At 31.7% G+C, this 144179-nt stretch overlaps 5 protein-coding genes across 7 annotated transcripts in view; 1 reads left to right on the top strand and 4 right to left on the bottom strand.

The window, feature by feature from the left end:
• LOC143081805 (uncharacterized) overlaps positions 1 to 4534 on the bottom strand; it is a 5636-nt gene extending 1102 nt beyond the window's left edge. Inside the window, exon 1 of the mRNA XM_076257498.1 lies at positions 4372 to 4534. Coding sequence (XP_076113613.1) covers positions 4372 to 4489 — 118 coding nt within the window. The 5' untranslated portion in view covers positions 4490 to 4534. The remainder of the gene's footprint in view (positions 1 to 4371) is intronic.
• Positions 4535 to 36959: 32425 nt separating this feature from the next.
• On the bottom strand, positions 36960 to 72958 carry LOC143083373 (uncharacterized). Of its 3 annotated transcripts, none has more exons than XM_076259629.1 (15): positions 72867 to 72958; positions 66683 to 66881; positions 65972 to 66153; positions 65284 to 65367; positions 64111 to 64229; positions 62974 to 63059; positions 56026 to 56270; positions 54927 to 55127; positions 53677 to 53897; positions 52669 to 52776; positions 51940 to 52058; positions 49339 to 49767; positions 39362 to 43449; positions 38336 to 38464; positions 36960 to 37214 (listed from the first exon to the last, which is right to left on the bottom strand). In XM_076259629.1, the coding sequence occupies exons 2-15, from the start codon at positions 66867 to 66869 to the stop codon at positions 37107 to 37109; spliced, it is 6306 nt and encodes a 2101-aa protein (XP_076115744.1). In that variant the 5' UTR covers positions 66870 to 66881; positions 72867 to 72958; the 3' UTR covers positions 36960 to 37106. The 3 variants fall into 3 exon arrangements, with proteins under 3 accessions (XP_076115744.1, XP_076115745.1, XP_076115746.1); XM_076259630.1 differs by having other exon boundaries at positions 39512 to 43449; XM_076259631.1 differs by having other exon boundaries at positions 49648 to 49767.
• A 124-nt stretch (positions 72959 to 73082) lies between these two features.
• On the top strand, positions 73083 to 96922 carry LOC143083374 (cytosolic non-specific dipeptidase-like). The gene is made up of 14 exons (XM_076259632.1): positions 73083 to 73263; positions 77169 to 77292; positions 77931 to 78101; positions 80271 to 80351; positions 81410 to 81484; positions 83166 to 83246; positions 83843 to 83916; positions 87435 to 87509; positions 88282 to 88426; positions 90040 to 90139; positions 90776 to 90947; positions 91579 to 91664; positions 93188 to 93354; positions 96650 to 96922. Exons 1-14 carry the CDS (start codon positions 73235 to 73237, stop codon positions 96695 to 96697), a joined length of 1428 nt encoding a protein of 475 aa, XP_076115747.1. The 5' UTR covers positions 73083 to 73234; the 3' UTR covers positions 96698 to 96922.
• A 9783-nt stretch (positions 96923 to 106705) lies between these two features.
• LOC143083372 (choline/ethanolaminephosphotransferase 1-like) lies at positions 106706 to 128257 on the bottom strand. The gene is made up of 8 exons (XM_076259628.1): positions 127907 to 128257; positions 125747 to 125894; positions 118250 to 118391; positions 113557 to 113641; positions 112225 to 112356; positions 111382 to 111540; positions 108800 to 108925; positions 106706 to 106968 (listed from the first exon to the last, which is right to left on the bottom strand). Exons 1-8 carry the CDS (start codon positions 128126 to 128128, stop codon positions 106849 to 106851), a joined length of 1134 nt encoding a protein of 377 aa, XP_076115743.1. The 5' UTR covers positions 128129 to 128257; the 3' UTR covers positions 106706 to 106848.
• Positions 128258 to 130150: 1893 nt separating this feature from the next.
• On the bottom strand, positions 130151 to 138818 carry LOC143083371 (uncharacterized). The gene is made up of 2 exons (XM_076259627.1): positions 131679 to 138818; positions 130151 to 131067 (listed from the first exon to the last, which is right to left on the bottom strand). The coding sequence occupies exon 1, from the start codon at positions 138080 to 138082 to the stop codon at positions 132668 to 132670; it is 5415 nt and encodes a 1804-aa protein (XP_076115742.1). The 5' UTR covers positions 138083 to 138818; the 3' UTR covers positions 130151 to 131067; positions 131679 to 132667.
• Positions 138819 to 144179: the final 5361 nt, after the last annotated feature.

Genomic DNA, 144179 nt, shown 5'->3' with positions numbered 1-144179 from the left:
TCCTGACTAAAAATAGGTGAAAACGGATTTAAACGTTTTAATGGTACCAAACCTTCATCCTTATCTAAAACAATTGTGTAACATCACAACATAGAAAGACACATTTTAAAATATCAGTAGGAATCGCTTAACTAAATCAAAAGATATAATAACACATGTGAATATATACAAGTCCAAGTATGATGTGAACGTGTAATAAATAATTACAGGCAGCTCAAACATGCCCATTTATATCTTAAAATGTATTGTGTGAAATTTAAATTTGAAAAGCGAAATGACTTCCCCAAGACAGAATAGTATTGCGTATTGCATTCGATGATAAGCTTCCACATTATTATATAATAAAAGAGGGACGAAAGAAACAAAGTGACACTCAAACTCATAAATCGAAAATAAACTGACAACGCCATGGCTAAAATAATAAAGACAAACAGACAAACAATAGTACACATGACACAACATAGAAAACTGAAGAATAAACAACACGAACCCAACCCAAAACTAGGGATGATCTCATGTGCTCCGGAAAGGTAAGCAGATCCTACTCCAGATATGGCACCAGTCGTGTTGCTCATGTTATATCAAATCTGGTAAATAGTCTTATTCAGTAGGTCACATCAATGAAAGGGAAGGGGATTGTAGTTACGATGTAAGGACCATGTCCGATATCATCTGTGAAACGGTTATTTCATAATGGTCAACCAACTTGTGATGGCCTCCGTTAAATTTACGAAGGGATGATAAAAATTTCATCATTTGGACCTCTTGGCTTAAAAGCTTCCTTGTGAACAGCAACCCTCTATCAAGAAAATCATGATAGGAAATACAAGCACGGGAATATCGTGTCAATTGGGAAACATTGTCATTTTATTTATTTTTTATTTTGTTACAGCGGACTCGGACTTCTCTTGAACTGAATTTTAATGTGCGTGTTATTATGCGTTTACTTTTCTACATTGGCTAGAGGTATAGGGGTAGGGTTGGAACTCATAAACATGTTTAACCCCGCTGCAATTTTGCGCCTGTCCCAAGTCAGGAGCCTCTGGCCTTTGTTAGTCTTGTATGCTTTTTAATTTTAGTTTCTTTGTATAATTCAGAGTTTAGTATGACGTCCATTATCACTGTATATATGCGTACTAGTATACATATTTTTCAAGTTGAAGGACGCCTACGGGTACGGGAGATTCTCGCTACATTGAAGACTCATTGGTGGCATTCGGCTGTTGTCTACTCTATGGTCGGGTTGTTCTCGCTTTGATACATTCGTAATTTCCTTTCTCAATTTTATATACCCCGTATGCAGGTGCTGCTGGAATGTTGCTACTTAAAAATGGAAAGTTCACAATTGGATGGCTGAAATCATCTTTGTGTCGTAAAGTTTTGTTTTCAACTTTTTCAATACTAGTAAATGATCACTTGTGAAAGAAATATGGTCACTACAGGTATTTTTCCAACTTTGCAGCAAAACCCTCGAAAAGAGGGTTTCACGCTCAATGCAAGTTGAGAACCCTTGAAACAACTCTTTGAGGAGTCGGTAGGTGACCTGTTGAAAGGCTAAATTTCTATCCCTGCCCAATACACCATCATTTTCCAATGGCAGTATTATTTTTATTGTTAATTTGTTCTCGTCCTAAACATGCATGATATATTTGCCACTGAACGTTACGCAACCAACAATCAATCAGTCAATTAAATAGATTTTTTAAATAAACTTATGAAACAATTGATGTAGTTTATCACCAATGCAAGAGACAAAGAAATTGGTTGAAAAAATATAATTGGCATGGTTCAGCAGTATGTTGCCTAAATCAAAAAACATGTCAAATATAGTTTGGCGGTACAATTTAAATTGTTATAATTTGTTTTAATTTGATTTTTCTAGATCTATGAAAGGAACAAATATTTCACCACAATACAGTTACACGTTAAAACACACTACAGCTCAATGGGCAGGATAGTCGTAAATTAGTGCATCGTTGCACCGTTTAATTGCACAATTGCATGTTTCGATTTCTATCATCCAACGATCGCCAACTAATGATACAAATATTTTCCATTTGATACAAAATTACATCGTTTGATACTACTAAAAAAGGAGCACTAGCTACGAGATATATAAAAAAAATCAAAAGTATGACTTTTTTTGTTCAATCATTAATGAAAGTGAAATAGTTAAATACTTATTTGCTTTTATCTGCTAAAATGGTTCAATTTGGCCAAATTAAGGTAATAAACATTGATAATGACTTATTCACTTGCAAGTGAATAAGTCGACCTCATTAAATCAGTATTCATGTGAAGTTCAACTTAACCCCGCAGAAATAGATAGAATAACGCATGCATTGTCCGTGTACGTGTATTTAAAGGACAAGAATGTCAACATTGAAAGTGAAACAAAGGTAAATAATTTGATTAACTGTTTCGATCCACACAAAATCATTCTTATAAAGGTAAAAACGACAATAAACATAAATTTGTAATCTATAGTACAAAGTTTAACAGACCTTTAAAAATGCAATTGCACGAGTTGCTTAATCTATTTATATCTCTGTTTATGTTTACATCGCTTATATGGTCATACAAGCTCAACTCGATAGTTAATTAGATGGCGTCTTGGCTAAAATTCACACGAAACGAAACTACATCTTATTAAGACCATGTCCTGTAAATTGTATATTTTATACTTTTGATAGTTTTGGAAAATGTTTTACATTGTTATTTTTAAAATATGACATTTGAGTCAAATCGGTGAACCTGAATTTGGCAGCTAGTGCCCCTTTAGTAGAGTAATTTGTTTTACATATAAGTAAGTTATTGAACCAAAGGGTTCAAGTAATCACATTGAATAGTTCCCTTAAGATTATTTTGTTACACAGATGACCACGTTCCCATGGTCGTTAACTAGTACTCCCTTTCCGTCCTTATTTTACTCAGAGAGGGGCGAAAGATACCAGAGAGACAGTCAAACGGATAGATCGAAAATACATCGATAACGCCATGACTAAAAATTAAAAGAACAAACAGATAAACGAAAGTACACAAATCACAACATAGAAAACTACAGACTAAGCAACAAAAAACTTGGGATAATCTCATGTGTTCCGGAAGGATTAGTAGATCCCGTGACGTTACCGCTTGCTAGTTGTCATCCAATGTGTAATTACAACTTTTAACAAAATAGGTGCCACTATATAGGAATAGGAAATCATAATTGGTCCATGCGTCAACTTTGACCATTAAAAATAAATAATAAAAGTTTTGGATCCTCTATGCTTTTCAACTTTGTATTGTTTGGCTTTATAACTATTTTGATATGAGCGTCACTGATGAGTCTTATGTAGACGAAACACGCGTCTGGCGTACTAAATTATAATCCTTGTACTTTTGATAACTATTTACACCACTGGGTCGAAGCCACTGCTTGTGGACGTTTCGTCCCCGAAGGTATCACCAGTCCAGTACTCAGCACTTCGGTGTTGACATAAATATCAATTATGTTATCATTTTTATAAATTTCTTGATACTTAACTTTGAATTTTTCGAAAAACTAAGGATTTTCTTGTCCCAGGAATAGATTACCGTAGCCGTATTTGGCACAACTTTTTGGAATTTTGGATCGTCTATGCTCTTCAACTTTGTATTGTTTGGCTTTATAACTATTTTGATATGAGCGTAACTGATGAGTCTTATGTAGACGAAACGCACGTCTGGCGTACTAAATTATAACTCTGGTACTTTTGATAACTATTCGACAAGATTCAGATGTATAAAATATGATTACGTGCAGAAGAAAGGCGGAGGTTTCCAATATTGATATTAAAAAATAAAAATTAAAGTAAGTTGACGTCATATCCACACAACAAATATATTGTAGGACCTCATGTCTTTCAATAAAATAGACTAAAGTATAAATGTAACAGTATTTAAAAATATTACAAATTCATACTTAAAGACAATTTGTCCAACTACATGTATTACTGTTTTATAAGACTTATAAATTATGAAAAGAAATAACATTTTTCGTAATACTGTACATATATCACCTTTGCATCTTTTATCCTTCTGATCTGACATTCTTTGGTTAAAAAAAAGGATATTAACCTTATTATTTCGCGACGGAAGTTTGCACGATCTTTTGTTTTGAACCCTTGTCATGTGTATGTATAGTTACTTCTAATATGTTATGAGTAGCAATATAGTTATTGAGAAAAAAATTACTCTTTGAAAAAATGGTATCAATCTTTGATAAATTTTTAATTAATCTTTGAAAAAAATGTTTTTAACATTTCAATATAAGGTCATTTATTAAAAAAAAATTGATTATAAAATCAATTAGTTTTCTATTTATTACACATTTACAAATACACTTACGAGAAACAACTTGGTTGTCAATATAATCTAGGAACTCGTTAAACAGAGTATCTGTATTTAGTATTGGAAAGTCAGCGCCTTCACTCTGGCAAGCAATCAAACTATCATTCCATGACATGTAATCCGGATATAGAACTACGCATGCGTTACTTATAGATAAAAGGTAATATCCTTCGGGACAAACTACAATTAAAAACACATGCATGATCACATTTTTTTAGTTTAATTCAAATAACTCTCGAGCTATGAATCTAAAAATAAATCTTTGTTATAATTTTGATATTTCTTATTTCTTACATGTATGTACCGCTTCGGTAATCTCAAAAGAGAGAGTTATATCTTGATTGCGGGCGGTAGCGGACCATTCAAAGAATTGAAAATTGGTATTTGCTTTTTTGAAGTTCTGCATGTAACATTTAGGAGTTAGACACATGGGTGACTTAAAACCAGAACAATATATATAAAACAAGGTGTGGTATGATTGCCAATGAGACAACTCTCCACAAGGGATCAAATGGCACAGAAATAACGACCATAGTTTACCATACGGCATTCAACAATAAGCAAAGCCCATCCACATAGTCAGCTATAAAAGGCCCCGAAATATATCTGGATTTGGTCATATGTTTACCTGTGAACTATAACCTTGTGAAGTGGCGGAAATGAAAAATTAGCTCATAAAAAAAAGAAGTTTGCATTTTGTTTTACAGCCATCCACGCTAACACATTTTTATAGTATTTTATATTCATTGGCTTATGATAACAGATAAGGCACGATAAATTAAAAATTCTAACATCAGTGGAAAATCTAATTTTTTTTATATCTAACTTTTCTACTAAAACAAAAAACCTTTATAAAGTCTAGAAAAAAAAAACTATTTAGATATAAGAAGATGTGTTAAACAGTGGCAACGTGAGGAATTATCATGGGTTTTTACGCGTTAAACATTTACTTAATCCTTAACAATCGCTCAATGACATTTAGTTTAAAAAAGATTTAAGTAAAACTAGACAAAAAGAGGAAATACATACTATAGATCAAGGCAATTTTGTTAAGGCTTTATTCTGTAAAACAAACAGATTACAAAATTAATCACATTTGTCGACCTTGAAAATTTCAACAAAAAATATATGTCTGTGTCTACCATTTTTAAAAAGGGCTCTGAATGGGAAAAGATTAAACGTTGTTGGGATTAGTCACAAATATATTCAAATATCTTGAGTCTTATGCTTACCTTAACATTAAATTGTCGTGTAGTTATATATTCTTACTTCTTTTGTGAGGGAAATTTTTATTTTACTAAACATAATATGTACAAGCAGAGCTCTATTTGAAAATTGATCAGTTATACAAAACACACGGTTATATTAGGTGCCATTAATATAATAATATTAGGCATGAGACCACTATCAAAACCGATCATCCTTTAGTTACTTATAAAAGGTCCCCCCCCCCCCCCCAAGACAAAAACCAGTGTACACTAGTTTGGAAACTAGTATCAAATGTGGGTTAAATAAAAGTTTGATCACCTAAATGATGTTACTTTCTGTGTCATTTGGTCTCTTATGGTCTAATAAGCAGTCGTACCACATCTTTTTTTTTATAAACATGTAACTGTGAAATAAAATTGAAACCTGTTGTGTACTTAACCAAAACGATGAATCTCAATTTCAACATCATAGTTCACAAAGTCGCAGATCTCAGGGAGACATTTACTTTTTACATTTGAAATCATTCCTTTTTTAGTTTTACGGACGCCATCACGAATTTGTTCACAATAAAGGAATAACTATTTCACAGATGATATCGGATATGTTCCCTTATAACTTCCCGCAATCTATAATTGTAAGCTGGCACTAGACTTCAGTTTCCGTAAATATACCTGTTTTTTTCAAATTTTAGTGTATTAATCTTAAATATCCTTTGTTTTTCTCTGATTCGTTGCTCTTTGTTCTGTATATTGATTAAAGTACCAAAGGTCAACTTTTCTCTCCTAATTCTTAACACGCTTCTCTGTGGTGTATAAGATGTATTCCCGTTATCTCGATAAAAAACGCTTGTCGTTGAAAAACTTAGTTGAAAATAAAATAAACCGATTGATATATATAGGGATAGATTATCACGCCATCTATCTGACGTTTTGACTTATTATATTCAAACATATTGCTTTAAATATTGGTATTGAAATCACTTGTAATAATTTTCTAACTAAAATGTTTCATGGTTTTAAGATATTAATCATATTACCTAAATAGTTTCGGTAATGCACAATCTCACTGCTGTTTACAAATGGACCTGTCTGACCTAATGCAAACAGTAATGTACATTTTCCTGATTCAGTTTCATATTGGAATGATCTGCATTTGGAACTAAAGGTACATTGGTAGCAACACTCTGTAACTGAACGGACTTTTACTGACCATTTGATGTCGTTTATAGTAATGGTTCCTGTAAATTGTGATTTGTACCAAACAGCACCAGCCACATCTCCTGTAATTTTCATTACTAATAGAATTGCACATTTTTATTAGACAAATACGATTGTTTTAAATAAAAATAAACGATGTTAAACACGTTAAAATCTTGAACACTTAGAATATTATCATATTAAACAATGTTTAACATGCAAATCTGACTTTGAGTGAGCATGACCCTTCTAAAATTGTTTTTCAGTTGACCAGAAGTAATTATAGTGTTCTTAGAAAGAAGATTCATATACTTTAAAAAGCGCTGTGAACTTTTGAAATTTAAAATCGGATTCATGTTTACCTTATCGAAATATGTTATACATGTAGCTTTTAGGCAATCGAGCATACGAACTTATTTACGTGATCACATGCACATTAAAGACACAGGGCGAAGTCATTCATTACACAGTATTGCCAAATTCCGTTCAAACCAAAAATTCCATACATTTTTTTTTACATCTAGATGATGAAAAGATAATGAAAATACAAAACCAATCATAAAAAAGAATGAAACCTAAAAAAATCATTTCTAAAATTGATGCAAAAACATCTCAACTTGACCGGGTTTTATATTCTTCCCCATCATATTATTATCATAGTGTTCAGGCAAAAGGTCATAAATTTGTTTTGGTTATATTTTTAATAATAACGCTATCAAATATTTTATACTTACCAAATTTTGTTATCAGCAGAATAACTCCGACCTGAATCAAAGATGCGTTCATTTCTGTACTGCTCGTATATATTAACATCGGATTATTTTAAATCTTAATGAATTGATCGATCTGTCACATGACGAGCAAATAGCATGATAACAGAATAATTTATTCGAAGGGCATTACATTTTTAAGCGTTTCCAAGTAAATAGGCAGGCAAGCGGAAAATTTCTTTTTTTAATCACAAGTATTTTTCTTCGAAAAAGTAAATATGATTCAGTCGCATTGTTAGATGTGTTGTATGACATGTATTCATTTAATCTAATTGCTTTTATAATCTTCGTTCAAACGTCGTATTGACATGTGGGGTAATTAGAACTGACTGTATTTTAATCTAGTTATTAAGCCGTCTGGCCACTTATTCCTTCGCCATTGTTTGTATGTTATTAAGGCTGAATTTTTGTTTTCGTATTTTAACAATCATATTAATATGTTTTCTAAGAAAGTTGTAAAACCTCTTAATTATATTAGCGTAATCACCGTGTTCTATGACTGAGATTTGTTAGAAAATGGACCACGGTATGAATATTCTTTTGACGTTCCAGGAATTTATCTCTATAATTTTTACCAGTTAACCGATTTTTCAAAAATGAAGAAAACAACTTTGATATATCGTTTTTGATATTTTGATCGAATATTGCTTTTGTATTAATCTACATATAAAATATTTGAAGGTTTATGTTTTTTTTTATAAAATTAAAGTACAAATGTACTCGCAGTCCAGTCTGAAATATAAAGATGTTATACAATCTTATCAAGATGATAAATAACTCCTGAACCACCACTAGCATTCACTTAGTTGTTAAACTGTTGATGTTTGCAATATTTTAGCCCATTGGAGAACAAGTTTTTAAGTTGTACTGTTACACAACGGTCCCATGTTAGGGGAGGGTTGGGATCCCGCTAACATGTTTGACCCGGCCACGTTCTACATGTATGTTCCTGTTCCAAGTAAGGAGTCTGTAATTCAGTTGTTGTCGTTTGTTTATGTGCTACATATCTGTTTTTCGTTATTTTTTGTTCACAAATTGGGCCGTTTGTGTTCTCATTTGAATTGTTTTACTTTTTTCGAGGCTTTTTATAGCTGACTATGCGGTATGAGCTTTGTCGATTATTGAAGGCCGTACGTAGACCTATAGTTCTTAATTTCTTTGTCATTTTGGTCTATTGTGGAGAGTTTTCTCATTGGCAATCATACATCATTTTTTTCTTTAAAATATACGTCCTTAATCGACTGCAGTAATATCTAATAACGTAGTCCATTTAGTGCAGTGCGTATATCCATTCGTCTAACGTCGTATAATAATTACAGAAGCTTTAGATCGAATTGATGGCGTTTTAATTGTAGAAGAGGGGCTACTTCAATTTTGATTTTTTTTTTTAGATTGATCGCTTTAGATTAATGAGAATTCAATTGTCAGATTAAATGAACTGTTTCCAATTTGAAAGTACTTCAATTGTTTGGACTTTTGTCGATTACATTTGTATTGATTACACTATCAACATGTACTGTTTGTTTGTACATCGCTGTAGGTGTTTCGCGAAGAGATTGGAGTCAATCTGCGTAAGGTGGACCACAAATAAAGTAAATTCGAGGTCAATTTACACAACGTGTTATACTTCTACTTTGGTTGAAGAAAGTAGGGTATATACATTTTGATTTGAATTTTCTAATATATCATACTGAAGTAATGGGATTTGATTTTAGTTGATTGTTAATGTTCTAGTTCCACTTTCAAGCAGCACCGTTTTTGGGCTATTTTTGTGGCAGCCAATTTTTATTGATGAACAAAGTCCAAGTGCCTTGAGAAAACAATCGATCTTCTATATGAAAACTGACAATCCTAGTCAATTAAGATTGAAGTCGAATGCATCCTCAGAGTTGACTGGCTAGTGATTACTTAGACTACTCGACAGCCGAGGCCCACCGTAAGTGATGGGACTTTAGCAGCCTGGTTTAAGGCAATTTTTTACGAGTTGCACACTTTCAAGAGCATGTTTGAATCATTTACCTAAATATGTTTCACAAAATGCATAATACTATTTCAATAAAATATACTTGAATCTTTTATATTTAAATTAAACTCGTATTGGGATTTGTTTAAGTTAGCTACTTGTTTTCAAAATAGGTATTTATATAAAACTCCAAAGGTATTGGCCTTTAAATGTAAATATTTGGACATTGTGTTCATTCCAAACATAACATTATATACCACAGTCTACCTGTCCTCATGTCCAAACATGGTTGACTAACCAGAGCGTTCTTTTGTCATTCTTATTGGTACTTATATTGAATATTGAGTCGGGGCGTGGCATCTCACTTTTAATTGTCTTATATACTACAATTGTACTAATGAAGATTATTCATATAATTTGTTTTGTGTAATGAGTGATGTGCATCAAAATACTAATTCCGTGGCGAATAGTCAAGTTGAAAAGGCAAAACAGACAGAAATATCATAGAGCGTCTTGAGAGAATACAACAGGTGGTTTTGTTCAAGCACAAAAAGAAATGCAAAAGCGTCAAATTAATATGTCTGCGTCACAACCTTGACTAACCACCAATATTATTTGTGGTAGTACCTACCACATGTAGTAGTACCTACCATTATAGGCGCAATCTGTACAAGTAAAGGCAACAGTAGTATACCGCTGTTCAAAACTCATAAATCCATGGACAAAAAAACAAAATCGGGGTAACAAACTAAAACCGAGGGAAACGCATTAAATATAAGAGAAGAACAACGATACAACACCGAAATGCAACACACACAAAACGGACCAAGCAACAGACAAAACACCACGAGAATAACAAATATAACATCAAAACCAAATACATGAATTTGGGATAGACAAGTACCGTGCCACGTCTTATCTCAAAAATAAGAGAAAACACAAACGACTCAACGTTAAAATGCAACACACACAGAAACGAACAATATTATAACAATGGCCATCTTCCTGACTTGGTACAGGACACTTTTAAAGGGGAATAAAAGTGGTGGGTTGAACCTGGTTTTATGGCATGCCAAACCTCGCACTTTAATGGCAAAGTTAAATATAACATTGAAATGACAACATAATATTACAGGACTACAATACAAATAAAAAGGAGACCATATTAGACAAAGAAAAGCATGATTAATAGATAACAAAAAGCATCAGGTTTAAAATTCAATACGCCAAAAACGCGTCTTGTCCACACAAGACTCACTAGTGACGCCCAGATATAAAAGATCGAAAGTGAAAAAAGTACAAAGTTGTACAGCACTGAAGATCAAAAGTTGAAAAGGTTTTGCCAAATACGGCATTGTTTTGACAAGGACTTACCTAATCAGAACGATGGCCATGACCAAAGAACCTAACACACAAACGAAAGACAATAAGTATCGATCGAGAAATACTCGCAATAGCTTATTAGAGAGCGTGAAGAATTTCAAATAGCAAAAGAAAACGTGTTTCCAGACAAAAAAAAAAAACAACCAGAACGCATCTGAGGATCGGAAACAAATACGGGATACGACGCTTTTGCCATTCTAACATGTAAAACATAGCTGTTGTATATTTCTTTCAACCGTAGTCGATTTTTTTTCTACGGAGGGGAACATTAGCACGTTTTTAACTTAGTAATCAGTTAATCTCATATTGCATGAAAACATCCATTATTCTCAATATCATTCTATTTATTGTTTATGTATAATCATGTAAGGAACAATGTGGAAACAGTAGTCAAAGAGATTAATTATCAAAATAGAAACCAAGAAGTGATCAAATGGGGAAAAAGTCGAGGAATTTGAAAGGAGAGCACTAAGGACTGATTAAAACTTAAAAAAAATAGATATCAAACCATTAAATGAATCGAAATATTATGTCACGATGATTTGCAACTTTCATTTCTTTGTTTTAGTATCTCAAATATTTATTAGTGAAGAAAATTGTCACAGGTTGAACATTATTTTTGGTTCCACTTCGATTGTTGCTTGTTACAAAAGAGTTATATTTATGATCTAGATGCGTTTCATTTGACATTAATTTTAATTATTCAATATCACTGCAGGAATAATAAAATACTATAATTATCTCCTTTGGTTAAAGATATGACATTATACATTTATTTTATGAACATAACAATAAAATGCATATCAACTACAAAAACTAATTTATTTTGTTTGATAGAGTTTATTGACATTGAGCATATTGAGTACAGTTTACAGAAAACGAAATTGTTATCGATAAGTTTATTACAGTTGTCTATAGTATTTATTTTTAGTCAAATATTTTAGAAATGGTGACTTTAGATTCTGTAGCTGCCATAATTTTCTTTTTTAGTTGCAATCTCTGCCATTTTTTACCTGTTATATCTCAAAGAAATATTGAATTAAACGATACAATTCATAGTAATGTGTAATCTTCGAAATAACAAAATTAATAAATTTACCAGAATATGCATGAATTTGACGAATAGTGTCGACACAAAATAAAGAAATTCGAAAGAAAAAAGAGGATTTTGAACAAATATCTATCGAGATCAGTCAGTATTTCAAAAGCTTGATTAATTAATTATGTTAATGATAAAATGCCATTCAGAACCTACTCTAATCTTACTGCTATTTGGTCAATTGATTTACAATTTAGAATGAACAATGAATTGGAACATTTAAAATGCTACAGAACAGACGAAAGATTATGCATAAAAAGAGAATCAATGCTCTTCCCTGTTTCAATCATCAAATAGTTATCAAAAGTACCAGGATTATAATTTTATACGCCGACGCGCGTTTCGTCTACATAAGACTCATCAGTGACGCTCAGATCAAAATAGTTAGAAAGCCTGATATAAATACAAAGTTGAAGAGCATTGAGGATCCAAAATTCCAAAAAGTTGTGCCAAATACGGCAAAGGTTATCTACTCCTGGGGTAAGAAAATCCTTAGTTTTTCGAAAAATTCAAAGTTTTATTCATTATTAGCAGGTTTTGCAATCTTTACCTTTACAAAAAGTGTTCCAATTTTATACAGTATGTTCTATTTCATTCTATGTTTAATTATAAACAAATGGTACTGTGTGTTATTGAAAGTTTTAATCTTGTTTTTATTTCACATTAAGTAGAAAACTTTCTTTGGTAACCAGACAAACTCTTTGTTATTTTTTTTTTTAATTTCATGGAGTGATTTGACATAGACAAAGAGCTCCGGTTTATTTGCATAAATCTGTACCAATGAAATATTTAATATACATTACCAGTCAACTCGTCAGACTCAAACAAAATAGGAATTTGTTGTCTTTTTAAGTTTTTTAAGTCATAACAAACAGCACTGGTACTGGTATCATTGGTCTAATATGACATGATAGGTTTAGTGTTAACAGCAGTTCTTTAAAGTCATAAGAAACGAGTGACCGGTGAAAAATAATATTCTTCCAATTCTTGAACAAATGCATACAAACATCATAAACTTAGTCTTCTGTGCACGAATTTATAATTTTTTTGTGTAAATTTCGTATAATCGTCAATTTTTTTTCAATCGGTCAGTGTTGTTGTAAAAATATGGCAGGTAATTAAACATGTTAAAGTTCGTGTTTAGAAGTCGCAGTTTAACGATTGTCACCTGTTTGTCAACAATCGACAAAAAATCAACAAAAAAGCATTGAAATTGAGCATGTGTATAACATGTAAATTCAGATAATAGTCTATTTTAAGGACATCCATGCGTATTGTGATCACCGGATTTTTACGAGATGGGTCACACTGAGGTCACTTTGCATACGGAAAATATGTCGTGGGAATTGCTTCCTGGACGGAAGCAATTAAAATAAAGTAAACTTTTTCTAAACATGAATAAATTAAAGAATTTTCTTCTGAAAAATGTGTATGTACATAGATTTATAATGAAAACTATCCATTGAATTAAAAAAAAACATATGCATTATTTTTTTTTTTTTTTTTTGATTTGAGGTTTCTTATGACTTTAAATGAACAATTATTCATCCGAACATTACCATTTTTCAATAAAAAATGTGTTTGGCTTTTTTATACTTTTCATGCTGTTGATTGATATTTTGTGGACGGGGAGGAGGGGGCCATTTCGTTTCTTTCTACTTTTTGTCCTCCTTATTATGTAAATATATAAATATATATGTATATTATTAATCTTTATCGTTGTAACATTGATTATGAAATCGTTAATTTGAGTCGAAACTTTAAGGCGACTGATAAATAAAAGCTATTTACAGCTTACTTTCGTATTCTATTACTATAATATATTTGTGTATGGTGATATATTTTTAATGATGACTAATAAACTTGTTTAAACCAACATTCACCCTAACCTGATACTAAAATTTAACATCACATCATGGAAAGCCACATTATAAAATGGTTTAACTTAACAAAAAAAAAATAACAAAAACTAGCTTACATACAAAGAACAAAGAAAATTTATTTGCTCTATAAAAATGTAAATTCAAAATTTATAAAAAAGAGGGTGAAATTTTAAACAATATCAGAAATACAACTTTAACCTTAACCTTAAGATAATGCCGTTATAAAAATAAAAATAACTTTGTTGTAAAGGGTACATGGAGTACAGAAATATATTTCAACAAAACAGAAATGAAATATCATCTTATAATTTAAGCATACAAATTCGTAACGATTGATGGTCACATGTAGCGTCATCAAGTCTATTATTAGGTGAACCACACCCCCTTCGTTAACATGAGCCATAAATAGACATACAGCGAGGGTGTTTAACTCGTCTGGTTGAGAAACACAAAATTTCGAAATGTCTATTATACCGCCATTTCCCCAATATTCTATGTTGTAAATAACTCTACCATGAACGGCAACTCTGGCTGCTGTAAAAGAAGAAAGTGACTGTTGGAAATAAGCAATGATAAAGTACGATCAAGAACATAGAAAATAGCTATAGGACGCACCTTCTTCACATTAAAGGCAGTGTATATATACATATATGTATGAATGCTATGTGACATGCTCTAAATATAGAATGAAGTACACTTGTCCGTTGAAGAAAATTCTACTTTTACTACTTATTCAAATATACTATTTTTATAAAACAATACACACAATGTCTGTTTTCTAAACTTAAGTGTTTGAACATTATATACAAAAAACGTAAAACTCTACGTTTTTCTATGTTTTTCTATATAAAAGAACTGAACTCCAAGAAAGGAATGTTCAAGTAATACATGTTATATATAAAGTTTACTCTTTAAAGAAGTCCAATGGGGTAAATGAGAAGACTAATTCAACTCGATTTCTTGTTCAAAACTCGATTCGTTATATTTGTTTAAAAAATAAACATATCTCTATGAAAACTTTACAATAACATGAAGCAACATCAAATGCATATGTCAGCGTTAGGACTACATGCATGCAGCGTTAGGACTATGCAACGTCTTACTGAATCTTCGTACAATGTTTTTCATATTAATTATGGACTTTACATATAAAACTATTCGTTGCAACAATTCCTATTAGAGGACAAGCATTAACTATTCTCAAGTGGGATTCCACAGAAACATTTATTTTATATGAATACAAGTTGTAATTTATCATTTTTTAAACAAATTTGAAGACAAGTATTCAATAAAGCTTTTCCTGCACAAATTTTCAACACTCATTTCATTCTTTATACAACCATTTGAATAACTATTTATTGTTGACAACGGCAGTTATCAAGAAATTAATTTTGTGAATGTCACACCCCTCCCCCTTTTCCCCATCAGAAAATAACATTTTGATCACCTCATGATAGAATAACAGATGTACTTACGAGCAACAGCCTTGTTATCCATAAAATCTACAAACTCGTTAAACAGAGTACCTTTGTTCTGGCACGCCATCAAACTATCTTTCCTTGTTCTGTATTCTGTATGTAGAGCTACACATGCGTTACTTGTAGGTAAAGAATCATATTCGGTAGGGCATCCTACTATTCAAAACATATTTCGCATAGTTTGTATAAAGTTTTTGTAAATCTAAAATGCGGGGTTGTATTTCAATGGTGCGGCTTAATTTGTGTTTTCTTTATTCTAAATTTCTCTCCTGTTGATACATTTCACTCATTGGACAATAAATAAATCATATGCTGATAAAGAAATAATTCATGGAAGCCATAGATTTGTTGGACATTTACACATGGCCGGGGCCGTGATATTCGACTTCTATCCTGAGAGTTAGCAAGGGTTAGCATGAACGAATATCACGGCCAAGGCCATGTGTAAATTTACAACAAATATATGGCTTCCATGAATTATTTCGATTCTCTATCGTGAAATCCAAAGTTTTTTTTATTTCAAAACTAAGGAGCCGCCATGTTGACTTGCTGAACTCAGTAAATATGCAAATATGCAATTGAATAGAAAATAAAACAACACCTACATCCCAAATTCATTTTCATATAATATGATACGAATTTTGATGGTTCGCGTAACTGAAAAACCTTCAGCTTTGACGTTTTCGTTTGTATGATGTCATGTTCTGAAATGACTTAAACGTACCAGAAGACTTCATGGACTTTCGCGGAATTTTATTTCATTTTGAATTTATATATTTCACCGAGCTCTTGTACATAAATTCTTTTTGTTATGCATCCGAATACGTTGGTCGCAAGTTTATGTTGGCTGCACAACATTGGCCCAACGTTGGCAAATTGTCGATACGTTGGTCGAACGTTGGTGTTGGCTGCACAACATTGGCCCTTCGTTGGTCTGTTGTTGTAAATCCTCATGCTGGTTATAAAAAATCGGGCAAATGTTGGCATTATGTTAGTAGCAACATAGGGCCGATATAAAATTTTGTTAATAAAAATTGATTATGAAATATTTTACGTTTTGTTTCTCTTGGGAGGCGGATAATTTCGATTGCTGCATGCTTTATGAAAAGTTAATGTTATACCAAAAGTGTTTATCAACTGAAATTACATGAAATGTATATCGTAAACATAGATTGCCTGGTTAAAAGTTTAAATTTATTGCAATCATTATTTATAATAACATGAATAACTTTATTCATTAAACTTTGTGAAACATAATAATTTAGCAATTATATGCAAAGTGATATTTGATACAGCCAGTCTGTTAATCCAGCACATTCTGATAAGGTTGACCATATGTTCGGCAAATTTCAAAGATAGTTCCTATGGTAAAAAGTAAAATCACAAAAATATCATATCATCTGTGGTTCAAAGAGAAAGAAAGTAACATGTAAGTTGTAACTTTAAAAAATCTGATATATATTTTATTTCTCTTGGGAGACGGGAATTTATCTTTCCTTTTGCACCGAAGAAGGCCATTTGTTGAGCCGAAATATTTGTAATTATTGTATAATTTATATCATCTGTTCAGTTTTTACATCTTTCTGCGATGATATTCAACACTTTTTAGTGTTTTGTTTTCCATCTATTTATCGGTATTGTTACACAATCTTTTAGACTCATATATAATAATTGCAAATATTTCGGCTCAATAAATGGCCTTCGTCAGTGTTAAATGTTTTAACAATACTGATATATAATGTATAAGGTGTAAACATCGATCAGTAATAATACAGGTAAGTTTTGGTCGATTGATTTTAATCCAAAATCCTGAATATCATAATATAAACATTAGACTGTAAATTTAATTATTTCGTTCTATTGATTCCCTCTGGATGGAGGACGCCCAGTTCTTTTATCCAAAACCTCTCCCGATTCTCTCTTTACCTATGTTGCCATGTACAATCCTGTTCGATCACAAGGATCTTCATGTGATCAAAATCTTTCAGATTGTGATCTGGTAACCTAAAGTGTTGGCTGACAGGATATATATACGATTAAGAATGACAAATACAATATGATTTTATAATCTGAGGGATGTTGTTAAAAATTAAAACATATATTAATTTCTATCATTTTATAATGTTGATCTTGAAGTTTATATGTTTCGGGTGTAAATTTTCTAGATTTTAAATCATTTCAATCCTATTATTCATAATGAAATATTTGCCAATGCACATTGGTATCTTCAAACAAATTGTAAGTTACCAATATTTTAATAGTTTTTTTTTCTAAAATCTATAACATGTATAATGATAACATTTATGACCATTACTGAAGTTAACAGAAAAAATCTGTCTTAAGATGTACCTTATTCCGTAATGTTTCAAAAATGTGGTATAATGATTTCTACTTCATTGAAATATAAATGAATTTGTTAGTTTTATTGTATTTCTAAATCACATGCAAACATATACGATATATTTGTGAAAACTGATCATATACACACTTGCATGTGTAACAGTGTATTAGATATCAAATAGAGTATTTATTTCTTAATCTTATTTTAAAATATTATCTAAATTCGTTGCAAGAATATGTTGATATTTGTATATAATTATACGGACTCGGCTGAATTTAGTTTTTGTCCTATGGGGGAGGGGGGGGGGTTGTCGCGGTAAAAAAAAACTATACCACACAGACGGATATTTATAAAAGAAAAAGACTATAAATTAGTGTCTGAATTACTTGGAGTAGCTTTTCTTTTTAATATACAATATTATTGACAACATCCTGCCTAGAAAATGCATGGGAATGGAGATGGGGGGAAATGCATTCTACCATTTGATAGCCCAGAATGAATAACTTTAAGAAAGTAAGTTAACATAATAGCCATCCGTTATGCTGCATCGGATTCGAATTTCACAGACGAATATTTATAAAAGAAAAAGACTAAAAATTAGTGTCTGAATTACTTGGAGTAGCTTTTCTTTTTATTATACATTTTACATTTTAATATAAATTTATAGGTCAGGTATTTGAGTACTACAGAAGACAAAATAAATCGGAGTGCAAAACGAAAAAAATAGAACTAGGAATAATAAGAATTATTGACAACATCCTGGCTAGAAATGCATGGGAATGGAGATGGGGAAAAATGCATTCTACCATTTGATAGCCCAGAATGAATAACTTTAAGAAAGTAAGTTAACATAATAGTCATCCTTTATGCTACATCGGATTCGAATTTCACAGATATATATGCATAACATGTTTAATACTACCGTTAATGCTAGTGTATTAAGATTTGACTTTGTATTTTTTTTTTTTTTCACCTAGTTTTATTTATTTACTTAGAACATTTTTTGACAAAGTTTTCTGTACCCATTTCTACACTCAATTGTCCTGCTTAACTATGAAAAAGGAGAATTTTTTCTAACTATTGTACAAAAATGTAATGTGCCAGGACACCAGAAACAATGTATTTTTTAGAATAAAAATAATCCAAATTTTAGTACGGAAGAAATAATATTAAATGATTTTAAATTGCGCTATGCAATACTTGATTTACGATGCATAATTTCAGTGACTTATGCATATTACATGCAGATTTCCAAGATCATGATATATTTCCAAACTTGCAAAATGATATAGCTGAATTGATCTCTATGATTAAAATTGAAGTTGGTTGAATGTTATGGAACACCTGTTTCACAAATGACAGTATGTATGTTTCATATGCTGTGACCACATAGCCGTCCTCCTTTTTTCTTTACTTCTAACCGAAAACAAATTATTTGAGACTTACTCGTTATGAGCAATACGACCTGTGGTATTCATTGAGTAGAATGTGATAACTCATCCGTACCCTTTATAATCACTATGACTTTTTGGATTCAGTCACTTCATCACAGTTTTATAAATAGTGTGAACTGCAGTTTTACTGTGTGTGTTTATAGTGTATGGTCTGTATTTTATTCGAATTTTGCTTTGAAATAAGCCTATTAGTATTTTAACTTTCGATGTCAGTAGGCAAACATTGTCGTGTGTAGTCTGTTATTGTGATTTTTTTGTACATCTACATTGCGGTATTTCCTTGAAAAAACCTATTGATTTTGTTCTGATTATTTTTTTCCATGCTGCGTTTGCTTCGGAATTTTTTCCACATGCCGTAAAGTTATTAGGCAAATGAAATTGTTGCGCTTTTGAAACTCACCAATTTCAACAGGATATGTTTCCATTTGGGAGTTATCTTCCCGTTTATCATTTTTCTTGATATAGCTTTTGTTCAAAACTTTTAGTTGAGTAAACGTGCAAAATAACCATACACTTTAAATTTCAATGTATCATTTCTAACCGGATGTTACATTTTGTTTAAATAAAGTTCCAAATATTTAATGATTTTAAAGCTGTATACGGATATTTTTTTTTCAACATTATGTATACATATGAATATAAATAGTTTTAACCTGAAAAAAGGAAGTTGACATTACAATGTTTAACGTGTAAGGTGATTTAGCTTGCTACGTTTGATGACTAGAATATTGGAGAAGTCGAATAATAATTATTGAAGGGTACCATTTAAATGGTCATTTTTCTCTTATATTGCGTAATGTTATTGATAAATTACTAATACTATTATATTAATGCTTCCGTAACCTACATTGTTTTACATTTTTATTTCATTTTTTAAAAATGTATATAACACTTCATTGTATGTTAACCTACAAATGTGTTGATATTTTTATATATATGTCACCGTATGTTGTGCGTCTAAAGAACATTACTAGTTTTACCCTACCTCCGGAACGAACGATTTTTTGAATAGTACTGCAAAATATTAAATCAAAATTTAAGTCAAGTGACTTGGTCTTTTTCGTTATATAATTTTATTTAAGCTACTTTACAAACAGCTAGGAAAAAAGTGGTAAAGATAAATGTCATGTTATTAGAAATATTATTTTTTTGATAAAAAAAATCATATCAGAAAAAAGCTTTTGATTTAAAAAAAAAAGAAAAGTTCAACATTCTATGAACATCTAAAAAACATAAAATGGTCTATATTTTGGATCTTTAAAAGAATTGTATAATTGTTCATTAATGTATTAATTCAAATGGATTTATATTCCTGATAATCTTATTAGATATGTTAGTTTTAGCCTTACATCTTTAAATATGTTACTCTTCATAAATGCTTTTTATGTTATATGTGCCAATAAAGGAAATGTATTTCGTGACTGTTTTATCCGAAATCTTATTGAGGTACAAGATCCATCATCATATTCCCAGTAGTATATATTATAGACTTGAAATACCGTAGTGAAACGTGTTGAATCATGTCGCCTTTTCATGACAATGTGTGAGCATAGTCAGTCAAATATTTGCTCTGAAGGTTTAGGATCATATTTCTTGTTTTATCGGACCCTATTAGGAGTGAAGGAGATGCAAAATTACCAAAGGGACATCCAAACTCATAAGTCGAAAATAAACTGACAACGCCATGACTATAAATGAAAAAAGACAAACAAGCAAACAATAGTATCGAAATTTAAAAAACTAAAGAATGAGCAACACAAACCTGACCAAAAACTGGGGTGATATGAGATGCTCTGGGGATTCTGTTTTACAAGTGCTCTACCATTTAAAGTGTATTTGCTTGATCATTACCCGTATCCATGTAGCCGAACTACAGTTATGGGGATATTTCCATGTATTGATTTTGACAATATTTGGACACTTAAATTCGTGTATAAATCTGCATCTTTGAACGATAGATCACATGTGGAACCGGATGAACTTTGAACATTTGTGAATGTGTAGTTAACTAAATGTAAAATGTCATATCACATATCCTTATTTCCATATTGTTAAATTCATATGAAACCTCAAATTAAAAAAAAAATGATGCAGATGTTTTTTTATAACCAAATGGATAGTTTTTATAATAAAACATGTAAGACTTATGTACATATACTTTTTTTCTGAAGAAAATACTTTAATTCGTCTACATTTAAAAGAAGTTTAATTTTTTTTATCTGATTGCTTCCAGGAAGCAACTCGTCGACATATTTTCCGTATGCAAAGTGACCTTAGCGTGACCCTCCTCGTAAACATCCGGTGATCGCAATACGCATGGATCTGTCATTAAAATAAAAAATTATCTGATTGTAAATGTTGAACACGTGCTCAATATCCATGCTTTTTTGTTGATTGTTAACTATAAGCTGACAATCTGTAAACTACGACAATTAAGTAGCTGCCAGTTTCTCACCTCAAAACAGACAGAGAAAACAAAATGACCATCATTTGATATATTTGCGTAAAACAAGATAACTTTGAACGAAAAAATAACACGACGGGTGCCGTATGCGGTGCAGGAAATGCATACCCTTGCGGAACACCTGATTTCACTCCCGGTTTTTAGTGGAGTTCGTGTTGTTTCTTATTATTACTTATAATTGTTGAAGTAAATGTCCTTTGGTTTTGTAAGTTATTGATTGTTATTGTCTTCTAGCTCCTTTGAAGGGTCCTTTAATGGCTTCATTAATGTTTTATTGGCTTTGTGTCTTCTTAATTATTTGTTAAATATCAAATAAAGGCAACGGTAGTATAAGACTGTTCAATAGTCATAAATCTTTTAAGTGATATCAAATCCGGGTCACAAACCAAAACCAAGGGAAACATATCAACTATAAGAGGAAAAAAAACAGAATGACAGATACACTGAACTGCTACAAAAACAAACGCAATAACACATATAAACTAACTTATTGATAACAACTGACATGTTCCTGACTTGACACAGGACATTTTAAGAAAATAATGATGGATTGAACCTGGTTTTATGGCTAGTCAACCCTCGCTTTTATGACAACACTAAGGACAGAGAAATGCATAAATATATAAAATAATAGTACATTTCAACATGTTAACCACACAATAACAACGGACAACTTTCTCATACAGTACACCACAATAGATTTATGAACTGTTCGGCACACGAATGTATCAACGCAACAAAAAGTTACGTCACAGATACATTTCTTAAAAAAGAATATAATTTTTTTGTTAAGTTTGTAATGTTGTTATTTTATATACTTTCTACCATTGCAAGAATATGAATATAGAATTGTGTAAGTATTAGTGTAATTATTTTGATTTCATATCCAAGATATCATATCATAAGATTAAATTTTTTGAATAATTTTTCCCACCATTAAAAACATAATCAAATAGGTAGTTTAACAAGAGTCAGACGCTCCAAGTATATCGATTGTATACTTTGAAAGGCTAGCAATGAACTACCCTATACAAGTCCTTCATAGAGAACACTCAGTCTCCCACAACTCAGACCTCCCGTTACAAGTAACAAAAACCAAAGTCGAGGACTCAATGGAATTTAAGGTGGATTATCGGTATACATTCCCTCATTTGGAATTTTCTTATACTTTGTCAAAATGAAGAGTTTACCATGCTTTTTTCAAGAAAATAATAAAAAAAAGTATGGAACAGCTTCCTATTTTTTAAGCTACTAGTTTGCCGAATTGCCAAAATTTGCATAGATGTTTCATATAACAACATATTTTATGCATAAAAAGAATTCTAGGAGATTGAATTTCAAAATAAAATATGGGAAGATAGGTTTTATAACATGTTTTAAGAAAATTAAAAAAAAAAAAAACCTGCTACAAATTTGCGGGCAAAAAACTGGATCTATTGTGTACTGAAATTATTCAATCAAAAATGCCGGTATACTATGCATCTACCTTATTAACAAGCACCAGTTGAAGCTTTTTTAAATTACCCCAATTCTTGTAAGAAACAGAATAAGGAAGACTGAAAATAAGGGAAATCTAAAAAAATGAAAAGGGTAAAAAACAAATTGAGGTGGTCACATATGGTGCTGGATCTGCTTAAACATCAAAATCTCCTCAGATTACCCCCGTTTTTTGTTGTTTATGTTGCTCAGTATCGATTTTGATATTTTGGTTTTCTTAACTGTTGTTTGTTTTTTGTTTGTTTTTCGTTGTCATAGAGGTATCAGGTTGTTTCCGACTTATTAGTTTAATTATTCCTCTTTGTTTCACCTCTATTAAGGTACAAACAGAAATTAAAAAATGTTTTCAAACATGCATACAAGAATTCTTTTTCAATTGATTATATTTTGGTTTTTGCAGGTGACTGTTGTTTAAGACGGAGATAGAACTGACAGAATTTTTCATATGAAATTTCATATTTGTGCGTCATCTGTCTTTTTCAATGGGCGACACTTTTAAAGTAAAGATAAAAGTTCATATCTTGTAATTGCAAAAAATGGAAACTATTGTATGGTATTAACGCCGATGTTTGGTAGCTGAAGCACAGACTAGCCCCTCCCCTAAAACATATTTTCAGTTTATAAAACTGACACGCGAACACCAATCAAACAATGACACTAATGATTACAAACAACATTAATGATACCATCCACAGACACCCAGATGAGGATGGAGCATCGTATTATTTTTTAATCCATTGGCAAGGAGATTTAATGCATCCGTATATTATTATTAGGTCTTTCCACTTTTCCGTGGAAAGACCTATAGGTTTTGTTCTGATTATTATTATTATTATTATTATTATTATTATTATTTTTTTTTTTTCTTCCGCCTAATTTTTTTTCTTGCGTAGTATTGTTGTTTAATAAGTTGTCGCTTAGATATTTGGAATATGATGTTGTATAGTTTATACGCTTTAAAAATTGACAACTGCGTAACAAAATACTTTATGTTGTAAGAGTTATCTCCCCAAACACTGTTTTTCTTGTGGCCACTACTCCTTCGCAACCGTAAAAAATTACGACAAATTTATTTTACCAAATTGCTCGTTACTTCTTCAGGATAAGAATATTCATTTGAACCGAAGCTATCCGGAGACTCCATATGAGAGTTATTTCCCCTTATGCATTTGATATAAGTAATATGCAATTCTAACTGGTAAACCATCAGTGATATAGGCCTAGGGTCTTTGGATTTAAGTTCCTTGGTCCAAAAAAATGAAAATAAGGTCAAGGTCAAAGGTCAAGGTCATATTCTAAATTTTGATTTTGGCTTATTTTCTCTTATTTTCAACAACCGTGCAAGATATTGACAAATTATTTTTACTAAATTGTGAGTTGCGACATGTTGTAACTTATAAATTTTGGTTGGAAGGGTGCGTAAACAATAAATGATAGTTTTCGCCCATCTTATATTTAAAATCATGCCTAAAGTGATATAACTCATTAACCATACATATTACAGACCTAGGGTCTTTTGATTTAAGGTCCTTGGTTTGTGACCTTGAAATTGAGGTCAAGGTTATAGGTTAAAAGGACGTTCTAGATTTTGACCTTTGCTTTGAATTCATATAAATACATCATAAAGCCATAGAGACTAACATTTTAAACTGATTTTTCATATTTCAATATCAAAATAGATCTTTACTAGTGGAAAGACCTTCAATTGTTCTCTGAACAATTGGTTTTTAATTGTAAATAGTTTCTGTGTTTTGAGTGCCTACGTGATATATTTCAAATGAAGAAAAAGTTATTCTACATTGCTTATTAGGGTGCCTAATTTTTTTAAACGATGACATAAAAATTTCCAACTAATTAAGAATGTAGTGATATGTATTATGTATATAAATATATAAATCATAACTATAAATATTTACTATTATGTATTTCATGTTTTTCGTGACTGCATGGGAAATTATTTTTCGGAAAATGATGAATAATTAGTATTAAATTTTACTTGTTTAACATATATGCAAATTTTGATAGGCTTTGATGATTTTAGGTGATTTATTTTTAACGTGTTATGAATAAATAAAATTTAATTCGTGTAGAATTGATTTATTATAAGTTGTGTTTTCATTACGTATTTGACGATGCGTTTGTTCCATGTATTAACATTAATAAATAATCGACTACCACAATATGAAGGTTGCAATTGTAAACAAATTAGAACACTTGGTACCATTAATATCCGCTAGGTTAATACCTCTACTGTAGGAATCTTAGTTCCCGATGGTATCACAAGCACAAAGCAAGTACTTCCGTACTGAACTCTTTATGTATATGTCCAGTTTTATGTCAATAAATACATTACCATCATAAATTCTGAGTGCATCCATCTGCGCAAGTATTTTGGACGATTTGCGTCAGTCTATTTCTTCGGACTTGACTTCTTTCTCCAATCGTCTGTGTACACTAGAGAACATTGCCAATAAGTCAAGTTCTCCAGTTATTTCACTCCGTCCAGATCATGATATTGGAAGTGACCTGAAAGACAGTGACAAGGAGGAACGTTTTTCAGTCGCCCTAGGCAGCCAAGAAGAAGGGTTTACTTCTGATGAAGATGACAATTCAGTTCAGGTTTCTCAGATTGTTTCGCAACCTTCTGTTCCAGTGTCTTTATCTTCATCTGTAATTGGTCAGTCTTCTACCAACTCCGGTAATGAACCAGAGACTGAAGATGCTCCTTCCTCCTTGAAGGATCTCAGAGATTCTGTCTACACAATCATGAGAGATGTCAACAAGGTGCCATTTCAGTCACCTCCCAGACCCAAGAAACTAACTTCCACTTTCGAGGCTTCATGTGGTCTGTCTGTAGATGATAATAAATCTCATAGTAGTTTTCCACAGTCTAATCATATGTCCAACTCTTTGCAGATCATTAATGGTGAGATTGTGGCTAATGAGTCCCAATTTTCCCAGGTTAGTGGTTTCAGTCTTGCCTCATTCACTGAGCAATTCCGCTCAAAGGATTATGAAATTTTTTACTCTACTTAGGGTAAATTAGTACCCAAATGTGACAAGGAGTTTTCATCTACCATTTCTTCTAAACCCGCCGATGTACTGCGTCTTACTCAGTCTGTTTGGTATAAAACAGAGAATCTTCTTAGAAACGCTTCTCATGTTCTAGGCACTACTGAACACTTCTTATCAGCAGTTGCCCCTGTTCTTAAAGACTCTTCTCTTCCACCAGAGGTCAAACCTTTCCTATTACAGGTAGACAAGGCTTTGGGTGCCTCCCAATTGCTGATTATGGGTTCCATCGCCAACTGCACCTTATCCAAAAGATCTGAAATTTTGGAGAAGGCAAAGGTGTCAGATAATCTTAAGGATGCTTTAATCAAGTCTCCTTTGGATAAGAAGATATTTGGTTTACCACTTGATGAGGTACAGAAGCATCTCAATCAAACTCCAGCCCCAGTGAAGGTAAATGTATCTCTTTCGGGAAATAATTCAAAATGAGGTTGTTATGTCTCCGCTGGAGGCTCATCTTATAATTCTCCGGAGAGAAGGAGGAAACTCACTAATGATGGAGGTAACAAACCTAAGAAATCTTCAATCCGTAGGTCTAAACCTAACAGTTTTAAGAGAGGTGGTAAGAGGGCCAACCCTCGTTCGTTACTGTCAGAACCCAATCCAGAGATGTACTAAAAAACTCCTCTTTCTCAATTGCCAGTAGGGGGAGGTTAACTCATTTTCTAAAAAAATGGATAAGTATTACCTCAGATTGTTGAGGTCTGTCAGTAATTCGAGGGTGATTGACTCTTCTATTCAAAGAACAACTACCTCTTTCACCTGTTCCTATCCCACTGTCCAATACTCACGATCCACAGAAGTTTCTTCTTCTGTCAACCGAAGTAGAGACTCTTTTGACAAAGAGGGCAGTGGAGGAAGTCCCTGTATCTTCAATACATCCAGTTTTCTATTCTCGTCTCTTCCTTGTATCGAAGAAGACCGGAGGAATGAGACCAGTCATCGATTTGTCTATCCTCAACTCTTACATGATTATTCCCCATTTCAAAATGGAGACCAATCGTTCAATAAGAGCTTCTATTCTTCCAGGTATGTGGACAACATCCCTGGACCTGACGGACGCTTATTTTCATGTTCCAGTTTGCCATTCATATCGCAAATTCCTTCGGTTTATTTGGAACAAAAGGGTTTACCAATTCAGGGCTCTCCCTTTTGGTCTGTCAACTGCACCACTAGCTTTTACCAAACTTATAGTTCGACCTCCTCAGGAAAAGTTTCAGAATCTTTGTTCAAAAATTCATATGTTTCTATCTAAAAAAAAAACAGTCACTGCTCGCCAGTTTTCACAACTACTAGGTCTCTTTAATTGTCTAGTCGATGTTGTTCCACTTGGTCGCCTTCACATTCGACCTGTTCAATTTTATCTACACCAACATTGGCTCCCAGCTACGCAGAATTGGGAGTTTCCAGTTCCAATCATTCATCAGGAATTGTTTCCTCATTTGGTTTGGTGGACTTCTCAAGCAAACGTTTTGAGAGGCTTCTGTCCTCTCCAGTTTCAAACCAGACTCTGTTCACAGATGCCTCCAACCTCGGTTGTGGAGCTTATCTGGAAGGTCTTTCAGTGTCAGGAGTGTGGACTCCAGATCTGTTGAAAGAACACATCAACATACTAGAAATAAAGGCAGTGCTCCTTGCCCTGTCTCATTTTCAGTCACTACTGCAGAACAAATCTCTGGTTCTAGCAACGGACAATGCCACTGTGGTGGCTTATTTGCAAAACCAAGGTGGGACTCATTGTTACGAGCTGTATCTTTTAGCAAGAGAAATCCTTCTTCTTTGCAGTCATCTTCATCTACAGATTGTAGTTCGTCATGTCCCAGGGAAACTCAATGTGTTAGCAGGTGCTCTGTCAAGAACACTTACCCCAGTCAATACAGAGTGGGAACTTCTACAATCAGTATTTCAGGCAATAACAGTTCAGTGGGGGTCTCCTCATGTAGACCTGTTTGCAACAAGCCTCAATTACAAAGTTCAAGTGTTCATGTCTCCTGGACCAGATCTGAAAGCTTACGCAGTAGACTGCATGAGTTTTCCTTGGGATGGGATGTTCGCTAACGCTTTCCCACCGTTCAGATTTCTATCACAAGTTCTTCGGAAGATCTCAGCAGAGCAAGGGTTGATCATTCTTATTGCTCCAGCTTGGCCCAAACAAGCCTGGTTTCCAGATCTTCTTCATCTATCTTGTGCTCGTCCACTGGTCCTACCAGTACGACACAATCTTCTGTCCCAGTTCAAGGGCAAGATACTTCATCCCAATCCAGAGAAGCTACATCTGTTCGCGTGGCTTCTCTCAGTGATAGCTTCAAGGAGAGAGGTTTTTCTGAATGCGCAGCCAGACATCTCTCCAGAGCAGTCAGAAATTCCACTAACATCGTCTATAATGCTAAGTGGATCATCTTCAGTAGTTGGTGTAGTGCGAAGGAAATAGATCCTTTCCAAATTTCTGTACAACAACTAGCAGACTTTCTGATCCACCTTTTTGAAGAAAAAGGATTATCTCCCTCTACTATTAAAGGCTATAGATCAGCTATTTCTAGGACGATTCAACTGTCTGGAGGTCCAGACTTTGGTATAATGAATTCATTTCTCTTTTAGTTAATAATTTCACTCTTGAACGCCCTAGACAGATAGTTTTAATCCAGTCTTGGAATTTGAGTCTTGTTTTATCAGTAACTGTTTTAAAAACCCGTCCTTTTGAACCTGCGGAAAAGGTTGAAATCAAGGTTTTGTCGTATAAGTGTTGTTTCCTTCTTGCCTTGGCCTCTGGTAGAAGAAGAAGTGAAATTCATGCTTTTTCCACTGCTGATTACTGCCTTCGTTTTAATAGGGATAAGTCATCTGTTACCCTATTAACGGATCCAGCTTTTTTTAGCCAAAAATCAAATTCCGGGTAGAGGTTCAGAACCGATAGTGATTCCAGCCCTTCCTGATGATTCAAGTTCTAAAGTACTCTGTCCTATCCGAGTCTTACTTTTATATCTTCAGAGAACTCGAAGTCTCCGCACCTCCTCAAATTCCAGGTTATTTATTCCTATTAACAAAGGAAAACAAGATTTGTCTGTTAAAACCATTTCAACTTGGATCTGTAAAACTATTCAATTAGCTTACAGTTTTTCTAATGAAGAACTTCTGAATAGTATGCATGTTAAAGGCTATGATGTTAGAGCTATTTCTACCTTCTGGGCCCTGTTTAAAAATGCTTCTTTAGAGGAAGTCTTATCTGCAGGTTTCTGGAGAACTGAAAATTCTTTCATTTCTCATTATCTGCAGTCTTTAGCTACTCAAGCTCAGACATGTCAGAGTTTGTACTCCTTAGGATCTTTAGTTTCCGCACAAAGAGTTGTTTTCCTCCTGCATCTTCTGGTTCAGGGGATTCAGCTTTGTGCTAGATTCTATATTTCACTCATAATTTATGATGGTAACGTATTTATTGACATAAAATTATACATTTTAATGTAAAATGAGATTTTATTAAATAAATACTTACCATCATAAATTAAGTTTTACTGCACAGCGGACCTTTTGAAATGTAAAGTAAAAAATCGTTATGTTTTCCAGTCGCAAAAGATGACGGAAAAAAACTACAGATGCCAAGTGATCAGACTATAACTCACAAATACCTTTGAACACAGAAACAGTGATTAAGATTTGTGAATGTTCAAACTATATAATATATAATTTTAAAAAATGAGGAATTAATTTTATTTTTTTCTTAATCTACAATCAATCGGAATCGTTTTCAGAAGAACTTACTCCGATACCTTTCTTTTTTTTTTGGTAATAAATTGGTTATATGCCATCTGATTTTCATCAACGGTCGCTTTTTGGCCTTTCGCTTGTGTTTCTTTGGTGTTTGTGAAGATCCAGCTTCATTTTCAAGAGATGTTTTTTGTCAACTGTGGCAACCGCATTTGGCACTTCTATTTCTGCTTCAACTCGGGCTTCTTCTTACTCTTCCGCTGAATCTGACAGGTCATGCATCCACGGTTTCCCGGATGCAATCAGCATTTGTTGTAGTTAAAGATTTTGCTATGTTGAAAACGATATTTAGGCCACCAAATTTAAGCCAATGCACCGCTAAATTTTCCAGAAGAATGTGTGTTGTTAGGAGATAAAATCTATCCTAATCGGCATCCCGTCATTACGCCATTTCCGCGACAACAAATTACTAGAAAACCAGATCACTAGAAACGCAAGAGTAGAAAATTTAACAAATTCATTGCAGAATATAGAATTCTTGTTGAACATGCCATTGGTGACCTTAAAAAGTATAAAGTGATGGGTACTTTGTGGAGGCACCCAAGACAAAAACTCAGACTGATTGTGGAGACTTGTGTCGGATTTGTTAACAGAAGACACAACTTATTTGAATAATTCAATCTTTGTGTCAAATCTTGTTAAAGTGTTATCGAAGAAATAATTATTTAGTACTTTTTTTATTTTGAGATGACCCCCTTCATTTTACTTGTCAGAGTCGGTGTTCGAGACTTTCCATGAATCTCTAATAAAAAGCAACCAACTGATCAGAAAAGAACAAAACAATCCTTTAAAAGTCACATTGGTCACATATACGTAGTCTTGTGTGTGATTTTACAAAGACTTTCAATTATATCATTTCATGTCGTTCGAGCCCATAGTTAATCCTGCTTAAGTCGTTCCGGTCAATATTTGAATTTGAATCCATACCTTTTCAAAAATAAATAACATGATATGCCTTACAATCTATTATTCTCTATGACAAGTGATTAGTGAAATCAAGGATTTGTATAGTAAGATAAACCGCGAGATTCCAATCCTTCTTACTATACAAATCCTTGGTGAAATAAACTAAATAACTTAACAAGATCCAAGAAAGTGAGGTCAAGGTCTGACAAATCTAGCTAGAAATACATGTAAAACCTTACAATCATTCCATACGTTGAATATAGTTGACTTATTGCTAACGATATACAAGAAATAGACCAAATCATAAAAACTTTATATTCGCCAATGACCCTGCCAGACAGACATGTACACCTTAAAATCTTTCTATACACCATATAGTTGACCTATTGCTTCAAGTATCTAAGAAATAAACTTAACCAGGAAAACTTGACATGACAAGTGAAACATGAAAATTATGTCACAGTCAGATGATATCTACCATACAGACATATACACCTTACAATCATTCCATATACATATATTGTTGACCAACTGCTTATAGTTTAGGAAAAAGACAAAAACACTAAAACTAAACATTGAGCACAAAGAGTGCCCACACTGAAATGTCTCGCCTTCTTTACTAATCAATGTTATAATATTGATAGTCCTAAGTATAACTCTTTATTCTTATGCCAGCTAGACATGTACACCTTACAATCATTCCATACAACAAATATAGTAGACCTATTGCATAAAGTATGAGAAAAACAGACCAAAACACAAAAACTTAACTATAACCACTGAACCATGAAAATGAGATCAAGGTCAGATGTCACCTGCCAGTTGGACATGTACACATCAAGTCCTTCCATACACCAAATATCCCAGCCCTATTGCTTATAGTATCTGAGATATGGACTTGACCACCAAAACTTAACCTTGTTCACTGATCCATGAAATGAGGTCAAGGACATTGGACATGTAACTGACGGAAACTTCGTAACATGAGGCATCTATATACAAAGTATGAAACATCCAGGTCTTTCCCCTTTTCCCCTTCTAAAATATAAACCTTTTAAGAAATAAGATAACGATGCCGCCAGATCACTATCCCTATGTCGAGCTTTCTGCAACAAAAGTTGCAGACTCGACAATAAACCATGAAATTTAGGTCAAGGTCAAATAAAACTTCCAGATTTTCATGTATACTGTAAAACATTTCCATACAACAAATATGGTTAAACTTTTACAGAGTACTACAAAAAAGACCAAACACAAAACTTTTAGGGTTTTCAAGTGCCTCACTATGCCATTTTCAAAGGTGTTTAATTGTGGCCCAGCCTTCATTCAATAGTGATGTTATCAGTATTTTTTAAACAGATGCTTCAGACACCTTATTTGAATCATACCTTTTCTCTAAATATAAATCTGCAAGAATAGAGGGCAACACAAAACAACATTTTAAAAGAATTTCAACAATTTGCAATATGATAAAAGCGACCTACTTTTGTTTGTCATGTCAACTTTTGATTGTGGAAGTATTAACAGAGGTTAGTCAGACGAATTTGACATTCAACTCTTAATACTGTGGATTCCTTTATTTTTGTGGGTATCAATTTACCTGAATTGAGGAAAACTTGCATTTTCGTTGATATTTTATTGGTGGTTTTTCCAATCTTTGCATACAAAAATTCTTAATTTGTTGAACATTTGAATTCATGATTCACCTGTACCAATGAAACTGACGAAAATTGGTATCCAACAAAAAATAATGAATCCACAGTATCAATGTTCAACTTTTTGGGATGGATGATATTGAAAAGCAAACAAGATATTACAATTTTAGGAGTAAATAACCTCCTTGGTTTATTTACAAAATGCATTGTACATACTGGTATCAACCTGTACATTTATACAAAATAACATTCCACAAAATACACAACTGGTATGTACACAATAGACAGTGACAACCTTGAGGTCACACTGAAATGACCTTAAAAATTTACATATGTAAATGTACAACAGTTACAGTATTGTTATCTAGAGTTTACGATTCTATTAAAGCTAGTATCAAAACAAACAAACGAAAAATTGTCCATGACTGTGGATTTAAAAAATGCTTCATGATTGCAAATATAGTATGAATTCACATTTTATTTATTTTTATAAAACAGTGATTGCCATTTTACATTATATTATGGTAAAAGCTGCCTTTTTATTGGTCTAGATTCTAACCTCATGTCTAAGCTTTCCACAGCAATACCATCTTCTTGTATATCATCCAAAATATGAAAACTAAAAAAATTTAGTATTAAAAAATCTAAGATAACAAAAGTCAATGTATATCATAGTTAAAAGTAAACCCATACCCAAAAATATTGCTGTATACATAAAGTGTTCTTTTAACAGAAAATATGGAACAATTATTTTCAAATTAATTTTTTTTTACAAGATTTCTTATTTTACATTTATAAGGAAGATTGTAATAAAATTACCAATTTCATCAAAAATGGTATCAATAGTCAACAAATGCAACATAAGTATTTATAAATAATCTAAATCTAGTATTGCTTTTAACTTTATCAAGGACTTCTCCCTTTAATTTTCAAAATTAAAACAGAACAAAAATGTTCAACAAACTAGAACAAAATCATAGTAAATATAAAAATAAAAATATTTTAAATTTTGATATTAATTGAATGACAAATAAACCACTCTGAATGCAACAGCTTTAAAGTTGTAAAATATATAAATTGTATCTAATAGGAAAACAAAGGTTATGGGGTTATCATGTGTAGAAACTACTCATACTAATAAACCAAAGAATCCAAAGAATCCTTAAATTCCTAAACTTATTCTCAAATCATTAAACAAAACACATTCAAACCCTTATAATATTGTGAATAATTGGTCAAGATTTATTAGACATGTATTTTCACTGATGATATCAATTTGTAGTTCTAAAGTTAAAGGCAAACTTTTCTCTCCTATTCTTTAACACAATCCTAACAAATGATACATATGTTTTCGTAGCATAAAAACAAGAGGGAGGTTATTACAAAAATTATCTTTGAAAAAAAACCACTACTCAATAGATTTTTTTATATTTAGATCTTGTATTGTAAAACTTGAATTACTAACACAAAATAAATGGAGAATGTCTCACAGATACCTCCCTCTCCCCTTTTTGTAAATATGCATGAGTCAACTTCCACATACAGATGCAGAATTCATGCAGTTAGGACTGTTTTGTGATAATAAGCAGTGTGTATAAGATTCATAACATTTGGTTGAGGCAAACTAAAATTAGAGAATGGAAACCAATTTTGGGGACATTTGGGACTGACAAAAAGACCGGACTAACATTGATAACACTTAATACCCCTAACACAATGCAGGGCTGGGAATTAAAAATTGTCTATAACTTTCCCTCTGTTTCAACTCTTAGCACAATCATAAACAAACAAAACAACTTGAGATTAAAATAAATACATAATGATCACAAAATCAGCACTTTTTTCATACAGCATTAAAAAGAGAGAATAGTCTGTGTTACTGTGGATTCATCACTATATGAGGGATACTTAATTTTGCAGATTTCGTAGGCAAAGTTATATCTTTAATTTAAATGTTCAACAGACTTTTGTCAAAACTATGAAATTAAATATCCTTTTATATAATAAAAAAACAAGAAGGTGTCCCCAGTACACGGATGCCCCATTTGCACTATCATTTTCTATGTCCAGTGGACCATGAAATTGGGGTAAAAACTCTAATTTGGCATTAAAATAAGAAATATCATATCATAGGGAACATGTGTACTAAGTTTCAAGTTGATTGGACTTCAACTTCATCAAAAACTACCGTGACAAAAAACTTTAACCTGAAGCGGGACAAACGGACAAACAAACAGACAGACGCACAGACCAGAAATCATAATGCCCCTCAACTATTGTAGGTGGGGCATAAAAACTTGATCAATGAAAATTACCCATGAAAAGTAAATAAATCCACAGTTTTCTAATACAAAGAAAATTAATATCATAGTACATTAGAAATAAATAATCAAAGTGCTTGTGATTAATTTTGTTAAATTGATAACTATTAAAAATACATGTAAAGAAAGTGTATTTGCAAGTATTTCCTATTGAATACTTAATGGCCAGAAACAAGATATTTGCACTGTTATAAATTTGGATATTTTTCAGTTATTACAAAAAAAAATTATGAAAATATTTAACAAAACAAACAATATACAAGCTTCTTTAATAATAAATTCAATTATATTCACAATTTTTTTCTTAAATAGTTTTTGCTCTGAAATTAAATTTCCTAGTTTTATTTCTCTAATTTATCATAAATATGTTAAGAAATGATTTAAAAACAACACTTTCCTTAAATACAATATCCATGACAAAATATTGCCCGACAATAATAGTTTTAAAACTTTATAATAAGACTGGTACAACTGGGAGACAGATATCTCAATTTGATATGTAAATACAATATGCAAAATGGCTAATAATTCATTTTTCTTTGATCTAGGTTTCAGACATATGAGACACATATATAACATATGCACTATTTTAATCACAAAAAATGACTTTAAATGTCGACATTTCTTAATTAAATTCAGCTTAATTCATTTCATTCATGATCACAATATAACTGAAAATAGGGGGTACTATGAAATAAAATGAGGGGTACAAATATTAATGTTTTTGGCTTATAATACTTAGTATTGGAAATACTATTCTTTATATTTATTTCTACTCCAAAAAGTTTAATAAATACATCCATAACAACTGAGGACAAATATTTCATGTCAAAAAATTGGTTTATAACAGCAGAATTAACATTACATTTAGACTGTGATGGTGAATAATCATAAAACACAAATAAGAGAAATAAAATAGTCTGTAAAATTTTGGCTAATTTTAATAAATACTCTATTTCAAATATTTCTAAAAATGCAAATCATCACCATCCAAGAACCAATTTTTCCTCATTATGTTTTTTTTTTTACCATAGATGTATTAACTAAGAAACTCAGACATATATTCATAGAATTGTGTTCAATGATTTTGAGAAATTATTGAGTGATCCCAATTTTTGCGAACAAATTTTGAAGTATCCTGATTGTAAGTGATTTATTTGTACAGATATATAGAGAATCCACGCACTTTTTTTTACCACTTACAAGGATAACTTTAACATGTAGGAAACAAATTTTCCTGGCTTAGGGAGACTAGTTAACCACAAATTTCTTGGTAAAGAGGCCCCTATTAAAACTCATTCATTTTTGCCAGATATTTCTTAAATAGAATTTCAAATAACAATTTTCTTAAGACAATTTTTTTTCTGATAAAACTTATAAACAGCAGTCATGACAGCAACTGCACCAAAAATGCAGTAGGATTTATAAAATCACAATTAAAGCATAAGCCATGCATGTAATATCTAATTTTCTTGTAGGGTGATAAAGAAATTTGTTTTCCTCATGAGCTATTTAGGGCTATTCCAGAAAAAAATGTATGGGGGGGTTGGAAGGCACATTGTATTAATAATACATGGGTGATGGGTATCAGAGCAACTTTTCACACTATAATGCACTATAAATTTTAATTACAATTGTCTGGGTGGCGGGTGCTGACAAAAACTGCCTTCCAACCCCCTCATACATTTTTTTCTGGAATAGCCCTTACCAAAATAATATCACAAACTGACACCAAAAATGCTATAATAAAAGTTGGTTTAATCGAAAATAGTGTTACTTGATTCATATAGATGGATTCAATAGAGTTCTATTGATTTCTAAACCTAACAACCTAACATTTTTTAAACTATTTTCAACGAAATCGGACAGTTTATGAAATATTTTTAATGAAATCGGACTGTTAATTCAATATTTTTAATGAAATCGTACTGTTAATTCAATATTTTTAATAAAATCAGACTGTTAATTCAATATTTTTAATGAAAACGGACTGTTTATTCAATATTTCATATGACATTTTTGTTGATTTCCTACACATAGGTTAAAAAGAGTCTAAAAGTTGATCTTTGTATAGTTTCAATAGCCTAGTATCCAGACGTTAGAACACCAACCCAATCAAATATCCCCCTAATTCCAATTTTACCTATATCAATGCAATTTGGTATGTACGAAAATAAATAAATCCACAGTAATTGAAATTCAAATACTAATTGGTTAACACATGAATGGTTTATGCAATAGTTAAATAAAGAACACAAATGGCTATAACAAGATAGTTATCAAGATGAGTCCGGATGCTTCTTTTTCTTTCCATATTTATTTACATAAGCTTCTACGAGAGCTGCTATCTTTTGAGGATTAATATCACCACTTTTGCTATGGCAAACCTGAAAGAGAATACAAATAATTTAAAAAAAATTTAAAATATCATATAATGTTACATATTATTGTATAGCAATATAATATTTCCCACAGAAAGTAGCCAAAAGTTAGCATGCAATAAATTCCAATACTGCACTAGTGCAATAAATCTTCAAAATTCATGATGTCATCAACGACAAAATCTTAGTTGAAACCAATTTTTACTCTCAAATATTATATTGCTATACAATAAAAGGGTTATTGCATGAATATTTGGGAATATTTATGCAATAACCCTATATTATTGTCTTACTGCAATGATTTTTTTTGGTGAAAATTACATTGGGATAGATTTTTAAAAAATTGTCACGTAGATTTTTTAAGAATTGTTTGTATGCACCATTTCCTGAAATCAAAATAATTGATTTAGTAATTTTGTACATTGTTCACACAATAATTAATCCAAAAGGATATTAAATAATCACCACTTCTTTAGGTGAGGGTTTAATATATAATAAGCATCATATGGCTTTTTCAATATCACAATTGTATTAACCCAAAAGATCAATATAATCCTAAGACCTCTGTTCAAGGGGTTATATTGGTTGAGGGGTTAATACAGTGTGTGATATTGAAAAAGCCACATCATATAAACTTTATTATATACCTCACGTAGATGCTGTTTATGTGACATGATATCGTATAGAATGATACAGGGTTTGATTAAGCAACAGTGACCCACATCAATGGCGTTTCATCATACAGATTAAAGGTGTGATAAATCCGTTGCAACTGTCACTCATATCAATATCATCCTGGATAACTGTTACAGCATGATTGCTGTTGATAGAATTACACATACAAATTATTTGTTTTACTACTAAACATATTTGTTTGGGTCATTTTTTTTATATAAATAAAGCTTTTAGTTTTCTCGTTTGAATTGTTTAACATTGTCATTTCGGGGCCTTTTATAGCTGTCTATGCGGTTTGGACTTTTCTCATTGTTGAAGGCCTTACAGTGACCTATATTTGTTAATTTCTGTGTCATTTTGGTCTTTTGTGGAAAGTTGTCTCATTGTCAAATTGTCAATCATACCACATCTTCTTTTTTATAAGTATATAATAAATAATATAAATGTATTACCTTAGGAACAGCCTTTCTCATTATTTCTTTATACTGATCTTTATCAATTCTTCCATGACTATAAAATGGTTTTAATGCAAGTTTGACTTCATCCACAACTCGTTCTTGTAAATGCAGTTTCTTCAGGAACTGAAAAAGAATTCACAATACATATAAAACAGATATTTAATAAGGAAATTAAGCCTCAGATGTGGTAGCATTGAAAGTATTTTGCTCACTATAGTAATGAACTGTTCTTTTATTTTGTTTATTGATCTCATCCACCGTCTGTGCTGCATTCATGCTAAAACTTCAATAATGTTATTACTATCTGATAATTATATAATTTTCGTTTACAAAATATTTATAGTATACATGTATATATAAAAAGACTACTAATTTCTTAATGCTTCTTTTTATTATGTTGTTTTATTTATTGCTAGTGCAAAATTAATTGTTCTTTTTATGCATGGTTTACTAGTAAGTGGTGTAAACTCTCTATTGCCAATTTTGCAATATTCATTTTTTTTGTATGTAGCATTTGGTGAAAGTAATAAATTAATACATCTCATATATATTTGTCCTTGTTAAATAAATGTTATAAACATGATAATCATTGTATGCAAAAAAAATCTGAATTTTACAGTTTTACACGTACACTCCATGACAGGGGGGGAATACTTAAAGATATAAATGCAGTTTTGAATGAACATTTTAAACTTGAGATCAGCAAGAAACAAGCCATGATCAGAAATGATAAGACTATAAAATATTATTATTAAGAAAACTATGCAACCAACTTATATTTTTTTGAAATATATGTAAAAGCATCTCATGTCTTATATCTATTTTAAAATATATATTAAATTAAATTAAAATGTATTTTTTTTTTACTGAAAACATTTGAAAGAAAATGACCAGACAACACATCAAATCTTTTAAAGGGTTCTATTCCCTAAATTTAACCTAACAAATTGAAAAGGGTTCACATTTTTAAATTTTATTCAAATATTATCTAAGAAGTTGCCTCCCTTTGCTGGAAATTACCTTCGCTTTATTAGTCAGCTCCACAGCTGATGAAGGCTCATCTTCCAATTCAAGTTCCCTAATCACATCTTTTAAATTTTCATCATTAACTGTCATAACAGGTTTTTTTCTAGCATCATTAAATTTCACACTCGATGACGAATCTCTCACCTTTTTGTCTTTACGTTTTTCTTTCTTGTCATGCCTATCTCTTCGTTTTTTATTTTCTTTCTGTTTTGAACCGAAAACAACCTTATCGAAGTCATCAGGAGAATCAGGAATTTCGATACTACTTTCATCCAGAGGAGACGCAACGTCCATATCGACCACATCAGTAGATTCTGCCTCTTTCACAATTTTTCCATTGCTAGTTTTAATTCGTGGAGGCAGAGGAACTTTGAATGGATGATCTTTCGATCTACCTTTAGCACTCTCGTGTGACGATTTCACAGAAGTCTGCTTGTTTTTATTCACTAACTGTGCCAGTTGAGCTTGTGCATTGAGAAGCTTTGTTAGCTGATTCAAATGGTCCGCAGCATTTGGTTGTGTTTTCTCCGAATCTTCATCACTATTTTTAATAATGTCATCCCCTTCGTTTTCATCAGGCGATGGATATTCATCCATAGGTGATTTTGAACTTTTGGTTGAAGTTAATGGATTTAGATTTTGAATAATTTTATTATTAAGTGAAGTTTTTAGATTTGCTATAGAAATTAAAGGTTTATTTCGCGAGAAAGCTGCACTTGAAGATAACTGTGGTGACTGAGATCGAGATATTTTAGCAAGTGTTGACGCTTCTACTGCTAAGTTCATGAAGGGTGTGTCATCATTGGTTGGTGTTGGCGGAGTATAAACAGGTTCTGGATCACTGACTGGACTAGCCATTGTATCCTGTGGATTAGACAGAGGTACCTGCATTCTCGTTAACAGTGCTGGTAATTTAGTCAATGGATTTCCTAATGCTAACTCCGGACTAGGTATTCCAATCTGAGAATTAGGAACAGACATCGGATGACTGGATAAAGCCAAATGAGGCAGTGGTCCACTTAATGAGATTGGTGGTCCTGATAATGTCATATGAGGTCCATCAAGTGGACCAGAAATTGATACAAGTGGACTTGGTACAGACACTCTTGGTTCCATTCCAGGATGAATCTGCAATGGGGAACCAGCATGACCAGGTGGAGGACCCTGAGCAAGCACATGTGGTGGCAGCTGTAAACGAGGATCTCCGGATAAACGAGGTGATCCCTGCAGCAGCTGAAATGGAGGAGGTGGTTGTGAAGTGTCTGTATGAATGCCTTCAAAATTACCATTTATCATACCAGGCTGAGGTGGAAGAGAACAATGTGCCATTCTAGGTTGAAAATGTCCTTGTACTGGTAATGTCACACCATCCTGAGTTGTTACTTGGAGGCCAAAAGGAGGCATATGTCCAGGAGGCAAATGAGCAAATCGAGGTTGCATATGAGGTGGTCTGTTCATTATTAATGGATTCATTAGCATAGCTCGCTGGGGTGACATTCCAGGTCGTAATCCTTGTAAAATTCTGATTCCAACTGGAACATCAGGCTGCACAATTGGTGCCTCACCTCTCTGAAGAATAAATTGTCCTCCTTCCCCAAGAATTCCTTTGCCTAGCTGAGGTGGAAGCTGAGGAAGAGGTGACAAGCTCAGCCCTGGGAAGTTTTCGTCAATCGTCACTGAACATGGTGGTGGTTCACCAATGATGATCTGAGGATTTCCTTGCATTGATTGATTATTAACATCAGTATATTCCACTGGAGTTCCTGGTGGACTTTTTTCATCTTGCAAAGGTGACGGCGACTCTTCCATATCATCAGTCGGAAATGCTGGATCGTATTCAGGACTATTAATAGTCTTTTCAACTGTATTGTTTATCACAGGTATAGAATTGTTTGAATCGTCATTGTCAGATTTTTTCTCTTTTTCAATATTTGTATCATGAATATTTGTTTTGTCATCATCTTGTATGGAAGGTAATGAAACAAGATTTGAACGATGTTTATGAAAACTGTCAACAGTATTAATAACAATCACAGATTCTTGTGCAGGCTCAGGAATTTCCGTGTCCATATCAGAATTATCATCTGCAAACATATCAAACTCATTCTTTTCTGTAAAAATGTCAATGATTTTTGAAATAGGTTGACTTGCTTCTATAACCTCTGTTTCTCTTTTTTCAATTGGAGGTTTTGCTTTTTTCATTAGCATGTCTATTTTGTCTTCCTCTTTATCCTCAAGAGGTCGTTTTGCTGGTGATTGATGTAAATTTTTGACAGGAGATTCACGACTTTTCTTTTTCTTTTTAGCCTGCTTTAAGTCTTCACGTTTCTTCCACTTATCATCAAACAAATCAATAAGCCTTCCTGTATCTAACCTACCAGAGTCAATAGTCGAAATATTTAACGGCACTTCTGGACTGACTTCACGCCACCTATTATAATCTCTATCTCGACTGCCATCTCTACTTTTTTCTCTGCTTTTTATTTTTGTCCTCTCTCTACTTGAACTTCTATCTCTACTCCTGTCTCTCCGTTTATGCTTTCTAGACTTTTCTCTAGATCGATCTCTTTCTCTTGATCTATCTCGATCTCTTGAACGATCCCTGTCCCTGGATCGATCCCTTTCCCTTGATCTGTCTCTAGACCAACGATCTTTGGATCTACGGCTTTTTTCTCTTGATCTTGACCTACTCTTATGGCTTTTTCTATATTTGTCCCTTGAACGAGATCTACGTGATCTTTCGTGAGATCTTGATCTATGCCTACGCTCACGTGATCTACTACGTGATTTATATTTTCTCTTTTTTCTTTCTTTACTTCTGTCACGTTCATGTTCTTTATCACTTTCCCGTCTTTTACGATTTTCTTTTTCACTTGTCTCTCGATCTGATTTTTCCCTCTTTACAACACTTTTGAGATCTAATGTTTGTCTCGATCTAGGTTTCTGATAGTCAGATCCAGAATAGGACTTTATTATCTTTTTATCTAAGTTTTGAACATATTCAGTTTCATCGTCATCATCAGGAATTTCAATTATTTCAACTTCCTGATGAGGTGGAGTGGCAATAATGACATCTTCCTCAGTTTGTTCTTTTGGCGTTTTAGATTTTTTGACTTTTTGTTTCTCACTAGCACTTTCTTTGTGTTTTTTGACTTTCTTTTCACTTTTTTCAACAATTTCTGTCGTCTTCTTATCCTTTCTCTCCTTATCATGTTTATGTGAATCCTTTTCTGATTTTCCCACATTTTTCGACTCCAAATTTCCTTCGTTAAGCAAGGAGCCTGAAGAAAATGCAGTAGGCTTATTTTTTTCTTTTGTACTTTCCTTCAGTATTTCTTTCCTATTGTCTTTATGAGAATCTTTCTTACTTGTTTTCTTGCCTTTACTTTCTAACTTTTTCAATTTAGCCTGTGCTATTTGCAACTTTTCCTCAAGTTCTTTCTCCTCGAGATCCTCATGAAACCCATTACTTTCATCAGAAATATCATCCAACTGCGAAATATTTTCACTACTTTTTTTAGACGATGCACTTTCAGGAACTTTGTCATTATTATCCTTATTAACCACAGATTTTTTAACTTTATTTTTTTCCTCAATACTAAGTCGTTTCACTTTCACTTTCTCTTTGCTTTTTTCTTTGTTGCTAATTATTTCCTCTTTGCTTTTTTCTTTGTTGCTAATTTTTTCCTCTTTGCTTTTTTCTTTCTTACTAATTATTTCCTTATTTCTAGAAGTTTTATCACTATTTCCACTTTTATTTGAATCACTATTTTCCTTTTGCAATTTAGTACTATCTTCTGAATTTCCGTCCATTGTATTAATTTTCTTAATTTCATTATTTGCATCGCTTTTCTCACTTTCATTAATCTGATCAACTTTTGTTTTTTCACTATTTCCTTTCTTTAACTGTGAATCACTATAAATACTTTTCGGTAGGTCCTCAAATAACTTTTCCTTTATCACATTAGTATCAATTTTTCTATCTAAATATTTCAGCTGAGTTAAAGATTCGTCACTGATGAGGCTACTCCCAGTCTGTGTACCTTTATCAGGAGAAACCAGCTGGTCAGTACCTTGTGGAGCTGAAATAAATTGAGACAAGTTGAATGTTAAGGATGTTTGCTTGTCATGTTTTGGAATTTTTGTCAGATTTTCAAAATCCTCTGGTTTTATCCATTTGAATGCCTTAAAAAAATTTGCCCATGGACCCCAATTTTTTTTTATAATATGTATAATTATAAGTCATTTGTAAAAGTCTTATAAAATCTTATTTATTTTTTAAATAATAGTTTTTGAGAACACCAACTGGTCAATGACAAAGCTATAAAAATTCTTGAAAGCAAGCACATTGACCACTATATTCTTTTTGCTTTTTTGATTCCTCAATTAATACACTATCAATATTTACTAGTGTTATTGAAAGCTATTTATTTTGAAACTGAGCAGCGAACTTCCATGAAAAGTAGTTGTATGCTACTGTGGATGCATTACTTTTGGTAGGTACAAATATTCATGGTTGGACTTGAAGTAAATTGTATTTTTGTAGATATATGATTTCTTTCTCTTTTTTGGCAAACATCTGCATAATGGTTTTTTGAAAATGCTCAGTTTGTAAGACATTAAAATCATGGTTCACCTTTAACTAAAAACCAACAAAAAATGTTTTCCCACAAACAATAATGAACCCACATGTACAGTAATTATAAAATTTGGGATTGTGTCAAAGAAATATCAACCTGATTAAATAGTTTCTGATTGTCTCAATTCCTTTTAAATAAGAACACATCAATTAATTTTGTAGTTTTTGTTAAAAGTCAAAAGACCTATTTCCCTGTTTTTGTTTTTTTTAGGTCTAGAAACAGGCCTGCTGCATATTTAAAACAAGTCAGCTCAGGCATGTTTTATCTATTTGTTTAGTATCTATTTCGGTATTCCCACTAGTTTTCATGTTGTTTTGAATTTGACAAAGAGTGAAAACTATGAACTAGTCGTTAATAATCAGTTGCATTGTGAGCAGAATAAAAGAGTTTTTAAAAGTGTAACAGTTTAATTGGAATTGAATCAGTTTTAGTTTAACAGTTTTTCAAAGTTGATCAGTGGCCAAATCAACAAAATATTATATCAAGGAGACAGAAAATAAAGCCATTAAAAAAACCATTAAAATGCTTATTCCAATAGAATTCAAAAATACTCCTACTAACAAGGTCTAAATTATATGGCTCGCAAAAAATTAGGCAGAACTGTCCAAAAAAAACATATTTTTCATCCAAACCATCCCATTGTTTCAGTGATAGATGAGTAAAAATCTACAAATTATTTGTGGCCTTTCAGAAACAGTATGTATCAGCAGGTAAAATTGATGATATTCTGTTTAAAATTAGAAATTTTAGTAATTTAACTGTAAATCTGGTAATTTTTGTGTATGGTTTTTCCTAATTATTAGTATATATTGGCATTATAAAATGAAAATCTGTTAATCATAAATTTTATTCCTGAAACTGTTGATTAAATAATCTTCTAGACTTGGTTGTTAATTCTAATTAGTAATAAATCCCATTAGAGCAACCAAAACCATGATACAAGAAACCAAGTCTTATAATACCCAGGGGTGTGGAAATATTTGTTGTGAGCACTTGTCCCTGGGCAAGTAAAACTGTAAATTTTACTTGTCCGGAAAAAAGTTACTTGCCCTGATGGTCCCAATAAATATTGTAGTATTTTATTATTAGTTAATATATGATTCTTAGCACTGTTTTGCATCCCAAACAAATCAGTGAAATCAATTGGTTTATATATAGGTGTAAAAATTTAGGAATGTTGGAAATGGGTTTATAACATCAATGGGACAGAAACTCAAAAGCAAACCAACTAAATGAAATGACATGTAAAGTTTTCAGCACTGTTTTTTAATAAATATTGTAGCCAGTAGGTACACTACATAATATACTAAATTTAGAGGACAGTGAGTCAAGAAATGGAAACAAAATAATAGATTAACTAATTTATTCTATCAACTGACACACTTGGATTTTTCTTGGTAGTTAAACACTTCTATTTACCACTTAGACAACAAATAAGGTTGCCTTTGATCAATAAATAAGACAAAAACAAAACATATTATCTGAATTTCTTTCCAAGGGATAATCTGATATTCACGATGTCTGTTATTATCGCTATTTTGTGCATTTTTTCTTTGATGTTTTTTTTGTGATAATTTTCATATCATGCTTCTCGCTTGAGAAGGAGAAATTATCGCTAGAAACTAAGGAAGCCACATCGCGTTGCTAACGAAATTGACATGAAAATGACAACGTCGTCAAAGGTAAAATAGCGATAAACAGATTATCATTGGTCATCTCAACTCGATTGCTTTTCTCACTTTCGCTGTACCAGCTTAAGCGAGAAAATCAATCTCGTTGAGATGATCAACGATAATCTATAATTCTCGCTTCCATATATTTTTTTTTACACCCTGACCATCTCTGATTGCGTTTCATGCTTTCGACATGATTCGTCATTCTTTTTGTCTTGCTTGCCCGATGTTTTATTTTAAAAGTATTCATCAATCCACAGTCGCTTGAATTTTAGTGATACAGTCGACTCTCGTTATGTCGAAGTCAGCCGGACCAGAGAAATATTTCGAGATACACGTAGTTCGACTCAAACGAACACCGGAAGTTGGGAAGGTCTATTAACAGGACAGATAAAACCAGGACAGTTATTTTCGATACGTTTTTATCTGTAACTTTTGTTTTACTCAACATATTGTTAAAATTTAAATTGTATAATAAAGAACATGGTATTTACTTATGTTATTTGTAAAAAATATAAAAATGAATAATAATTAAGCTAAAAAAAATCTGCCAGGACAGTTTAATTTTATCAAAAAAATGGCTGAAATTGCCGAGAAAACTTTACTTATAATTGAAATATTTTCTCCAAAACAACTGTCTGGCATAATATTTTTGTACGATTATAAAGATTATGAAATTTTCATTCTAAAAATCTATAATTTAATATTTTTTTCATCTTTTAAAGGTAAAAAAATCTGCCAGGACAGTAGCCTTTCACGTTGGAAATTTTGTTGAAATTATTTCAAAATACAAATACAAAGTTAAATATCTTCTTCAAAATGAAGGTCTGGTAAACAAATGTTAGTTCATTGGAAAGTTTAGAATATAAGCTTTATGAAAATATAAAATTATATGAACTTTTATGTCATTAACACCAAAAAAATCTGCCAGGACAGTAGCCTAATCCGCTAAATTTTAAGGAAAAAATGGCTGAAATTGTCGAGAAGAGTTTACCTATAATTGTTATATTTTCTTCAGTACAACTGTCTGGCATACTATTTTTGTATGATTATAAAGATTATGGAATAATCTTTCCAAAAACCTATGATTTAATATTTTTTTCGTCTTTTAAAGGTAAAAATATCTGCCAGGACAGAAGCCTTTTACGTTAGAAATTTTGTTGAAATATGTTCAAAATCAAAATATAAAGTTTAATATCTTCTTTAAAATACAAGTCCGGTAAACAAATTTTAGTTCATTTAAAAGTTTGAAATATAAGCTTTTTGAAAATATAAAATAATATGGACATTTATTTCCTTAACGCCAAAAAAAATTGCCAAGACAGTAGCCTACTCCGTTTAAATTTCTGAATTAATTGCAGAAATTAACAACGCAATTATTTTTTTTTAAATATAAGATTGGAATAGTTTCTTTTTTGCGATTGTCTAAAGTACAATGTTGATACTACCATTAAGTAAAAGCTAGACCCAATCATAAAATTAAAAAAAAAAAAAAAAGTGAATAAAAAAATTTGCCAGGACAGTTACTTATTATGTCTCAACTTGTGGACAAATTTGTTTCAAATCAAAATCGAAAGTTGAATAGATTATTACTTTTTGTCGTTATAATTCGTTGATAAGTTTTAGCATTAAATTTTGGGAAAAGATAAAAATATTCATTCGATAATAGATGAATCTCATAAAAAGTGTCCCATGTGTCGTCCTATAGCTAAATTTTTAGTTGGCACGTGCTAAACTTAACGATCTGTCATCGATTCTGTGTATTTGTATATTCTGTCATGTCAACCGTAAAGCGAGTGTGTGGTAATGAAGATATTTAGCTTTAATTTTAGGAAAACTAATTGATTTTATATTTAAAGATAAAATTTAATGTAATAGATTGTGGGATATTCGCAATTGCAAATGCTCTATAATTTTGTTTTTACAAGTTTTTCAGGTTGGGTACATGTAGAACAACTAGAACTAGTATAGATTATCTCGTGAATTTTTTTTTTGAAAACGTATCGAAAATAACTGTCCTGGTTTTATCTGTCCTGTTTTTAGACCTTCCCCCGGAAGTTCGACAATCTAAGGGACACAACTTTTGCTTAGCTTGGTAAAGCTAAAATAAATCCGGGTGAATATGACAAGGGGATCGATATTCTAGTATCAGATCGATGTATTTGTATGTCACAGTCTTTTATTATTATAATGACTGTTATTTTTACTTATTCAATTGTTTCAATAAAAAAAAAAATCCTATGGCTTTTCCAAGAGAGTAATTTCCAATCGACAGTTTCGTAATTCAGGTCGCTAATAGCTGACAAAATTGTTTATTCTCGGATACAAGAGATTTAAGAAAATTTTGATTTCTATTCATTTTGTTTTATCTCACTCTTTGTTTTCAAAAGAACATATAATAAGATTAAAGACGCCGTTTGAGTAGTTTTTAGGTGATCATCAACGGAAGCCATAATCCTCACTTTATACACACCCAAGCTCATTAGTGTAAATCACAAATTAATTGTTTTGTAAACAATTAAAATACTTTTTCATGAACATTAACAATTTATCACTAATTATTTATAAAAATTCTACAAAAGATAATCTTAGGAAAACGCTCATGGAAATAGCATGTCATAAATCAATACAGTGGTCAGTGACCGGAAATTTAATAACACGTGTATTGTCAGATTAACTCTTCAATCCATTTAAATCCCGGAGGTCATGTTTTGACATATGTGTATTAGTTCGAGATAAAAAATGATTTTTGAATGCTTTTGTTAACCTTGGGACCGTAAATTTAGTTCGACTCAACCGAAATTTCGACTCATCCAATTTCGACTCATCAGGAGTCGAATTACATACTTTTGTATGGAATAAAGTTCGGGACCACGTGAAAACTTCGACTCATCCGAAATTTCGAGTCAACCGAGTTCGAGACAACGAGAGTTAACTGTATATGTATTTTAATTTTTTTTTCATACATATATCACTAAAATTCAAGCGACTGTGATCAATCTGAATCTCGATTCAAAATCTTAAGAATTGACACATTCGGTGAATAGTGGATAAAACATAATCGACAATCCCGGGTCAATGGACAAAGCCAATGCAATATTACGCGACTCGGGTTTGCATACTTATTTTTACTCAAATTGGTAATCGATCTATTTCCGGAGTTATGTAATATTTATCGTCATGAACATTGATGTTTTTACTCGCTGATTATTGGTTTCTTTTACATAAATTAAACATCTTTATACGTTTTGAAATTAATCCTATATTTTTGCTGAATTTGAAGTTTGTCATGTATATTATTTTACTTGTCCACAGGCAACCAAGACAAAAATAATTACTTGTCCGGGTGTTAAAATGTACGAGTCGGGCGAGTCTGGCATAGCATTTCCACACCCCTGATACCAGATAATTTCTAGCAAAAAACTCCTTTATTACAGAGACACATTTTTAGTAACCCAGTCTTTTGGTTTTACACTAGTCACTTTTACATATTGTGACTTGGATGGAAAGTTGTCTCATTGGCAATCATACCACATCTTCTTATACCTACAGAATACCAGGTAAGCATTTCTAGCAACCACTTTCTAAATAAGGGTTATCTGATTCAAATATCCAATTCTGCATGATGTAGCAGTTTTCTGCCTGACCCCATTCTTACCCATCAGAGTTTCACCAAAGCTATCATCAAGGAGACATAATTCCCTGACATTTTTATCTCCCTTCATTTCTCTCTCACTGTCAGTTGTACTGTCTAAAACTTTCACATCAACAACAGTGCCCTGACTAGTTACAGATGAATCGAGGGTTGAAGTTGTATTGTCTAAAACTTTCACATCAATAACAACGGTGCCCTGACTAGTTACAGATGAATCGAGCGTTGAAGTTGTATCTAATACAGTGGATGAAGAGTCTAACGGTAAACTTGTATTCTGATTGATTTCAGAAAACATGACATCATCAAATGTACCTGAATCTTCCAGGGGAGGTAAATCGTCATATAACGCTATTTTAGATTTTGGCGACAACAGAGGACCTGATGGTCTCCTCACTGGTTTCTTTTCCACTTCTTTCTTTTTGGTTAATGATCCTACAAAGAAATGTTACTTTATTATTATAAAAAGTAAAATCACAAAAATACTGAACTCAGAGGAAAATCAATTCGTAAAGTCCATAATCACATGGCAAAATCAAATAACAAAACGCATCAAAAACGAATGGACAAGAACTGTCATATTCCTGACTTGGTACAGGCATTTTCAAATGTAGAAAATGGTGGATTGAACCTGGTTTTATAGCTAGCTAAACCTCTCACTTGTATGATAGTCGTATCACATTCCATTATATTGTCACCGATGCGTGAACAAAACAAACAGACACAATAGTTAAAAATGTCAAAAATAGGGGTACAGCAGTCAACATTGTGTTATCATCTTAATCACTATAAAAACAACAAATGTAAAGAAGAAGCACAAAAAGGCATACATCAAATTAACATCCTCATTTTGATTATATTATACGATTTTATTTGTCTATATAAAATGCACCCATCAAGGAAGGAGGGTTTTGAGTACTGGTGTAAAATTGCGCGTTTGAAATTCGCACAGGTAGACATGAAATAATTTTGTCGTTCAAAGTATGACGGGATGCATAAATACAGTCACGCAAAATAGATATAACAAAAACTGACTAAACAGTATAAAGTAATAATAAATAAAATAGTAGTGTGGTTCAAAGTATGACGGGATACATAAGTACAGAGTCACGTCAAATGTATATCACAAAAAAAGTAGGTTAACAGTAAAAGTATTATCAATAAATAAAATAATTTTGTCATTCAAAGTATGACAAGATACATAGGTACAGAGTCACATCATAAAATAATTTTGTTGTTCAAAGTATGATGGGATACATAAGCACAGAGTTACGCCAAAAAGGATATCTCAAAAATAGACTTAACAGTAAAAGTAATATTAATAAAGACAAATAAAAGAATAATATAACACGTTATTAGGATGATAAACACCGTCAGCATGCAAAATCTATACTTCAAGACCATCGTGTATTATTTGTGAAGTTGATTCGGAATATTTATCAATCAGTTCTGGGTACCTTCCGATGAACGTTTTTAGAAAAAGGACGAGACGTTCTTTGACATACCCCTGGTTCATCAACTTTCTGCTCAGACATTGGTGACGTTTTACAAAGTCTGAGCAGGAGCTGCAAGCTCTTGAATACCGAATAAGTTGGGAAATTATACGTTTCCTGTTTAATTGTATAAATTTTTATTAAGGAGTACTTAAGTCAGGTATAGGAATTTTTAGTCGTAATGTTCAGACTCCTATGATACAAGGTAAAATATTTTTCCTTATAACACCCATTTTTCTTTTCATATAACACTCCAAAAGCCATTTAGCAAATTTTGAGCCAAGCAATTTTAAGCCAAGCAAAATTTATTATGCATGCAAGGCAGTATCTATAAATCTTTAATCAATTTTTTCGGTTATGTTGATTCATTTCTGTTGTTAAATACCAAATTCAGAGGATTGAGAAAAAAAATCATATTTTCATAGTTTTTTATTTCGTGAGTTTTGTACACAAATCTATAGAAAATTAGAACTTTGTTGAACATTTAATTGGCTGGTTGAATCAATGAAAATTATTATCCAACAAAATACTAATGAATCTAGAGTATTTTTTACAAAAATCATAATTAAGCTGTGATCTACAGCTGGTTGGTATGTTGTTTCCCTCCCATCTGTCAATTTATCAATATCTGTACAACAAAAAGCATTTTTGCATTGTCAGGTTGCAACTGTTTTTTCAGTATCATAGGATACTTTAAAATTCATTTATCATAAGGCTAACTTGATGCTGTCCAAGTATAATCCAGTTTTTTATCTTCCAGCTTTGGCGACTTAAGTGTCAATTGAGTTAATTTGAGTATTTTTTTTATTATTTCTGTATTTAGAATTGGAGTGCAGTGAATGTTTTGAATGTGAAAATTGACCAAAGGCCTTTTAATAGAAAATTAAATAATAGGTTGAGCAGATTGTATGTTCATTTAAACAATACCACTTGGTGTGTGCAAAATTCTTCAAAGAAAGTTTGTCGTTCAGTTGTGGGAGAATTTTAGTAGTCGTTCAGTTGTGGGAGAATTTTAGTAGTCTCATCCTAATTCTCCTACTCTTCATAATGGAACAGCCCTGAATTAAACTTATTTGATTTTCACCATGAATTTTTTTTGACTATGTAACCTTACCATCCCTATTTATAGTAACATCTTTGCTATCTTTCCTCAACATGGCTTGGTTATCCATGATACCGCCTAAAAGGTCAAAGCCTGCAGCTCCTGAGCTAGAACTGGGTGTCTGGTCTATTCTGTAATAAGTAAAGATGTATGTTATATTTGAAAAAAATGGAGGTATTAGTCAATGAGACATGCAACCCTATAAACACAAGATACATAAATTTTAAAATGATATTATTTCCAATATCTATGGTTAACAACTTTGAAGTACCCATATGGATAAACTCCTGCATTAAGTTGGAAAATAATGTACAGTTGAGTTTAATGTCTCTTCAGTCACGCTCTGAAAACCCAAAACCAAAAAGAAATGTTGAAGAGCGCATAAAACCTCTAAGGACTTATATTATATTGCTTTCTTCACATCCTCACATAGTGTGCTAGAACCGTGTAAAGTTTCATTGATATCTATTCACCAAGTAAGGAGGTGGTGTATTTACAATGCCTATGGATACAGAGACAGGGTGGTCCCTATATAACTAAATATAAATAGCTTAGGGATTAAAATGTATGTGGGAGGGTAGGAAGGGACTTTAAATATATCTCTTCAACCGAGGAACCATTTTTTAGATAATTTTGCATAATGGTAATAGACGCATAATGAAAATAAAACAATGAACCACATTCAATAATTAAACATCCCTTCCTACCCTCCCACATATATTTTAATGGAATAACCCTTACTTTATGACTGGTTTTCCTACTGGTCTGTGTGAAAATAATGATAAAGTAGAATATCTGGACTTTTTTGTAGGTTTTGCTGCAGATGTACTAGGATGCTCGTCAGGTTCACTGAAAAAAGAAGCAAAGGTTATTTTTATAATATTGGTCCACCTACATCACATATTTATACCACAACTCATGTAAATTTTGCATTTTCCACCATTGTCCACTAGATGTTTCTGTCTTAAATGGTAGAAACGTTGAATACAAATTCTTATTTTCTTCTTTGTTAAAAGATGGTATTTGCAAGTATTATGTAAAAAAAAAAAAAATCCCCATGTGAATTAAATTCACAGGAAAGGGTATTCATTTCAATGATAAGATTCTAATATGTTTGCTTGATTGATCCATCTTAAAAATTTGTTATAAAGCGGTACATTACACTACAGGGAGATAACTCTGTAGAATTCAGCTGAATATTTTAATCCGGTTCTACTGTTAAGGAAATATGTTTAAAGCTTCTTAATGATCAATATTATTGTTTGTTAGAGTGCTATAAATTCAATGATTTTTTTCTGATAGTGTGTGGTTCAAGTTTTTTAAAATTTATACATTTTTGTCAAGGGTCGAAGTAAATATTTTGTCCAAAAAAATGAAAATTAAACGAATCAAATCAATTTTAGTCGAGGTGTTTTGTTCCGTCTTAATTTCATATATTATATTGAAACTGAGGTAAAAAACGAGATATGAAAGAGAATTAGCACAAGCAACATATAAATTCTAGTTTATTAAAAGGGGCAAGAAATTGCAAAAAAAGATAATTCTTTGTATGCAGAGTGTATACAAATCTAAAATTGAGAATGGAAATGGGGAATATGTCAAAGAGACAACAACTCAACCAAAGAGCAGACAACTAGCTTATTTGTGTAAGGAAAACTGCACTTTACATAACTTTCAAGAAAATTGAAATTAAATTTACTGTCAAAAAGTGAGTATTAGTCTCTTTTTTGCAAAAATATTAATTCTTACTCAGTGAATCCAATTAATTCATTTCGATCACCCAGGACAGATAATGATGAAATGCCAACATTGCTCTTCATCAAATCAACAGTCCTTTCTCCTGGTGCCTTCTGTAATGGAATTGTAGTACCAGTTGGTGGTTTTGAAAGCCCTAAATTTTTAGCAATTCTCGACTTGAATGATGTAGTAGGTATAGCTTCCTTCCTGACTTCCCTATTCACCATTTTACCCTGAAAGAAAAATGTTAAAATTATACATCTACAGTAAATAAGTTGATATAGATATAAACTAGAGGCTCTACAGAGCCTGTGTTGCTCACCTTGGTCTATGTGCATATTAAACAAAGGACAGCAACCCAACAACCAGTAGTCCAATTCATCTGAAAATTTCAGGGCAGATAGATATTGACTTGATAAACAATTTAACCCCTTGTCAGATTTGCTCTAAATTCTTTGGTTTCAGAGTTATAAGCCAAAATCTACAGTTTAGCCCTATGTTCTATTTTTAGCCATGGTTGGCCAGGTCACCGGACACATTATTTAAACTAGATACCCTAGAGATGAGTGTGGCCAAGTTTGGTTAAATTTGGCCCAGTAGTTTCAGAGGAGAAGATTTTTGTAAAAGTTAACGACGATGGATGCCAAGTGATGGGAAAAGCTCTCTTGGCCCTGTGGGCCAGGTGATCTAAAAAAGAAGATGTGGTATGATTGCCAATGAGACAATTCTCCACAAGAGACCAAAATGACACAGCAATTAACATCTATAGTCACCATACAGCCTTCAACAATGACCAAAGCCCATACTGCATAGTCAGCTTTAAAAGGCCCCATAATGACAATGTAATAATAGGTACTTGAAATTTAGTTGAAAAGAAACATGCGCATGCAGAGGTTGTTATATCAAAGATCAGTCTTTTTACATGTTTGATTCAGTACACAAGTTCCCTAAAGACATTTTTTGGCAGAAATTGGTAGGGGTTGTGGATTTAAAACTATGGTTGAGACAAATCAAAGCCTTTAAAATTGGTATCTGCTGCTTCTCCAGTAGACAAACAGCATTAAGGCGCAAGCGCCTCAAATTGCCAATTATAATTTCTTTTATTTTTATCGAAAATTGCACAAGTCTCAAGTATCAAATATAAATCAGTCATAAAACCAAATAAAATTAATTAGTTAACGGAAGTGTAAAAATCCTGAAACACCTGTGTAAGTACCCATCTTCACACCAAGAACTTCATAACATTCAAATATCAATATTACCACTAGTTTCTTAATAATCTGTTTCCTTTTACTTGTCTTTCTAGTAGTTTTTCTTCTTTTTCGTCTCTTCTTTCCTTTTCTTTTTGTCGTCTTTTTCTTCCCTGTGGTTGATTTAGCCTTTTTTCTGGACACTTTTTTCTTCCTCTTTGTGGTCTTCCTTTTGACTGGTGTTTTTCTAGGCACAGCTGCACTTGTGGTAGCCTGAAATTGAATTTAATAATAGATATATGTTTATCGTTGTGTCAGATTAAAAGTTTGCCTGAAATAGACAATTTTAAAACCATAAATGTTTATCATTTTGTCTGATTAAAAATTGGCCTGAAATGGACATTTCATTTTATAATTACATATATGTTTACTGTTGTGTCTCATTAAAAATTGGGAGTCATCACGACCATTTTAACATTTCAGAGATCTGTGCCAAAAATTTATAAGAAACAATTTGCTCAAATATCTTCTAATTCCTCCAATCAAATTTTTTTTTAAACTATCCATTTTTGCCTTCAAGCTTCTCCTGACAAATCCTGTTGGTTCATTTCTGAAATGCTGCTGATTTTATATATTTTCATGCTACCAATTACATGGATTGAGAAGAAGTTGTTTTCAGGAATACCTGATTTTAAGGTTTTGACAAACTTTGGAGACAACTGTATTTATTTTAAGCTCAGACGGCATCAATTGGTGATTTGATGGTCGCAAATTAAGTTTACCGGTGATGTGTTAGCAGAGCCAGTAAACGGGTTTATGCGACCATCAAATCACAAATTGATGCCACAGAGCTTAATATACAATATTGTTAAATCCATACTAATAAAACTGACAGAAAACAATGTCAAATCATATTCATAATCTGCCAAACCTCATCTGATCTTGCGCGTACATTTTCATAGCATCAATTGTGAATTGATGGCATGAAAATTGGCAACATTATCCAATCAAAATGAACATGACAAGCAATGTTGCATTAGAATTGTATTTTGTTTAACATTTGAATTCCTGATTTACCTAGACCCAAACAATTTATAAATGATGAGTAATAACGAATTCACAGTATGTCCCTTTTCTGAAGTACCCTCTCAAACTAGAATTCTTACAATACCTGACTAGTCTCTTCCATTCTGTCATTAACTTCCTCTTCATCTGACGATATAATAGCCCTCTGTCTTGATGATCTTGCAGTACGATCAGCTCGCTGTAATCTTATTTCAATAATCTGCTCCCGTACTCTTTCTGAAGCTCTGGTTCTGGCAATCTGTCTTCTTTGTGGACGCAGAGGTGGAAGATCATCAGTATTTTCAGAAATCAGCTCTGCTATCTCTTCATCATCATTTACAGTAATTGCTTCTAAAATATATCAGTTATGTTTTACTGTTAGTTAAATTTCTCAGGAATATTTGAAGACAATAGGTTTTATATCTTGGGTGCTTATCTTATTCATCAAGATGTCTAACAAATTCTTATCAAGCAAAATAAAATATCATGGAAAGGATTTTTAGCGAAGAGTTTTATGTATAAACTTTCCCCCATTTCAACTAGATTAATAAAATTAAAACAAGAATGTGTCCAAAGTACACGGATGCCCCACTCGCACTTTCATTTTCTATGTTCAGTGGGCCGTGAAATTGGGGTCAAAAGTTTAATTTGTCTTTAAAATTAGAAAGATCATATCATAAGGAACATATGTACTAAGTTTCAAGTTGATTGGACTTCAGCTTCATCAAAAACTACCTTGACCAAAAACTTTAACCTGAAGCGGGGCAGACAGATGAACGAACGAACGCACAGACCAGAAAACATAGTGCCCCTCTACTATCGTAGGTGGGGCATAAAAATTAAACTTAACAGCTCTTTTCATAATGCTAGCAAGACAAAGGTCTGGTTAACTTGCTTCCTTTGTTTGTATAAATGTTTTCTCAAGCATTGTAATTAAGATTGACATCTGCAAACAATATAAAAACAATGAAAAAGGCGGATTTAGTTTAAACATATTTTTTTTAAAGTCAATTGGGAAACAATTTATTACAACTTATATCAATCCCTTTCCATTTTGTGGGTGCTAGTGCTGCCTTGTAGTGGCATTAACCTGCTCCTTCTCGAAATCTAGAAGGGTGTCTTTTGCGTGCAAAAGATATTGCTCTCTCTAAAAACAGGCCAGCCATTTATCATCCCCTTCTGACAGACTATCTTCATTTCTTGAGACCATACTCAGAAATAGTGTCAAGGGAGAGCTGAAAATTATTCCCTGCAATTTTCTCGCTGGAAAGGGGATCAAACCATGAACTATTATGTATGTAGTCTGTAATCTGATGCACTAACCACTACACCAGGGCTCTAAAGGCGGTTGAAAACTTGCATACATTAAATTTAATTGATTGGACATTATCAAATAACCAAAATTACCTATACACAGGTTTAACTCAGCCTACTTATATTGTTTGCATTTAACAATTTAAAAGTATTTGGTTTAATCCTCCTAGCACACTTCCCACACACCATCAATGCAGCTTTTTATTGAGGTTTCATAATGACAGGATCTTGTTTTTGTGTTTTCAATAAAATATAAATTTCTTTTAGGTTTATACCTGTTATATGCAGAGTGCCCCCTTAAAACCATGAAATTAAGTATACAAGAAAGAATAACTTTCCATTTAATTCATTCAAATTAGTAACCTCTAGATCAAAAAATATAAATTATGTTTCAAAATATCTGGCAACTTCAACTTACAAGTTTCTAAAAATTAATATTTTGTATGATTTACTGTATATATAAAAAATACAACTTGGTATTATGCCCTTCTATTTGAAGTCCACATCAACCAAAATTCAACATCAGATAATAAACTACCAATGTAGAAGAAAAGCAGAAGAAAATTTTATAATGACAGGCTCCAGACAGTTAGCCATGTTTTAAGGTCCACACCAAAGCAATTGTGGGTATCAAGTTTTGGGAGTAAAGTATTCAAAAAATTAAATAAAAAGTCCTTCATATCACATTTACTTTATTTGATGCTGTTGTTATATTGAACATGTTGATGACACATTTCAATGAAAAAATTTGAAATCGGATGACCAGGAAATGCTTTATTTTTTAAATGCAGGAAAATGAGCAAAGGAAATAATAACAAACAAGACCACACCATTGTTTACTGAACAAATTTCATGTGAACAAGTACATGTATTAGGCAAAGATATACAAACCATTTGCATAATCTATATACATGTCCGCAAATTTGGGTCATGAAAAACATTTCTAATTCTTAAAGTTTTAAACTAAAAGTAAGATTATCAAAAATTCAAATTAAAACATTATTATTATACAGTGTTCTCCCCAGGATTTTTGGATAGCACCAGGGTAACGCGTGACGAAATGAATTATACAATATTTTGCGTCACGTTGCGTCGCTTATTTTTTTCTTGTTAGTTTTTGTCATTACCTTTTTGCCTTTGTTTTGTTAACTGTGGTACTGTGTTGTATGGACTTTGGGTCAGAAAATTATTGGTAGAAAAAGTAAATCAATAAACAGTTTGTATACTTTAATATCTTTGAAGAATAAATAAAAGAAAGCACAATTAGTCTTTAAACTAAAGTCACTTCTTATATTTTGATCAAGCCATTTTGTCCTGATACTTGTAGTTACACTACACATTCCCCATGTTAGATTTCACCATAACAATTAACTTTGAACAAGATTAAATTTTGATACAGAACCTTCAGTAGATTAAAAACTATTTTCCATAGTTTTAGACCTGATTCTTTTAAACAACAACAAATTATTTTTATAGTTAATACTTTGATCCAGACATGTAGAGTACTTATATAAATATTTCTATCCACTAGTTCTAATTAAGCTATAGTCCTGATTTGGATTATATTACATTATAATATAATATACTATAATATAATATAATTTTGGCAGTAGGCTTGTCAGCCTTGGCACAGTTATATATTTCAATAAACAGCTGCGCCATGAGCGCATGATACGCCCGACGTCTTGTGTGGAAGTTTTATGCAATCATCATAAATAGTTTCTGAGGAAGTTTTAAGCAATAACCATTTATTGTTTTTGAGACATGGCGGGACATGTGAACCCCGACCCCCCCCCACCACCCTGTTTTATTTTTACAAATATCACTAAAATAAAATTTTGAATCAAACCAAAAAGTATACAGATCTTTAAATTAGTATAACAAAGAAGTGTGTACAGTTTCAAGCAATAATCATAAATTGTTTTTGAGATACGGCGCGACATGTAAAAAAAAAACCTCCCCTTTTTTACAAAATACTCAATAACTCAAAAATAAAATTTTGAGTCATCACCAAAAAGTATACAGATCTTTAGATTAATATAACAAAGAAGTGTGTAAAGTTTTAAGCAATAATCATAAATCGTTTTTGAGATACAGCACAACATGTAAAAAACCCCTCCCCCTTTTTTACAAAATACTCAATAACTCAAAAATGAAATTTTGAATCATCACCAGAAAGTATACAGATCTTTAGATTAATATAACAAAGAAGTGTGTAAAGTTTTAAGCAATAATCATAAATCGTTTTTGAGATACGGCGCGACATGTAAAAAAAACCTCCCCCTTTTTTATAAAATACTCAAAAACTCAAAAATGAAATTTTGAATCATCACCAAAAAGTATACAGATATTAAGATTAATATAACTAAGAAGTGTGTAAAGTTTTAAGCAATAATCAAGAAACGTTTTTGAGATACGGTGCGACATGTGAAAAAAAACACACCCCTGTTTTAGTTACAAAGTGCCGTAACTCAAAAAGTTTAAATCTTATTTTCACCAAAAAGTATACAGATCATTTGACCATCATAAGAAACAACTGTATTAAGTTTCATGAAATTTGGATAAGTCATTCTCAAGTTACGGTGCGACATGTTTACGCCGGACAGACGGACAGACGGAGGGACGGACGGACAGACGGACGGACAGACACCGGACATTTGTATACCATAATACGTCCCGTCAAAATTTTGACGGGCGTATAAAAATTGAAAAATCTACTAATTTAATATAATATGTCTGTGCATCAATAAAAGTATGATTCTCAAAAATAATTTTCAAAACATTTTTGTTGGTATGTTCTAAGAAAGTTTTTATCCTTAATGTAACATTCTAATATAATTTTGCATTCAATTTGTAATTTATTTTTATTTTCAATGAGAAATTATATTTGAGGAGCATTTATTTGTGATAAGCAAAATCAGGGGAAGTAACTCCACAATTAATTTCCAACAGGCAAATTATTTTGACTCAAGACTGGCGTAATAGAGTTCATTAACAAATGTCTGCTTGTCCCTCACAAGTCTGTTATTAAAATTATGATCTCTTAATTAATTAAAACACAAAAGAATCATGTACATCGATTAAATCCAATCATCAAGGTTAACCTCAAAAGGTAAATCGATCACCTGGTGTAAACAATCTACCTGTCAGATCTGGATTAAACTGGTTAGAACTGGTCAATTTTCATGTAAAATTTTAAACCTCACGGAAAGTTGAACAAGTTGTCTCAATCTTTACTGATTTACGATTTTTTTACCAAAAACTTTAGCACCACAGAGAAAAATTATACATCGGGGCAAGAACGATACCACCGCGGTAGAAAAATATACATCACGGGCCCGTGGTCCTTTAAGGGCCTGGGGAGAACACTGATTATATATATAAATAATTTAAGGAAGTAAAATTGCATGCAAAAATCAAGAAACTAAAACCAAATCAAAACTTACCAAACATAATAAATTCTTTGGGATCTACTCTTTTGTACACTTAAAAGGTATTTACATGTCAGAGGTAAAGATTTATAATCAAATATAATAGCAAACTATATCTAAATAATTTTTACCAGTGGTATAGCATACAGTTCAATATTGGTATGGTGAAGTGCCGGTTCCAGAAGAGTATCATAAAAATGACTAATACGGCAATGGCGTGTTTTTAAAATTATTGGTACGTGGAAAACCATGTCTGCCATACTGGCTTCTAAGCCCCTAGTCATACACTACTTTCGACACCAAATACGTTTTTTTTACATCAAAATGTAGGAAGTTTTTTAGTAAAAATTAAACCAAACCTGGCTGACTTGTATATTTACCCTAATTAAAGAAGAATGCACTGTGCTTTACATACCCCACTCATTATTCAAAGTATTTGCAGTCAGTGAGTATGTGTTAGACAGATCAGAATGGAGCTTAAACTTTCCTACACTTCACTGCTAAGCTGCTTACCAAATATTAAGTCATTCAGCTCTATGGAAAAATGTTTGACATTTCTTTTCAAAAGTTCGAATTATTAAAAAAATTACAGGTGTCTGACAGATCTAAAAATGTTCTATTAACCCTTTTCCTCCACAATGCCGCCATCTCAAATTGCAAAGAAATACACAAAAACCCAAAATAGGTGTTCTATTCTACAGGAGAAGTCTAATTTACACAAATCTGGGTGATTTTTTTTAATGAATGACTGGAGGTCAATTGGTGTAAATGTTGTCATTGAATAATCAGTTCTTACTTGACGTAATAACAAAGGCATTGTGAGATGGGAAATGTTTGAGATAGTGCACAAACAGAGCTCCAGATAAGAATTCACAAATTGGGTTTTTTAACCACAATTTTCTTATATAATTGGGTGATAAAGTTTTTTGATTGCATTATCAATTCCAATTCACCCCTCGTGTTAATATCAAATTGGGTTTTTCACCACCAAGCTCCTTAATGTATTGGGTTTTTTCATCAACACAATATTGAATATTTAGGCAATATCAACCCGGATTTTTTTTCCATCTTAAATATTTTTCTTTCTTTGTTTAGCTGTTTTATTTAGTTTAATTTTAGGGTTAGGGTTATTTGCTAGCTGTTTTATTTGGTTTATTAACTGAGAAGCAATTGTAGGTTTAATTTGTGTTCCGTTTCAAACCTTCTGCCAGTTTTGTGTTTTCTCATATAAACTGTAAAAAAACGGATATGTGTATTCACAGGCACTCGTCTTATACCTTTATATAATAAATTCTGAGACCAGTGCCTGTGTGTGTATTCCGCATTTTAAAAATTAACTGTAAAATGGAAAATATAGTATATAAACTCTAATTATACTTGAATGTTTTTTGTTTTATTCCAATTTTCATAAATCTGGGTTTAGTTGTCTTTTATTAGAACTTTGGGTTTCTGATGCTTTATCATGTCATAAATGATTTGGCCTTTCACTTTTTCCAACTGATTTCGTTTTTGAGGAAACCCTGCGTTTATTAGCAATGTTCTCGTTAAGGTACGCACACACGCCCGTGTGTTCGATGGACGCTTCCTTAAAACACTCGCGGAGTCTTGTTATCATCATAACTTTCCCTAAGCTTTTCAAAAGAAGCAGAAAACATGCTTCTATTCAATATTTTTACCGGACATTCACTTTTGTTTTAATTCAATGTATGTTATGATAAATCCCGAGCAATGTGAAAAAAATATGACTTCATGACACACGCTAATTGGATAAACGCAGAGAAGATCGAAATGTTTTCAAAAACACGTGTACCTATTGAGCAACGGAAAACTCTAACAGGGACCCATTTCAGCTACTTGATGCAGGGATCTATTTTTAGAACGAAAGGAAATTTCCAATTATAAATATTATAAAAATAGTTTACGCGACGACTGTAAACAGATAAGGGTAAATAACGCAAATGGTAGCCAATAAAAGGGTTGAGAACTCATGGTTTTGGAATATAATTGGGGTTTCCTTTGAATTAATTTGGTTATTGAACCCTGAAATGGGCAATTGCATTGGGTTTTTTATTATTTGTATTGCGTGATCACGCAAATACGCAGCTTATCTGGAGCTCTGCACAAATGTGAAAAAGGTCTATTGACAAAGAACTATAGGAAGGTTTGATGTAGCATTTATCCTCACATTCTCTCAAAATAAAATTTAATTTCTGAAGATATTTTTTGGTATACACACCCATCCTCCACCCTCCCTTTAAAAAGGGCAGTCCCAAAATGAAAAACAACACACATGTTATTATGTTTCATACCTGTTTCAGTTTGAGCACAATCTGGACAAAACCATTCCTCTACTGGTATTTCTTGAAGTGGAGGGTTTAGACATTCACAATGGTACCTACAACATACAGCTATATCATTAGTTTCTAAATATAAAATTACATGAATATATTTGAGTCAATCATTTTAAAAGGTAAAACCAGTTATCCCTGCAATTCAATTAATGGAGCTGTGAATGTAGCATTTTATCTTTTGATCTCATCAAATGTTAAGACTTAAAGAATGATACAAATTGTTGGACTCTCTATTTTTGTTTTATTTCAAGTAATGCCCTACAAGCAAAGTAATCTAAGAACTCTAAGATATTTTATTGATTTTTGGTCTAACTGTTTGGCTTTATCATTGATGTACACCACAAAGCTCTTTTACAGCTAACTTCTTATGCATGCAGGGCAAGACGTTGGTTAGCTAGGTTGCTTTGTTTGTATATTGACAATTGCAATTTTGATAACTTTGAATCAAGTTTAAATTTAATATATACTGGTTTATTAATGCCTATATATATTGTTTGAAGATGTCAATCTTAATTACAAAGCTTGAGTAAAAGTTTATACAAACAAAGCAAAAGCAAGCAAACCAAATTTTTACTAAAAAACAAGAATGTGTCCATAGTACATGGATGCCCCACTCGCACTATAATTTTCCATGTTCAGTGGACCGTGAAATTGGGGTCAAAACTTTAATTTGAAATTAAAATTAGAAAGATCATATCATAGGGAACATGTGTACTAAGTTTCAAGTAGTTGTGACTCTAACTTCATCAAAAACTACCTTGACCAAAAACTTTAACCTGAACTTTGTACTTTCATTTTCTATGTTCAGTTGACCATGAAATTGGGGTCAAAACTATAATTTGGCATTAAAATTAGAAAGATCATATCATGGGGAACATGTGTACTAAGTTTCAAGTGGATTGGACTTCAACTTCATCAAAAACTACCTTGACCAAAAACTTTAACCTGAAGTCGGACGAACGAACGAACGGAAGGACGAACGGAGGCACAGACCAGAAAACATAATGCCCTTCTACTATCGTAGGTGGGGCATAATAAGACCATCAAATATTTTGTATTTTTTAACAATATTTTTCCTTTAAAATATTTATCTACCCTTGATCACAACCATCACACAGTAGCAGACGGTCTTCTCTGTCACAGCGACCACAAATCTCACAATATGTAGGGTCTTCATCTTCCTCATCATCAATCTTCTTATCTTTTACGGGAATCTGAAAATAAAAGATCATAGAATATAATGTAGGATTGCTAGTGAAACCATTATCCACCATAGACTAAATGAGGAGGATGTGAAAAACTATAGGACAGGCCTACATTAATATATTATGTTTCCCCAAACCCGATCCTGCCAAGCCAGGTGTGGTTAGGTGGGGAAAAAATTTAATTTTTCCAAAAAGCTTGAACATTATCGGATGATCCAGCAAGCCTGAAAATCAGAAATGAATAAAATAATATTCGACTTAGATTTGACTATAAAATTTTATGAGTAGCACCATTTTTACAGGGTCAGTAGGGATTGGGGAAACAAACAATATTTTATTTTAGGCTCCACTGTTTCAGGTCTTTAAGATGAGCAAAACCCATTCTGTATAGTACACTTTACCATTGTTAAACAAGATCCTTTCTATTGGCAGTGTTTGGTTAACAATATTTCTAATATATGAAGTTTTCATGTTTGAATTGTTAAACATTAGTCATTTCAGATCTTTTATAGCTGACTATGCAGTATGGGATTTTCCTATTACTGAAAGCTGTATGGTGTAATGGTGACCTATATTTGTTAGAATCTGTGTCATTTAGGCTCCTGTAGAGAGTTGTCTCTTTAGTTATCATGCCACATCTTCTTTTATATAGAGAAAAATGGGACAAAAACAAAATATTTTATTGGTCATTTGCTCCAGTAATGCATACCACTTAACAGGACCAGATTTTTTTCTGTTTGAAAATGAACATAATTCTAGAAAAGTAAAAGGAAAGCCACCCAACTTCAACTTTGTTTTATTGTAACAAGTATTGTGTATAAGCTTCACATTTGGTTGGGGCAAACTAAATTTAGAGAACAGAAACCAATTTTGGGACATACCGTCGTATGGTCACATATGTGAATGGAAAGGGGTGATGAATATACATGTCAAGTTTCATGAGTACAAGTTCAGGTGTAGTATGCAAGATGAAAATCTGAATCCTCAAATCTTCCTGATTCATGAAGATGAAATAGTATTTCTAGCTATATAAATAATTATCTATACATCAAAACCATCTTACCTTCTCGTAGACTTTGTCTCCATAGGCATGTTTGGCTAAAATCAAATGGAAAACCTGTCTATCCACTGGACATGTATTAACATTCTACAATAAAAAATTATCTCCAACTATTACCGTGTTTCACTTATTTGCAAAATTAATGTTGTATGTAAACTACCATACTTTGATTGAACCATTATCTGTTACAAATAAATTTCTTCATGAAAAATTAAATATTTAAAACTGCTTCGACTCAACAAATTTTAAGGACTTATTTCATAATTAAAACATCTGATGACCTTTTGAGATCTAGTTTGATCTATGAATATTTGCATTGTACTTATTAAAATTCTCTTTCATTTCATTTTTGCATATTTATAAATACAGGTTGTTGCCTGTCCTAAGTCAGTGGAAGTGTATTTAGATGGTTGTTGTTCGTTTATGTCTGTCATATTTGTTTTTCAAAAAATAGTTTTTTTTTATAAACTAGGCCAATCATTTTCTCATTTGAGCTGTTTAAAATAGTTCATGTCAGTATCTTTAATAGCTGACTATACGGTATTTGATTTTCTCATTGTTAAAGTCAGTATGGTTGCCTTTTAATGCTAACAATCATTTCATTTGAACCCTTGGCGGATGATTGTCTTATTGGCAATCATACCACTTCTCTTTATTTATATACAAGTACTTTTCTCCAGATTTAACTTACATTAGCCCATTCCTGAATACACTCTAAGCAAAAACAATGGTCACATGATTCAGGTGTGCCAATATCCTGGTCACGGAACTTGTTCAGACAAATTGGACAGTTCTCTCCTTCACCATCATCATCACTGGTAACCAAGGTAACATCCTGACTGTCTTCATTTTCTTCTTCATCAGTCTCCCATTCTGAAAAAAGGTCAACATGGTCAATATATGTGAACGTTTACTTTTAGATTGTTATTTGGATGGAGAGTTGTCTCGTTTGCACTCACACCACATCTTCCTATATCTATCTTATAAGAAAATCTAAATTGATTACAAGATGTTTTAGCAGCTATTTAATATGTTTTATTTTGAAAAGGGGAACTTATTTTAATCTAAAACTAAAATAGGAACTACAGACTATTTTTATAAGTACAAAGATATAGTGAAAGCATTCGAAATTCTTGGTTTGCAAAAGTGCTTTTTTGGGAGGGCCTTTATAGCTTGCTATCTATTTTAAGTGAGCCAAGGATCTGTGACGAAGACTGTACTTTGACCTATAATAGTTCACTTTTACAAACTGTGACTTGGATAGAGAGTTGTCTCATTGGAACACATACCACTGCACACCTTATTATAATATTTTATATTCTTGCAGTTTTATCTTTTTCCAAGACCATACAGCCAAGGACAAATGTTATCAACGATCAAAACACTGAATCTTTCACCATACCTTCATCTTCTCCTAATTCCTCTTCATCTCCTTCTTCATCACTTTCTTCTTCATCATCTTCTTCGTCTTCATCTTCACTTTCCTCTTCAGAATTATCTTCATCCTCCTCCTCTACCTCCTCTTCAGCCACCTTGTCTAGATCCTCTGCAGGAGGGGAGAATTCTCTCAGATCTTTGAAAGCATCCATGGTACCTTCAATCTATATATAAGAATATATAAATTTTAAAAGGAATAGTCATATCAACTCCATATCTTTATTTTCAGTTTGTCGAAAAAGCCCTGCTATTTCTCAACATTGACTTACGTACATGTACATGTATGGCATACTTTGAGAAAGCACAAAGAACAATCACAATCATGACATAATGGATAACAGAGTTCTGAAATAGTAAGACCAATGGTTTTGAGCACCAACAATTTTGCAAGGACCAAATTTGGTCTATTTCAATAGAGATGATAGCTAGGACCACCAGGGATTTTTTTTTTTATAATATCTGGGAGAAAAATTTTCAGTCACTTAATATTTCCATACAATATTTTTTGTAAAACATGTTTGTAATTGGAAATTCAGAATAAGTAATCATTTTGTAAGGGTTGAACAGAAAAAAACCCACCTCTATTTGAAAATTAGAACTATTACCAAATTGTGAAAGGCCTTGTCAGTTTTAAGTTTAAACCAAGAAGTAGGGGAGGTACATTTTTTATTTCAATGTCCTAATATAATCACAGAAGAAAAACTATATTATCTCATGTTGTTATTAACCAATTCCCAAAGGTTATGTAAAATACCAGAATACAAATAACTTCACTTGTTTATATATAAATCGATAACGATAACTGAAGACAACATATTTTTATCTTTACGGTGCAAATTTTATAGCATTATTTTGCTGATAGGATAAAGCGCATATGTACCTGATTAAAATCATTAATGATTATTTACTTAGCAATGCTTATTACAGTAATCATGGTAATAGAAAATGTTAATTACAAATGTATATAACAATCAGAGTTATCTCTCTTTATTCACCAATTTGACAATAGTTCTAAATAATCAACCTTCAGGTATGTTGATTGTTCTGTTATTTAATCAAAATTATCAGACACTGGGTCGGTGGTGCTATATACTCTTGTAACAATTTCAGTAAGAAAGAGTTTTTGCATTCCTCCTTTATAGGTAGGCTTATATGTAAATCAAACCACTTTTTTTTCTTTAATAAATTTACAATTGTCTTTTCATGGCCTGTTAATGCTTGCAATGTAGTATAGGCTTTGCTCATTTTTGAAGGTCATTTAGTGTTCTGCTAACCTTTTACATAATTTGGTCTTTGATTAAGAGTTGTCTCATTGGCAATCATGCCACAATTTCATCTACAAATGGTATTAAATTTTACATTTGGAAAAATTTCCATAGCAAACAGATAAATGTAAATACGATATGTGTCAGCAGGGATCTCCATGGCCTGTTTAACGATGGCGCCCCGCCATCGTTCAAATGTCTTGCGCCATCGTCAAATGACTCGCGCCATCGTTAAATTGCCTTGCGCCATCGTTAAACTGTCTTCCGCCATCGTTAAAAACTTCATCGTTTTTTGTAGCCCGACGCCATTTTTTTTATCAATTATAATCAAATGCATGTAATTGCATAACCCTTAGGCTTTTTATGTTATAATCCAATACAGTTCTAACGCCTGAGGGATATCCGGATTAAGATCGCTAATCACTTGTACCTGAGCTTGTACAGGTAGATCAACAAACCAGACAGGAGAATACTATCTGAGGATAGACGACCAATTGTCGAATTAATCAACTAAGTTTCAGCAAATGATTATGATAATTTAGATTAAATAAATTAATTAATAATCCAGTTACAAAGAAAATAGTTTAACAAGTCGAACACGTGCTTTATTTTGACTTACGCAATCAGCATCCCCCTTTTTTAAGAAGTACAAAATAAGACGGAAAACAGTAAATATTATTTCATCGCTGTACTGCTGTAACGATAATTTAAAATTACTTTAAAAGTTTAAAAGTAAAAACTTAAATATTTCCTGTAAAAAAATATCGTATCGTAATTCCGAATTCATTTCGTATATTACAATCAAATTGATACATCCGCGTTTCCGGTTTCTATTCAGACTCGAAAGATGCATGTTGCACAGCATCAATTTGCCAGATAAAGTCATTAAAAACCTCTTCATTTGTCAACGTTTGCTTTACAAATCTCTTTAACCTTTTACATAACCCATACGAATCGTTTTGTTGTTGCTGCAAATCATCCATACCGGTAATGGGTTCTGAATTTGACAGTGTCCATGAAAAATAAGCTCCACATGATGGCACATCATATGATTTTTAACCGCCATAATAATTACCAAAAATACAAGAAATCTACATGGGGACCTTCATGACAGCTTTTGGTCATTCTCGACTAAGGGGGGACCATGAAGACTTGGCATTTGAATGGTTAAAAACGGCAATAAATGAAAATATTGATACTTCTAATGCTATAATGAAAATACAAATAAATATAATTTAAATAAGCAATGCATTAGCATGTTCACCATTCCCTGTATGGAGGGATAAAATACTTCCGATCGCGCTACACTGTACAGCGTAGACACGGTTTGTAATGGTGAAAGTTCCTCCATGGTTCAATTTTCATCCATGGAGATCCCTGTGTCAGGACACACAATTTGAGCTCTATTCATACATCATCTAGAGTTGACTCAAATAAATTTACTATAGCATAAGTTGAATACAATTTAATTTGGTAACAATTCATACGAAATATTATGCATACAATGTATGGGTCTATATCACTTGACAACTTGTCCTTCAAAATGAAGAAAGCAAGTAATAGTTGGGTGTTTTATAGTGAAAATAGAAGTAGTTAGCCTAGTAGGATTTAAAACAATGAAGATTTTTGTTAAAAAAATGAAAGATAATTATTTCAACCGTCGTAACAGTATATGACATTTAATTTGTCAGCTTTTTGGAATCTGTTGTCTTTCTTTCATGAGCCTAACAGACAAAATGTTCTTTACTTCAAAACACTAACTTTAGAACGATTAAAAACTTATTCAGCACAAACCCTTTACTTGTATAAAGGGTGTGACTATGAAAAAGTTACTTAAAATGAATTTGCACATATATTGCCATTATCATGATCATACACCTCATCGCTATTTTGAAATCTGTTCCACTTGAACTTTTGACATTGATACAACAATCATCGGAGAAGACGTTACTAAGTTGTAAAACTTGTGTCAGATCCTTTTGTCATTTTGAACAATAAAATATGTTTAAACTAAATACAACAATCTCTTTTCCATAATGGTTAGATATTATCAATTACGAAATCAAAATTTTACAGGAACTTTTGAGATGTCCAGCAATGGCAGACATACATGTTTAGCGATAGGTTGTATTGACAACTATGAAAAATATTTTTCACATTTAATTATTTTAGTTTGTCAAATGTAAGAAGTAAAAACATTGATAAGTTATCAATGCACCTGCAGAAAGCTATTTTATGTTTGCTTGCATTCATTGATGCAGTGTTCTCCCCAGGGTTTTGAATAGCACCAGGGTAACACGTGTCAAAATGATTTGTACAATATGTCGTGTCACGTTGCATCGTTTATTTTTTCTTCTTGTTAGTTTTTGTTCCATTACCGTTTTGTCTTTTGTTTTACTGTGTTATGTAGACTTTTGGTAAAAAAATACTGGTAAAAAAAAGTAAATCAAACAGTTTTTATACTTTAATACCTTTAAGAATAAATAACAGAAAGCACTTTTTAAACTAGTCTTTAAACTAGTCACTTTTTATACTTTGATCAAGCCAATTGTGTCCTAATACTTGTAGCTATATATAGTTTCACTACACATTCCCCATTTTTGTTAGATTACACCATAACAATTAACTTTACACAATATTAAATTTTAATCCAGAACCTTTATAGGCTTAAGCTTTGATAAATTAAATACTATTTTCCATAGCTTTAGACATGATTCTTTTAGACATCAATAAAATTATTATTAGAATCATCATTTGTGTTATTTTCATGATAGACATGAAAAGTATACTTATATTATCTATGTGGACACTAATGAAAGGTTATCATGTCTAGCTGAGTTCCAATCATTGTATAATTATTTTTTTTGTTTGAAAAAATTATTTGAATTTTTTAATATTATTCAGCTATTTAAAGTCATAAGAAACGAGTGACCGGTGAAAAATAATGTTCTTCCAATTCTTGAACCAATGCATACAAACATCATAAACTTAGTCTTCTGTGTACGAATTTATCATTTTTTTCGTGTAAATTTCGTATAATCGTCAATTTTTTTTCAATCGGTCAGTGTTGTTGTGAAAATATGGCAGGTAATTAAAGTTCGTGTTTTGAAGCCGAAGTTTAGCGATTGTCACCTGTTTGTCAACAATCGACAAAAAAATCAACAAAAAGCACGGAAACTGAGCACTTGTTTAACATGTAAATACAGATAATAGTTTATTTTAAGGACATTCATGCGTATTGTGATCACCCGATTTTTACCAGATGGTTTGGAAAAAAGTATATGTACATAAGTTTTATAATGAAAACTATCCATTGAGTTTTTAAAAAACATAAGCATTATTTTTTTTATTTGACGTTTCTTATGACTTTAACAAATGGAAGCTTTATACAACCTTGTTTAAATATACAGACCTATCTTAGTCAGCAGAAGAATAACAAGAACAAATGGAAGTGTTTAACAACCTCGATTGGCCATACAGCCCTCCCAGTCGGCTCGGTGCCTGAAAGCGTTTGGTGAGCATTTACAAAAGAATAATTGGATATACTACCTATTTAATATAATATGTCTGTGCTTTAATTAAAGTATGATTGTCAAAAATAATTTGCAATATATTTTTGTTGGTATGTTCAAAGAAAGTTTTTATCTTTGAGGTAACATCCTTATATAATTTTGCATTCAATTTGTACTTTATTTCTATTTTAAATGATGGATAATATTTCAGGAGCACATTTTTGCAATAAGCAAAATCAGGGGAAGTAACTCAATTACTTAAAATACGCAAATCATTTATGACCAAAGGCTGGAGTAATAAAGTTAATTAACAAACGTCTGCTTGTCCCTCAAAAGTCTCATAAGTCTGTGATCATTAAGTTATGATCTCTTAATTAATTACAACACAAGAATGATGTACATGGATTAAATCCAATCATCAAGGTTAACCTCAAAAGGTAAATTGATCATGTGGTGTAAACAATCTTGGTTGTCAGAACTGGATTGAACTGGTTTGAACAGATCAATTTTCATCTGAAATTTAATACCCCACGGAAAGGTTTACCAATTTATGACTTTTTTTACCAAAAATTTTAGCTTAGGTGAAAAATTATACATCGCGGCAAGAACGATACCATCACGGTAGAAAATTATACATCGCGGGCCCGCGGTCCTTTAAGGGTCTGGGGAGAACACTGTCAGATGTGGGTCGTAATGGGAGGACTGTCATGAAGAAAACGGAAAAAAAATCTTGTCAAATGACGTCAACTGTAATTTTTGGTGTATGATGAGAAAATGTAGACTTTCTTTTAAAAAAAAGAAAAAAAAGACTGATATTGACAAATCATGTTAAATCTTATCCATAAAATATGGTTACGTTAATTTTTCAGACCTCAGGCTCTGACGAATCACATTCAGGATATTTTGACACTGTAAAATTAAAACCAATTTGACAATTACGGAAGCAGAAATGACTGTTTGATGCCAAGAGGTCAAAGGCCTTCCTACCCAAATTGATGTCATTTGAATTACCAGTAAGACAGTATTAGTATTGTCTGTCGATATGAACACTTATACATGTACATCAATGACAATATGACAAAAATATAAGATTAATTTAACAACGAATGCATAATGCTCTCATTTTGATTTCAGAGGATCATATAGTTGAAAGGATCTATAACATTCAACTCTCGCCACTTATTATGAATACATGATCTAAATGCTTTTACAAACTTTTTGACGAGAATATACACAAATAATGCATGCAGCACTAAAAAATGTGCAGGGAAATCAACCAAAAATGGTGGTAAAGTAATGTTTGATAAAATTCTTTTGATTACTGTGCGTAGATATTAACAGTATTGTTTTAAAACATTGTATTCATGTGTACCTAATCTAGAGTTTGGAAAATTTTGTTATCAAAGCCGCAAACTTTGCTGCGACAAGTTGGCCACCATCTTTTACAAGGTGCCCGTATGTGGGAGCGGAAATGACGTTTTCGGCGCAAAGCTGCAACTGCAAGAAACTATAGAATTCTTCCTTTTCGTGATTATGTAGTTTAAAATTCCCTCCAATAAAATTTGTTTTACTGAAGAGACCGTAATGATCTTAAATCACTTATATGGATGTGCTCGGACACAAGTTAAAAAACTTGTACTTTGGTCATTAGTCAGATCCGTACAAAAAAATCACGTGGTCAATCTGCAGATAGTGAGAACCCTTTCCCACCCAATATCAAATTCAATCCCTTCTGTCATCATGGATACAGACACAAAGAAACTTTTTGAGTAAGATTATTTTATTTCATTATTATTCTCAAATAAGTTGCATCCAGATGCATAAAAAAAAAATTTCATTACTTCTATTTTCACTTTCATTTTTAATCTCCAGTTGCACTAGTCCAAATAATTATGACATCTTGAAAGGCTGTCATATTTTTTTCTTTGACACCTTAGGGGGTCTCATTGGGGCATTCTCATCCCGGAACCCACTTACTGTTTTGTCAGATTCCTGTATCCCGCTTATACTATATACCTAAGCAATTCTAATTTTTTTGTAATTTCCCGTGTCCCGCTAGACCTTAATTCCTGTTTTCACAGCACAATAATTTGACTTTCCCGTGTCACGCTTATTAAAAATCGGCAATCCCGCGTCACGCTTAGGCAGCAACCATTTGATTTTCTGGGGGGGGCTATGGTTTTTTTTGGAAAAAAAAGTTTGTTTCCAGGTTTTGGTGAAAAAAATAATTTGTTTTGGACCCTGAGAAAAAAAAAATGTTTGTTTCACCCTCAGCTGCCACTATATGTAATGCTAAAATTGAAAGAAAAAAATTGTTTTCGGTTTGTCGCTAAAAAAATAGATTGTCCTTCGCCGAAGGCGAAAAAAAAAGTTTGCACAGAAAAAAAAACCATATCCCCCCCCAGAAAATCAAATGGTTGCTGCCTTAGACCCCAATGAGACCCACACCTTACATCGACGCAGGAAGGTGTCAAAGCAAAAAATTAAAATAGCCTTCTAAGACGTCATAATTATTTGGACTACAGTTGCACCTGATAATGATGCTAAGACTTCTATTTATATAAGTTATAAGTGAAAGCTGTGTTGTAGTGGCTAGTGCATCAGACTACTAAGACAAAGATTCCTGGTTCGATCTCCGTTAAGGGGAAAAAATTCAGGGACTTTAAGTTTTCGGCTCTCCCTCGACACCATTTGTGAGTAGGGTCTTGAGAAACGATGATAGTAAGTAAGTAAAAATTTATTAGGATTCTGCATATTGACAAACAGTACAAACATAAGCTCTAATGAGCTTTTCACCGAATAAAAAAACATATGCAATAACAAATAAAACAAAGCATGCAGCATGCAAAATAAATAATAAAAAGCAGCACCAAAAAATTAACACTAAGCAATAGCATATACATGTATCTTGCGAAATATCAAAACATATATATGAAGCACTAAATTTTTTTTAAATTTGCAGTTTAGAAATTATTTCTAAATAATTTATGATTTATAAAGGAAAAATTTCACATCTTTCAAATTTTAAGATGTCCATCGGAAGGGGATGATAAATGGCTCACCCTTGTTGAGAGAGATCCATATCTCTTGCACATAACAGATACCATTGTACATTTCGAAAGAGGAGGCTAATGCAGTTACATTCAGGCAGCACTCGCACTCACAAAGTGGAGAGGGATTCATATAAGAACTTTGCAATAACTCGTTCCCAATCCACTATAAATAAATAAGTTTAAACTAATGCTATAATTTATGAGTATTATGATTTTTAAAGCAATTGCTTTTATGCCGTCGCGTATGGCCATCTTTGTGACCCAGATCAGAGACTCCGCCCAGATCAAGCCATAGTATTTTGTTTAACAGGCTCCTGGTCAGTCATTCTTTAACACCTATGTATGTTTTCTAATGCAATACATAGCTTGAAACTTTAAAAAAAAGTTAGTGGATTTAAGAAGTTTCAGAATATGTTCTTGTAGATGTATTTTTGTATTTAAAGGGTCAACCGTTTGACTATCAAATAACATAGAAGTCCGAGTGAAAAAAAGTACATTTTTATAAATGCGATTCCGTTTTCCGCCGTTCGTACGATGTTTCAACAAAATATGGATTCATTTCAGTTGTTGATTTAGTATTGAAAATTTAACTGAATTATCTCCTAATAAATACGGTTTTTTATGTTTAATTTGTGTTTCTTTAAGAGGTCAGGTGCTCTTGTTCATTCATAAAATTATCGTTCATTCATACATTTATCGTAAAATCAAAATCACTACACAGGTTAATGCGTAGTGTCAAATTATTACCTGTAATCTAAAAATAGACAAACTTTATTTGCGCAAATAATTTAGCGGAACGAAACCCTTGTTGAAAACACATAACAATAAGTTCGTTTTCCTTTTCTGTCAAAACTCCGTAATATTTATCGATCACCTTACTAATGAAATGGACCCGTCCAAACGTAGTAGATGCCAAGTCGGTCCAGATGAAGAGATATTTACAATTTGGAATTTTCTAGTTTATTAATACATAGATTGAAAAAAAGTACGTCTTTTTAAATATCATGATCAAAACTGGGTTTGCATAACAAATGTCAGATGAAACCATTATCCTCGTCTTTTCAGTGAACAAGTCTACTACGTTTGTTGACACTCGACGGTCCACCGTGTTAGCAATTTTATTTCACATGTTTTCGAAATATTGAAGATCATTTTTCACAATGTTTCCTGAAATTGATAAATATCAAAGCAACGTAGAGCTGTTTGTTCTTGTTCGTATAATAAAATTGAGAATGGAAATGGGGAATTTGTCAAAGAGACAACAACCCGACCATAGAAAAACATACAACAGCAGAATTAAGGTCACCAACAGGTCTTCAATGCAGCGAAAAATTCCCGCACCCGGAGGCGTCCTTCAGCTGACCCCTATACAATATATATTCTAGTTCAGTGATAACGATTTAATGTCATGTTTGTCTGTGATGACCCCCCTTTTCGGGATTGCATGAGAATTGTAGTTATCTCGTACCCACATGCACTTGTTTCTATCCATAGGAAGGTCGACTATCCATATAAAACTATTTATATGGATAATCGACCTTCCTATGGATAGAAACAAGTGCCTGTGCTCGTACCGCATCACAAGGACACATATCAACTGAGCAATAATGTTTGGAACTTAGTTTTAAAAATGATGACAAAGTAACATTATGAAAATATTTTTATTAAGCTGAAATATACATTTATTCTTTACATGTTTATGTCTTGTAAGATATTTTATTTCTTTCCCGTTTTTTAACATTTGCGTCTGGAAAGTTGAAATGTTTTAACTTAATCATTTGTGTTAATGGTTAAATATAAATTAATAATGAAAATTGTTAAAATTAAATCAATAAAGGAAATTATTGCCAAGGAAGTTACAAACACTACCAGGGGATAATCCATGATGATTTCTTTTTGAGTTATATGTTTCAGCACATGTATATTTGACCCCAACTTTAGCCTGGTAAACGTGTTGTCTCCTTGTGAAATATAAAACATATTAAAAATGACTTTCTGCTAAAGTCTTTTATTTATATAAAGTTAAAACCTTCTTACTTTTAACTAGACAACACTCATGTCAGGTTTAATTCTTGTATATATGTGGATGAAAAATAAAAGTCCCCAAACATTAACATGGCAGCAATTGCTTTTACAGCCTTTAAGGCTTTGATTTACTTTGACGCCTTCACAGTCCTTTGCGAAATAAATTAAGTAGCCTTTCAAAGCCGTCAATTATATACCAGTTCCAGGATACAGTACTTAGTTGAATTTGTCTTTTGACTTCCATCACCACATGACCAAATTGTAGGCATTGTCACTTAACTCCATAATGACGCCTTTTAATGCCTGTGTAGTGCCTCAGTTGAAACATCTTGCCTACAAAATATCTGTAATAGACTTAATAGAATTTGTATCTAGTATTAAAAAAATATTCATGAGAATATCTGACAGGAATTTCATTGATGAAATATACTTTTTCACAATGCAATAATACTTGCAACCTGATGATTTTTTTTATTGAAAAAAAACCTATGCGAATCAAGTATGTACAAAAAAAATTTCCATGGAGAAATGATTGAAAGAACTGCGAATGTACAATATGTTTACATGTTTAATCAAAGTGATTTTTTCATACACAGGCAAATAGATGCAAAACAAGAAAAGTATATCAAGAGACTGGCAGACACAGTTGCTATCAAAAGTGTATCAGCATGGCCAGAAACAAGACCTGAAATTGTAAAAATGGTCAAGTGGACTCAAAATGTAAATTTTTTGAAGATATCTGACAGCACTGTTCTTACAGTTTTATATTTTATGTATTAGTATAATTTAAGAGTTTATGTTTTCTAAAACTTGGAAGCTACCTGCTACAGAAGATGTTGCAATCTCAACTAAAATAGTCTGCCGAAAGAATTCATATGCAATAATTTGAAAAGAAAGTTATGTTTAATTTTTTCACCATTGTAAAATGTACCAATACCGTACAATCAAATGTCAAATATGATGGGGTGCAATTTCACAGAGATTTTGTAATAATGGGTAGAAAATGATTTGCGTTTAGGTCATAAATGTTCATCAACTGTTAAAACTGTAAACTGAATTCTATATTTATATTAAGTAATATAAATGATCCAGTCTGGTTAACAATAATTAAGGTATTATATAGATTGTATGTCAAGCTGAAAGCTGGGAAATATATTGGTGAGTGGGTTATGCTTTTCTTACCTACCTGCTTACCAAAAAAAGTATGTGTAGGGATTTGCGCAAAAATATTGGGTTTTTTTTTGCCTAAATCCCTACCCATACATTTTTTTTTTAATTTTTGCAGGCAGAAAACATGAAACAAATATTAATCTTTGATAATTATAACATTTTGTAGTTTTCAATTTCTTTTCATGTAGGAATTAGAAACATTAGGAGCCACCACCCAGTTAGAAGAATTAGGCGACCAGGTCATGCCTGATGGATCAAAGTTACCCTTGCCTCCTGTATTACTTGCCACACTTGGTACAGATCCAAAAAAGAAGACATTATTGGTGTATGGACATTTAGATGTGCAACCAGCACACAAGGTCTACATTTATTTTTCATGGACATGTACCATATATAGACTAGAAATATGTCTTACAAGGTTTTGAAAAAAGATTTAAGCCAGTGGGACATTTTACTTTTTTTTAATTTAGGAATACATTGAAACCACTGGTGTACTTAATGCAAGGATATAGGTTAAATCAGTAAGATGTAGTTGACCATGTTTTCTTTCATATGGCAGCACTGTTCTATTTCAATTTTAAATGGCAGTAGTTATTAATATAAATAAGAAATAAGCTTTAATGTGCCCCAAAATGACTTGTGTAAAACAATTCATACAGAAAAAACAACAGTCTAATCTACATGTATATGAAAACAGGAAACAAGAAACACTTATAAAACACCCAAACAAATGAAAAAAACGCTGAACAACATTGTTTACACTAACAACAGGCTCCTGACATAAGTCATTTGTAAGTTTGTGATATATTCATTCTTAAACTGATAAAAGTTGTTTTTCATAAAAATTTAAAAGCTGTATTATTATGCCTCAATCATGGGCATTATGTTTCCTGGTCTGTGTATCCGTTCCTCGGTCTGTTTGTCAGTCCATCTGTCCCGCCTCAGGTTAAAGTTTTTGGTCAAGGTAGTTTTTTATGAAGTAATTAATATGGTTGAAGTCCTATCAACTTGAAACTTAGTACACATGTTCCTTATGATATGATCAATCTAATTTTAATGCCAAATTACAAACCCAAAAAAACCCAATTTCACGGTCAACCGAACATAGGAAATAATAGTGCGATTGGTCATCCGTGTACTATCGACACATTCTTGTTATACTTGTAATAAACATGATAAAAGTAAGGGAATGTGATATGACTGCCAATGCTACAACTACTCACAGATGTAGATGGTCACTGTACAGCCTTCAAAAATGTGGAAGGCCCATATAGTACAGTAAGCTATGGGTAACTTGATGTTGACTTAAAAGTCAAAGGTAACTTTGGGTGCAATCCACAGTTTGTATAAAATACTATTATTAGAGACCAAGAGGTTAGGTCCAGAATAAGAAAAGCAATTGAGGGGATTCCTTCTTTATTTACCTAATTGGTGGTAAAATATCATGTTTTTTGTCAATTTGGATAGCAAGAATTAGTTGGTAAGCTTTCAATGAAAACATGTTGAATAATAAAAAAATATACAATTCAAACAGAAAAACCAACAGTCTAATCTACATTTATATGAAAAGAGGAAATAAGAAACACTTATAAAACACTCAAACAAATGAAAAAAACGCTGAACAACATTGTTTACACTAACAACAGGCTCCTGACATAAGTCATTTGGAGGTTTGTGATATATTCATTCTTATACTGATAAAAGTTGATTTTCATAAAAATATAAAAATTATGTTTATGGTCTGTGTATCCGTTCCTCGGTTTGTTCATTCGTCTTGTCCCGATGTCCCAAGTCAGGAGCCTCTAATTCAGTGGTTGTTGTTTGTTTAAATGTGTTACATATTTGTTTTTCGTTCATTTGTTTTGAATAAATAAGGCCGTTAATTTTTTTCGTTTGAATTGTTTTACATTGTCATTTCGGGGCCTTTTAAAGCTGACTATGCGGTATGGGCTTTGCTCATTGTTAAAGTCTGTACTTTGACCTATAGCTGTTAATTTCTGTGTCATTTTGGTCTCTTGTGGAGAGTTGTCTCATTGGCAATCATACCACATCTTCTTTTTTTATATTAGTTTAAGGGGAGACAACACTGTATATTTCCTGTCTGTTTTTTCTTAGTATTTAAAATTTAAAACTGGTGTGTAATTTATACCGTGTTGATGAATACCAAAAATAACAGCATAGACAATCAGTAAGACCATATTGGAAAACATACTTTCTTGTCTAGCCATCTTACTAATTTTACCATGATCTTCAAATGAAGTGGATGTAAGCAACTATGGGCAACTTTACAGCTTTCAACAATGAGAAAAACCCATACCAAATAATCTGCTATAAAAGGCTACAACATTAATAATATAAAAGGATTCAATTGTGAAAACTAACACCCATGCAAATTTATATCAAAACAATTTTACAAAAATTTAAACTTGTATTTATCAGCTTGTTTAAATAAACTTTTATATATATTTATAGATAAAGATTGTTTTTTACAGTTTCATGACTATATATAATTTTAATTAAACTTTCAGGATGATGGCTGGGATACAGAACCATTTGTACTGACAGAAGTGGATGGGAAATTATATGGCCGTGGTTCCACAGATGATAAGGTATGGCTGGGACTATGAATTTATTTTCATCCATGGAATTTCGATTTCTATTTCTATTTTTATGCCCCATTTATTTCAGGTTAAAGCTTTTGGTCGAGGTAGTTTTTGATGGAGTTGAAACTTAGTACATGTACACATGTTCCCTATGATATGATCTTTCTAATTTTAATGCCAAAACATTAGAGATTTTCCCCCATTTTCATGGTCCACTGAACATAGAAAATGAAAGTGCGGATGGGGCATCTGTGTACTGGGGTACTTGATGCTGCCTCTAAAGATCAAAAAACCTATTTTGTGGTTCAATAACTGCTCAATGGTATCTTTGTCTAATTTTATAATTGATAAAATGTATACTCTTTGAATAGATATTTTTTTGCTGCTTTTTAAAATTTCTTTGATAAATTTATTAGAAATTTTGTATAAAAATTCAGGTTAACATGTATCTGTATTAAACTGATCAAATTTAATAAGAAGGTATTGAGCTGCCCACTAAATTTGGACACTGCCCAATTTGGGCCTATCCAAATTTAGTGTTGGTGGAATTAACAATTTTTGTGATAGTTTTTGATAAATTATTCATCTTTTTGTAGATTTAAAGCAAATTAAGAGAGTATATATAGACAATAGTTACTGTTGAAGATTGTGCACTGACCTATATATATTAAGACTTCTATGTCCATTGTCCAAATGATGTATTGAACCTCTAATCTCCTTTTATTCATTTCCATGCAAGACAAGATTATCAAAATTAAATGATACTCTCCACAAGAGACCAAAATGACACAGAAATTAACAATTATAGGTCACTGTATGGCCTTCAACAATGAGCAAAGCCCATACCGCATAGTCAGCTATAAAAGGCCTCGAACTGACAATATTAATCAATTCAAAGAAGAAAACTAACGGCCTAATTTATGTACAAAAGATGAAGGAAAAAAAATTATGTGACACATAAACAAACGACAACCACTGAATAACAGGCTCCTGACTTGGGATAGGCACATACATAGAGAATGTGGCAGGGTTATATTATATTTTGAATCTGATACTTTTTTCAGGGTCCTGTATTAGACTGGATAAACACACTGGAAGCTATGCAAGAACTTAAGCAGGACATTCCAATCAACATCAAGGTAGTATTAAAGGACATTTACTGCTGACATTCAAATAAAAATTATTTTATTTTTTAACATTTAAAAAATAAATTACCATAGAAAGGCTTGTATAGTCCGTGTTTTTTTCTCTCCAAAATTGGACCTTCCAGAACGGGTGCAGACTATAGAGTACAATAAGCAAGAAATAAGAGAAGTTCAATTTTGCAGCCGAGGTGGTTTGTTTACGTTCCGCCATCCTTGTTATTGATATTGTAGAGGGCACTCTCATCATTTTTCAAACTTATAATTTTAACTCATCCATATTAATAAGTTATTTCTATTCAATATCAAATTAATACATGTACTGATAAATATAAAAACTAAATCTTTCATTACAAATTTCTCGTTTCTTTTCATTGCATTAGTTGAAATAAACTGGTACCTGATTAATTGAAATGATACAAACATAGTTAAAAAGACAACCGTGAACCAGCTTAGAATTTGTAAAGTACAAAACGTAATCGGTTAATGTTCATTTCGTTTGGTGTTTCATACTGACTAATATGGTTTTCTTCAAACATTACAGCAGATTTCAGTCAGTATGTAGCTAATGGTAATATCTTTGCTTAGCTTGCTTGTTAGCTGAACCGTGAAGTCATTGTTAGGTAAGGTATACTACCCTCCTTTTAAAGTAGCGTAGTCCTACAGAGAGATAGATTTTTTATCTGTCGGGCTAGTCTACTATTAAAGGAGGGAAGTTTACCTTACCTAACAATGACTTCACGGTTCAGCTAACAAGCAAGCTAACCAAAGATATTACCATTAGCTACATACTGACTGAAATCTGCTGTAATGTGATAGGTATATTAAAGATTGTTTTACAAAAGGATGGTACTGTTTTACTTTCAAAGTCGTATTATAGTGATATCTGTCATGTACAGATTTCGACTCTCACCGGTTAATTTCTTCTTTTACACCTGCTTTTTAAACTTCCTGTTTAAACATACACAAGTTTCTAAATTGTATTTTAAGTGAATTAAACTTATTTTAACAATCATGAAGCGTTCTAGAATCATTTACAAGCAGTTACAGTTTCTGTTTGATGATGGAAAACAGATTTTCCCAAGAAAATACCGCAAACGATCCAACATGATTTGAAATTACCGGAGTTTCATTAGACCTTTTCTAACAGTTACAAAAAGTTTTTTTACCTAAAATTTTGTGGTGAGAAGGGGGTGCGGACTATGTACCAGTGCGAACTATACAAGCCTTTCTACGATATGTGTCCTTAAAACTATGGAAAATTAAACTCGTTCTTTTAAGATACTTTAACTTTATGGTATCCTAATCTCAATACATCAAATTTTTAGTTTTAACAGAGGCCTTGGTGGCCGAGTGGTCTAAGTAGTTACTACTGTAATCACTTGCCAGTCAACACTGAGTTTGTGAGTTCAAACCCCGCTCGTGTGGGTGCACTCAACTCAAATCTTATTTGACTAGGATTGCCAGTTTTCCTATCAAAGGTCGGTGGTTTTCTCCAGGCACTCCTTCTTCCGCCACCAATTGAAAATGGCTGCCATGAAATAGCCTAGATGTGGTGCTTAAAAGTAGCGTTAAAACACCGAAAAAATCAAAAATCAATCTAGTTTTAACATGATTATCTGTGATTCTTACACCAATACTTTATTCAAATTTATAATTTAATGATTGTTTATTTTAGTTTATGCTAGAAGGTATGGAAGAATCAGGATCAGAAGGTCTAGATGATTTAGTCTTTTCCAAGAAAGATACATTCTTAAAGGTAAATATATAATATATTGAACTGACCAGGGAAATACTTTACTGTAACATATATTACAGAAGCTTCTTTTTCGACATAAATTATATTTGATTTTTTATTCATCATTGTTCATTTGATCTGAGCATATATGGATCAATAAGAATAGATATATATATATATATAAACACATGTACTAATAGATTAAGGGGAGACAACACTATATTTCTGTACATTTGCTGTTTCTGGCTAAGACATCAACAATTTGTTTTGTGTATATGTGATAAAATGTTATGTATCAATTAATGTTATAATATTGTAAAAATTAAGGTAAGTTGTCTAATTAAAATTTTAAAAATTTTAAATTTGTAAATGGTTTAGTATATTGAATTTGTTTTTATTTTGCTGAAGATTTCATCTTGATAAATTTAATGCCATAATAATTTGACTAAAACCTGTAGAATAAATCCTAAATGTCAGAATTAGTGTTATTTGTTAGATGCACAAATTTATAAATGTTACGGTAATTTCATTGCAAAGTATGACATTGGAAATGTTTCAGTAATTAAGGAAATCTTAATCTAAAACCAAATTTGATCTTTTTGTTATAAACATTTTAGGATGTGGATTATGTCTGTATCTCTGATAATTACTGGCTTGGGAAGACAAAACCTTGTATTACATATGGATTGAGGTAAGTTCTCCTGTGTTGCACTTCTGTTTTTATAGACAATGCAATTTCCCATAGGAACTCGCCTTTACGGCTAAAGCTATGCAACTTTTTTTTGGAAGTTTGGTAAAAAAATATTTCCTAGAACAGAAAGATGATATGCACTACTTTTTAATTCAAAGGTTAAAACATAGGGCTGTGTGGCATATTTTCAACATTTATATGCCCCAAACTTCTAGCAGTTTAAACTTATAATACAAAAGTTCTGTACATACCTACCTTTAATTTTGGTCTGCCTCAGTATTCATTTTTCACCGGTACTTTGTGTTTTTATACTGATAACATTCCCAAGCTATTGATCCATATATGCTCTATTAGCAAAATGATCATGATTAGATGAAACATAGAAATCATATCTGGGAACCATTACTTAAGCAAATTAAGATATCTATGAATATAATATATCTCCCTAAAAGAGGCATGGCTTGTGAAAAAGCTGTATCTACAAAGTGCAACCTCTAGATTTATTTCGGTAGAAAACTTTTGTTGTAATATTTCTATTCAAAGAGCTAAAGTGACATATATTTCATTTCGTATAAAGTTTAGTTTTTCCAATTGCTATTTGTAGCAATTATATATAGATGGAAACTAGTATTTATAACTAGTTCTGATGCTAGTTCTGTACGTACTATTTATAAAGTTTGATGTTAGTTGTATAAAGCATGAGAAAATTTTTGCTGTTTTTACGGTAGGGGTTAAGAAATAGTTCATGGAAGCCATAGATTGTTGGAAATTTACACACGGCCTGGGCCGTGATATTCGAATTTTATCCTGAGCGTTGTTGTTGGAAATTTAACACATGGCCTGGGCTGTGGTATTCAAATTTTATCCTGAGCGTTAGCGAGGGATAAAATTAACGAATATCACAGCCCAGGCCATGTGTAAATTTCCAAAAATCTATGGCTTCCATGAATTATTTCGATTCTAATAGAACAAATACGGTCATTAAAAAACTGAAGCGAGGGTGGGTATGTTGTGTGTGTGGCTGTTCTTTTACCTGTTAGATAAATCTCAAATATCTTTATAGATATGTAGCTTGCATAGGTTATTTCGTGAATAACTGCTAGAAAAAAAATACTTTTTAATTTTTTAAAATTCTCAAACCCAACATTTGTCATTTTTAATTTAATGTTTTTCTCGTAAGGCCAATTAAAATTAATTGCTAGATTTTCATCCCCGCCCGACCCTCTGAAATCGTCCCGCCCCGATTTTTTTTATTTAACAAAAATACAATTTCTGGATCTTATCATGTCCGTTACCGGGAACCATCGATAATTTCGTTTCATTCAACACTTCCTGTTTCAAATTACGTTTTTGTAATTCTCCGAGTAATCTAATAACGATATGATTGAGTCGACATATTCTGCTGCTCTATTATGACAACATCTACCGAGAATAGTGATTGATAACGAGAAGGGCATGAAATATTCGAGTAACGAGTAAAACGCCTTGTCATTTAACGCAAATTGCGGGAGTCACAAGTGACAAGTTTATTTATACAATGACTTTGTGTCAGGAAATTTGGTCTGTAAATGATATCCAAAGCGCAAGAATCGTAGAACAAATTGGTACAAAAAACATGACTGGATTAAAGAAATTGACACAAGCACGAATTTGTTTGATTTATGACCGTATATTGAGAAAAAAATGTCGACAAACACGCATTTTAATTCCCTTATATTTACCCATGGCTGTTGTTTTTGTTGACAAACAGCAAACACCAGCTGTAACTGTCCCAATACCCTCAATTTAGTCATTAAAAACTACTTTTTGGTTAAGTTCATGTTTTACATCACATAATTACTTTCCACACTGAGTTTACATTTTATTTTGTACTCATAATACTTGTGTTGCATACAATTGTACCAATACATTTTATTGATTTTATGTGGACTACAAACCATTGCTTAATAGAAAGCAAAATAAATTTGGTGTAGGTCTAGTCCAACTGAAGAGAGCATTTCTCTTCCCTTTGATGTATACTATAAATAGGTTTCTAAAGCGGCAATTACATGTATAACAGTGGTTGCCAATCAGGGATTTTTATTTAAGAGTTTAAAAAATAGTGTCAGATTCCTTATACAACATGTATATACATTATACAAGCATGTTTTCCACTAGCATATACCCCGCGGTATGAAGAACTTGTGACAAGGGTTTCATATGAAATAAAATTTAAAAAATAAAATCCTCCCACCCGCCCCATGTTTTTCAAAAATTTGGATGAAAATCTACTAATTAATTTTAGTTGGCCTAAGCTTCCGTCAAATCCATAGTTGACATTTTGTAACTAAGGAGCCGCCATATTTATCGATACTTGCTGAAATGAGTAACCATGGGAATAATGCAATAGAATAGAAAACAAAACAAAACCTACCTCAAAAATCAGTTTTAATACAATATCATACGAATATGATGGTTAAACAGTTTCATTTGTATGACGTCATGTTTTGAAATGACTTAAATGCGCCAAAAAGAATTTTATTTTATTTTTATTTTGTTGATTTCTCCGAGCTCTTGTGCATTACTTCTTTTTATTCTGCATACAAATAAGAATAAAAGTTATTTTGTCTTTTTTTAATTGCACTTTTTAAAACAACAAAATCAGCAAAGGGTCTGCAAATAGGTTCCATGTAAAATTATGTGGGAAGTATATTGTAACAGCCATTATCATGTATATCTCTGAGTCTGCGCTAAGTATATTTTATTGAGAATTTTATCACAGTGTTGTTAACAAAGCTAAAGAAGCACGTCATATTAGAATACTATACAAAGTTCAGCATTTTTAAAATTATAATTTAATAATAATTACATGTAGTATCGAAAGGTGCTTGCAGTTACGTTGAATCAAATTTTGTCACATTAGTATATATACAGTTGCTGCTATGTTTATAACATGTATTTATATGTTGTTTGAATCAAAGAAATATGTACAAGAAAGTGAAAAAAAATATTGTATCACAAGAGAAAATAATATGTTACTGCAAGCAACTTATCCTATTTTTGTGTTTGTTTTGTTTATGGCCTATTCAATTTAGAGATGAAATACTGTAAATTAGGACAAGCAGGGCGAGGTAGAATTCAACTATAGTTGTTTATATCATTGTCCTTCGGTAGAGAGGTGTTTAATTTGCACATGTCCGTTTTCAATTTGCCTTATCAAGAATGTTTATTTAAAAACTAAATTAAATGTATTTTACAGGGATGGTTTCAGACAGGGTACAATAGTTCAAATTGAGATAAAAAAAAATTGTATAACATTTATCCAACTACACTCTCCATATTTGTTAAGAGTTCTGCTCCATTAACCTCATATACTGGATCCATGTCTGTCATTAAACAAAAACTTCTAATCTGTTGTATACCAGAATGTCAAATTTGCCATCAAAATTTAACATTGAAATTTTAAATTTGGCGATTTTATACTGTTTACTCTGCTTCCTTAGTAAATAAAATAATATTGTTTTCTTATTGGATTTCAGAGGAATTTGTTACTTTTTCCTGGAAGTGGAGTGTTCTACGAAGGATTTACATTCCGGTGTATTTGGAGGAACAGTGTAAGTTAGTCAAAGAAATTGTTTCATTTTTCATTTTTATACAGAGATTAATTAAATAGTCATATTTCATACTGTAAGTGTTGATGTCACCGCAAGATTTTTTACAGGACAATAAGATACTTGCACTGAGCTGATGATTTTTTCTAGAAAAAAATGAACAACTATATATATAACAAAGAAGATGTCGTATGATTGCCATGAGACAACTCTCCACAAGAGACCAAAATGACACAGAAATTAACAACTATAGGTCACCGTAAGGCCTTCAACAATGAGCAAAGCCCATACTGCATAGTCAGCTATAAAAGGCCTCCAAATGACAATGTAAAACAATACAAACGTGAAAACTAACGGCCTTATTTATATAAAAAAAATGAAAGAAAATAATATTATGTTTATTTTGCATGACAATAAGAACTGTGTGCTCATATTTGCACGGCAAGGTTGTTTTTTTCCAAAAAAAAGAAACAGCAGAATATGGTTAATATGGGGAAATTATTTGCTGTATTAATTTAACAGAACTTTGATTCATTTATTAAATGCATATGCACATGTGTGCATTGCTGATTATTTGAAAAGATAATCAAAAAAAGAAATGCAGAAAAATAAACAGCAATATATATTTGGTTAGTATAGGGAAATTATATGCTGTATTAATTTAACAGAATTTTGATTCATATATTAAATTAATATGCACATATGTGTATTGCTGATCATTTAATAAGATAACCAAATAAAAAATGCAAAAGAAGTATATTTTTTCTATAAATAGACATGAGGCAATGACAGATTTAACAGCTATATTAGGATCATTAGTGGATGTAAATGGGAAAATACTGATTCCAGGTATCTATGATACAGTAGCACCTGTTACAGATGATGAACGAAAGTCATATGGTCCAATAGATTTTGATTTAGTAAGTTTCACAGTGAACTGAACATGTACCAAGTTATCGTGATTGGCTAATATCAGACAGTGACTTTGATACCACTTTTATTAACTGTATTTATAATATCTATTTATTTCAACATATACAAATCTTTCAATAAATTCGGAAACAATTACATTCATTCATAATCTAAATATAAAACCACAAACTAAATAGAGACAAGAACTGACGAACTAATGAATTCAACAAAGCACTTTAAAATTACGTCATGAATTAATATCGCCAATAAAACAATTTATAACTGTAATTCAGTAATTTTGAACTTTACTATAAAACTATGTAAAAAGTACGGAAAAGCTGTATTGTAGATTATGATAAAACTATCATAATATTTCCATATAACTTTTAATGAATGAAACTCTATCGAGGAAAATGTAAATAAAACTTTTCAAATAACAAAAATAACTAACCTGTAAATATTGCTTTAGCATTTAAGCGTCTGCATTGAAAGGCGGCTATTCAGTTAATGAAATACTAAATCTCTATATATAAATAAGGCGTACATATATTTTCCGCACTCGTGCAATAATATTTTATTCTATTTATATCGTTCAGGTGTGTAGTGACGTGTATATGAAATTGTGCAGTGACGTATATTACAAATGTCGTCAGTCTCAGTAAAACGTCATAATGAGTATGATGAAACAGAAAATGAAATGAATGAATGAATGAAATAAATGAACTGATGAATAACCAATCAAACATTTATTATACACATAAATATGACGGTGACATAAACATTTTGTACTACAGTAGTTTTATACCCCCATCTTGAAGAGGGGCAATATATGATGACACACTTCATTTTGCCATCCATTTGTTGTCACAAGTTTAGTTTCCAGATGATACGTCTAGTACCACTTGACCAAACTTTTAAAATTTAACACAATGTCATTTATCACTGATTACATTTTTTCTTCAACCTATAACATGAATCAAACAGACCTAGAAAAATCCAATTAGCTCTGTTTACTATCTTTTTATGTTTATGTTTACATTGGGTTATATGACTGTCAGCAGTCTTGGGAGGTCATCTTGATGATAAAGGAGATGGTTCCTTAGACAAAAATACACATGCAAGCTGATACATATTATCTAGTCCATGCATCATTGTTAATAACTTATTTGAGATTTTTTGTAAATTGTATATATATTTTAGTATGTTACAAAGGAAATATGAAATTTGAGTCAAATTGGTAAACATGAATTGAAAGCTTATGCCCCTTTAAGGAAATTCGGAAAGAAAAAAATTAAGTGAAGAAAGCCTGCTGATGACTAGAACAAGTTTAGAAAATAAAAGATAATTTTTGTTTCTCTGTTTAGGTCTTAATATATTAATTGCTTGCTCACTCATTTGATTTGGTTTTCCAAACTTTTGGTAATAGTCTCATGTTTTACTTCCGAGATGTTGAAATTCATCAGTCCTGTCTGACATGAACCACCAAAACACTGGAGTGTATAAACTAAAAATAACCATAGAAAATTACACATAGGGCACAAGGACTAACAAACTCAATTATGATTTCACTAACTCTGATTGGTTTCTTTATCATGTGTAATGGATTTTCTTATGTCTATAGGAAGAATACAGAAAAGATGTTGGTGTGACTAAATTGATCCATGACAATAAACCAGACGCATTGATGCACAGATGGAGATTCCCTTCATTGTCCATTCATGGTAAAGTGTTAATTTAGATTAATCACTGGCCATTCATTATTATTCATTGGATGCCAATTTTCATATAATTTTGTAGGTATAAATGAATTACAAATTTCATTGTTCAGTTAGGTAGAAGTTTTCTATAGGCTAATATTCAAACTTTGGAAACAAAAAAAAATCAAAATTATAAAAAATTATAACAAAGTACAATTTTCCTAGGTCTCGAAAAATAAGCCCCAAATGTAAATACAAGAATCCACTGTATACACAGTGAGGAACTGGGCACAAAAGTATGAAAAGAAAGGTTCAGAAAAAAGACTTAAAAAACCAAGAGAGGGAGAAATAAACAAATGTTGACAATGCCTTTGTATGTATTAATATAGTATTTCCAAATTAATATACGGTATGCATTTATTATTGTATTCATTTTTGACTGAAATATGTATTGCTGCAAATCCCTAATAGGTGTGACATTTTTTTTAATTGCAAATTACTTACAAAAGGAAAAATTGTGAAAATTAATGAATGTGCATGCTAAAATAGAATAATTGAAATAAGAGAAAAATAAATAAAACTGTTAAAACCAGCAATGCTCCTTTACCCTATTTTTTAAATAATTTTTCATCAGTTTTCAAATATCCATTATAATTCTAGGTGTTGAGGGAGCTTTCTCTGGAGCAGGAGCTAAGACTGTGATCCCACGTAAAGTAATTGGAAAGTTCTCTATAAGACTGGTACCAGATCAGTTACCAGAGGAAGTAGAGAAGAAAGTTAAAGCACATATTGATAATGTTGTCAAAAAACAAGGAAGTCCAAACAAAGTCAGGTAAATACATATAGATTCCATCACTGCAACAAGTGTGTTTCCCAATTTATCCACTTAAGACAGCTAAATTTTAATATTCAAAGCGTGAGGCTTGCTGAACTTTTTAGATAATTTAAATTTAACTATTGTGAGCATGAAGAAATATCATAATACATGAGTTATAGAGGTGGAACCTGTTTCTCTAATGATAGTTATCTTTTCTTTTTTAAAACATTTGCAGAAAGTTGTGTTCTTTATATGTGACGTCATCAGGCATTGTTGCCTTTTTTTGTGACATCACAATGAGAAATTCAGAAGAAATCAAGAAAACTAAGTGTCATATTAATTTCATTTGCTGAGAACAGATATTTCACTAGTAAAGAGAAATATTTGTTTCACATGGCTCAGGAAATGTGAAAATAGCACAAAAATAAGAGAAAGTGATTTATTTTATGGAATATCATTAAATTGGAATTAAATGGTGAAAATAGTCTTCACATATACATGTTTATTTACAAAATGCTTGCTATACACCAATGAGACAGCAATAATTCAGATATTATTTTTTATTTCAGAGTACTCATTGGATAAATATCTCATGCACATTCACCTCATACCTTGTAAGATAATTAGAATGTCATTTCCTTTTCAGTCTATCAATGGGCCATGGAGGAAAGCCATGGGTTAGTGACTTTAACGATCCTAACTATGTAGCTGGTAGAAATGCAATGAAAACAGGTAAACCATATGTTACATCAATTTCTTATTATGAAAATGTGGATATGTTGGATAAATGGTAATGATACATCAAACCAACAACCCAATGAAACTAAGAGAGAAACTTGTTTGCACTAGAATGAAAAGTAAAATTATAAAAAAGTTGATTTCTGACCCAATAAAATTAGCATTATTCATATTGAAATTGGCATTTTTTTTGGTTTTTGTTTAGTTAAAAAATACATGTATGAAGGCCTTAATATAAGCAACATCATTTTCCAGTTTTAACAAGAGGTTTTGTAGTTAAGGTCACTACATACAGAAAAAGAACTGTGAATTGTTTGAATGAATGAATGAATAAATACTTTATTTGCAAGAAGCATATATATATATACTGTGAAAGTACTTTAATTCGTGGGTATCAATTTTCGTGGTTTGAACAATATTTACATGTTCGTGGGTTTTTAAATTCGTGGATTTTAGTTTTCTATAAAAAAAAAATTAAAAAAAATTAAAGCCTTTAGAAACGAAGGTAACAAATAGTCCGGATTGAAGGAAATTGCAAAGTAAACATTGACATGTTTAAATCGTAGTGATAACACTTATTAACCCACGATAAAGTGATCACCAGATTAAAGACCATCAAAGGTGTTAATTAGGCCATAAACATGTCAAGAAAACAGTAATATAAACAAATGCTATAAACGTATCTTGAATTGTCAAATAATTCTTATCAAAATCAAGCCCAGCATGAAATTATTATTTCCCATATGTACGAGAACTATGAGGATATAAAATGAACACTTTATCATACTAGCATATCAATAACGGAAAGCTGACTTTCATCGATCAAAAATATTTTTTATGAGTTATTAAAGATTAAATGGGTATAATCCTGCATGCGGTTGTAGTTCTGTGACTGCTATTAAAGTATTCTCAGTTTTGGCGTTATTCAATATATTCTCTAGATCATATCAGTAGTCAAACCTACCGATGGGGATCTTTCCATGTCTTGATTTGGACAATGGTTGTTTTATTTCGTTGGACACTTAAGTTCGTGGATAAAGTCATCCACGAAAACCACGAAAATTGGTACCCCACGAATAAAAGTTCTTTCACAGTACATGCTATGGCAAACGAAAATATATACACTGGATTACAGAGTACAGGAAGACATATATAATTCGGAGTTTAGTATGATGTCCATTATCACTGAACTAGTAACATATTTGTTTAGGGGCCAGCTGAAGGAGTGTGGGAGTTTCTTGCTGCATTGAAGACCCATTGGTGGCCTTTCGACTGTTGTTTTTTCTATTTTCGGACTGTTGTCTCTTTGACACATTCCCCATTTCCATTCACAATTTTAATATTCAAAAGCAATACATTTTTGAAGATTTTGATGAGATGAAGTATTTTCTTTTTCAAAAAGTCTGTGTAAACTTGTTTTATTTTTAAATTTATCATTCAAGTAAATAAAACATATTCAACTTTTTTTTTAAATTTAAAGTATCGTATGACTTTTATGCTATCTGAATGTGTTTCAGTTTTTGGAGTTGAACCTGATTTAACAAGAGAAGGTGGAAGCATACCTGTGACCTTGACCTTCCAAGAAGCAACTGGCAAAAATGTGATGTTATTACCTATTGGTGCATCTGATGATGGAGCTCATTCACAAAATGAGAAAATTGACAGAAAGAATTATATAAATGGGGTAAGTAAGAAAAGGTTGAAATTTGGGGCACAGGACGTTTGCGCTTTTTTACCCGTAAAACGATAGGACATTTGCGCTTCAAATACTATGGACATTTGCGCTTTAAATTTTGATTTACCTGTAATAAGTTGACCGAACATATGCCCTTTTTACCTATAGTCGTCTACCTATAATTTTAATAAGAAGTAGTCAATACGTAAATAATTTTAATCTATATTTGTCATTAGTACTGCAAATGGTCCAGAATCCTTCCATGCCCACTATAATGAACAGTTCCACTCGACTCATCCTGCTATATTATTTTTTTATCCTTTTGAAGAGTTTCATTGAGCAACAGTCAGTGAATTACCTTAAGATGTGTTATATTGATGAACAGGCACCCCAGATAAAAGTGTGTATTTATTTTAAATGTGGGCGAAATACCAGTCAGAACAGATATCATAAGCTAAATTCGTTCACTCCTTGGGCTTCAGATATCAAGCGAAAACTGACCTGTGATGAATGTACGTGATTTTATGTTTTTCGAGTGTTTGCTTTTAGCTCAGTGTTTATAAACTTTTAAACACATAACAATGTGCTACGACATGAATGTGCTATAAAATGTGCTATGACATGATTTTTAAACATAAAGAGGACATACATAATGCAAAAGCGCAATCCTGTGTAAAAAGCGCAAATGTCCATTTTTAAAAAGCGCAAACGTCCTATGATTTGAAGCGCAAGTGTCCAAAAAAATAAGCGCAAATGTCCTATGAAAAAGCGCAAACGTCCTGCACCGGAAATTTGAAAGCTCTCAAATTTTGTCTTTAGCATTGTTTTAAAATAATGGCTAAAGAAAGAATTTGATTTCAATAATTTCATAGAAAATGTATCTTTAAGGTGAGGCATAACACTACAGGGAGATAACTCTGTACCATCAGCTGAACATTTTAATAAAGTTTTATTGTTAAAGAAATATTAATCAAAATTATTGTTCATCAATCTGATATTTATCCAATAAATATTTCTGATAAAGTGTGAGATTCATTTTTTTTGAAATTTTCATATTTTTCTCAAAAGGACAAAGTAAAAATTTTGTTAAAATTTTATTTAAATTAAACACCCAAAATGAAATATTTGTAGTTAGGCCAAAATAAAAAGATTGTATGTTTGCCCAAACGCGACCGACCCAAAATAAACCCGCCGACTCAAATTCTTTTTTTGACGTTTTTTTGAAGAATTTTTTTTTTTCGGATTTTTTTTTGGGTCCGCTCCGTCATCGTACAAAACTTGGTGTTTGTCGTCTTTGTGTTTGAAAGTAACTGTGAATAAGATTAAAAGAAAGCGTATAAGAGACGCAGTTAATCGATATTCGATGTTCCATGTTTTTATCTTCTGTCCTGATTTAACGAACGTAAAGAAGTAAAACATGTGAAGTGGCACAGTTTTTTACGCTGTAGTTGTCTGTACTAACAATCCCTTACCTATATGCTCATTGTTAATTTCATCGTGTTATTGAATATTCAGGTAGATTTGTTCAAAACCATGTGCAATCGAATATTTTCAATGTTATTCTGACAGGAAATGGATCCGGAAGTTGCGAATTTACAATCTTCTTCTTTAGTTACTGAAAACCATCAACATTTTGAAGATTACTTTCTGGTGCATGCCTGATTGAGGTTGCTTTTTAAAATTTATTTCAATTTTTCTTTATTTTTAAGCTTTACAATTTTTATTGAACTTTTAATTTTTACATTTTTTATTCTATTTTTTTTTTTTAAATTAAGATAAAAACAATAGGTACATTTAGTTTAAGTGAGAAAAGGTTTTAAGGAGTACTTCATGGGTAAGTGCATCCTTAAAGTTGTCTGTAGAAGTTTTGTTTGAAATTTCAGGTGGTAGTTTATTCCAGTCTTTGATTGTTTGGCTGAAGAATGAGAATTTAAAACTGTCTTTATTGCATTGGAGCTGTCTGAATGTTAATTGATGAGTAGATCTTGTTTTGGACTGGCTTTTTATCAGAATATCTTGCAAGAAGATTTAGTTTTTACTGAATAAAAAGGAATTATTTCTTGATAAATTGTTGTCTTTAATTATAATCTTCCTTTATCATGTAAATAAGTTGCCCTTTTATTCAAAAAGTTCAAATTTACAAGTCTCATTAGACAAGATCAGTACGTTGCTGTTTGGGAGAATTTGATAAAACTATAATTGCTCACAGAATCAGAAATATAATCTTAACTGAATGTAACTCCTTCTGAATAATTTATTGCAATATAAATATAAATCCCTTTTGACAAGATAAATCTGACTTTTGTCAGAAATATTTTTTTCACATGTGCAAAAGTAAACACATGTTAATGTTATGGACGCCATATTAGATTTTTATACAAATTTGTGAGGAAGCCTCTAGAACCATGACCTAAAAATAAATAGTCTTCAGAAAACGTTAACTTTATGCAATTATATTTGATCAATAATGATTATTTTCAAAAATTTAAACTTGATTATTCAAAGAAATAAAATTATAACAAATACGTTTTTAGTTTGGAGATTCTACAGAACATGCTTTGATTTATTTATAGCCAAATTAGTTTACCTGTGTGATAATGTAAATTTTGTTTTCAAAACATAAAAAAGACACAAACTATTAGGATGTAGATAATAATTCATATAAATATTTTAGGACATTTAATCTATTTTAATAGCAATAGGATTTAAAAACTGCCGACAAATTTAATCATTACAAAATCAGCTGATATTTTTTTTACACAAACATCGTGTTGATGTAACTGTTGAAAATCACTTCATAAATCCACCAGCCCTTTCACACAGTTAGCAATTGTCAGGGTTATAAACATCTCAGGATGCAAATCATATAGTAGACTAATTTATTTTAGAGGTTTTAAATTCATGGCTTTTGGTTGTCTCTACAAAGGTTTGACTGAAAAAAAAGATATACTGTTTTTTAAAAGATCTTTTAATATTTTCATGCAAATTCTGATAAAAAAAAAAAAAAAAAAAAAAAAGAATTTGCCTACCTACCTACCCACACCCAGTCATCATGGGTCGGGTTTGGGCAAACTGAAATTTTTTTAATTGTGGCCTTATTATACAAGAAAGGAAGATTTTAACAAAAAAAACTAATGTCAGCTCCCTTTGGACAAATTTGAAAAAGTTTTCATTTCAACTAACATTCTGATTGGTTTATAACAAGTGCATTCAAAGACTGCACAACTTTATAACACAATTAAAATGCATGGCAAAGCAGTACATCTTCAATCAAATGTTTAAAAAAAAATCTTTTCTTTTGTAGGCAAAAGTGTTGGGAGCATATATCAAAGAGTTAGCAAAATTGTCATGAACTTTGTGTTGACCTGTTTCAGCTAAACAGAACAGTTACTATAATTGTATTATGCAGTGCCATACTTTTTGACAATTTTATTGACTGTACAATACAGCATAGTGCTAGATTTTATTTCATTTTACTTATATAAACAGCAATGGTTGTGTTTTCAACACAAATGTCTTTATGAACAAATATGATATTTATATAATTTTTGAAAAAAAAAAAAAAATTTCTACACTAGTAGTGTTTCTGGTTTTAAGTCATTTATTTTTATGCCCCACCTACGATAGTAGAGGGGCATTATGTTTTCTGGTCTGTGCGTCCGTCTGTTCGTTCGTACGTCCGTTCGTCCGTCTGTCCCGCTTCAGGTTAAAGTTTTTGGTCGAGGTAGTTTTTGATGAAGTTGAAGTCCAATCGACTTCAAACTTGGTACACATGTTTCCTATGATATGATCTTTCTAAGTTTAATGCCAAATTAGAGATTTTACCCCAATTTCACGGTCCACTGAACATAGAAAATGATAGTGCGAGTGGGGCATTCGTGTACTGAGGACACATTCTTGTTCTTAATACATGTACCAATTTCCATGGATAACAGGACAAATGTTTTCATTGATATTTGATTTCTAATTACTGTGTACATATAAAAAAGAAGATGTGGTATGATTGCCAATGAGACAACTATCCACAAAAGACCAAAATAACACAGACATTAACAACTATAGGTCACCGTACGGCCTTCAACAATGAGCAAAGCCCATACCGCATAGTCAGCTATAATAGGCCCCGATAAGACAATGTAAAACAATTCAAACGAGAAAACTAACAGCCTTATTTATGTAAAAAAATGAACGAAAAACAAATATGTAACACATAAACAAACGACAACCACTGAATTACAGGCTCCTGACTTGGGACAGGCACATACATAAATAATGTGGCGGGGTTAAACATGCCTTTTTGTGCTTCTTTGTTACATATTTGTTTAGTTTTTATAGTGAACACAATGTTAAACTGTTACCCCTATTTTTGACATTTATACCTATAATGTCTGTTTGTTTTATTCACACATCGTTGTCAATATAATTGAATTTAGTGAAACTTTCATACAAGTGAGAGGTTTAGCTAGCTATAAAACCAGGTTTTAAATCCACCATTTTCTACACAAGAAAATGCCTGTACCAAGTCAGGTATATGACAGTTGTTATCCATTAGTATAATGTGTTTGAGCTTTTGATTTGGTATTTGATAAAGGCATTTCCTTTTAGAATTTACCTCTGAGTTAAGTATTTAATCAGCAGCATAACTAAAATGCATACTTTAAAGATGTTTTGAGAAATATAGGAGTAGCTTGGCAATTAGTTTCATTAACTTTCCTCCTTAAGGGGGCTCCTGGGTATAAATCAATTTTTTTTTTTAATATAGGATTTCGCTATATTTTTTTATAAATGAACTTTATCATATACTTAAAGGAAAAATGAAATAAAAAGATGGAGTCACCGTTCATTTAAGCTCACAATCTGCTTCTGGAAGAAGCATACATTTTTGTTAATGTCCTTTTTTTCTGTTGAACTAATAGGAGAAATAGATGTAATATCGAAATAAAAAAATAACCTAATTACAGAAATCGCTTAAATTTTACAATTATTTAGTTTATGTACAGCTTATTTGAAAACAATAATAAAAAATATAGGTCACCGTTGAGTTAAAAAGGTTATTTCAAATTTAATGCCAAAAAATGGCATTTTTGCACCAAAGGGAGATAATTTGGAGCTTTTTCAATGATATAAACATTTTAAAAGTCATCTGGGGCCAAACTGAATCAATTTTTTGGGTTGATTTTTGTACCATATCATAAAGTAATAATAAATAGTGTTATAAATAAAACTTGTAATGAAAAAATAAAGGTTTAATTTTTTGCTGAAATTTTTGTACCCAGGAGCCACCTTAAGGGCATATCCAACAGTTTATTTCTGAGGGTGAGAATTTTCCCCTTTAAGATATATAGGCTATTTTTTACCTGCTTTAATCAAATATGTAATACAAAATATACCTTAATGTGTTACTTTTTGGGTAAAATGAGGTCGAAATTTCTGATGTATTTTTTCCTCCTGAAAGAAATGCATAACATTTTTGTTTTAAAAGATAAACACAAGCTGTTTTTTGTTAAATTATTCATAAGTTCTCTCTTATATCAGTATCTTATAAATTTATGAAATATTTTGTTCAGAAATAACTAAAATTTATCAAATATTCATGAATATAGAATAAAATTGTCATTTTTTGCTGTATATTTATCAAATTTTAAAAAATTGCATCTTTGATTTTTCATGAAATTTGGTACAAAGAATCTTCATACGTAATCAAACTAAATGTCATTTTAAAAAAGAGGGGTCCATGAACTTGTTTAAAAGTTAAATCAGTTTGAATGATAAAAATCAGTCGAAAAATGAATCTTTTCCCAATAAGTCACAGTTTGACGTCTGGGGAAAATAACATTTTACGTTAGCAACGTCATTACCTCCCCTGTAACGGTAACATATGCCCTTTATAGTTCAAGAGGGAAATATTCAAGGTCTCATGTAAGAAATATGTCAAGAGCAGTCTTTTTAAACAATGTAATTCATCCTAAACTAGTACATTGTTTATATGAAAAACTTGTCTTTGGAACTAATAGTTTTGCAAAATTAAACAAAATCACAAGAATGAGAATCATGTGTAAAGGTGGTCAACAATTGTTTTATATGTATGGGTTTTTTCTCATTTTGGAAGGCTGCATGGTGACCTATAATTGCCTATATCAACACCATTTGAACTCGGAAGATTATCTCACTGGTGATCATACCACATGTCCTTATTTCTATACAAATGGCAATTCATAAAACGAACTACTAGTAAATATGACTTTTATATTAAATCACAGTTACACATAATCATTCATTTACATTTCATGATTTCTTTATTTTAAAATCAAGACATAATTTAAAAGGAATATCACAATAAATAAAACAATATTACACCAATTATCCACTAGATGAAAAAAAAGCAGCACAGAAATGAAAGCAATAATCAGTACCCTGCCTATAGCATAAGATATACCAAATCATCTGTCTAAACACTATAACACCCTAGCTGGGTCTAACAAGATTAATACTGTAAGTATACCATATGAACTACAGATAAAAAATAAAAATCAATGCAATTTTTTTCAAAGGCCATTAACAATAAACTTACATGTATCAGGGAAAAAGTAATAGAATCCATTTCGAATTAAATTTGAGTCAAATATTTCTTCTAAGTTTTAGGCTATACTTTACTTAGAGTCACATATTTCTTCTAAGTTTTATAATCCATACTGCATCACTTATATTGTATGGTATCAGATGCTTGTTATAATCCTAAAGAGAGGAAACATTATTTGCATACCTGCCAACTGTCATTATTTGCGGGGGATTTCCCCCATGAAAGCTCTTAAATGGAAATTTTGAAAGAGCAATTTTGTCCATAATTTTAAACAACAGTTAATTTTACAATGGCTGTAGGCTTTAAATGGTATGAACAAGCTAAAAAACAACATTAAGGAGCATTTGAAGGCCCCCTTGAAGGTTTTTTAGGACTGTAGGAGCCATCTTGCACGTAAAAAACCTATGGGTATTTTGAAAAGTTGGCAGGTATGTATTTGCATCTTTGAAGAATACTTATGACAATCACAAACATTGAAATAAACTAATGCAATTAAGAAAACATGGACTGATGCAGCTTAATATTATCATATTTGTGTTAAGTAGGTTTTCCTTCAGAAAAAAAATCCTGTTCTAACACAAAGAGGAGAAAAATCTTGTATTGAACCAAATTTTTTTGTCATGTAAAAACTTACTCTTTTCTTAATTATTTCAAAATAGCAAACCTTGTTTGATATTGATCAGGTTGAGGGACAGTAAAACTGGTTGAGACTATAATTTCCAGGGATTTTTTGGACAATTCAACCATTTTGGAAGCCATGTTTTGAAGAGAATATCCTATCATTGTGTGTAATTTAGAATCTAAACCCTAGCAACAATGTTATATTATCATATTACTATAAACTTCTCAAAATATGAGATTAAAAATATATTTCATTCCAAATGTATAATTGGATGAATTTGAATGGTGATTTTTGGTCAAATTTCAAACAACTCTGAACACATCACAAAATACTGGGAAAAAATTAACAACAAAATATCAATTTTCATTCCATTCATTAAATGGGAAGAAAAGAACAATTTTGGTCAGATTTTTGTTAAAACAATGGACAATGAATTTGTTATTTGAACTTCATGAACGATAATCAAAATGAGATCATTCTTTTCACTGAAACAGCTTCCTTCTAAGAAGATGAATAAGTATTTGTATGAAGCTTCGTGAGAAGATCTTCCTTGATCTTGTTTTTGCACCTGAAAACATTATATAACAACAAGATATATTTTTTTAAAATAAACCTGAAGTAGATTTTGAGCTGAAACTTTCTTTGAAGAAATCCTGTCAATGATCAATACTAGGTAAGATGAATTGAGGAAAAGGACCTGCTTCCCAATGAATTTACACCATCTCACTCTATGACATATTTAAGCAATGAATATTTTACTAAATTAATGCAAATAAAAACAATTCACATAGTTTCACCAATTATATTTAAATAGGAAACTGTGTCATAAAGAAAATGGAGTATTAAGTAGCTTTGAAACAAACACCTAGTGCAAGAGACTGGCCATCAATTAAAAAAAGCAAAAGTCTTATCATACAAACATGAAAAGAGATGTGAGGTATAGTTTTTTGCCACATTTCATAATGATGCCCATTTATTAAAACATAAGCATAACAAAATGAACAAACAGGATATTAAATTTCACAGTTGCCAAAAAATAATAGTTTAAAACTTTGAATTCCATTTATTTATTATTTTTTAAAGAGTAAATTATGAAAAAAAACCATTAATAAAGTTACAGTCACATGACAAAATTATGTCTATGAGCTGATAGACAATAAGCTTTCAGCCAATCAGAAGATGTGTTTAATCCAAAATTAAGTGATTATTTTTTTTTTAAACAGTGGATAAAATGCAAATATATGTTTGCATATTTATTTTGTTTTTAACACTGCATGGCATTACCATCTTCAATAAAGTAATCCTAATATAATTAAATATCCAGGCGACAAATAAAAACTTAAGATATTATGGATGAAGCTTTTAGACAAATATTATTTAACACGCATGATGATATATGAAAAAAAAACTAATGTGTTGCATTGATCAGCTTGTATAAACCTGAGCTTATTTTTATACAAAAAGATAACTATATTCCACACATGGTAAATTAGAATGCTGAAAATTGATGTAAGAAAACGCCATATCACTTGCTTTCATGGAAAATTATCATACAGAAAGAAAAGGAGTAGGTCCGGTAAGGGCAGATTTTGGCCTCAAATTTCAGGTTCATCTAACCAAATATTTTGGACACTTTTTAAACACTTAAGTGTCTATTTCAATTGATTCGATTAGTTTCTGTGAAAGATTTTAACTGATTTAGTCATTAAAAACGCTCTGATTCAAGCTTAAATATGAAAAATCTATCAAATATGACAAAAAACGTCACTTTTCAGATGGTTTTTGTCAAAAATGAAAGTGGCCGCATCCGTGTTCATCCTCAACCTTTATATATGTTTTGTATTATCATCAAATACAACTTTTATTTCAATATCATCAATGAACACGCATGCGGCCACTGTCATTTTAGACGGAAACCGTCTAAAAATTAACTAAAATGCTAAAATTTTGAAGATTTCAGTAATTTAGCAAGACTTAATGATGCTAGAACGCGATATTTGTGCATTGTATTGTCAAAAACAGCTCATATTTATGTAGCAGAGGCATTTTACTTTCCAAAATATAGCTTAAAGATTACATTTTCACAATTTTCTAAAACTGCTATATTTTGGGGCCAAAAAGAGGTCTTACTGAACCTACTCCTTTGGGAAAATAGCGATGAGCAAGAATAACTGAAATCCTGATTAAATATATAACAGACTATTATTTGAAGTTGGAATTATTTTTAATTATGGAATTTGCATAATTTCTTGTGCTTGAAATTTTTAAAAAATTCCAGGTTTGTTCTGTACTTATATGTTCTGGGCTGCACACAACACTTTCTATTGCAAAGAAGATAGTACATTTTCAATAGAATGTACTGTGCTGCACACAACACTATCTAACCAAAATACATTTTATGGAAAGTGTTATTAACCGCTCAAAAGATTATAATACCAAATAAACATAAAATTTGTCAAAATTTCAAGCACAAGAAATTATGCAAATTCCATAATTGAAAATAATTCCAATTTCAAATAATAGCCTGTTATATGTTCTTTTTCAATAGGAATACATGATGGATAAGTTTATTTTGATGTCATCAAGATATAAAATACATGTATCATCAGTTTTACAAAATTGTCAATTACATATCGTAGAATATATCACAAAAAAAACAAAATTTAACAGAAAAACAGAAAACATCAAAATTAACAACGATGACTGGTCACAAAATATATACTCTTAGATAAAAACAATAAAATGCTGTCAATATATATATGCATACATTTTGAATGAGACATATTCAAATTTTGATTTTAACTTAATCAATATTTTTCAAGAGACCCATGTACCAAATCAATGTACAGTGTACTGTAAAATCTGAAATTTTCCCCAAAAAATAAAATTTGTGATTTAAATTTAATGTCATTGTTTTGAATGCACCCTCCCCCTTTTACAGTTCTTTAACATAATATTTTCAAAGAAAAATGTCACAGAAAAGACGAAATATTGTTTATTATTCATAACACAAACTACATGCATGTATTGTTTTTCCTAGTCACAGCATGACGTTCAACACAGAACAAAAAGCTAACACCTTACCAAAAGTCAACACAAGCCCTAGCAATGGTTTATGTGCAATCCTTTGCTGCATGTGTACAATGCTTATGCTCCATATATTATAGAAAACACACAGATACATGTAAAATATTCAAATCACAAGACTATACCCTCTACCCATTCTCTATGCAATCATTTATAAAAATTGACCAGCAACATTCGCATCTCTCAATATATTTTTAATGATGCATCTCAAATACATATCTGACAAAATCTTTTAAAATTTTATAACTTCACACACTTTTTCATACAGTTTAAAGTAAATTAAATTAAAGTAAAACTTACATCTGTTACTGGTAAATAAACTTATTCCTCACCTAACCCTTAATCAAGTCTTTAAGAAATATTTCTGTTCTTGTCTGTTTGCTCAACACTACTGAAAATTATCCCTTGTTCAAATCAAAATTTTATTTAGTCAGTATAATGGCAGAAAATTGGGTTGTTCGGTTTTGTATTGCATGTATTGGGAGGGAACGATTTTCTCAAAACATATTAAGCATTCAATTCACTGTAAATTTCCCTAATAGGTCAAGATCGTCATGGAAATACAAAAACAGACAATCACTATTATTCCTGATAAAATTAACAGGTCACATGTTAATGAGTCAAATATATTTTTGTTTGTGAAAATGATAGTTCAATAAACTATGTTTTCATTTTTACAAGTCAGTTTTACAGGTTGTTATGACCAGGAATTGTGTCATAGTGTCACAAAAAATGTGTGGGCATGATTATTCTACCTAAGACTACAGAATTCAACCAATCAAAATACTGGATTTGATGTTCCAAGCACTTGGGAGTACTGATGAAGTTTTATGATCGTAGGCTATAAGTGCCAAAGAGTAAAATATAAAAATTCCAGATAGTGTCTTACATTGGTTGAATGAATTGAAAGTTAAAACAATAACACAATACCAATTTAAATAATTGTAACGTAACCACACAAACATCAAAATTATGGCACATTATTATTCTAAAATATTATAGACTGCATAAAAAATGGCAAATGATTATAATATACAACTGTAAACCACTTTAGCATGAAAAAAAAATGCAAACTAATTAAAGCATGTAACAATAAGTTAAAGCATAAAAAACCTGGCTGAAGCTAAGCAATTTGGAATGAAAAAGTAAAAGCATAAGTTTATGGCAGACTAATCAAAATGCGTATCAATAAATTAAAGCAAAACAAGCCTGGCTCAAGCTTAGCAAATTTTAAAATGAAAACAAAATTAATGTTTGCTGAGTAACATCTTTTGATTGTGTCAAAAAGAAAGATATCTGTGAAATTATTGTTTCAAAATGATGTTGTTGTTAAATATCTACTAATTTTCACATCAAATTTTACTTCATTTTGTAACATAAACAAGTCTAAAAGCTAATATCCTGCAATTTAGAACACATGTAAATTTTAAAGAACTATTTTATACTGTGACCATCATGGTTTTTGCAAGATCTAAATTTTTAACTGACAGTAAGTTTACAAATTTGGATTAAAATACCTTTGCTTTAAAACAATAACCATAAAATAGTAAAACCTGTTGTTTACATAAAGAGAAAACTTAAAATAGACTTAATTACGTGAAAATATTTCAGAAACTTTTGTAACCATAAGTAAAATAGCCTAGGTCTTTGATATTAAAACAATCTACAAAATAATGAAGCAAAGTAGATTTTCATATAAATTCATATTTATATCCAGGAAAGAAACAAAAATTAGCATAATCTACAATTTTTCATATGTAAAGAAATAGCAATATCTGTTTTATATTAAATATTTATAAAAATATCTCTGCAACTAAATTGCTCTGTCAGACGTAATTATTACATGTTTTGGGCAATGCATTCCTTCAAAAAACACCGCTTATTATTTATGAATAATGTCATGATCACACAGACTTTTACCCATGTGTTTAAATATTTCTACAGATATGCTCAGCACAAACACATGGTGAAGGGATATGATTGTTTGTGTTTGAACAGGACTCTTTAATATTGTTTTGCAAGCACTTGCAAAAATTGATGTAAAACCGACTTTTAGTGTTTTTCATTTCTGAAAGATAGTTGTCTCATTGGCAATCATACAACATCTCCTTATCTTCATTCTAAAAATAAGGGTATGCAGCTGTAACAGACTGTCACCTGCTTTAATAATTACATTGTATGCTGAAAGTCTTCAAGGTTTACTACAGGTATTCCAAAACCCTATAAACATTATCAAGGATTCATGAAAAATAGGTCAATATCATAGAAACCCTATCCAACAGGAATGTTCACCTTATAATCATTATATACAACAAATATAGTTGACCTATAACTTCTATTATCTTGAAAACTAACTCTGACAAATCAACCATGAACATGAGGTCAAGGTCAACCATGTCAAACAGACATGTACACCTTACAAACATACACAGTAAATTTGACCTATTCCTTATAGTGCTCTAAAACCAGACCTCATCTCGAAAACTTAAAATTGACCAATGATCCATGAAAATGAGGTCAAGGAAAGATGAACAGTCTGATTGACATGTACACCTTACAATCATATACATTTGTAATACAACTAGTATTATTGACCTATTACCATAATAGAATCTCAACAATGTCAAGGTAAGATGAACACTGTCCGACAAAATAACATCTTACAATCGATTTATACACCAAATATGGTTGACCGTGTACTCATAGTATCTAAGAAAAAGACCGTATTACGAAATAAATGACTTATGAACCACGAAAAGAGGTAAAGGTTAGATGATCCATGTCAGACTGACAATAAGACCTGTTACAAATATACAGTTCTTTCTGAAAAAATACCTATAGCAAACTTAACATTAAGCATTTATGCATTGAATCAAATATGGTTTATTCGACTTTCCTACCAACTGACATATAAACAATCAATACCATTGCAGCTGAACTAGCATTCCTATATCTCACATTCTACAATTTTTATTGCTGGAGAGACAACAATTATATGCTTTGCCAAATTTCACAAAAAGTTATTAATTTTTGTGGACTCTATAATTAATGTACTGGTTTAACCAAATAACACTAAAAAAATAAAATTTGAAAGAATGTAAAATATTGCTGATTTCCTAAACAATGTGGATTAAGCATTCATACCAATAAAACATCTCTTAAAATAAATAATATATGATAGACAAAATGTTGAGCAATAAGCAGCGGGTACAATTCATGATGCTTTTCCATTCTTTGGTGATGATGTGATGTCAAAACAATAAATTCCCAAGAACTGACAAATCTGTTGGCACACTGATGAGGAGTATCTTATTAAATCTTGTGTTACATATATCTGAAAACAGAAAATAATTATGATTAGTATCATTCTTCTAATTCTAACATCACATTTTATTTTTACAGATGTGTTTGTGGCTTATCTTGTTTATAGTTTAAATAAAAAAAAAGTTAATGTTTTCATTTCACATGTATTATTATCTATATAATATCTAAATAATAACAGAAAAAAAACAAGAATGTGTCAATAGTACATGTATGCCCCAATTGCACTATCATTTTCTATGTTCAGTGGACTGTGAATTTGGGGTTAAAACTCTGATTTGGCATAACAAGAATGTGTTCCCAGTACACGGATGCCCCATCTGCACTATCATTTTCTATGTTCAGTGGACCGTAAAAATGGGGGAAAATTTGGCATTCAAATTAGAAAGATAATATCACAGGGAACATGTGTACTACGTTTAAAGTTGATTGGACTTCAACTTCATCAAAAACTACCTTGACCAAAAACTTTAACCTGAAACTCACACTTTCATTTTCTATGTTCAGTGGAACATGAAATTGGGGTCAAAAATTTAATTTGTCCTTAAAATTTGAAAGATCATATCATAAGGAACATGTGTACTAAGTTTCAAGTTGATTGGATTTTAACTTCATCAAAAACTACCTTGACCAAAAACTTTAACCTGAAGCGGGACAGAAGGACGAACGAACGGACGGACGCACAGACCAGAAAACATAATGCCCCTCTACTATCGTAGGTGGGGCATAAAAAAGAAATATTTTTTGGTTAGAGAGTATTGATGTTTTCATTTCACATGTATTATTATCTATATAATATCTAAATAATAACAGAAAAAAAAACAAGGATGTGTCAATAGTAAATGTATGTCCCAATAGCACTATCATTTTCTATGTTCAGTGGACCGTGAATTTGGGGTTAAAACTCTGATTTGGCATAACAAGAATGTGTTCCCAGTACACGGATGCCCCATCTGCACTATCATTTTCTATGTTCAGTGGACCGTAAAAATGGGGGAAAATTTGGCATTCAAATTAGAAAGATCATATCACACGGAACATGTGTACTAAGGTTCAAGTTGATTGGACTTCAACTTCATCAAAAACTACCTCGACCAAAAACTTTAACCTGAAGCTTGACCGACAAACAGACGGAAGGACAAATGAACCAACAATCAGACGGACGCACAGACCAGAAAACATAATGGCCATAAATGGGGCATAAAAATTAGGAAGATTATATGAAATGGAACATGTGTACTAAGTTTAAAGTTGATTCAACATCAAATACTACCTTGACCAAAAACTTTAAACTTAAGTGGACAGACGGAGGAACAGAAGAAAGCACAAACAAATGAATGAACAAATGGATGCACAGACTGAAAAACATAATACCCATTGAAGGGGCAGAAAAGTTCTAGTTATATATATATATATAACGCCCTTGCTCTGAAAGTTTTGTGAGATTATGTCATTTGTTTGATAAATTGTAAAATTACATTCAAAACAATCAATTTCGTTTAATGTAATATGTATTTGAAATAAAAAGTTTGATTTAAATCTTGAATAAACATTTTTTATAAAATAAAATGCTTGAACCAGTGGGGTTCATAGGTGTTTCTCTTTTCTCTTTTTTTCATAGAGATCAGAATGTTGTTTTTCTTGTTTGAATTGTTTTTACACTAGTCATTTTGGGGTCTTTTATAGCTTGCTGTTCTGTTTGAGCCCATGCTTTGTGTTGAAAGAAACACTTTGACCAATAAGTGTTAACTTTTAATACATTTAACTTGGATGGGGAGTTGTCTCATTGGCACTCATTCAACATCTTCTTATTTATATTCACATAGCAAAATAAAAATACTCACAAACATAAGCCATAAAACCAAATATTCATTTAATATGCAGTTGAAATATTGATTAAGAAACAACATTCCTGGGCCTAATAATGCTGTGTCAAATAAATTCATTTCACTTTTTGTCATCTGTGCTACCTACAAAATAAGTTCAAAAATTACTTAGTCTTCAAGTCTAAAAATTATTTTGTACTTCAATAACACAATTGCATAGTGTAGAGTAAAGTGGCAGGTTTTTTACAATAAAATTAGACATAAAACATGATAATATGTTTTACATATTTTTAAAATGCATTCCCCCCCACCTTAAAATTGACATTTTTTAAGCTTAGAGATACTTTCAAAAGAAAGCCTGATAAGTGCTGATACTTTTCATAGTATTTGAAAGAAAAAGGTGCCAATGCTAAAAATTTATGAAAAATCTCAAAAGAATAATTTCCCGCCGAATTTAAAACTAGAGGCTCTAAAGAGCCTGTGTCGCTCACCTTGGTCTATGTGAATATTAAACAAAGGAAGCAGATGGATTCATGACAAAATTGTGTTTTGGTGATGGTGATGTGTGTGTACATCTTACTTTACTGAACATTCTTGCTGCTTACAATTATCTCTATCTATAATGAACTTGGCCCAGTAGTTTCAGTGGAAAATGTTAGTAAAAATTTACAAATTTTATGAAAATTGTTAAAAATTGACTATAAAGGACAATAACTCCTTAGGGGGTCAGTTGACCATTTCAGTCTAGTTGACTTATTTGTAAATCTTACTTTGCTGTACATTATTGCTGTTTACAGTTTATCTCTATCTATAATAATATTCAAGATTATAACCCAAAACAGTAAAGTTTCCTTAAAATTACCAATTTAGGGGCAGCAACCCAACAATGGGTTGTCCGATTCATCTGAAAATTTCAGGGCAGATAGATCTTGACCTGATAAACAATATTACCCTGTCAGATTTGCTCTTAATGCTTTGGTTTTTGAGTTATAAACCAAAAACTGCATTTTACCCCTATGTTCTATTTTTAGCCATGGTGGCCATCTTGGTTGGATGGCCGGGTCACCGGACACATTTTTTAAACTAGATACCCCAAAGATGATTGTGGCCAAGTTTGGATTAATTTGGCTCAGTAGTTTCAGAGGAGAGGATTTTTGTAAAAGATTACTAAGATTTACGAAAAATGGTTAAAAATTGACTATAAAGAGCAATAACTCCTAAAGGGGTCAACTGACCATTTCGGTCGGTTTGACTTATTTGTAAATCTTACTTTGCTGAACATTATTGCTGTTTACAGTTTATCTCTATCTATAATAAAATTCAAGATAATAACCAAAAACAGTAAAATTTCCTTTAAATTACCAATTTTGGGGCAGCAACCCAACAACGGGTTGTCCCATTCATCTGAAAATTTCAGGTCAGATAGATCTTGACCTGATAAACAATTTAACCCTGTCAGATTTGCTCTAAATGCTTCAGTTTTTGAGTTATAAGCCAAAAACTGCATTTTACCCCTATGTTCTATTTTTAGCCATGGCGGCCATCTTGGTTGGATGGCCGGGTCACCGGACACATTTTTTAAACTAGATACCCCAAAGATGATTGTGGCCAAGTTTGGATTAATTTGTCCCAGTAGTTTCAGAGGAGAAGATTTTTGTAAAAGATCACTAAGATTTACGAAAAATGGTTAAAAATTGACCATAAAGGGCAATAACTCCTAAAGGGGTCAACTGACCATTTCGGTCATGTTGACTTATTTGTAAATCTTACTTTGCTGAACATTATTGCTGTTTACAGTTTATCTCTATCTATAATAATATTCAAGATAATAACCAAAAACAGTAAAATTTCCTTTAAATTACCAATTTAGGGGCAGCAATCCAACAACTGGTTGTCCGATTCATCTGAAAAATTCAGGGCAGATAGATCTTGACCTGATAAACTCTTGACCTGATAAACAATTTTACTCCTTGTCAGATTTGCTCTAAATGCTTTGGTTTTTGAGTTATAAGCCAAAAACTGCATTTTACCCCTATGTTCTATTTTTGGCCATGGTGGCCATCTTGGTTGTATCAAGTCAGGAATATGACAGTTGTTGTCCATTTGTTTGATGAGTTTTATCTTTTGATTTTGCCATTTGATTAGGGACTTTCCATTTTGAATTTTCCTCTGAGTTCAGTATTTTTGTGATTTTACTATTTTTTATTCTCAAAATTAATGACAGAAATCTTTCATTTTTTCTGCCTTTTTAAATTTTGTTATTTTTATACTGTATAACAATCTTTAAAAACATCCTATTTTGCAAGTTTCAAAAATGTGATTAGAAAAATTACAGATCAACTGACCCAAGACAACCAAAAAAAAGTATGACAAACTCTCAAAGAGAAAAAGCAATCGAGTTGAGATAACCAATGTTAATCTGCTTATCGCTATTTTAGCTTAACTTAGATGTTTATTTTATTGACAATGGCACATGCTCCCTTTAATAGTTTCTAGCGATAATTTTTCATATCCCTCTACTGTGCTGAAAAAGGAAATATTAGTCTGACAGTAAGATCAAAGAAATATTTCATAAAATAGTGATAAATGTGTATACCTACCACTAACTTGTTTGTTATTTTAGCAGCCACTAATCCAAAACAAAGAAGAAAGAAACATGGATGATTTTCATATATTTGTGTTTCTGACTTTTGTGATATTATTACACCTAGTGCTAGAACTAACACAATAGGTAGTACTGGAAATATAGTGCTTGTACCCTGAAAAGTAAAATGATTTGTATAATTATTTTTTAATAAATGGAATGTTATCCGTGAAAATTTGCAAAGACTATAATTAAGAAGGAATCATACAAATGTTCAGTAAATCATGACATTGAAGCAAATCATCTGATTGTAACATGTAAGCTTGAAATGGTGTTGACTATGCGATATGGGCTTTGATCATTGATAAAGACCTTTGATGACATACAGTTTTTTAATTTCTGTGTCATTTGGTATCTTGTTGTCTCATTGGCAACCACATACCACATCTCCTTTTTTTATATTAAATTGTATTTTGAATTTTAAGTCATTGGATTGCAGTTTCATTGATGTAGACTCCACATCTTCTTTTATTCATAATGTTTTCTAAAACAAGAGTGCACACGCTGAAATGTCTCGCCTTCTATACTAATCATTGATATTGTGTTGATAGTCCTAAGTATAAGTATTATTTTCATTGATATCAATTTTCCTGGATTGAGGAAATCTTGCATTTTCATGGATATTTGATTCGTGATTCGTTGACATTTGAATATGTGGTTCACCTGTATCAATGAAAACCACGAAAATTGGTATCCCATGAATAATCATAAATCCATAGTAGGTGGTTTCATCATTTTCAGATCACCTTTCCGGTGTGTAACAAGTGTTACCATGGAAAAGCATTAAACTTTGACTTACAGCTATTGTAGATTTATTTTTACCACTTCCTCCCTGCATAATGACGGAAAAATTTGATCCGAACTGTACAATCTGTGGCAATATACTTAATAAAATTACTGCTTTTCTTAATGTCATTCCTATAATGGGAATCTGAAAAATATGGAAATAGCATTAAACCTGACAGCTTTCATTATCTGGTGCAAGTAGAATTTTGTTTAAGCAAACATCAGCCAAAAAAACAATAATAAAGCCTGTTCACAGATGATAAAAGAAATGTGTCAAATGTCTAATCCACATTTTCTTGATTATCAGATTCCTGATTTAGACTTACAAATAAACATAAACTTACAGGAACAACACAAAGGGTACCAAATGTGGAGCAGGATCACCTGGGATTTTTTTGTTGTGTTTTTTTTTCTAAGTATTGAATTTTCTATGTTATATGGTTATGTTTTATAGACTATCGTTTGTCTTTTGTTTTTTTCTCAGGAGTTTGTCAGTCTATCTCTGACAGGAGTTTGTCAGTCTACCTCTGACAGGAATTGGTCAGTCTACCTCTGACAGGAGTTTGTCAGTCTATCTCTGACAGGAGTTTGTCAGTCTACCTCTGACAGGAGTTTGTCAGTCTACCTCTGACAGGAGTTTGTCAGTCTATCTCTCACAGGAGTTTGTCAGTCTATCTCTGACAGGAGTTTGTCAGTCTTTCTCTGACAGGAGTTTGTCAGTCTACCTCTGACAGGAGTTTGTCAGTCTATCTCTGACAGAAGTTTGTCAGTCTACCTCTGACAGGAGTTTGTCAGTCTATCTCTGACAGGAGTTTGTCAGTCTATCTCTCACAGGAGTTTGTCAAACTATCTCTGACAGGAGTTTGTCAGTCTATCTCTCACAGGAGTTTGTCAGTCTTTCTCTGACAGGAGTTTGTCAGTCTTTCTCGGAATAAAGAGTTTGAATTTCCATTGAGTATCTTCTGCTTCACTTTTACAGATTAACATGCAGATCCTATCTACCGGTATGTCTGTATTGGTTTCCCTTATAATCTGTTTATATTTTGACTACATGTTGTTGTCAAAATGTTATTACAGCAACAGTGAATTAACACAAGTACTGTCACCAATCTTTTTTATATACTTTGTATAAAAACAAATTTGAAAAATCAATATTTTGAAAACATTTATTTTAGAATTTTTACATAACGTTTAAATTTTATTTGTGTATTTGATGATATATTTTTTTTTTGCCATTGCATTTGTTTTCTACTGATATAAACACACTGACAATTATTCACAAATACATTACAAATTTCTTGCTGTTTACAACAACTACCAATAAACTATATATTTGCAACCTTACCGTTAGATCCCATAATGTCGACCCAAATATAAAATTTGTTAAATAAACAGCTATTATCATTAACTGGGATTCTGTAACATCAAACCTGAAATTAAGAAAAACCAGATGCTCCGCAGGGCGTAGCTTTATACGACCGCAGAGGTTGAACCCTGAACGGTTAGGGCAAGTATGGACACAACATTCAAGCTGGATTCAGCTCTAAATTTGGATTGTGATTAAATAGTTGACACAGCATAGGTTTCTGACACAGAATGAATGTGTTCTAATGAACTTAAAATTTTTGTTTCTCTTAGAGCAATTCACTATGCTGTTGAATATTAATCCTCTCAAAAAAATGTTTGAAGAAATTTTCTTTTTTATTTATGAAATTTCAAATGAGAAAAATTGAACCCAATTTTTTTAATCACATCCCCCTTTCCCTTATTCCAAAACTAATCTCAATTAAAATTTCTAATGGAGTTTGCAACAATAACTACTCATTTAAATACATCATAAAATATTAAGATGTAAAAAAACTGCTTGTTATCACTGAATGGTAAAGATTATTTTAATTTATCAGTTGGTAGTAAAAAGTGAATATACATTGTATATTGTATATAACAAAGATTTAAGTTGATTCTGGACAAAGAAAGATAACTCCAATTAAAAAAAAATCTTGCTATTGCACAATATTTTGCAATTAGATATTTCTTGCTTACTACTCTGGACAAAGAAAGATAACTCTAATTAAAAAAAAATTTGATATTTCACAATATTGTGCAATTAGATATTTCTTGCCATTGCGCAATACTGTGCAATTGAAAAGACTTGCTATTGCACAATACTTAATATAATAATTTTAGATCCTGATTTGGACCAACTTGAAAACTGGGCCCATAATAAAAAATCTAAGTACATTTTTGGATTCAGCATATCAAAGAACTTCAAGATTTCAATTTTTGTTAAAATCAGACTAAGTTTAATTTTGGACCCTTTGGACTTGAGTGTAGACCAATTTGAAAACAGGACCAAAAATGAAGAATCTACATACACAGTTAGATTTGGTATATCAAAGAACCCCATTTATTCAATTTTTGATGAAATCAAACAAAGTTTAATTTTGGACCCCGATTTGGACCAACTTGAAAACTGGGCCAATAATCAAGAATCTAAGTACATTTTTAGATTCAGCATATCAAAGAACCTAACTGATTCATTTTTTGTCAAAATCAAACTAAGTTTAATTTTGGACCCTTTGGACCTTAATGTAGACCAATTTGAAAACGGGACCAAAAGTTAAGAATCTACATACACAGTCATGACAGTTAGATTCAGCATATCAAAGAACCCCAATTATTCAATTTTGATGAAATCAAACAAAAGTTTAATTTTGGACCCTTTGGGCCCCTTATTATGTTGGGACCAAAACTCCAAAAATCAAACCCAACCTTTCTTTTATGGTCATAAACCTTGTGTTTAAATTTCATAGATTTCTATTTACTTATACTAACGTTATGGTGCGAAAACCAAGAAAAATGCTTATTTGGGTCCCTTTTTGGCCCCTAATTCCTAAACTGTTGGGACCTAAACTCCCAAAATCAATACCAACCTTCCTTTTGTAGTCATTAACATTGTGTTTAAATTTCATTGATTTCTATTTACTTAAACTAATGTTATTGTGCGAAAACCAAGAATAATGCTTATTTGGGCCCTTTTTTGGCCCCTAATTCCTAAACTGTTGAGACCAAAACTCCCAAAATCAATCCCAACCGTTCTTTTGTGGTCATAAACCTTGTGTCAAAATTTCATAGATTTCTATTAACTTAAACTAAAGTTATAGTGCGAAAACCAAGAAAATGCTTATTTGGGCCCTTTTTGGCCCCTAATTCCTAAAATGTTGGGACCAAAACTCCCAAAATCAATACCAACCTTCCTTTTGTGGTCATAAACCTTGTGTTAAAATTTCATAGATTTCCATTCACTGTTACTAAAGTTAGAGTGCGAAAACTAAAAGTATTCGGACGCCGGACGACGACGACGACGACGACGACGACGACGACGACGCCGACGCCAACGTGATAGCAATATACGACGAAAATTTTTTCAAAATTTGCGGTCGTATAAAAACATTTCATAAATTTAATATTGAAAATGAATGAAACTTTCCAATAAAATTGAGTTAAACATGCTAAACAAAAAAAATTATAGCAGCCTACACCGTCAGTCAGGGGTACTACTTGTACAAGTGTATTTTATTTACTTGAAGAAGTAAAAAAAAATATACACATATAAGTAAATAAATAATGTTTGAATAATCTCCCCTTAATTTTCTAAAAAAATTACTTGTATAAGTAAATTTTTCTTACAATCCCACAAAAATCCTCAAGTTTTGAGATGTAAAATCATGCCTTTAATGATTTTTCCCAGGTTTGCTCAAAGGAGTAGGTCCGGTAAGGGCCGAATTTGGCCTCAAATTTCAGGTTCATCTAACGAAAGTTTTTGGACACTTTTTAAACACTTAAGTGTCTATTTCAATTGATTCGATTAGTTTACGTGAAAGATTTTAACTGATTTAGTCATTAAAAACGCTCTGATTCAAGCTTAAATATGAAAAATCTATCAAATATGCCAAAAAACGTCACTTTTCAGATGGTTTTTGTCAAAAATGAAAGTGGCCACATCCGTGTTCATTCTCAACCTTAATATATGTTTTGTATTATCATCAAATACAACTTACATTTCAATATTATGAATGAATACGAATGCGGCCACTTTCATTTTAGACGGAAACCGTCTAAAAATTAACCAAAATGCAAAAATTTTGAAGATTTCAGTAATTTAGCATGACTTAATGATGCTAGAATGCGATATTTGTGCATTGTATTTGGCAAAAACAGCTCATATTTATGTAGCAGAAGCATTTTACTTTCCAAAATATAGCTTAAATATTACATTTTCACAATTTTCTAAAACCGCTATATTTTGGGGCCAAAAAGGGGTCTTACTGAACCTACTCCTTTTTTCATTAAAGTTCAATGTTTCATCTCATTAATTCATCAAGAAACTGATTGAGCAAAGATCTTGTATATTTGCACAAGGCCTTTAAAAATTGCTCCTTTGGGGCTTGTAAATGAGCAGTGTTATGAAGATAACAGACAAATGGGATTTTCATTGTCCATGAAATTACACTTAAATGGTTATTAAAGACATCTGTAAATGGTACACAATTTAAAATTCTATTAGAGCAAAGAAATCTTAAGAATTCAAGAAAAGAAGAAAGGATGATTTTTTTACTTATACAGTGTACAAGTAAAATATTCTGAATGCCTAAGGGACATAACTATTCCAATTTTTTTTTACCTATACCAGTAAATAAAATTCACTTGTATAAGTATCCTACAAATTCACTTATATGTGTATATTTTTGTTTACTTCTTTAAGTAAATAAAATACACTTGTACAAGTAGTACCCCTGACTGACCGTAGGCATAGTTAGCCATTAGTCCTATGCTACAAACTAGCTATAGTAAAATTTTATTCCGACTAGACAATATTTGCCAAACTTTGTAACAACACATAAAAAAATGGAAAGAATCTGATATAAAAACAACTTTCCACAAAATAGAATTTAAGTTTCTAGAAGACAGCAACAAGTGACGGTTATTATCCTATAAAAGCATCATCAAGAAATATTCACACTTAACGTTTCCTGATAAGAACCACCAACCTTCAGCAGGAGACCCTAGCAGTATTTTCTTATAAAAATCTCAAAGTCCAAACACCTTGCTATAAGCAGGGTTCTAACTCTATGTAATATAAACAGTCAAACCTCAAGCTTTCAAAAACATGTTTTAAGTCTATTAGAATTTTTGTCAGTCCTAATTAAAATTTGCTTTGTTCCATGTATTTGCGATGAGTTGAAATCTGTTTAATTGAAATCTTGATTAAGTCAACTATTTTATAATTTTCAAAGTCCCCTCAAAGAAAAAAGATCATTAATTAAACCAAAATGCTGAAGTTAAAAGTTGTAAGAAAATTTAGAAAAAAAGTATTTTTTTAATAATTACACCTAATGTAAGAATCCTGGGTTTTGATTGGTTGATAGCCAGTGTATTTTTCACCAATTTACTGTTATCAAATGAATATCGTTCATTTTTTAACGCCGCCGGGGAATATGGAAAAAGGATATGCCTTTTTTACCCTCTCTTTTGCCAAAAAATACTCTATCCGACTGGACGCTTGTAATGTCAAGATCATCAATGCGTTTTTCAAAGTTAACATTTTGTGTAATTAAACCTTACGGCTCGCGAAATTTAACATTCTCTCAACTGGTATTTTTCGCAAATACCCCTCCTTAACATGATATATCTGTTTAAAACATACCAACTCAGATATAAAATCTGGTAATTTTGTTGACAATGGAAATGAATTTCCTCAAATAAACCCAGGTTAACCAATTTGTTTGTATAACAGTCTTCAGTTTTCCCTATTGTGTTTTGTATATGTTTGTCGTCTTCAAGTCTTTTTTGTTTTTTGCCATGGCGTTGTTAGTTTATTTTCAACTTATGAGTTTGAAAGTTCCTTTGGTATCTTTCCCCTTTCGTTTAAAAATTGCCATATTAATACTCTTGTTTGATAGTTGAGAATTTGAAACATTATATTTGTAAAATACTTTTTACCTGGGATTATAACAGAACAGAATACCCATACTTACTGTCCAAATCTAAGTGTTCCTGTTACATATGTTTGCCAGTGAGCCATATAAAATAAAAATATAGCTGCAAATAATTCATACATCATCCAGTCTAAATCTTTTCCCATGTTTAATGCCACTACAGTTGCCAAGCCTACAAAGACTGGAAAAGACAGAAAAAAACTAAAATAAGGAAACCAGTGACACCATTACAATCATGATTTGTAGCTTCATGCAGATTACAAAATATATATATATTATTTCATGGTTATAGACTTGCAGGTGTGAGTTGTGTTATCATGATTATTGACACTGTTCCAACACCCTTTTTATTAATATTGTATTTATCAATGTTAATATTGTGTCATTGATCAAACTTATTCGTTTAGTGTATGTTTACTTGTTTTTCATTAAATGTCTATTTGATCTTTGATCTTTTTCAATTCATATTTTATAGAGTGTCTTTTTATGTTGTAATAATTACATTAGATGTATGTTTCATTATAATACGTTATTCTGATTGGCTAACTAGCAATCTCGTGATATTCCTTAATCAATTGCATTACACAATGAAACTTTTCATTCATGATGACACGAGGTCCTACAATAAAGTGCACAGGTAAATGAAATAAAAACTTCATAAAAGGCGTGTTTTCGTGATCCTATAGTTAAAAATGTAATTATAAGTATTGAATGCTTTTTTTTGTAACTTTATAGGGTTGTAAAAGCGTTGACCATGCGCACATTTTTAGTATGAAGCGCTTCCGCGCTTCATACAATATGTACTTCGGTCAACGCTTTTACACCCAAATAAATTTACAAAAAAGAGCATTCAATTCTTAAATGTTATTACATCTTCTTATTTACAGTAGTTAGGTGACAAAAGGACACAGAACGGGAGCAATTAAATGATTTAATTTTAATTATATTGATTGCTGTTTTACTTTTTGCTTAGCTTCACGCAGCCTGTGCAAAATAAATCTTTAATAGTAGTCTGGAAAAAAGGGGGGAGATTTTTTAAACATTTTATCTGATGTTTAGAAAAGCAAATTGTCAAAACATGCAATACACAGTAATATCAACATCATGGACATAGTAATTAGAACTAACAAACACTTTTTTATTCTTAATATGTGTTCGAGTTAATAATCAACCTTTCCATGTTTAATTCTAATATTTGAAATTTAGAGAAGAACTGAAAATAGCTCATTTCAAGATCATGACATTATAGATTACATAGAACATTGACATCCCAAAACATCTGTACAAATTTTGGAAGTGAAACCAGGAATATTTTTATCATAGCCTAAGGCTCTTACATATTTATTTTGTAAACATTAAGTCTTATGACAATTACACATAGATAATAACATGAATAAGTCCCTTCCTGACTTACGTACATCCTCGTGTCCACTTGAAACTATGTACACCAAAGGACAAAAATATTACAATTAATATGTACCTCTTAACCTAACATATATTATTACAAGCAATAAACTTAAATCAGGCCCTTTTTACTATATATTATACATGAATATTGAAGGGTTCAACAGGTGTATCAGATTGCATATACATGTACATCAATTTAAGTGTTAAATCCACTTTAAAATTGTTGAATTTGTTCATTATTTAAGTAATTGAGTCTTATTTAAATTTAAAACTAGATTTAGCTTTAATTGTTGTTGCTGAAACACTACATTCTTTATCATCAGATTAAAAAATGTAAAGCATTTTATATATGGTATATGGCATCCTAGTAAACAGGAAATTTTAAGATACCATCTCGTTTCTAGTAGTTATAGTATCACATCTAATATACAATGAAATCTATAACCAAATCATTTAAGAGAGCATCATATTCATGTGAAATAACAACACATTACCCTGGGTAGGGCAGGGAATATATATAAGATAAATGCATAGTTGTTTTTGATACTGACTTATCTGATATCGGCAAGAATACATGTATAAAGGGGATTCCACAAAGGCAAGCAGGCATTCAAGCTGACAAAGTCAGTTTCAAAAACAAAAGCCATCATTCTTTTAACACTGTATAAGTAATTTGTCTAGTCTTAACAAATATTTTTGGTTGAGACTACGATTTCTATCCTAACCAATCTGCATTTTAAGTTATCAAATTACATAATATACATGATATAATTTCCGTTCTTTTCATAGTAATCATTTTAATAAATCAACTGTTGCACTTTATTTGATCTTTTTTCATTAGAACAATAAAATCTTATTTTTTAAATTTATCTGAAATTTTCAGATATAAACCTAGAAAATAACAAACAAGAATTTTTCACTGGGACCAACAGAGGAACATACACCCTTTTATCATGTTTATGAAAATTTCCAAATGTTGTCCCCTCCCTTCCTGAGGCCTTTCAAGTTTTATCCAAATTAGTTTATGTAGTTACTGATGAGAATCATGATGTAATGACATTTAAGACCTGATAACATCCCTCAGCAATTTTGTACAAATTTCAATTTAAGGTCAGCATCTGTTACACAGCTATCATATTTATATTGATTTGTTTACATAAAATGGACTTGTAAATATCATTTGAGCATTGACCTTTAAAAAAGCTGATTTTTGTCTTCTTTTTCTTCTTCCTTGGAGCTATCATTGTTAGGAACAACACTTATGGCATCAGAGAGAACAGTACGAAATAATTTGTCACCAGCCTGGAAGTCAGCACTTCTAATTAAATGTGTTTACAAAACTTTGAATTTTTGAAATACTAAGGATTTTCTACCACAGGAATATATACATGTAGATTAATTACCTTAAATTTTTAACAACAGAAAAAGATTACCTTAGCTGTAATTTGCAAAACTTTTAGGAATATTTTCAACTTCATTTTTTGTTTTACCTTTAAGACTTTTTTTATTCGAGCATCACTAATGAGTCTTTTGTCATGTTTGTAGATGAAATTAAAGAACCTTAGTGAGCACGCTCACATACCCCACGTCCCCACATTGTCATTGGAGAAATTAAATAAGTATAAGAAAAAAAAATTGTATAAGAAAAAATATTGAATAATAATTTCCTGTCAATATACACATCTACATAGTATGTCCTTATTACATGTATCTACAAAATTTCATGAAATTCTGTTGTGTGTTTTCAGAGGAGTTGAGATGACAAACTGTTGCAGAAGTACATTGAAGCAAATAAGTTTAAAGGGGCGTAACTCCTAGAAATAAAATTGAATCGTAACTTCCCGTCGATATGCACAACTACATAGTATGTCCTTATTATCTGAAAAGGTTTCATGAAATTCTGTTGTGTAGTTTCAGAGGAGTTGCGATGACAAACTGTTGCAGTAGTACATTGAAGCAAATAAGTTCAAAGGGGCGTAACTCCTAGAAATAAAATTGAATCGTAATTTCCCGTCGATATGCAAAACTAAATGATATGTCCTTTTCATATAAAAAGATTTCGTGAAATTCTATTGTGTGGTTTGAGAGGAGTTGCGATGACAAACTGTTGCAGTAGTACATTAAAGTAAATAAGTTCAAAGGGGCGTAACTCCTAGAAAAAAAATTGAATCGCAATTTCCCGTTGATATGCACAACTACATAGTATGTCCTTATTATCTGAAAAGGTTTCGTGAAATTCTGTTGTGTGGTTTGAGAGGAGTTGCGATGACAAACTGTTGCAGTAGTACATTAAAGTAAATAAGTTCAAAGGGGCGTAACTCCTAGAAAAAAAATTGAATCGCAATTTCCCGTCGATATGCACAACTACATAGTATGTCCTTATTATCTGAAAAGGTTTCGTGAAATTCTGTTGTGTGGTTTGAGAGGAGTTGCGATGACAAACTGTTGCAGTAGTACATTAAAGTAAATAAGTTCAAAGGGGCGTAACACCTAGAAAAAAAATTGAATCGCAATTTCCCGTCGATATGCACAACTACATAGTATGTTCTTATTATCTGAAAAGGTTTCGTGAAATTCTGTTGTGTGGTTTGAGAGGAGTTGCGATGACAAGAAACAGGACTGACGGACGGACGGACTGACGGACGGACGGGTCAAAAACATTATACCCTCCGCAACTTCGTTGCGTGGGGTATAATAAGCATCTGTCATACAAAATGTCAGTATGTAAACTTTGCAAGAAGTATTAGGCAAATTAAATTCTTATAATTGATAATCAGCACTACTGTCATTAGAGAATTGCTAGTTTATTCTGCAAAATGACAATCACAACCAGATGCTCCGCAGGGCGTAGCTTTATACGACCGCAGAGGTTGAACCCTGAACGGTTGGGGCAAGTATGGACACAACATTCAAGCTGGATTCAGCTCTAAATTTGGATTGTGATTAAATAGTTGACACAGCATAGGTTTCTGACACAGAATGAATGTGTTCTAATGAACTTAAAATTTTTGTTTTCTCTTAGAGCAATTCACTATGCTGTTGAATATTAATCCTCTCAAAAAAATGTTTGAAGAAATTTTCTTTTTTATTTATGAAATTTCAAATGAGAAAAATTGAACCCAATTTTTTTAATCACATCCCCCTTTCCCTTATTCCAAAACTAATCTCAATTAAAATTTCTAATGGAGTTTGCAACAATAACTACTCATTTAAATACATCATAAAATATTAAGATGTAAAAAAACTGCTTGTTATCACTGAATGGTAAAGATTATTTTAATTTATCAGTTGGTAGTAAAAAGTGAATATACATTGTATATTGTATATAACAAAGATTTAAGTTGATTCTGGACAAAGAAAGATAACTCCAATTAAAAAAAAATCTTGCTATTGCACAATATTTTGCAATTAGATATTTCTTGCTTACTATTCTGGACAAAGAAAGATAACTCTAATTAAAAAAAAATTTGCTATTTCACAATATTGTGCAATTAGATATTTCTTGCCATTGCGCAATACTGTGCAATTGAAAAGACTTGCTATTGCACAATACTTAATATAATAATTTTAGATCCTGATTTGGACCAACTTGAAAACTGGGCCCATAATAAAAAATCTAAGTACATTTTTGGATTCAGCATATCAAAGAACCCCAAGATTTCAATTTTTGTTAAAATCAGACTAAGTTTAATTTTGGACCCTTTGGACTTTAGTGTAGACCAATTTGAAAACAGGACCAACCAGGTGCTCCACAGGGCGCAGCTTTATACGACCGCAGAGGTCGAACCCTGAACAGTTGGGGCAAGTATGGACAAAACATTCAAGCGTGATACAGCTCTGAATTTGGATTGTGATCAAATTTTTGACATTACATGGTTTTTTTTTACACAAAACAAATGTCAAGATTTTACAAATCAATTAAAGATTTCTTCTTCAAACTTTTTAAATCTAAAATTAAATAGTTGACACACCATAGGTTTCTGACACAGAATGAATGTGGTCTAATGAACTTAAAAGTTTTTTTTTGCCTTTGAGCAATTCACTATGCTGTTGAATATTAATCCTCTCAAAAAAATGTTTGAAGAAATTTTTTTTTTTATTTATGAAATCTGAAATGAGAAAAATTTAACCCTCCCCCCCTTTTTTTTCACATCCCCGCTTCCCTTTTTCCAAAACTGATATTAATTCAAATTTCTAATGGAGTTTGCAACAATAACTACTCTTTTAAATACATCATAAAATATTAAAATGTAAAATAAAGTGTTTGTTATCACTGAATGGTAAAGATTGGTTGGTAGTAAAAGTGAATATACATTGTTTATTGGATAAAACAATAAAAAAAACTTCATCAGCAACATTTTATATTGGCAAATTTCCAATGAAGTTATTTACATAAAGTTATTGGCAAATAAAAATAGAAAATGACATCATAGTCATGTCTGGCAAATGTCCAACATACATTATCTAAAAACATTTTAGATAAGATAAGGAAAAAAAGCTTCATCAGCAACATTTTATATTGGCAAATTTCCAATGAAGTTATTTACATAAAGTTATTGGCAAATAAAAATAGAAAATGACATCATAGTCATGTCTGGCAAATTTCCAACATATATTATCAACTACTATTCTATACAAAGAAAGATAACTCCAATTGAAAATTAATTGCTATTGCACAATATTGTGCAATTAGATATTTCTTGCTATTGTGCAATACTGTGCAATTGAAAATTTTTTGCTATTGCACAATACTTGATATGGAATCCTGATTTGGACCAACTTGAAAACTGGGCCCATAATCAAAAATCAAAGTACATATTTAGATAAAGCATATCAAATAAGCCCAAGAATTTAATTTTTGTTAAAATCAAACTTAGTTTAATTTTGGACCCTTTGGACCTTAATGTAGACCAATTTGAAAACTGGACCAAAAATTAAGAATCTACATACACAGTTAGATTTGGCATATCAAAGAACCCCAATTATTCAATTTTTGATGAAAACAAACAAAGTTTAATTTTGGACCCCAATTTGGACTAACTTGAAAACTAGGCCAATAATAAAAAATCTAAGTACATTTTTAGATTCAGCATATCAAAGAACCCCAAGGATTTAATTTTTGTTAAAATCAAACTAAGTTTAATTTTGGACCCTTTGGACCTTAATGTAGACCAATTTGAAAACGAGACCAAAAATTAAGAATCTACATACATAGTTAGATTCGGCATATCAAAGAACCCCAATTATTCAATTTTTGATGAAATCACACAAAGTTCAATTTTGGACCCTTTGGGCCCCTTATTCTGTTGGGACCAAAACTCCCAAAATCAATACCAACCTTCCTTATATGGTCATAAACCTTGTGTTTAAATTTCATAGATTTCTATTTACTTATACTAATGTTATGGTGCGAAAACCAAGAAAAATGCTTATTTGGGTCCCTTTTTGGCCCCTAATTCCTAAACTGTTGGGACCTAAACTCCCAAAATCAATACCAACCTTCCTTTTGTAGTCATTAACATTGTGTTTAAATTTCATTGATTTCTATTTACTTAAACTAAAGTTATTGTGCGAAAACCAAGAATAATGCTTATTTGGGCCCTTTTTTGGCCCCTAATTCCTAAACTGTTGAAACCAAAACTCCCAAAATCAATCCCAACCGTTCTTTTGTGGTCATAAACCTTGTGTCAAAATTTCATAGATTTCTATTAACTTAAACTAAAGTTATAGTGCGAAAACCAAGAAAATGCTTATTTGGGCCCTTTTTGGCCCCTAATTCCTAAAATGTTGGGACCAAAACTCCCAAAATCAATACCAACCTTCCTTTTGTGGTCATAAACCTTGTGTTAAAATTTCATAGATTTCCATTCACTTTTACTAAAGTTAGAGTGCGAAAACTAAAAGTATTCGGACGACGACTGCGACGCCAACGTGATAGCAATATACGACGAAAAATTTTTCAAATTTTGCGGTCGTATAAAAAGGCTTGATGAATTTAAATAGTGCAGGAATATAGACAATTTTTTATATCTGGTAACTGATATCACAAAGTCCTTCATAATTTATAAATTGATGAACTTTTCAAGTGAAGAAAATAATTCAGAGTGATCTATTGTCATAATATTTTACCTGTAGAAACTGAGTCACAACCATGATCAAAGAGTTCACCCAGAGGTGAGCTTGTGTTAGTTCTCCTTGCTTGCTTTCCATCGATAGCATCTAAGGACTGGTATAAAAATAAACCAATTGCACAAAGCAAGTAAACAAATTTTGGAGCCTGTAAAAAAACAAAAGATTGTGTAAAATATTTTGTTGAACTACATGTAAACACAAGACTATTTAGTTGAAATCTGTCAATACTCACAGTAATATGTCTTGCCTTTGAAATCTTTCACTAGGTTTTTATTGGCTTTGCTCATTGTTTAAGGTTGTACAGTGACCTAGGCTATAGCTATTAATTTTTGTGTTTTTATGGTCACTTGTGGAGAGTTGTCAATTGGCAATCATACAACATCTTTTTTTAGTCTATTGTTGTTGCTGTCAACAACAATATGACAAATGAAATTGTACACCCTTCCACTATAAAGTGATTAGATTATTTTTTTCTAGTACAATGTATATATATTTTGACACCTTGATAAAATAGAGGCACAAGATTCACAATTCATGTACAACTGTACATGCATGTCTGAATTACAAAAGTGATACACAACCTCTTCAATCAAAAACAGACTTACAATGCCATGATAAAAAGACCTGTCACCAGGATTTGGAGAAGTTGATTCTTTAGTTGAGATTCTGTCATGGCTGTTAATTTTTCATTATTTTTTTTATTTCGGCATTTAATGAATTATCAATTATGATCTGTACAAAAAAGTCAATACAAGATCTTCCTATTGCATTTAGTTGGAAATTTGAAATCTTAAAGCAAAACTCATTGGAATCTCTGCATGTCACAAGTTTTTCATGAATAAACCTTATATCACAATTTTGGCTGTGACACTAGTGCATGCAACAAATTTGCAAATCTTAAACTAATCACGTCAGACAACAATCGTTTTTCTTACTGGTGCCAAAACATTTTCTCTTGTGGTGTCAAAATTTAAAGGCAACATGTGTGATGTCCAACAATGGTGCAAAAAAAGTGATAAGGTGTATGTCCAATGGGTTGATCATTCAAACCTGGAAAATGGGAAACATATATATATCTTTGAGTCAATAATGAACCTTTTCATGTGAAGTTGTATATATACACAACATTTGTTTTTTTGCATTTGATCACCTTCCCATTAATTTCCTATGTCATGAACAGAATGTCACAAGCTTGTTTTATAAGGGAAAAGTAAGAACAGATTGCTCATCCTGAACGTGCATGGAATATTTGCCACTTTTGGGAAAAAATTTGGTTGCTAAATATAGGGAATCACTGAAGTGTGACTGGAGCGGGGCCCCCTCTTAAACAGTCAGTTGGCCCCCACTTTTGAAAATTTCTAGATCTGCCAGTGTTTTGCCTCTGATTAACTTTAGATCAACTCTGAATAACCTTCTGACGTCAAGCAACAATCAATTCTTCATAGTGACGTCAAATGTTTTGAATTGTGATATCAGGAACCTGTGAGATTTAAAGTAATGGCTGACAAATTTGCATACAAGTGTAAATGCGTCTATTGACCTTGGGTCAGTCGGTATAATCAACTCATTCATAAAAAAAAAATCAGGGATTTGGGTATATCATTAACTAGTCCAAATAATTATGACGTCTTGAAAGGCTGTTTTAATCTTTTGCTTTGACCCCTTCCTGCGACCATCAATCATGTACATGTAAGACCTCCAATCCATGTAACGCTTCAAAAAAAAGAAAAATAATAGCCTTTCAAGACATCATAATTATTTAGACTAACTTTAAACTAGATCTAGATTCATGTTTTGTGTTTTTATGAAAAATAATAATAAGTCATTTACAAATGTTACAAATATTAATAATTAAGATATCAACAAATATTGCTAAAGGAAAGTGAAACCGGAAGTCATATATCAGATGACAACATAATTTGGGGCTGTTCTCAAAGGCTTCGTAAAGATGGACAATCAATGTTATAGCAATATTTACAACTCCTGTTATATGACATATTATGAATGTGAAATCGAGAAAAGCCAAGGAAAAACCGTTGACACAAGCAAATATTTTTAATTTCTATTGCGCTACTGATATGATTTTATGAATACATCTGTTTGAGTATTTTGAAACCGCCCCTTTTTAATTTCGGCAATAACTTCGATTTTACTTACCTCCGATTTCCCATCTGGACTGTACATGAACAACAGCGTAGATGTGGCAATATTAAGTATCAATCCAACAACTGTCAACGTGTTTGGTGCCCAGGTTGTTGGAATTTGTTCTACGAGCCATCGCCAGAAGATCTGCATGTACGGTTCCACTAAGGACGTTCCAGTGGCACTATACTTGTGCTCTTTCAACTTTTTCAGCTGTGTCGGCGTTAAACTTTCCATATTTTATATCTGTGTGCTACTAGTTATAACTGTCTTTATCAGATTAACGTTAAAGCTGGTTATAAACACATTGAAACAACGGTTCAAAGTACTTTCGGTAAACAAAACAGTTCACTTCCGGTGACGCATGCTTACAAAATAAAAGTGCCCCTGTACCCAAACGTACCCAATCTATGATGCAGCCGGGAAGCCAGTGACGCAGGAGAGTTCCTCTAGACGTTTTTGATCACGTGATTTAGACGTCAACAAAATGACGTTTTTGATCTGCAAAATCGGGAATGAATTTTCCGTTTTTTCTCTTTATGTGTTGATTCTATGTTGGTATTGAAGCATCATAATGTTTACTATGAACATTGTTTATCTCCGTTTTAAGCGATTCCGCTCAGAATTCACAATGTGACGTAAAAATGATGTCCTGACAAAAGTTGAATCAGTATTTTCCGGCGTTGACACCCTAGAAAATAGTTATTTATTCCCTTAAATCGTGATATGCTGGTCGTATTTCATTTATTTTCAGTAGAAAAATTATTACAGATTGTGTTTATGTTAATAAAAGACGGATATTTGTTCAGGGATGAAAATGTGTCAGTTATCAGTGTCAGTCCTAGAGTCAGAATTTGACTCGAAGCGGTAGAAATCCCGGTCTTCGTAACACCTCTGGATTTTCCCTAATACTCATGAGAAAAATACGTTTCCTTAATGATGCCCGAAATGAAAAAAATATTATTCCTTTCTTAAATTTCTTTCAATATAATAACCTTCTATGGTGTTTTGTTACATATTTGGCACTGCACAGTTACTCAAAATTTAATTTGGACAACTGTTGGTATTTATTTTTCCTTTTAAAGCAAGACATTAGGACACAACCAGTTTTAAAAAATTATAAGAATATTATAATTTTTATTAATTCCATATTTTTAGTACAGGTACACAAATGTTTTGTTTATTGTTTATTTGTTCTTTTATCAAATTCACAATCAGTTTCAACTATACCCAGGCTAAGAATTTGTACACATGCATATTGATTTCCCAACTCTGATATTCAAGTTGTGTTTTTGTGTTCTGTCATGTTGTATATAGTATGTGTGTGTGTGAGAGGGGGTGGTGCTTGCATGTACAGCAATATTTGGTTAGTAAATATAGGGAGAGTATAATTAATATTATGAAGATCTGAGGTTCTTTTTAATGTAGAAAAATTCCAGCAGCTCACATTCTTTTCTGTGTCTCAGCCAAAATCAACCATTAAGTAGTCTTAAGAGCAGAGAATAGTAGACAGAACCTTTAGAGCTACCATGTAAATAATTACTCATAAATCATGTCAGATTTTACATACAACATTGACATTAATTATCTTGAATGTCATATAACATACTAGTTAACCAAACAGAAGCCAGTGAGTCTCTTTTGAAATCCAGTTTTGTACTGTCTAGTTATAGGCATCAACTGAATAATGTCTTGTATTATGATAAGATTTGCAAGACTTTGGTCTGTTATAGCTCATCATATGGTATGGGTTTTGCTTATTGTTGAAGGCAGTTCAGTGACCTTCCTTTTTTACTGCTCATCCTTTGGTCTCTGGTGGATTTTTTTTCAATGGCAATCATACCACATTCACCTACATCTATAATAATGATGGAAATGGTAAAAAGTTCTTCTTATGATAGACTGAACATTTTTTTCTTCACCAAAAAAGACTGAATTACCAGAAATGTTTCTTTTATGGAACAAAAGAAATTTTAGGAGACACAAGCTATGGTTTATGATTAAAATATATCAAATACAGCAATAGTTCACATCCATTAATGAGCAGGTTACAATTGATTTTTCCAATCTTAAAAAAAAGAAGCAGAAAAAAGCAGCCAATACTTTTTAAACCAATTTCAAAGTCTTAATATCTACCAGGTTGCTGAGATTAACTTCAATTGTCATATAAAGTTGGTGTGTACTCATTTTCTAACAACTGCTGGATATTTATTAAATATACATGTATGTATTGATGCATACACAAAAAGAAAACAAGAATGAGAATATATGATGAACAATTTATTGAACTACAAGAAAATTGTAAATTGAAACACATGGTACTATACACATCTTATACAACTTGCCACATTTTCAGAAGATCACCTAAAAAGAGCCAAATATCTGTTGGACCAAATAAGAGGTTTATTATTTTTCAAATAAAACACCAAAAAAAGGTATGTTTGTCCTGTTTTAGCAAATTCTTTTTGAAAAAAAAATTGATGATCTGCCAGATCTGGTCACAACTACATGTATGATGTATGAAAAGAAGATTATTACATCAATAAATAATGAACTGGTAACATTCACAAAAAAAGACTGAATGACCAGCATTCACAGAAGGTACTAAAGGTGCAATACCAACTTTCCCAAGACGGTACAAAATGACCAGCATTCACAAATAGAGGTACTAAAGGTGCAATACCAACTTTCCCAAGACGATACAGAATGACCAGCATTCACAAATAAGACAACACAAAATATTACCTGTATCATTAAAACATGAAATAATAATGACATGTAATAAGCACATCTTTCTAAGTAAACACATGTTTGTGCTAACTATACTAAACATTCAATCTTTAAAAACTTCTCTCCTTTGAACTTTTCAAAGAATATCTTGTAATGTATTGTACTAAACTTTTTCACATAGGATAAAAATTAAAATTAATTATTTTTTTTAGCACATTTAAACCTCTTCAGATTTTTATTAATTTAATTTTGTCTCTCAGAGGAAAATTATGATTTTCCAAGAATTTAATATTTATTTTTTTAAAGTGGCAAATTACATAAACATATAGAGAAAAATACTATGCAAGATATCATATATCTTATTTTTGATTAAAATGTTCATTCACTATCCATGGAAAGTCCTTCAAAGACAGCAAACCAATATCTCTATATTCCAATTCACTTACCTAAAATAAAAAAGAAAAAAGAACATTTTATAACTTTTTGCAAGGCAAGTATCAATATGCCCCTCTTATTATCATGTCATGCAGACAAATATAATAAACTGCTTAGCTTTCATGACTTTTTCATTTTAAATCCAACAACTCCATCAGTTTTTTTCCCTCAAAATTAGCTTCATAAAAGTACAAGTTACAAGTTGTAAAACCTAGTAACTGATATACATATATTTATATACAAACAATGATATTCAATTGCAAGAAATAACAATTCAATCCTTATCAATAAAAAATAATATATATTTACAAGGCCTCATTTACTCTCAGATCTTTAGTCCATTCAAATCATATAATAAGTAAATGTGTACTTCTAATCAATATTGTTAAAAGTTGCTAGTCAAATTATTTGTGAAATTGCATTAATCTTTGTACTGATTAACATGATTAAGTCCACATCCAAATATATTTGAATGTTATATGTTGCTATTAATAGGCAACTGATAATTAACATTGTTGATATACATGTGTTTGTACTTTGCCGTGAAAATTAGCGATAACATATTTTGCTGTATTTTCAAACTCTTGTATCTGCCCTTTCCATTTTTATATAATATACATACCTTTATTATCTGTACATCCAACATAAAATTTTCTCAAACCAGTATTTTACAGATCTGAAACTTGTACAAAGCATAAAGCAAATTAGTGAAGATAATTGTTCTTGCTCATTTATGGTACAAACATAATAACAGAAAAATATCTATGATAATAGATGATGCTATCTGAAAAAAAAGGCATGAAAACATGTACATTACAAATCTAGCATTATACATAAATATTTGCTAATCTCCTTTGATGTCTAGTTAAAATAAACATCAAGAACAGCCATTCAATAGTCCTAAAGAAATATAGTGATTATAATTAATGCAGTTCTTTCCAATAGCTCAAATTTTAAGAGTTATCTCTCTTTGATGAGATTTCAATATATCAAGCCCCTAAATACCTGAAATGCACAACAAGATGAGGTTCAAAAGTAGAATTAACAATAACAAATTTGAACAGGGGAACTTGCAAATTTAGTGATAGGAATTTGAAAACAAAACAATTGTTAAACAAGACTAATGAATATTAATAAAATTGAAAAAATATCAGTGAATATTATCAATTTACATGAAAGTTATATACAAAAAATATAAAAAAAACCATAACACTTTAATCCTAAACATTATATACACAAGTTTTATCAAATTATTTCATACAAATGCAGTTAGATAACTGAATCAAATAATATTGACAAGCAAGATTTCAAGACTTGCAAATTGTTTATCAAATTTAGGTTCAAGGCTTCTCCAATAAAACATTCTTTCAGATTAGAAGTGTTATTTTCAGTAAAAGCAGAGGTTGGGTATAGATTATTATGACAGAAACCCAACAATGCAAATGTCCAGAACATCAAAAACTAAATATGCAGAACATTAAAAGAATACCTATTACAATATTTCAAGCTTGATTCCACTTTTCATCTGAAAGAACTGTATCTGTGATAAACTGAACAGATTTGCCATTAAAAACATTCATCAAAGTATTTTTGTCTGAAAAGGAATAAAAATTAAACCTCTTCAGTACTGAAAAGCCAATAATCATCTGTTTGATCAAGTTCCTCTACTAATCCATCTAATTCAGGTTGTTCAACCTCAACTGGATCTTCAAACTCTTCTGTGTCATCTAAAATGACATCATCAAGGTCAATAGACATATCTAGTACTTGATCTCCACTACCTGGAACATTAAAACAGTTTACACATTTACAACCTGGACCACAAAACCCATCACAGTTTTCATTTTGTGCCTTTCTACATTTACACCTATTTGTTTTGCATCCAGTCTTACATCCACACCCTTTAGTATACCATTCTACAGTTTTCTCGACTTTCTGAAAATTTAAAACAGTGTCCCAAACAATTTCTAATCTATTATCAGTGATTTGCCATCCACATTTTGACAAATCAGATAGTACATGGGTATTGCTGGTGCTCTGACTCCAATAATCAAACACCCAGCAACACCGCATCCAGTGTAGTTTGAGGGCTTCATGGTTTGGCATCATTTCCACTTCAGTGACCACTCTTTCCCACAGCTTTTCTCTGATAGCTGAAATAAAAGATAAATGTTTTTCATGTAAGTCCCCCTCTGAAATAGAATCAAATAATGATTTAGGGGTAGAATAAGGCTGAAATGCAGCACGATGTTTACTAAAATAAACAGAACATATCAACCTGTAAAATGAATAAAGGCCATTATTACCCTGAACATCTGAAAAGCTTCCATTTCCTACAATGAAAGAGGCATGCTTTCTAAATACATCAAAAAATGTCTTTTTACCACAACCTCTGAAATATGACACAAAATCACATCCACTATAGATAAAAAGTAACTGCATACATATCAAAACACTGTCAATTCCCTGTAAAAGCGAATCATTTAAAGTAATACACTTTACAAGTTTGTCCATGGAAAGAAATGAATTGTTGTATGGTGAATCTCTCAACTGCACATATACAGTTTTATTCAAATCAGGTACAAGTGTCAAACCTATAAAAAATACATCAGTATCAGGGCTGTAGATTATGACTTGATCTGCTGTTGTTACTGATGCATGTAACCATACTCTAGTGTCTGCCTCTTCATGATTGCCAGATGCCAAGTCATAATCTACCACCTGACCCTTTAATATGGAAATTGCTCTGTCTTTTCTGTCATCGTCGAATCCTCCAGCTGTAACAAAACAACATTGGTTAGTAGAGAAATAAGTCAATGAAAGAGATAAAAAATAGTCAGACAAAAAGTTAACCAAAAGTCGCTTTTGATGCCGAACTGCAATAAAATTTCTCCAGTTTGATAGCAATGGGGTGTCAGAGGAAATACATGTACGTACCACTGGTTCCTGTACAACTGTATTCCTTCGCGTTCTTTCAATGTCTTTTGGGCTCACACCATTCCTATTTGGATCATCAAACAGTAAATGAACCTCATTTGCTGTATATTGATTATAATACTTTATAATCCATCTATTAAAAAGAAAATCACCATAATCACCAAAGGTCTGGTGTGAGGCAAGTGGACTGGTATTAATAATAAACATACCATCAATAATGACAGTAGTTTTACTTGATACTGGAGCCTTAGGAACCTGTAATAAAAAAGCATCAGAATAAATATTTTTAAAGACATTAGCTGCAGTGGCTTTTTGACCCTTTTCTGGAATTCCTTCTGCATCACACAAAGCACGAGGTAACTGTAAAAACTGGTCTAAATCTTTGACTGCATTACCACTATGCTTTGAAAAAGCAATTTTTTTTCTTAAACAAGAAATCACTGTATTTTGATCTTTAATTTCTTTCTTTTGCTTGTGAATAGTTATTTTAATAGGGGCAAAAGTTTTTAAATTTCTTCTTTTTCTGGAGGGAGGCTTTCCTGCTGTTTCATAAGTCCTAAATAAAAAGCATTTCAAATAGTTAGCCATGTCTTCCTCACCATACTTTCTGTAATTTATCAAACTGTCAGTTTGTTCATGATCAGTTTCAGTTCTAGTAAAAATATGGTGTAAATGTTCATTACAGGTTATGTCAAACAGAGATGATGTTTCTAAATTGCACATGTATTCACAAACTGTTTTTTCTGCATTTTTAACATAAGACATTGTACCTTCTCTCTGATATAAACCTTCTTCTCTTTCAAGTTGTAATTCTGATTTAAGGTTGTGCAATGTCTTTGCTCTGTAAGGTAAATAAAAAGTGAGGTTTGCTAAAGAAGACTGGCTGAAAGAGTTAAGAGCATTTTTTGACTTTAAATTAATCTCCATTTCATGTGCTTCATCTAATGCTACAGAATACAAATGTTTACCTGAAATTGAAACTGAGAAGCAGCCAGCTGTAAAATGTTGAATAACAGGTTCTGGAAAGGTGTGGAGATCAGCAAGATGGTATGGTATTAGTCTCTGATAATTTTGCCTATCAAAAGCATGAAATAGACAAGTAATTTTTTTCAGCGAAACATTGCGCAAGTGCCAGTTTCTACTACGTATGGAGAAGAACAAACCAAGATAAGCCATAAAATCTAAATGTACAAAATTGTCCCAAAAGGCAAAGGTTTGGTTGACTGAGGAGTTCTCATGACGCCAAGTTTTATATTCTTCTAATAAATCATCTGTAAAAAAAGTAAAAATCTCCTTTTTTTTCTCACATACCTTCTCCCAGACATCAGGTTTACAAACCTCATCTTCTTCTCCATCTAATGACATATCTGAAATAATAGTTAGTATTAAATCTGAAATTTGAATATCATAAGGTGATTCACATGATTTGTATTCAAAAAAGGATTTCACTTGATGTCTCATAACTGCTTCCCAAGCTTGTATAAAAAACCTATGAGTTACAGCAAACTTGCTACACTCAGTTAAAACTTTCAATGTAGCTCCATGATGATGTTTGGTAGCAAGTTGCTTTAATCCTGCATCAAAATAAATCTTAACAAATATGGGAAGGACATTTTTTAAAATATGCCAATCCCCAGGGTAGGCAAGTACCCAATCCATTTGTTCCCCATATTCAGATTTCAGTTTGATCAAATGATCATAACTCTTTCCATCACCTACAACAATAACATAATTTGTTAACTGACCAACTTGAAATTTATCATATAAAATATTCAAAACCTTTAATACTGTATCTTTGCTATCTGCTGTTTCGTCCAATATGGCCACTGATGAAAAATCAGATTTTTCAGTGGATTCAACTGGAATACAAAAAAAGGTTTTAATACCTGGTAAAACAATATTTTCTTTTTTAAAAAAGTTTTTAGAAAATCCATATTTAGTAATACTTCTATAAAATTCATCCCATTCTGAAATCTCTGCAGCTGTTTCTTCTAAATCTGATGGTGACATGTCAGAAAACTTGTTTTGCTTTTTTACTTGTGGTAGTCCAAATTTGTCTTCTGGATTAACAAGTTTCTGAATAATTCCTTTTTCCAGTTTACGGTCTCTGGAATTGGGAACTTCAGATATGTCATGTTCGATGTTGGTCTGATTAACATGATTAAGATTAGAAATCAGATTGGAGTCATCAAACATATTAATTTTTTGACTGGGCTTTGGAACCACAGTCTGTATTGTGGTTCCATGAAAGCCACTTCTATCTTTTCCAGCACATACTACAGAGTAAGCCTGGTTTTTATCAAGATTGTCAAATGAGGCTACAATAAAACTATCTGATAAAATATACCTCTGTTTTTGTTCCAACTCTCTACACCTGTTAGTGATGTACCTTCTAAGAGAGTCCTTAGAGATACCAGCCCCTAATCTAGCATTAATAGAAAGATATGTACTTGATGAATTAGAAAATTTGTCAGCTATGTCTGTACATAATAAATGCAAAGGTTGCACACACTGAGAATTCTGTAAATGAAAAATACAACTCAAAATGTACAAACGTGGCATCATTCTGAAAATATTAAAAAGAGGTTCAGAATAATGCGAATTCCAAGTAAACTGTGAATTCTTCAGTACTTTCTCTTCATTATCTGTAGAACAAATTCGAAAAATAAAATTCCATAATATAGGGGGGATTTTCAAGATTTCATCTTTACAATTAAAATTGTCTATGTCAGGAAGTCCGTCCATCTTGATTTTATCTGAAACATATATTTTGACATAATTTTTTAAGATTTTTACAGCATCTTCTAGACTTTGCTCTTGTTTGTTTTTTCTATTTTCCTCTGATACAGTAGAAGCCAATTTTTCTGCTTGGATAATGCTTTCTTTATTTAATCTTTTATTCTCTTCAATGCATTTACTATTTTCAACAACAAGTGTATGTAAACAAGCAAATATATCAGTACCATTCCTGTAAATCATTCTCCCTAAATTTTTCTTGTTTGGCACATAATATGCTAGGGCTCTGCCAAGGCACGACTTTAACATGGTAAATAACCACTGTGGACGATGCAAAACCTTCTGCTCAACACATAAGCCTAATTTGTTTGCATTTTTGTGTAAAATACATTTGTACTGCTCAAATAAATTTGGTAAAAGCAAGGCTTTTTCTTCTACAAAAGAATTTATTACAGATTCTAGGACAGACCTGAAAGAAAATAAATCTATATTTTCTGATGTAACCTTTTCAGTGTCTATAATGGTAAAATTTTCCAAACAACTGAATAAGTATTCAGTGGTTTTGGACAACTGGTCCTCTGCAGCATCTGATCTAGAAAATGAATTAAAATTATTGTAACAATATGGACAACAAATTAAATTTTCCACATGCATATCAAAGTTAAAGTAACGAGTAAATAGCTCCCGTTTATCCTCACTGACAGTTTTAAATGAACCAGCATTTTTTCCAGAAAATTTATCACATACTATACATTGTACAACAGTTAGGTTAATACATTTGTTTAATTTATTATAATGGGAATGACAAAGATGAGAAAAAAAGGTATCACTGGTACTGTATTCTGGAAACTGTGTATGGATAGAAACTGAAAAAGCTTTCTCAAAAACTGGAACATTGATTTCAGTATAATGGTGAATATCTGAACTAGTGCACTCTTCGGCATCTGCAAAATTGGACAAAAAACATTTATCAGTCTCAGTACATATTTTTTTAAATGGGGAAACCTCTGGTTCAGTGTGGGAATCATTCTGTTGTCTGGAAAAAGCTTTTTTTAACTTACCCTCACATTTTCTGCAGATGCAGTCTAAATCAGAAAGTTTATAACTTAAAGAAACAAAATTGGTAAAATCTGGCAAGTCACTCGCTTTCTGAATTAAATGAATATATCTATTTGATACATGATCATTGTTACAATAGGCACATGGTCCTGGTCTTCTCTCTGGGTGCAATTTACTACAACTGCTACGACCAGACATGGTTATGGGTAAATGAAGAAAGTCATCAAAACATAAATGCAACAACAAAAAACAGATGAACAAATAAAAAGTATTCCTAACTGTAAATAGGATCATTAGTCAGCAGAACCTGTGCCACTCTAATAAAGAAAGTCAAAAATACATCAGATAATCTGTACATCGTGCATTCATGTGTTAGAAAGGAGCAAATCACTGAATTGAAAAAATATGAGTGAGGAGCTGGTCTGAAATACTGAAAATTCACATTAACTTTTTATCAAGTTCGTCCCCTCGGCCTCGGGTTTGTGGGGTAACCTCGCTAATAAATGGGTAAGGGAATGTTTTTTGTTGTCTTAAAACATCTAAAAATAATAATATATTATATATTTATCTTTAGGTAAACTGTATCTGTAAGGAAACGGTGGTATAAATGGTTCAAAACGGGTGCAATAATGGGAAATATCTGTAATCTTGAAACTGCTTTCTGAAGGTGAAATTGCGGAAGCTGGGGATGAATGCTGGGTAGTTTTGAGGTTTCCCTGATGCATTTATATATAATTCATTTATTTTTAGCATCTACCATTTGATTGGTTTAGGGGGATGCAAGTGTGCCAGTTAAATTTAGGTTGGGTTTTTACCCGCCATAAATTTAGACACAGAAGTCAAAGGAAAATTGACTCGAGAAAACGACTTGAATTTCAATATTTTCCAAAACAAATAACATTTCAGCTGTGCAGTCTGGTTTCTGTGACATTTATCTTTAAAAAAACACGTACAAACAGGCACGATTACAAGGTAGTAACGTGTTATCATCGTATTACCGACTGTTGACGCTAGCGAGAGATTTGTTTTGTTTTCGAAACAGCGCCACCTATAAGATAATTGCCGATTATCTCCACTTTGCCCGCGAATTTTGACATCCAATGATCTGATTGATCGATTCGATCCGTGGCTTCCCGGCTGGATGATCTATGATCTATGATAATTCGTGGGGGGAAAGGCTATTTTTAATATTAGAAAATGAATTCTTAATATTACAAAATCATTTATCAATATACCAAACTCATTTCTTAATATTAAAGATTGATTTCTTAATTAATATTAAAAATTGATTTCTAAATCACTACCAGTATAGATCAATATACAAATGTTTGTCTAAATCAATATTAGAAAATGATTTTTTTTTCAGTTATATAAGAAAAGAAAACAAACGAGTGATTTTGTCAAAACTCTTAAGTGGTGGAGATTTAAATTTGTAACTGAAAGTTCTGTTTTTTTCTATAAGAAAATGATTTTTCAAATTTAAATATATTTTTTTTAATATTTGAAAATTATTTTTTAAATATTTGAAAATTATTTTTTAAATATTTGAAAATGATTTTCTTAATATTTGAAATTTAATTTTTTAATATAAGCAAGGATTTGTATAGTTATAACTGCTTTAAACTCATATAATATATTGTCGAGAAAAACTGAAAACGCAATTGCTTTAAACATTGTTAAAAACTTGAAAAAATCCAACAGACAATTAAACAATCATGAGTACACAAAACACAACATCATTCTATAAAGCCTGATCGAGCAACACGGGGGTGATCTTATATTAGGTTCCCCGGCAGGGTACGTATAACGGTATGTAGATCATGGCAAATCATGCAGCACATGTGACACCACTTGTTAGACTTTGTTGTAAATCGGTACTTTTTAAGAAAACTGTGCAGCCTACAAAAAGGAGTATATTGTTCTTTCAGTGTTCAGTAGCAAAAACTATAATTTTATTACATGTATTTTGAATGATAATCATTATTATCGCTATTTTGTGCATTTTTCTTTTGATCTTTTTTTGTGATAATTTTCATATCATGCTTCTCGCTTGAGATGGAAAAATTATCGCTAGAAACTAAGGAGGCCACGTGGCGTTGCTAACGAAATTGACATGAAATTGACAACGTCGTCATAGGTAAAATCGGCGTTTTGCATTTGCGCCGATCTGCATTTCATTTGCGCCGATTTTTTCTTTCATTTGCGCCGATTTTTGTTTTCATTTGCGCCGATTTTTTACAGGTTAATTACAGGTGAATAGATATAAGAAGATGTGGTATGAGTGCAAATGAGACAACTCTCCATCCAAGTCATGTTTTTTGTTATATTTATCATTATAGACCTCTTCCGTCATCCAGTTGTACACTATATTTACATACTTTAAAATCAAGAAGTAAAACCCTTAGATAAAAACACTCTGGTTTATACTAAAATGACTTTTTAAAATCTATTTACAGCATTCAAATCCATAAAAACGGAAGACATTAAAATCATAAATCTGTTCTTGCTGAGTATTTATAGGCAACATATCTAATATGTTCCTTTCATGTGATTTCGTCTCTTCTATATTTGTTGTAATTGTCAATAACGTAATCCATCTTTTCTTTGTCTTGCTAACGTACTTATGTGTGTGGCCGCCGATGGTTAAAAAAATTGACTCCTCGGCTCGTTGCAGTTTGCAATATGTCCATCAATTACAGCAAAGTTCAGAACAATATGAATCAAAATTAACTAAAACCTATGTTTATAAACAGATTTTACCAATATACCTGCACGGTATAGTACATGTACAAGTATTTAACTTACCTGTAAATCCAATTAGGAGCAAATAAAAAATCGGCGCAAATGAAAAAATGAAATCGGCGCAAATGAAAGAATGAAAATTTTAAAAATCGGCGCAAATGTCATCACGTAGAAAAGAAAAATGCACAAAATAGCGATAAACAGATTATCATTGGTCATCTCAACTCGATTGCTTTTCTCACTTTCGCTGTGCCAGCTCAAGCGAGAAAATCAATCTCGTTGAGATGATCAACGATAATCTATAAATGTCGGACTACAAAGAATTCGATACCAAAACTTTATCTATATTGAACTCTGTACTTGCTGTCGTGGCAATGCGGAAAGCTTGAGCGCAAAGTTGCTAGGATATTGCAACTTGAGGGGAAATTAGATTCAGTGGTTACAGGAATTGAAAACGTAGAACATATTGTGCGAAATTGTTTTTAACCGAAATAAAATGATCGAAGAAAACGGTGAACAAATGGGTACGGTTGTGCATAAAATTATAGATTGCTGCAGAGAAAATATGTCTAAAATATCATTGTTAGAAGAAGCAAAAAATGATAAAGAAAACATATTCAATACTAAATGCGTCAATGAGCGATTGGCAAATATTGAGAGCGATGTCGAAAAGTTACAATGGAGATCAATGACTAGCAATATATCATTATATCCGGAATAAAACAATTTTTAAGAGCCAAATGAGGATACGGAGAACACTGCAAGGGATTTTATCCACCAAAATCTTGGAATCGGTAAATATATCAGTTTCGTTTCTGTACATCGTTTTGGAAAGCAAAGACAAAATATTCAAAGAATTATGACTTAATTTGTATCTTTGAAGATAAACAGTTAGTTAAGAGGAACTGTCACAAATTAAAAGGGACAAATATTTCTGTCAGAGCATGCACAATTTTCGGTAAAAATTTAAAAGAAGAGGAAAAAACTATATCCTGTGTTAAAGCAGGCAAAGAAAGACCGAAAGAAAGCTGTACTGTTAAGAGATAAACTTTTCATAGAAGGAAAATTATACGAACCAAGTGATGACAGAGAACCAAAACATACGGATAACAAAGAAACGCGGAACAGAAACACCCAGAAGCAGATAGTCTATATGATAACAGTCCATTCATTAACCCATGGAATGGTCCGATACCAAAACTATGGAAAATTCTGAAGCGGAACAGAAATAATTCTGACGAATCTGATTCGTAAAGCCTGACCAGAGATATGTCTCTGGCCTGACCAATATAAAATCAATGAGAAGTGCACAAACTATATTAATAATCTATCTTGAAAATTTGATTCTACGCTAGTACTTGTCATGATTAAGTCAAGTCACTATAGACAAAATGCGACTGACCATTTCCATTTGAATCAATTAATGTGGATGATCATAAATGACCCATCCGATAAATGGATTACCTGTAACAACAGATTATGACATCTGTCGTAACTGTTAATTAGCTTGGGGTCTTAAACCAGGTAAAATTGTGTACATTTTTTTTTTTAACTTTTACAAATTAAAATGAAGATCGATATTGTCAAGAAATGAAAATTTTTACATAAGAAAATGTTGGCGCCAGAAATATCGCCAGCAGCCGTATTTTGTCGCCAGATGAATTAAAAAATCGCAAATTGCGACAATGGAGTCGCACAGCAGTTACTGTCATTATGTTGCTCTTGTTGCACACAATGTGTGCCTGAGTGTATTAATATAAATAGGTAAACGGACAGAAAGTCACAGGACAAAAAGTCACAGTACAAAAAGTCACAGGACATAAAGACACAAATTTGGTAGGACAAAAAGTCACAGGACAAAAAGTCACAAATAATTGGCTGACAATTGTTTGAATATATAAGAGAAATATCTTGAAATATTTACTTTTTAATACATATATTCATATTAAAGTTTAGGAAATGTGTCATTATACTTGAAAAATCAAGATTTATTAAATTTAAATCGTGCAAAAGATATATTTCTTGGCACCATGAAGCCATTTAAGTGCCAAGCCATTTTGACATTTTGTTTTTTTAACAATTATTTGATCATCTTTGATATTTTTTGGATAAATTTTGTTAACAAAGTTGGTTTATATACAATAGTTCAAGAAAAATACAAAAATATTTTTCTAGAAATAAGCAGTTTTTATTCAAAGAAAATAATCAGAAAAAATGAATTGTGACTTTTTGTCCTGTGACTTTTTGTCCGTGACTTTTTGTCCTGTGACTTTCTGTCCTACATTCTATTAATAGACTCGTATTAAACTTGTATTATTAAACTTTTATCTTTGTTTTGACCTTGATAGTTAATAAACGTATGTAATAAAATTGGACGTATCAGACCGTGTATACCGTCTTCGCTAGTCAAGGATTACGGGATCGTCATTTGGCTAGCGAAGATGACATGTATAGATACATGTATACGAGATTCTTATAAATGTTTTATATGATTCTAATATAGGTTCATCCTCATTCCTCAATGAAAACTATTTGAAATTATGCACATTCAAGGCCACTAGCGATTTCGAATACTAATAGTTTAGGTTAAGTATGTTGTTAGGTGAACAGTCAGACTCTTATTACTTTATTTTAGTTATTGGAGAAGACCCAATCGGGGAACAATTTATAAATGGCAATTGAAATTTAGTCAAATGTACTTTAGCAATTCTGCATCATGTTATTACAGTTTCTTATGTAGAAAATGGTTCATTGAACCTGGTTTTATAGCTAGCTAAACCTCTCACTTGTATGACAGTCGCATCAAATTATATTAAATTGCCAACAATGCGTGAATAAACAGACATAATAGGTAAAGATGTAAAAATTACACCAGTCAACATTGTGTTAAAATCTTTATCATAAAAAACAACATACAAATATGTACGAAATAGCATATAGATCAAGCATATTATCAAAAATTAAAGACATAATTACACAAATTTACCATAGTACAATAACACAATGACGGGATGTATAAGTACAGACCCACGTCATATATGTAACAAAGAAACATAAAAAGGGATAAAAACAAAGCGCTTAGCAAAAATGAAAGACAAACAACAATAAACAAGTTTTCGAAGTAACACCAAAAGGCATATAGACAAAGCTATATATTGTGCTTTTGAACACTATACTATGGCTGTCATATACGCGTATATTGTGGTTTAATACGCGGATACTGTTAAAATAAACACGTTTATACTTTAATCCAATATATTTATCATATACGCGTTAATATACGCGTTATTTGTGTAAATATACGCGTATGAAATCATTACATAAGCGTTAATAAACAGTCGTTTGTCTTATTGTTTAAACCAATGAAAACTGCGTTCCTAAACTGGTTCGTATTTGACAATTGATACCATATAACTAAATAATTACACGTGTCTAAACCAATCCAAGGAGTAATCAAGCATTCAATAATGTCTTTGTTTTTTGGAAGACATTTTGCAGTTTTCTGATCATTATAATTTGTAATGAGGGTTTAATTTTAACACTCGTAGTTTGTTCCCAAGTGTATTCGGTGTCATTTTTAAAATTATTTAAGTTTTCTTCCGATTGTGTTGGATTAATTATTTAATTGTCTTCATTCCGCATGGTGTTT

This window comes from Mytilus galloprovincialis, chromosome 7 (genome assembly GCF_965363235.1).
Source record: "Mytilus galloprovincialis chromosome 7, xbMytGall1.hap1.1, whole genome shotgun sequence".
Classification (NCBI taxonomy): Eukaryota; Metazoa; Mollusca; class Bivalvia; order Mytilida; family Mytilidae; genus Mytilus; species Mytilus galloprovincialis.
This window is presented reverse-complemented; position numbering and strand designations above follow the sequence as displayed.

Coding starts and splice junctions, on each gene's coding strand:
- LOC143083373 (XM_076259629.1), bottom strand. CDS start 66,869: ATGGATGCTTTCAAAGATCTGAGAGAATTCTCCCCTCCTGCAGAGGAT. Junction 65,368..65,971: donor GTATTCAGGAATGGGCTAAT/GTAAGTTAAATC, acceptor TTTTTATTGTAG/AATGTTAATACATGTCCAGT. Junction 37,215..38,335: donor TGAGAAAGGCTGTTCCTAAG/GTAATACATTTA, acceptor ATTCTCTTTCAG/GTTTGCCATAGCAAAAGTGG.
- LOC143083374 (XM_076259632.1), top strand. CDS start 73,235: ATGGATACAGACACAAAGAAACTTTTTGA. Junction 78,102..80,270: donor ATGTGCAACCAGCACACAAG/GTCTACATTTAT, acceptor TTAAACTTTCAG/GATGATGGCTGGGATACAGA. Junction 93,355..96,649: donor GAAAGAATTATATAAATGGG/GTAAGTAAGAAA, acceptor TTTCTTTTGTAG/GCAAAAGTGTTGGGAGCATA.
- LOC143083372 (XM_076259628.1), bottom strand. CDS start 128,128: ATGGAAAGTTTAACGCCGACACAGCTGAAAAAGTTGAAAGAGCACAAG. Junction 118,392..125,746: donor TTGTGACTCAGTTTCTACAG/GTAAAATATTAT, acceptor TGTCTTTTCCAG/TCTTTGTAGGCTTGGCAACT. Junction 112,357..113,556: donor CGACATTATGGGATCTAACG/GTAAGGTTGCAA, acceptor CATATTTTTCAG/ATTCCCATTATAGGAATGAC.
- LOC143083371 (XM_076259627.1), bottom strand. CDS start 138,082: ATGATCCTATTTACAGTTAGGAATACTTTTTATTTGTTCATCTGTTTT.